The following is a 143,173-nucleotide window of genomic DNA, read 5'->3' on the forward strand; positions in this document are numbered from 1 at the left end:
ATAGATCTCCAAAAGCTCTATCTTGATGCAAAATTTGAAGACGAAATTTTGATTTTCAAGGCCTACTACGATTTTTCTTTTTAAAGTGAAAAATAGCAAAATTTTGTTAGCGATTTTTTTATAGAAAATCTGACTACACCACTGAATTTAGGAACCCCTCAAATGCATTAGTACCAATTTTTGCGAAAAAAAGTTTGCCCCTAAAAAATTTATGACAATATCGGCATCACCAGTGTTTGCCGTTGTCGGTGAACCTATTCTTTTATAAAGACCGAATAGAACCCAAAAGGAAATAAAATTAAATAACAAACACTGGTTTAATAATTATTAATAAGAACCATAAAAACCAGTATACATAAAATAAACAACAAGTTCGTCAAATTATTATTATTTCGTGGTTATTATGCCAAAACTTACAAATATTACCTTCTTAGACAAAAATAATTACATTTATAATTTTTTTATTCAAAAAGCCACTGGATTCTACAACCATAATCCAATTCTTCGTGAAGAATTTTCTGAAAAAAATATTACGAGATATCCAGAAAATAACGTTGCTTAAAAATAATACGAACAAAATTTGGTAGGCTGTGAAAAATAGAAGAACAAAATGTCAAACTTTACAAGCAGTGGCACATTGTAATATTTTATGTGCATGGTTAAATAAGTTCCATAATTCATGAGAAAATTGAAATAGTACGCCTTTCTGGAAAATGATCGGACGGCAAGAGAGGTGTGTATAATTTTTAACAACAGACATCCAGATAGACCTACGTATAGCACAGTTTTTAAAATAAACAATACTTTTATGGAATATAGTGCTGTATCAAAATGCATTTTAAAAAGGGACAATAAACAGAGAAGACGTATTTACGAGCAGGAAATTTTAAATTATTTTACAAACAGTCCTTAGAATAGCCTTAGGATTGCTATTTAGATTTAAATTTATCTAGAGAAAGTATCCGACGCTGCCTAAAAAAAATAACATAAAACCCTATAAACCTAAGTTTCTTCACACTCTGGAACCAGGCGATAATGAGAAACGAATGGAGTTTTGTCTCTGCGCACAGGGACAATATCTCAATTACCGATTTATTTTTTTTTTTAAATATCTTATTCAGCGATGAATGGAATTGTATCATCACAAAACTCGCGGTGTTGGGTTTCAGAAAATCCAGAGTGGATAATTAATTGCCGAAGACAATATAGTCAGAAAGTTAACGTTTGGTGTGGGATACTTAACGAGAGTCATTGGTCCGTTCTTAGAAGGGAATATGAATGGCGAACAATTTCTACATTTCCTTCAGAACGAATTTTTTAATGCAGTCGATAATCTTCCATTACAAGAAAGAGTAAATCTACATTTTCAGTTGGATGGATGTCCAATACAAAAACCAGTGCTTGTTATTGAATTTTGTTTCCCTTTAGGTTCTATTCGGTTTTTATAAAAGAATAGGTTCACCGACAACGGCAAACACTGCTGATGCCGATATTGTCATAACTTTTTTAGGGGCAAACTTTTTTTCGCAAAAATTGCTACAAATGCATTTGAGGGGTTCCTAAATCCAGTGGTGTAGTCAGATTTTTTATAAAAAAATCGCTAACAAAATTTTGCTATTTTTCACTTAAAAAAAATTCGTAGTAGGTCTTGAAAATCAAAATTTCGTCTTCAAATTTTGCATCAAGATAGAACTTTTGCAGATCTATCTTTTAAAATAAAACCCAGTTCAAATCGGTCCATAAACAACTTTTGTACGCGAGTGTTTCCATTCTTAATGAGTCACCCTGTATAAAATTAAGGATCTAGTTTAGAATTCAATTTTAAGCTAAAAAGACGAAACATCATCTTTTCGTCAAGCTTAACATAAAACAAAATCATTTAATTAACGTAAAAATTAAACAAAAAGAAAACACATTATTTCACATTATTTGTTTTTGTTTCCTTTTGACCCCAGAAGTATAGTCTTTCCGATATCAATTGAAGAACCAACAGAATGACAGTCTGTACGAGGTTCGGTCGCTAACGCAGCAACTCGGCATTGAAATATTTGAAAAACTTGATCCCATATTTATTTACCCATACCCATATACAGGTCTGGTCGAACTACACGTGGAGGCGGTAGAAATATATACGCCCAGTTGAAGAATGCGAGTGTGGGCAAACGAAATACAAATACAGTTGCATTGGGCTGCTGGGCAATAAATATCGGCCGTTGACAAGTAGTCGACAAGTTGCCCAGCACTGCAGTGCAGCAACGCGGAATTTGGTGTGATTCAGGTAATTTTAATTTATTACAGGCACCTTCTATTAATCATTGATATTACAATTGCGAAAGCAAGAAATAATATTATTACAACATGGAATTTTGGAGATCTTTTGAACAAAACAAAATTTACCATCAATATAATAAAATTGTTTGAGTACATAAATAATTAAAATATGTTGTTGGCCCAATGAACATATAACAGAAATTTTCTGCACATTATATACAAATTATTACAATTTTTTACCTTTAACAGAAAACTTTTTAGGGACGCCTATGAAACTCATTAAATTTTATTGCCAGGCGTTTTTTTTTACATGTTCAACTGACTTCGGAAAGACTATACCTACAGGCTTAATACATCTAAAATAAAGTAAAAATTGAATTTAACTGCTTCTGTCGGTGCTATTATTTAATTTCACTGAATTTGTTCAGTCGAAAGTAGTTTTATAAAAATTCCACTTTATCGTTGATTTTTAACGTTTTTTCACAGGTTATAAAAAAATGTTCGAATAAACTGGGAAAAAAACTGTATTTAACAATTTATGTGAATAAAAATATATGTTGTACTTTTCAGTCATGCTAGTGTACGCTATTTTTTTAAGCAAAGAAGTAATTTTTTAGGAAGCCACTAAGTGTAGCTTCATACATAAAATCATGAACTTTGTCGGAAGAGAGTCTGAATAAATCAGATGTTTTTAATGATCGTAATAGAGGTGAGATAAAACCACGCGCACTGGAGGGCATCGAGGGATAAACTAACCAGAAACTTTTGTTTTTTCTTGTGCAAATTTTCGTAGCAAAAACGCAGTTGGTGTCTAATGATCCCACAACGAATCACCTCTGTACTTACATAGGTAATTAATATTCCAGATAATCATAGTCCCCTAAGTAAAGACATCCGCTGTGCTGAACTGTAGCTGCATGCTCCAAAATCGAACGAGTCTTGAGCCGCATAATTACCTACAATTCGGACAGAACGGCAGACTGCCAAGAATTCGGTACCGTTTTTTCGCGAACAGTTTCTCAGACCCGTAGATTTATGTCGGCGAGGTACGATTTAATATGTCCGAAAACGGTGGCGCGTGTTATTGTTCGTAACCCGATTTTCAGACACGTTCCCCGTTTCACGTGCTACATAACTGAAAGCGAATGTGGACGAAATATCAAGTAGCGACCTAGGCGACGCGTTCTTGTTTCGCGACGCGCGAAAATTTTGCTTGTGGCGGCCGACTTGATTCTGGCCAAGTCTTTGTGCGAAAAAGAAGCACACAAACATTATGTATGTATGTTTTAAGAACGTGGAAGTCAGTCTTGTTCTGTGGTATCGTCCAAAAATTAATCAGAATTGAAAAACAGGTTTTTAGAGGAATTTTGCTCATTTGCATTTTTGTTTTCGTAAAACTACCATGAGTACTATGACCAATTTTTTGGAGAAATTTGTTCTCCATTTCTATATTTTGTTTTCGTGAAATGACTGACCAGAAATTTCAAGAAGCTGGTTATCAGCCTCAGGAAAGTAGCTATTTATTCGGAGTATACAGAGTGATTTGTACCAGGAGGTAAAAAATTGAGTATCTGTATCAGAACTCAATTTTTAAGAAAAAAAGACGAAGTACCATTTTTTCCTAACGGGCTGCATTTTTCCAGTCGAGTAGCCTGCTAGATCGTTATCAGATTCAGATCCTAATCCACTGGTTTATTATTATAGTCTGGTAATAAAATTTAATGAGTTTCATGTTCGTCTCTAAAAAAATTTTCTGCATAAAAATTAAGTATGATATGGTCGTTTAAAATTTGCATATGTTCGTAAATAGTAACTTGTTCAAGCCCTTTCAGCTCAAACTCTTACAAAAATAAGGGCTGAAAGAAAATGAAATTGAACTTATTTGATCTTATAGCCCTTGGAAAAATCTACAAACTGGTTTTTTGAAGGACTTGATAGCATAAAAACTAAGCCAGTTATGAGCAAAAAACTAATCACATATTTTTGCAGATATCAGAACACTTGAAACTTGATGAATATACATTATAGCTAAATTTTAAGAATAGAAATAGGAATTCTAGGAATAGAATAGAAAAGGAAGACGAAAGTGAAGAGGATTTTTTATTATTTATATATTATTTGCAATAAAAAAATTGTTTATAAAAATAAAATTAAAATCCATATATTTAATAAAAATAAAATTCTTATTTTCCCTATTTTTGATTGCAAATTTTAATCAGTAGGTTTTTTTAAGGTTTGTCAACCTATTACACCGCTCGAATCTACAATTTTATAATTATATTCGAATAGGGGTAGTTAAGAATTTCAGTGGGTATATAACGCGATATACTCCATATAACAAATTCAAAGTAACTTTGACGATCTGGCGACTGTGTCAAGACCGACAAAGTTATTTTTACGCAAAATGAGGCATTTACAGTTTTATTTTCTACGGGAATCCTAACTAAGTTACAATTACTCTGATATTAAAATATGTCACTATATGTCTTAGTTGGGTTAACACGCAATTTTTTTTAAATTCAAGTTTTTACAATAGTTATGTTTTTTACGCCTCACAAGCATCTCGAATAGTTGTACCATAAAGAATTAATTTTCATGTGACAACCTGACTTGATGAAGGTTGTTCCATTTAAATTTTGCAATTTAACGCCCCTTTATTTGAAACTGCCAAAAATCTAGCACAAAAAACGGGGCCTCGTGGTGCTATTTTTAAATTCTAACTCCAGGTAATGTGGCACATTACATTATTTTTTATACGACTGCCTTGCAAAAGGGGGTTTGCGCACGGAAAACACGCTCTGAAAACGGTATTTTGCACACGCCGTGTGCTAAACATTTTGCACACGGTTATGTCATCTTTGCACACGCGTCTCCAGATTGTGATTTTTGTTTGATGTTGTCACCCAAATTATGCAATGTTTCAAGTTGGCTGAGTTTCATAGCAACCGTCACGCCTCCTTTATTTTGTTGATTAGATACTTCAAAAATTGTTGAGTTCCCGAAGTTTGGGTGTGAAAATGTCTGATTCTGAAGAGATTTTACAGAAAGCAAGCGAAATATGTTCGGAACTGCTGCTCACAAAATCCAGAAGCAGGTATGAAGCTGAGTTAAGCCGATTTATGGACTGGCGACTAGCCAAAAATGTCCAAACTTTCTCAGAAAACGCAGTAATGGTGTATTTTGAAGAACTATCTAAGAAATATAAATTTCGACGTTGTGGGCGATTTTTTCGATGCTCAAGTCAACGTTAAGTGCCAATCACAACATAGATCTTGGAAGCTATAAAAAGTTGCAAGCGCTATTCAAACGAAAATCCGAAAACTACGTCCCAAAGAAGTCCCAAATCCTCACAGAAGATGATTTTTGCCGGTTTTTGACGAAAGCATCAGACGACAAACATTAAACTTATCAAGGCGGTGGTGGCAGTTGGACTATCTGGGGCATGTCGAAGGGAGGAATTATTATGTTATCTCAAAATAGAAGACACCAAAGATTTCGGCAGTGCTATGCTGATTAAACTGAAGAATACAAAAACAAAGGTACCAAGGTGTTTTACAATTACAGGAAACTTTACACTATCTTAAAATAGTACTGTGCTCTTTGTCCTCCTAATCTAAAGACAGGCAGGTTTTTTTTAAACTATCAAAACGGAAAATGTTCAAGAATGTTCGTTGGCATCAACAAAATTGGAAACATGGCTAGGAAAATCGCCAAGTTTTTGATGCTAGAGAATCCAGAAAGTTACACGGGACATTGTTTTCGGCGTTCATCGGCCACAATTTTAGTCAATTCTGGCTCAAATCTGCTTGCCCTCAAACGCCATGGAGGGTGGAAATCCAGTACAGTTGCCAAAGGCTACGTTGATGACTGTTTGAGAAATAAAATGGAAGTTTCGAAAAAGAGTCTTCAGTGTCTTCTGCTGCCACAGAACCAGAACAACGATCGTCTACTGGAATACAACAAAAAAACAACGACCGCACGCTGAAAAACTGCACTAAAAACGCGACACCAAAAATATTCTCTATTATCGAAAACAAGGTGCACAATAAGACTGCTTTTCCCAGCGTAACCTTGAAGGAATGTTCAAATGTTACTATAAATATTAAATATCAGTTTCTTTTGTTATGCGTTAGCAATTTTCTTAATAAAAACGAGTTAAATTAAAAGTTGTATTAAATTTATTTTGTTAATGCGTTGGCAATTTTAGTAATGAAAACGATTTAAATTAAAATTTGATTTTTGTGGTCTCTGTTTGCAGTCGTATAAAAAGTATCGTAAAAAACTCGTTTGAAAACCTCTTTGCACACTCCCTCGACTTGTGGACCTCGCCTTCGGCTCGGTCCACCAATATGTCTCGCTCGTGTGCAGAGTCGTTTTCAAACCTTGTTGTTTAATATACTATTACACTAGGCCTACTCCTTTTTTCTTTCGCAACGAAACAACAAAATTTTTAATTTTTTTTAACAGTGGTTTAGCATTTCTGAATGTGTTATGTTGGTATGAAAACTGGAAACTCTTGCATACAACAGTCAATACAAAGTTCGTTAAGTTAAAAAAATATAAAACTAATTTACTTAATTGCACGAGCTAGCTAGGTTTTACCACAAGAAACAATTTCCTCACTTCTTCTCCCTATTCCAGAGAACGTCACGTTATTCTAATAAAATCCAATAACTAGGCACCTAAATAAGTAATAACTTATCCATTACGTCTTCTTTGACGTTTCATTAAACATACCGTTCTATTTCTGTCAAGAGATAATTTTATTACAGAGCAATAAATAAATAAATTACAGGAAATAGCGAGCGAAGCAATTCACACACTTCAACTCTTATTATTTTAGTTGCGGAGCATATGGTTGTGGATCGACGTTGGGAACAAAAGATTATTTTAGATATATTAATTGCATTTTTTTCAAGCAAGTATTCTTTATTTTATTAACAATTAACGTGACACTGGTGACAATTCACCACACTTTCCATTCAGAACCAAAAAAAAGCAGGGAATACTAATTTTACTAATTATTCTATTATTTATTTACTAATTCTTCTTTAGAGTAATTCATTTCACTATTATTACTGTCGCTTTTCTATTAAACCTTATGTGAATCGAAAATTTTCCAGGTTATCCTTTGACAGGAGCCTACTAAGTTATTTTACATATAAGCTATTTGTAAACTTCGCATTTTTTCATAGAAATGAGATTTCATGAAAAACTAATGAATTTTGGTATAGGAGCAGGTATAGCAAAGTTGTAGAGAATTTAATTCTGCATCTCATGGTATAAAAATATATATGGTGTTGCATTTAAAAAATTCGAGATTTTTCAATTTTTCAATTGGCAATTTTGACATGATATTTTGATCACCCTGTATAAAGCAGGCCAGTTTTTGGAGCATGATTCGGAAGAGTCATCCTTACTAAACATCTGATAAAGAAATGGGCTTAGTAGCTAGTAGTATAACCTGTCAGTATCAGAAAATGTAAGTAGCCAATATCGACAAGAAAAACCTTTCAAGCGAGATATCTCAAAAACTATGAATATTTGAATAGAACTATTCTACACAAGGTAACCTTTATTTTTGATGTAGAATCCGAAAAAAATATAAAAAATGTGTGTTTCTATTTAAAAAACCAAAGTTGGTGTCTGGCCAGGAAAAGTGGAACAGCCTGTATAGTTGAATATATTTTTAATTTGTACATTCCGAGAAATGTGGCAACATAGTAAAAAGAAAAATTCATATATTCCTCATTTTAACATAGATATTGGACTTTCCCGCACTAGTGGGACACGCTGTAGGTATAGACAGGGTGGATCTGTTGAAATATCCCAGTTCTTGGATGTAAGAGGGGGCAAGCAATTTTTTTCTGGATTACCTTCAGTACAACTCATATAATAAAAGTGTAGATCCCTAGATCTGGGCGAGGTCCGGAACATTTTCAAAATTGCAAGTGTTTTAAAAATTTTTTAAAATACTTATTTTATCTGAGTTTTCTTGGAACCTATGCATTTTGGAAGAATATTGAAGAGTAAACAAAGTTTTAGAATTGAATTTTGCACAATATACTGTAGGTCAAAAATGTTTCAAGTATCTAGATGCTTTATTTAAGGCTGTGCAACATTCTGAAAACTCGAAAAAAAATTTCAAATTTTTTCAAAAAATTTTGCAAAAACTATTTTAATGAAATTTGGTGTGTTGTTTTATTATACTCCAAAGTTTTTTTACCAAAATTAGAATGCCCTCAGAGCAATTAAAATATTTGTTTTTAAATTATCCAAAAAACTTGATTATTTTGCCTTTTTTTCATTAATTATTGCTATTTTGCAACATCGGTAATAAATTTAATATTTCTAACTTACAGTATATTATGCAAAATTCAATTCTTATTCTTCCAAAATGCATAGGTTCCAAGATATAAGTAAAAAACTCAGAAAAAATAGGTATTTTTTTAAATTTTTTAAATATTTTTGCAATTTTGAAATTGTTCCGGACCTTGCCCACATCTAGGGATCTACATTTTTATTATTTGAGTTGTACTTAAGGTATTCCAGCAAAAATTAGCTTGCCCCCTCTTACATCCAAAAAGTGGGATATTTCGACAGATTCACCCTGTCTATATAGCCCGAACTATCGTGCCCGTTGGAAAGGTCCAGTCTTGCGGTACCACGACAATTTTACAAGTTCGTTAATTGTTTTAAGAACACTCTTCGAATATGAAATAAAACAATTCTGCGAATCATAAATAACCCACATTTTATTCGCATGTAAATACAAAAACTAGTTTAATGTAAGTTCACTTCTGGTATTTCTTGTTCCTGTACGCACTTGACATTTACATCTGGACATTACCGCAATACTTAAGTGTTTATGGCCAAAAAACTCGGTTAAACGTGAAGAGTTGAAATGGTGTACTTACAAGCGTTTTCTAAAAAATTACAATTTCGTAATGTTTTTATGTAACAAAGAATGTGTAGGACGGAAAAGTATCCAGTAGAACCTTTATAAGAGAGAGTTAATAAGTTTTTTTGTCCGTTAATATACAGCTGCATAAGTTTAGAATCATTTAGTTATGAATTCTCCAGAAATTGTTGGTATAATAACATTCTTAACACACATTTATAGAATGTCAATTAGTTCTAAAAATATTCACTTGCTGCCTTAAAAATTAAGACGCTTTCGACATTTGGTAACTCGCTTTTGTCAAGTCACGTTGCCCATATCATTGCCGGCTGCATTTTTCTGTTTTTGTGCTCACAATACAAAGAGAAAAAGTTGGCGTACACTCATTCTTCTTTTGTTTATAATGCAAAATGTCTAATGACATAAGTTCTTGTCCTCATAACCAAGCTTTTAATAGTTATTTACTTATTAGTATGCAGATTATATTCATCGAAAATTAATGGTCACAGCTACAAGACGTCTTCATAATCCATTACCTAACTCATGTGTCAGGAAAATTATGAAGAAAAATACGATAATTGTATATCTTGTAACATCATATGTTAACAACTAACCTATATTTTTTTAACAACTGTTCACTTGAGCTAGTTTTTTGTAAAGTGCGCAACAAATCTACTAAGAACGGTTATATGTAACGGACAAATTATTGATTGCTATCAGGAATTGTAAGTAAGAGGGCTGACAATCGATTTTGCTAAATCATACGACATTACGACAAGTCTACGAGTTGCATCATTTTTCGATAGGAATCTTTGGTTCAGCATCAGTAGGTGAATCGTGTTTTAAATATTTTTAATTTGAGGTCTGCTCAAAAAATAACCGAAGTTTTTACTGCAAATTTCGGATCGATACATAGATAAATTTTTAAGCGACGCCGTACGTACTTGCTGATACAGGGGTTAAGAATACAGGATGCAACCCTCTATTTGTAAGTAGCGTATGGGGGGTGATTTGAACCAACATCAAATTCACTAATTTTAATTCTATTTTATAAAATAATGACATTTTTGGCCATGCCGTACATTTTTCATGAAACATGTGCTTACTATAGGAAAATTAATTTACCTCTGAAAAGTAGGATTTCACGGTGAAAAATTTGTATACGGCATTAATATATTTTGTTAATACTGACAACAATAATCAACAAAAACAAAATGCCGTACAAAAAAATGGTTCTAAATGACTTGAAATACATATATTTTTGCAAATAAGTATTACTTGCAAGAATTGATTTTATTTTTACTATTTTCTCCTTAATAACCCCTATTCTGACCCTTATGGTTTCCGATCATTGAAAAATGGTCGGCATTGTTGCTAAAACATTATTTAAGACGTAAAATAATTTTTAAGTAATATGCCGTTAAAAAACCATAGGTCGATATAAAAATTATTAATTTTATAAATTTGAAAAGCTTATATATTATTTTGTTTTCACAACAATCTTAGATGTTTTTGTAACAAATGCAATTTTAAATTATTTTTACTAATTTTAAACATATATTGGATGCCAATGGCTTCATCACAATTTTTGCATAAATAAATTGTTCAAACAATTGTTAACAGAAGTTGCAACTATGCAAATGCGAGGGTACTGTTACTTCAAAACATATATTATATCATTGTCTTACAAATCCACTAGTTAAAAATGTACGGCATTGTTTTTTTTTAATTTTTTTACTTATGAAAAGTCAATTACATCCATAATATTCTGAATATAACATTTTTAGTTTATAACAAATAATTTTCAAAATATTGTAAATTTTCAAAATTTATTTGTTTTTTAATTTGAATTTCTAATTTGTACCATTAATTAAAACCGGCCATGATTTAGTACGATAGTTTTTGGTTATATTTTATCAAAAAAGTGGTTGCCGTACAGGAATTAATGATCTTATCGAAAAAAATAAAACTCAATTCCAAAATACAAGTGATTGTTTATAAACCTTTGCATTAACCTTAATTTTCAGACCGCATAGTTGCTAAGAATTATTTAGAGAGTTAAATAATCATGTGGAATCAATGCCGTACATTTTTCAATTACTTGAAACAATGTGGGCTAAAATAGAGGGTTGCGCACTGCATTTCTAACCCCTGTATCAGCAGATACGTACGGCGTCACTAAAAAAGTTCTATACGTATCAATCCGAAACTTGCGGTATAAATGCCGTAAATCACTAAAAACCGGGCCAAAATTTTCAGAAAATCAAAAATTTTCCTGGCTTCCGGTATTGCTATTTTTGTACGGCATTAGGTTGAGGATCATTTTTTTTTATATAACCTAATTATACTTTAGAAATGCCGTACAAAAATGTTTTGCCGAAAACCACCCCCCCTCGGTGGACAGGTTTAGCTTACCTGTGTACTCACCTGTACCAACAAGAATTGACGGCATAGTTTCTAAAGTTATTGTTATATGTGGTAGAATTGATTTATAAGTAATTCATGGGTCAAATGACCCCTTGAAAATTTCCGATGGGCTTGTAGTCTATTTGTACTATGTTTCATGTCAAAATTCCCGCGATTCTAAGGACAATAATGAACGATTTGCGATATTAGTTGAATCCCGTTGTGAGTATAACTGCAATGTTTCAAATTAAAGTTTAAACAGAGACTGAACACCTGATCTACTAGTGGGAAATGCAACATGTCATCAGTGACGGAAGATTTTTTATACAACTACATTAAATAGTATTAAACATGTAAATAACCAGGGAATATGAATGCATAACGACCATCATGCGGGTAACTGTATCATAATTTTAATAATAAAAATGATGACTAGTGACATATATGTAAATATGTAAATACTAAGAGGAAAATATAAATTTAAATTTGAAGTACCTACATATTTGTATACTTGTTAATACTGATTATAATTCAAGTTCCGTCAGCTGACATTGCTACAGAACTGCAGACCTATCGAAATTATAACAGAAATATACAACAAATTCATATTTTTATCAAAATTCGATGGAATGAATATAAATAAATTATATTTACACAGTACACAAAAACTTTTTTTTCATATATTTTTTAACAGAATATGATATCCCCTGTATTTTGGCCCGCTGAAGACGATGAAGCCATCAGAAATGCTGTATAACGTTTGTATTTTTCCCTAGCCTCAAAAAACTAGCTCAAGATCAGTGAAAATCTCGTGATTTTTTAATTTTATAGACATTTTATTCACAATAAGCACAACTGAATTTGTGCATGCTTGTTGTAAAAAAATGCTTTTTTTGTTTTCTGTCTGTGTTGTTGGGTGTTGATCACAGCAAAGTTCAATATACAAGTTCAAATTTGATTCCGCTTATTAAATACCTAAATATTCAAAGGTATAACGAGAAAGTTACAAAAAATGGGTTTATTTCGTTCCAGAAATATTTCGCCGAATTTAAAACGTATTGATATAAAACAATTTTAATAGGCTACTGCTCAGGTGTTACCAGTGTCGTAGCCAATTCTTCATAAACCACCTACTCGAATTGTTATTAGAATTTATAATCCTGTAGGAAGTATGCCAATTATTATACCGATTGAGCTTTGAGGATACATGCAAACCGTTATGAAGTCTGGTTGCATTTCAATTAGGGTTTTCCCAGTTTAGTATCTCTATATTAGTCTCTTCGTTGTAAATTATATGTAGTCTTCGTAATAAAATAATCCATTTCTCTAATTGGCGATTATCGTAATAAAATAGTCCCATATTATAGTAGTTGAGTTAGGTTGTTAACTGGACGAATATACCGAAGGATATTCCTGTCACTTAACCTTAAAATTTTTAGACCACTGACGTTTTGTTTATTGTTCAACGTCAAAAAATTACATATTACAGAATTTCTCAAAAGGATATGAACACCGGAAACATATTCTGGGTAGTGGGTGTACTAAATCCAAAAAATTCTAACAAATTCCACAATAACCATTAATTCAACAAACATTGTTTGAAAATACATATACATATCTACAGTGTGAACGTTTAGAATGAAAACCGTAAATAAAATATGCCCTGTATAATTTACCCAAAAACGCTCGAATACTTCAATTTTTTAATTAATTTGTGCTTATTTTGACACCATTGTTTCGATTATGACGACATTAGGTAATTTCTGTAACGTCATCGTGATATTTTTTAAATGGAACATCCTGTTGTCATTAAATCTAAGTAGAAAAAAATATGTCCAAAGATCTTAACTGATGCCAGCAAATAAAGTTATACAGGGTGTAGGGGGGTAGGGGGTGTATATGTCTATTTCCTCTTGTTTTCGAGATACAGAGCGACAAAATAAAATTTTTTAAATAGAATTTTTTCAAAAATTTCCAAACGGTGCGAAATATTTTCGGGGTTTTTAAGGACGCCAAATAGGCTGGGCTAATTATTTTTTGTATATTTTATAGAGGGCGCTAGTTATGCTACATTCGTATTACATTTTAAGTTCTAATTTTTTTGAGGTTAGGATTTTTAGCATTCGGGCTCCAATTTCCAATGTGCAATTTTATTTTCTAAAAATAATGTACTCTTGTTAGAACTTCTTAATGTGGACGGTTTTCGAGAAAAATGGCTTTCATTTGAACTCTTGCAGTATTACGGCGTAGAAAATGAGTGACTTTTCTCAAAGTAGGCTTATGTCAAAACTTATTGATGGATGTCTCATAAACAACGCATACATCCTCAGTAATATTTTAAACTAATTAACTTTATGTCAAAATTTTAGTGATTGTTAATGACAATATTTTCGTATAAGCGAAAAAAGCACGGTTTTTTAATAGGTCGCTTAATTACGTCTTTAAGATTACAATGACGCTTTCAGAATCATGTTTGGTTGAAAATTAACGCCTGTAGAGAGGCTTAAAGTTTATAACTTTTGGAGCCTCCGTTATAAACAAATTGAATTGTGCGAAAACTATTGCACCTACAGCGCCCACTTTTGGCACACTTTTGAAGTATGACAAAACTCTCAACTTGTCATAGGTTTTATAAAATTTTAACAATAAATGCGATAGTTATAAACAAATTAAAAAATGGGCACTTTTCTTGTTTTTTTGCAATAACTTTTTTGTTTATTAACCGATTTTAATTTAACAAGTCTCATTTTGTAGATAATCCCTACAAGCTGTATGAGAGTCACTTTTCGCTAAAATTGATGGTTTTCCCTGCAAAGTGAAAAAACTGTTTTCCTCACTTATTTGTTTAAATAGAAAAGTTAGCTATTAAGATTTTTTGACTCACGAGATGAGAGATGTCTTGTATTATGTTCCTTTAGTTTAGACAATTGTATAATAATCTCGCGGATAGGACTTTTTTCGAGTTTCTCTTTTATGTTCGCTAATTTTCCTGGTGTAATAAGGATGTTGGGACTGTTGGGTGTTTCGTCTTTTCTACGTACTGGACAATTTAACCCATGTGTCAAATATTTAGAATTATAGCACAAGGCACATTAATCCAAAGCTTAGTCGTAACTGAAGGCGCTTTAATAATCATAATAATTATCTAGATCTTCGCACGTTCGGTCTGGAAAATCCACAGGAGTCCTGATTTCGACGATGCAGTCTCCCCAAGCAAATACTTGATATAACCTGACAAAAAAGTCATGCATAATTCCGCGACCCCAATACGTAACATCTGAATATCAATTTTTTTGCTTCGCACACGCTCACCTACAAACTGAATTTGGAATACTGGAATCAGACATACAACGCGAGAAACGAATGTTTGTATTTTGTGTCGATTTTTTGTTCATAAGTTCTTCGCTCATTAACGGCAATCGTAGGTCAAACCAGTTTTTTTCCAGCGGATTCCTTAACATTTATCAAGATAATTTGGGTTAATATTTTCATGATAAATGTCTGCTAGCTGGCACGTGATAAGTTGCAAATTGTATGAGATACGTACAGTGTGATCGGCTTCAAGAAATATGGGTTTGGAGTTCTTCTAATCATTTCTGCCAGATCTATATATTTTTTGATTTCACTGACTTACCACACTGATACGAAGAAAACTTTCTTAGAATTAACTCGCGGTTTTCATTAGCGTATCCATAAAACCATGTCCATTAGTTCATGTTACTTTTTGTTGGACTATTTTCGTATGTTTATTCGCACTTACTAATAAATATACCATATACCTAAGATTCACTGCCCTTTCATAAAAACAAAACCCATTTAGAAGAATTTAGGAAAATATCTCAGTTGAGTTTATGTCCTGTTTGTGTTTTCTAGAACCTGAAAAACAAAAACAAAACTGAAACAAACCCAAAACTCTTGTTTGCATCAAGCGGGCTACAATTTGTTCGAGTTTTGTTTTTGTTTTCGGTCCTTTTTCACTGGTTGTCGCGAAGAAGCCGAAACACATTTTTCTAATAACCAACCAACATGTTTAGAGAAGATTTGTTTATTCTTATTTATGGCTGGTTTATACTGAAGTCCTTGAAAAAAAGTAAACGTATATCTATATGTACGGTTAAAGTGTTTACTTGATTAGTTAGTTAGTTTGTATACTAGCCAAGTAAACACCTTAACCGTACACATATATATTTTTTAATAGCTATAATTCATTAATGATTAAAATATTGTTTTTGGGAAGAAGAAAATGCCAACATAGATATTGGGTTGGACCACTTAAATAGAAAACACAACACGACTTTTTCCACTAAACAGACTTGAGTTTCAAAACACGTCAAAACCTTTTGATGTGACCGCTTTCGAGCGGGACCCGAAAAACAAAACTCCAACTGTCGCAAAACACGCCAGTCTTCAAAAAGTTTGCAAAAAGTTACAGTTTTGTTTTATTCGACTCATGTTTGTGTTTTTGTTTTGTCCGTTTAGTGGAAAACCGCCTTAATAATATTCACAATAAACAGATAAGTTTCGGTAATAAAAACTAATACATAAAATACTAAAACACCTAATACTAATAACCTAATATTAAAACATAAAATTGAGCAAGCAATTTTTCTGTTTACTCTTTTTTATGTGGTGTGTAAGTCGGGAACGATTCCAGGGGTTCTCAAAATTTTAACAGTTTTGATTATTATTAATTTTAAGTACCCTAACGATTTTGATTACTGGAAGTACTATTATTTAGAGAGTATTTAACGAATTATTCAAGTATCAAGTTGTCACCTCTTGGCAATACACATACTAGCAAACTCTAATGGACATTCTATTTTATTTTTTTTATTTCACTATCCGCGAACAAAATTTAAAAAAATAATGAAAAGGATAAAACAAGGATTATTTTTTATGAAAACGGAGTCTTACCTAACCAAAAATCTAACAATTAAAAAAGCAGATAAATACAAAATACATATCACTATACAGGAGATGAATAAATGATTAAATGATCAGAAATGTGTAGAATTTTATGCCGATCATGGATTCGTTCTTAAATTTAAAAAATTCCGAATAGTTCCGAAGATATTCAAAGGAAACTGATTTTATGCTATTTCTTTTTTTATTCGTATTTTACTTTTTTTCTAAACATGTGGTCCGAACCCCGTTGAATTATATGACCGTTTTCCCAAACATGATCGCAAATTTTTAATTTCTCAAATTCTCGTTTTTGAAAGTAATCTTTGCGCTCGTCTATGCTAATAATTGGCAAAATATTTATTGGGAACTTTTATTTGGACATTCTGATTCATACATTGAAAACAATAAACATCTATTGGAAACACGTTCTTTAAATAATTTGAATACTAATAGGCTATTCACTAATATATCAGTAGATAAAACGTTGAACATTATCAAAAATAAATTAGAAAATGATAACAGTTTGACAAATACAACTAACTTAGGTATAGATATAATGTGATTATTAAGTTTATCTTTAAAAACTACATATTTTCAATTAAATCATGGATTTTATCAACAAAATGTTGGAATAACAATGGGGTTGTCATTATCACCAGTTCTAAGTAATATTTTTTTGGATTTTTGTTTCTATTTTCAATTTTTTCGATTATGATATAAAAAATCGAAGATAAAAAAAGTTGATGTCTATTTGGGTATCTTCGTCGGTATTCTCGAGCTGCTTGTCTCCCAATGGAATACACATTTACAAAAATAATATACATATGCATACTATTCAGTTGCAAATAAATGCATTTTTTATTTAGCATTTTAACACGAAATGCCAAATAAATAAACAAAATGACTCAAATAATAATTATTGTTGTAGCAACCATCATTTTTATTGGGCTACCTTGATTGAAATATGAAATAATATTTTTTTAAATGTTTGTAACTTCTAAACAAAAACGAATCCGACCTACGTTCATATAAGAAAAATGTTTGAAATTAACCCAGCTACCATCTGTCAAAGTTTGTCACACAGCTTGTAGAACACCTTGTTTAATTTTTTTATGTCGCACACTTCTTCAACTTCACTTTCACTGTCTCGAATCCACCTTCAAAATCAAACCATTCGCCCTATCCGATAACTACTTCGTTTGTATGCACCTTAAAAACCAAATAAACATAAAGCGTAAATCGAAACACATAATTTCGCCATTAACACAGATAAAAGGCCCACATTACGTCTTTGGGGCAGTTCGCTTCGAGAACGAGATTTCGGCCGCCTTTTTTCATAACGGACTTTTTGCGCGTCCTTGTTTCAGTACCTGTCGCAGACGGCGCGTGCCAAAAAATGGCACAAGAGGTCGTCCGCATTCGACTGGCCCTCTCGATTTTGCGCCTGAAAAATCTCGGCATGCCCGTAAGTAATAGATAGTCTAACGTTGTTATGGCGCAGATATTATCGTTGTCTTCTTCGTATTGCCATTAGCCATCAGGTGTCAACCGATCCCGGATTTGCAATTACATATATTACAGACGCACTCGGTCAAGGTCATGGAACTCGTTTGGAATTATATAAGCAGGTCCATGACTGCGGGCGAACGAATCCAAACTCATTAAATCATAGTTTTTAGAATGCAGGACGATTCATTATTAAGTGGCACTGTATGAACGTAAACCTTTTAGAATTTAGGCTGACGGTGTCACGGCAAAATGATAATAAAATTTAGAAATGGAATGTCGATAATTCTTCATATGTTTGTATTTTTTTTAAGGATAAGCGTTTGCAATTCTTCCTTTATTACGGCAATTTGACATTTATGTCCAACAGTTACAGCTTTGTAAGTGTTTTATGGACTGGTTTTTAGTGGCTAAAATCAAATTGCAATCACCAGTAACTAAATTTCTTTAATTACTATTAAAACAAAATAACGATAACTTAAAGAAACAAAACAGTAAACAATTAATTATTTATATTAAAATGAAATATTGCATTGTGAAATTGGATTCCACTCTCAAAACTAACACAAGGGAGCTCATTTTCTTTATGAAACATCATTTTGTTAATATTCACTACTGTAACTGCAGTACGAGCGGTAGAAGAGATAGGTAGCCTCTGGTAGCCTCGGAAGTAATAACAATAAAGCAAGATGTTGAGATGTAGTAGAGAGGTAGCGTCAGCATTGTTGTTCAAAATATTTTTCCCAACAAAACGCTTCAAAGTACTGACGTCTGCTAAGTGTGACGTATATGTTTCTGGATTTTCTAGTTGCAGGAATCTGGCAATATTTGTAGGTATTTTTAAAAGTGTTAATACTCCAGTCGAAGTAGAATTTGATCGTAGAAAAATTATTAGTTAATATTTTATTGCACCTTATGTAGAATAATAATATCAAAAAAGTAACTCGAAAAAAGTGACGCTAAATTGCAAATAAGTTGCAAAATTACGTGTTCACTTTTTTTACTGCTATTGGAAAATTAGTGATTTTCTGTTGTAGGCAAAGGCAATTAAATTACCTACAATTTAAGGCATCTAGTCATATTTCACCACTATAAAATAAAGGTCGAACGCGGAAATATCAGTTTTCGAAAATTGCGCATTATTATTGCAATAAACGGTGGATCTTAATGAAATTTATGGAAAAGACCATCCAACGACCAACATGTATGCCAAAGACCGATTTGATTGACCGTGAAATTCTCGCTCCAGGTATTTATTTGTTAATTAATTTTGTTCGTTTTTTGCAACTAATTGTTTAATTAGGTACCTACTAAAAGTTAATTTTAGAAGTCAAACTCATAGGTATACTTAGGTTCTAATTATTGATTCAATGAAACGTATCGAAAAAGAAAAAATTCAAAAAGTTGAAATGAAGTTGTCCTTTAAAACTACCAAAGTAGAACATACAAAACAGAGAGTTCACTTTTTTATGCTCTTTCCCAATATCGTATCGGAATTTCAAAAAAATACATACAGTGTTGTTTTCTAGACTTGCACAAAAAATTAACAATTTTTGCAGTCCGGACCTGGATTTTTTTGCTGTCATACATGAAGTATCGTGAGTGCATTAATCCTACCAAATATGAATCCATTACGCTATTCCCTACCAAAGATATGACATAAAGCAGTTTTGACCAAAAATCATAAATCACCCTGTATCTCAATATAGAATGGCCAAGAAGCTATTTCCATAGGCGATCCTAGTTACCATAGATTTCCTCTATCTCCAATTAAGCCGTGTACCTCTCGTGAAGCAACACCCTGTATAATGTTAATTGTTAATTAACTATTGGACGTAACGAACCGGGATTTTAAAGACAATTAAGGGAAGGGTTAAACTTTTCTTTTCAGAAAGTTCTACATTGACAGTTCATGTAATAAACGCGCTAGCAGCAGTAAAAGATAACGTTAATGAATGGCCTGGATGCAGGAGCGCCAGACCCGCGCAGGCGCCTGAACGCCGCTCTCGTCGCGCGCGAGATTTTTGACTTAAACGCTTCAAATTCGGTTCAATCACGTTTTAAAAGTAAATTCCGGAATTTTTTATCTTGCTCTGATACTGTTATTTCCTCTTTGCATTGATTTGCACAGCAAATCAGTGTTTTATTCACTTGAGGGCTCAGCAAATCCGTTATTGTGCTGATTCGTCAATTAGATTAACTGAGATCTCAGTAATTAAAACACGACTATTATCAGAAATGAGCTTTTTCGTTAAATATTTTGACAAAATACGACATAAAAAGTCGTTAAAGCATAGTCTTAGCAGAGAACACTATACCAACAGTGTTCTCTGGTCTTAGTATGACTTTTTCTTATTTATCACTTTTTCTTAATTAAGCATCATTTAGTTTTATGTTATTTTTTTATTTATTCGTAACCAATTTAACTTTTGTTTCAGATGAATATGGAACGACTACTAAGGAACATATACCAACAATTAAGGCTAGTTATAATACTGCTCAACATCATATCGCCTTGTCTTTCTAAGGAAGAAGTCAAATCCAGACAGAAAAGGATATTATGGGTAACCCAAGACGGTAGATTGGCGCTACCCCCTGGTACCACTTTGGTAATATCACCTTCTTTGTCAATGCCATTTGTGAGGTATCCACCAGATGGGTTTTTCTCCAATTTGACCATTAGTCTTCCATTTACAAGTAAGATATACTTTTTGTGGATAGTTTTGTTTGTGATGATGTCTTCTTTATTTTACTTCATTATTATATACAAGGAGATCAACAATGGTTAAACGCGCCATTATCCTTGGCTGGATATATGACCTCGGATGGAGCGGACTCGAGCGGGATTATCGCTCTTTACCCACCATCACTTCGTATTTTTTATTGTCACAGTCGGCAGCACTGGTACAGATTCGTTGTTGTCACTAGCTGTGTTTTATTTACCTGAGATCTCAGTTAATTTCATCTAATAGACCAATCGGCATTCAAAATAATTGAGATATCAGATGAATAAAACACAGCTATTAAGATTGTTCATTAATGACGCTGTTTTCAATCATTTTGAATTTCTCTGCAGTTACTATCATTCCATATTCGAGTTAAACAGCTAACCATTTATTCTAGTCGACTTCAACAAGCTGGGTCTAACCGACAACGAGAACCCTTACGGCGTCCTTCCGCCCCTGCTGGCCCGTTCCATGGGCCGCGCAGCTGGGGGCATACTAGCGGACTACATAGGCAGCATGCTGAACAGGCGTCGCGGGAAAAGGTCCCCCACCGACCAACCGCCCAAGCCCCACGCTAGCGCCTTCCACGGCGGCGAAAGGGCTCTGCTCTACGTAGCCCTGGAGGAGTTACTGGAAAATTTCGGGATGAACGGAAGGGCGTGTCTCCTGAGAGCCATCTGCGAGGTGCACGCGCACCCGATGACCAACTTCGGGCTGGTCGGGGAGATGCTGAAGTTGTTTCTGAGGTAAACGTTTTTTTAACATTTATGCCGTCAAATTTAATTAACTTGAATGGGAGTTTATTAATTTTGTTTGACCGCTCCAATTATAGTAAACTTTAGTTTTCTGCAATGTTTAAAGAGCAACCATAATAGAGAAACTTGAACAACGGGCCATGTATTGGTCCTTGAGGAATGTGAAATATGCTGCCATAAATTTAGGCCTGGTACAACATAAAAAAAATGGACTAGTCTTTTGTTTTTGAGATACAAGGTTTCGAAATGATAACATTTTGCCCATAGCATATCTTTTTCAAAAAAAAAATTAATATTTACATACAGGATGTAACTTTGATGATCTTCTATGTTACACAGTTTAATCTTTTAAAAATTAAAAAGTTATGATTAGTTTTTGATTAGTTTTCTAGTAAGAAGAAAAAAAAACTTAACTCGAAAGTTATGGCAAAATATCAATTAAAAAAAAATGTTATGCAACTCGCAACTAATTTCGAGCATTCCAAACTGTCAGGAAATTTTACCATTATTTTTTGCCCATAGTTTCTGGATACCTTATACGTATAGAAAAACGTATTCGTATTTTATTATACTCGTATTTTACTGGTCCTGAATTTATGCCGTCATTTTTTGAAACACTGTAGATTTGGAACAAACGTTTGTCGGTTCGCATTTGCAACTTAAGAAATACAATTGTTTAACAACTACTGTTATAAATTTAAAATTAGCATCTAAAATTACATCCTTTTTATATTCTAATTCGAAATTGACAATACAATGCAACCTCTGTGTCATTTTAGCGCTAGTAAGTCCCCCTACGCCCACATGCTGAACGAATATGTGGAGGCCGAAAATGCGGGGAGCGGCAAACTTGGCGGGCCTGGCGAATGCTGGCCGTACATGAAAGACTGTCCCAAGTCGTTGTTTATGTCTAAACACAATCATTACCGGTGAGAAAAAAATGTCAAAAATGCTGTTCAGTTTTAGACTTGAGAAATTTATTTTTTAGGGATGACTCAGAAAGTAATGAGATACCAGACGTGGAGGACCTAGAGGATTCACTGGAAAAAGTTACCTACAACCCCCTACTGAGGAACATGTAGCGGCTGGCCTCCATGGAAGTAAATCAAAAGCTTCAGTGATATGAAAAATAAAAAACGGGTGTGATCGAATCTAAGTCAAGTGGGATTTGGAATAGTTTGCGAGGAAAAGTATTTATTTGCTCAATATTTGTAAATAATGTTTATTTAGGTTTTTACTTAACATTAGTCTTTGAGTACATTAAACGATTACGGGATGTGAGAGGTGAATACAAGATCACTATTTACAGATAGTTCTCTTTTTATAGAACATTGGAAGCTACAGTCAATTCAAGTCTTAAGAAAGCAGCTGCCCTTGGTAAATCATTTTCTATCGGATATCGTGTCTAGAAAACCAAATCAGTGCACAAATAGAATCAAACATTACTTTTATTAAAGGAGCACGTATAAAAGAAATTTAGAAAAAAAATTATAGGGAAAATTGCTTTGTTACCTTCAACAAGTTATTTTTCAAAATTGAATTATGGATTTATATAAATGAATAATCAAACTGTCATATGTCAAACCGCCATTTTGGGACAAACACAAAACATTGATTCCGGCATTTGATCAATCTAGGGACTTTAGGTTTGTCTAAAGTAACTAGATATTGATAAATTGCCCCTGAAACTTCAACTGACTGCCATCTATTACCAATCATGAAATATAAGTTTCCATATTTAGTACATTTAAAACAATGAATTATAGAGTTTTGCTTCAAAATGACAGTTGATTTAAGGAATTTAGGTTTGCCATGCGAAATTCATAATTAAAAGATCCTTTATCAAAATTTGGCTGATTTGACAGTACATTCGCCAATTTATTGTAATGTGAGAAAAAAACGTCACAAATATAATGAATTGTGACAATTTTTGGGTAATTATTTTATTTACTATAGCGTCTCACTCTCAAATCTTCACAAATTTTTTTCTACCCCCCTATTTTCGATGGTGCTGAACACGAATATGTGAAGTTACTTTTGTGCGGTCGAACCGTTTTCGAGAAAAAAAAATTCAAAATTCTAACCTGGATATTTCACATAACGCAACACAGAACTCTGGGTATTTTCTATTTTATGTAGCTTTCAGAACATTTGTTATGAACAATTAACATTGTTTATGAAACACATTTTCGCATTCAATAAAATTTCGTAAAAAAATATGTATTTAATAAATAAACATTTTGTAGCTTGAATCCGCCATTTGTAATTCGTGATGAACATTGAGTTCTCCCACTCTCATCTCATTCATCTTGGAGAGCCTTTCGATTTGGCAAAAATGGTAACTATTAGCAGCTAATATCAACTTAGAGTTACTCTGAACTGATATTATAATATATACCGGGTGTAACGTAAAGGTTGGAAATAAATTAAACGGTGGATTATTTTGTTTAAAAAATAATTTTTTCTCATATGAAGTTATGCTCTACGGGTTTTCTTTTCCAAGCTACAGGGCGCTAAAAAGTTTCAAAAAATTTAGTTTTTCTCCAATAACTTTCGAACATTATAAGATAATGGAATGAAATTTTAGCCCTAGCTTAATTTGATAATCCCCTAGTAATAGGAAAAAGACTGCCTTTGTAAGTTACTCAGTGGCACGCGTACAGATTGTACCATAAGGTTTTTTAAAGAAAATTGTGGTACGCCACTGGTAAAAACATTGTTTAAATATTTTTTTATGATCTACTTTTTATTTTAAACAAAATTACCTTCTTGCGTTTTATTTCTAGCTCTTGTAATTTTTCTGTAAATAAAACTTTTGTAAATACCATTTTTTCCCACTGCTAACAGAGGAATATAAAAATAAAAGCATTATGAAGTACGCTTTGACTCAGCCACCGAACATGGTCAAATAGGAATTGAAAAAAAGATTTTTGCATTGAAAATGATATTAATAAACTAAATTTTTTGAAATTTTTTAGCACTTTAGCAGCTTGGAAAAGAAAATCCGTAGAGCATAATTTTATATGACAAATATTTATTTTTTTAAAATAAAAAATCCACTGTTTAATTTATTCCCAACCTTTATGTTACACCCTGTATAGTTGCTTATAGGTACTATTTTTCACTATTTTTGTCAAAACGAAAGCCCCCCTGTTCAGCCCATATACATTATACAGCATAGATTACATACTTATATCGATATAAAGTTAGTATAATTTTATTTATTAAATACATATTTTTTTAGTTCAAATTTGGGAAATTTTGTTCCTTAAACAATGTTGATTTTTTATTACAGATGTTCTGAAAACTACATCAAATATGAGTTCTGCATAGTGTTGTGAACTATCCAGGTTAGAATTTTGAAAAAAAAAATTCTCGAAAACCGTGTTCGACTGCACAAAAATAACTTCATATTCGTGTTCAGCACTATCGAAAATGGGAGGTAGATAAAATTTTATGAAGCTTTGGCAGGGTGATGCTATAGTAAATAATTACCAATTTTAGTGCCGAATTATTCATAAATGTAGGACAGATTTAAATGATTTACATAATACNGCACAAAAATAACTTCATATTCGTGTTCAGCACTATCGAAAATGGGAGGTAGATAAAATTTTATGAAGCTTTGGCAGGGTGATGCTATAGTAAATAATTACCAATTTTAGTGCCGAATTATTCATAAATGTAGGACAGATTTAAATGATTTACATAATACCAAATTAGGGCCATCCTAATCTCAGTCTTGTCTCATCAATGATCTTGAATCTCACACTCCTTCAACATTTGTATATTTGCAATATAAATATTAATTTAAGTTAATTATGAGATATGTTTAAAATATTACTCAATACCACAACTCAATGAACATAAAGCCGATTTGTTCCTGCAGACCTTCGTGTCGTTTATAAAAATAATTTCCATATGAAATACCTTCAAATAAACTATAAATATCTTATTGTCCAATAATAAATCATTAATTCAAAGATTGTATAACAGCGGACAACAAATCAGCCCTATGTATTATACGCATTGTAAATATAATAACAAATCATGTAAAAAGCATTAACGAAATAAATAAATTATTACTAAATATACATATGGCATAATTAATTCTCAAACCTACAATTGAAGATTTTAAACAACTTCAAAAGATTCTGTAATTCTATAATTTTAGAATTAGACCGAAATAAAACAAATTATTGTCTCCTATTACTTTAACAGTTCTTTCACATAATCTTTTCATTTTTTTTTAAAGGCACTAGTGAATAGCACCTTATCTTTCATTTTTCCAGGCAACACAAGATCGACAAACTTTGCACTTTCCAACTTATTCTCTATTCATAAGTCGCATTTTGTACTAAATAAATTTCAAATAAAATAATGCAACTTATGATACCCACATAATCTAACATATATACCTATCTATATTGACCTATATAACAATGAAGTGAAAAGAAATCCGAATTATATCATAAAAAAAACAATTTAGGTAGCAAATTGAATACCGTATAAATTTGGCAAGAATATACTAAACCGTGAGAGAGTGCATTTTCAAGTACATTTAGCAACGTGAAATGAAAAACTATTTTCAAGAACTTTGAATGAGAAAACCTGTTGCAAAGATACTGCACACCTATTTTTCTGGCTTCATTTCTTTATGCAATGAGTAAACTGACCAAGAACAGTCGTTATCCTGTTTAATAACGATTACTATATAGACATAAGTTAACAATTTAATCCCAGAATCTTTGCTACATGAAAATAGTGAAAATAGTTCTAAATGACGATAAAATAAATAAACACACATAGACACACACAAAATCTCTAAAAATATGAGTATTATTCTTATTATTATTTTAAATAATGATATGTATGCAGTTATAGTTAGGAAATTGATCATTAGAAGTGCATATTTTTAAAAATGAGTTCAAATAATGATCCCTCAAAGGATATCAATCGAAAAATGTTGATATCAAAACAACAAAGGTTATAATTCAAATATTAATAATACAAAAATATATTTTAATAAAATATGATAGCATTTAAATGTTTCTTTGAATTGATTCAAATTTCTTTGCAATTGTGTATAAAACTAAGAAGTATCACTGGACAAAATATCAATTAGGAAATTAGGCAAGAGTTAAACTTACAATTAGCTATTTTGAGTGATGACTAATGAGCAAATATATGAAATTTGATAATTAATAATCAATGAATTATTGTCGGTGTATATCCAAAACATATCCTTGTTGATAAAACAACCTAATCGGATTGAAATTTATATATCACAGCTGTAAAAATGTCATGTTGCTATAAAAGATCTTTTGAATATAATTTTAGTCTCTCTTCTACAAGAAATAAAAGAAAAAACACAAACAGCAATACCTAAGCGGAGTAAATTTAAATATTAGCAAGCCTAGAAATAAAATAGATATAAAATATTATTGCACAAATTATTGAACTAAAAAAAGTACTACTTTATATGAGAACAGTAGGTTAAAAAAAAAATGAGAAACCAAATTGCAGAAAGATTTTAAATATATCATATAGTCTTATCTCTATAATTAATCATTTCAATTTCAAACTGTTAAGAGCATGTAGCATAGTTAAATATTGTTAATATTTGTTTTGAGACACAAAACCTCAGAAATTTTGTATTGCGGTAGGTACATGATTTCTATTTATAGTTCAAACAGTTTCGTAACAAATGTAAAAAAGTGTCTCACCCGGTCTAAAAGAGATTAAGATAGAAAATCGTTTCTCCATTTCCGTTTTCCATTTTCAAGTCAAGTTGGTTTCATGTAAATAATGGAGTACTGCCACAAATAACTTCCTTAATATTAACATGAAACGGTTACTTTTGTTCATGATAAGGCACCTTACGATTTAAATATGCGTAATTATTACTTAGAGCAGATTTTTTGTACAATTACTGCATTTCGACACAGCTCGACTTTCACCCAGTCTTACAGTCTCGTCATCGTCGTCTCCCAGCAAACCATTATCGTGCCTCCTCTAAATAATAATAAACAACACATGAAAATTTTTATATTTTTTTAATTGAATAACCTTACCTTTAATTCAGTGGCAAGGTATAAAAAAGCTTCCTCAATGTTAGAATTATCTTTGGCGCTGGCTTCTAGAACGAACAAGACCTCAGGCATGTATTGACACATAGCTTCCGCTTCTTCGAATTCGACTTCCCTTAACGTTTCTAAATCAGCCTTATTTCCCACCAATGCAAGTAATACAGAATTTCCAGAGTACCGTCGCACTTCCTCAACCCACCTAGTCACAGATAGGAAGGAAGATCGTTTAGTAATATCATACACTATTATTACACCATTGGCGGATCTATAGTAACTTTGAGTAATTGTTCGAAACCTTTCTTGACCTGCGGTGTCCCATATTTGTAGCTAAAAGAACAAGTATTTATAATTTCATGTATAGTCAGTTTATTAGTTTAAAAACTTACTTTGACTTTCTTACCGTCAACTATCACTGTTTTCATGGAAAAATCGACTCCTATTGTGTTTCCATGCCTTTCTATAAATGTGCCATTTTTAAATCGCTGAACCACGCAAGTTTTTCCCGTACCACAATCACCTATCAAGACAATTTTAAATAAAAAGTCAAAAGTTTCCTCATTTGGAATTGCCATTAATGTAGTAGGATTTCTTGTACTCATTGTTATATTTATAAATAATTACTAATTTGTGACTTTTATTTACATTACAACGCCCCCTCCATAAATGAATATTTGACAGTATGACAATTAACGACAGTATTGCCAACCATACATTATCAAAATTTGCTATGGCGCTATAAAAATTGAGAGATTTTTATTTCGGGAAATAAAAAGTGGACAATTTTATTGTTGAGTGAGAAATACTCTTTCTCTGTATGCAATGTTCGTGATAGTTCGTACTACTTCTGTCATTCTACGTGATACGTACGAAGTCGGAATCCACGCTTAGACCACATACCACAGACCTTAGAGCCTTAGAGCATATACTATTGGAGGCAGTGTCTCAGTGGCCGAGAGTGTAGCGGAGATTTAATGAGAGGTACAGGAGGATATATGCTATCTCTCTTTAGCAGCACGCGATTACATGTTGCTAGAGAGATATAGCATTCACCCTCCTACATGTCTCTCTCTCTCTACACTCTTCGCCACTGGGACAGTCCCTCTAGTATTATCTAGTATATGCTCTAAGCCACAGACCTACGAGTCAGATATTCACCAATATTCAGTCGCCAAAAAAACCTAAATACTGGGTAAAATTTTTTCTTCCTATCTGCCATCTGTCACGTCTGTAATTTTTTTTATGAAAATTAAATGTCAAATGCAAAGTATAAATGTTGTTGTATAGTTGATTATTGTCAGATAATAAATTAATTACTTTAAAATGTCTAGTGCGAATGTGAAAGATCAAAATCAACCTCGGAAGGAGATGAAAAGTACAGGCTTAAAAAAATGTTTCACTGCTTTAGTAGACCGAAAGCAAGTAAATTTAGATATAGACGTTTTAAATTTAATGCTTAAAAAAGAGCTGCTGATAAATTTAGATGTTCTGGATAAGAATTTGGCTGAAGTATTACCTGTAATGCTTGTAATGTATATGAAGACCTGGCCTGGATGGCAAAGAAGTAAAGAGTACTTCAGTGGAAAATTGAATTTCAAGGACTGGTATGAAAAATTCAGACAATATATAGTGGTACGGCTCAATTACTTGATAAAAAATGGATATGCCAGTGTCATTGAGGAAATGAAACGGGAGAAAAAGAGGGATGTAGATCGACTTAATCCAATCAAAACTTACACGGAACATGGATCACAAACAGACGCTTTGGCACCCAAAAGTTTTGCTCCATTTAGTATATGCATAAACTGCCCACCTTCTGTCGTAAACTCAGTGGTATTTGGAGATTCAGAAGGTAAATTATTAAATTTCTATAAATCCAATGGTTAGTTTAATTTTTTAGATGACATTATTCTCAGACACCATCCTGAATTGTTGTGGACTAACATTGACACGATGCAGTTGATCCACTGGCCATTCATAGAAGTTGAATTTTTTACTCCCGAGTTGTCATTTAAAAGGAGAAATTGCTTTGAATATACCAGATACATTAACTTTACGAATATCCCGTTGACATATGATAAATGTGAATATATAGATCAAATTGAAATCATCGATCCATCAAACGGAAGGAACTGTTATACATTAAATATGTTAAGGTGTTACGTGAAAGAATACATGTCCATTCTCAAGTCTGTAAAAGATGTAAGTAGATTTCTATATTTCTTTATACATATATCTATACGTAGTAGGGGTTGTTTTGAAACACCAAAACGATCCTTCATCAATGCATGTAGTCGCCTAACTTTATGGACACGCAGTGTGTTATATTTGACAGTTAAATGCCTGTTGATCAGAAAGTAGGTCACTTGAACTTCCTATAAAACACGTATATTAATAATAACTTTATTTTTAGATAGACGTAGATGTATTGAAGGTAGGAATCATTCTTAACCAATTTTTGGCAGACATTGAGGAAATTAATATGAACAATACTATGGCCACTAACACTTCCGTGGTATTCAATATTGGTAGATCAGTTTTTCTTAGAAACAAGAAAATATCAAGAGCGTAAGCAATTTAATATCTATTACCGTTAACATTTAAATATCCCGAATGGCATTCAATCCATACTTCCTTTTAGGTCTTACACCACTAAAGGACCTAACAATCCTGTTGGATACTCTGAAATAATTGTCCCAAAAGTGGAAACATCCCTGATTTTTTTCAAAGGCGTACAGGATCTGAACACGCCAGAAGTCTCCTTCTCGTATTTGAATATAATCAAGAACTGTCTGAAATCGAACGATGTTAAGTCAGCAATAAATCCCATTAAGCCCTTGATAATCTACAAATGCAGTTTCTGTCAGTTGAACCTTAAAGAAGAAGCTGCAATCATAAAACACTTGCAAGAGGTCCACAAGATGGATCCCAACGTGATATGTATAAAATGCAAAAAATCGTTGTCCGTGTGTTTGCTGTCGAGCGTAAGGTGGAAACACATTTGTACGACCAACCCCATAAGTCTGCAACAGCACAGTAAGCAGGTCCCCATAACACTCAAATAGAAGTATGTGAAATATTTAAGTAAGTTAGTAAAATTATTATTAAGTACAAAAGACTTTATTTTGCCCCTTTCTAATTACAATAGCTATTACAGTTTTTTCACATTAATCATTTTTATTACTCGTTTCATAGATATCTTTAATAACTAGTGAATGGGTACTTATTTCTCGTTATAATTCTTTATAAAACCAGTACGTATAGGGGGTAAGAAGTTTGACGGCCATTACTTCAGCATGAGACAGAGTAATCATAAATGAACAAGATTAACAGTTTTCAGAATACAGCGAGTATTAATATTGGGAAGTTTCATCACATGACAACAGCGCTTAACCTGCTTATGCACACCATGTGTACACGCAGCAGACTTGTCCTACGGAAAAAATGTAAACAACTATATTTGTGAAACATTTAGTAATAATTTCAAGACCAGTTTCTAGTTTTTAAATAAATAAAATAAAATGTATCGATTTTGTAGTATGAAGATAGTGTTGTGCTTAAATTTTAGCTCGAATTTTAGTAATTATGGATCTCTTAAAACAGGAACTTAACTTTTAATCAAATTATGAATTTGAAAAATATGTAATTAAAGTACCCAAAGATTCACGTCTTCCAAATAATCATCTCCAGAAAAAAAAACGCAAAAAACACTCCAAATCAGTCGAATCCAAATACCAACTGAATTGCGTATTGGTGGTTGCTGGATACCTTAGTACCTCGTGTTAATAACTGCCTCGCCGTTGTCACATTGCTCGATATGAATTTTATTGAATTTTAAATTTATTACAACGCTAATTATTTTTTAGAATTAAGCATAAAGAAGTTTAAAAAAATGATAAACATTGTATTTTATGGTATTCTATGTACGCAGTTATGTCAATATTCCTTAATTAATCGAAGTTTTCTACATAAAGTTGGAGATTTTGATAATTTTTTTCTCGGAAATGGTAGAGGTTAGGACCCATGTCATATAAGGTTTTTTTGTTTATTTTATTGTATTCTATCGTCTGTTAAAATTAAGGCAGTCAAATTTCTAACGCCCTGTATATTGAATATGAAATTTAATAAATTTTTTGTGATGACGTACCAGACTGATGTCATGTAATAAATGCAGATCCTGAATAATGCACTTGTTTGTCTGAGCAGCCACACCAATTTGCTAATTTTTTTCTCCAGATATAGGAAATTTTTGAGTCGATATTGTTAGTTTTTTAATTTTACACATTTTCACGTTAAAATATATGGGACTTGTAAATGTGACTGATTTAAGCAATAAATAAATAATTTGCAATTACATTAAGTTAAAACTGTACTTGTAGGGAAAGCATTTTGTTGTTATATTCGATTGACTGACTTAAATCAGAAACCAGACTATCGAATCCGACCTCAAAATTACTTCATGATACAGTCCGTACGATATTTGTTGAGATATAATTCCAAGAAAAGACTAAGCCAATAAAGTTCTGTTATCGGAACTACTGTAAGAATTTACTCTGGTAGGCCTGTGGCTTGAGATTTTTTGCCAATGTCTTTCTACCTTGGGTGTTAAATGTGGTTAATTCCAATAAAGTAACGCTAGGGTCTTCTTGGACTTCTATTTCAGCAAATATCGTACGGACCATATCAGGTTTTATAGATACCAACTTAAAAATGCGATATTTGATGTTATGGTACGTTTCCTCCATAAAACTCATTACTGCACCTGAACTTACTACTCTTCTTCCTCAAAATGCATAACGAACTATTTAAATATCACCTTAGAGAAAATGTGATTAGTTTGGAGTATTCATCCATATTCGGAAATTCATTTTACAGGGCTATGGTGCTGAGGAATCTGCATATTAGGAGCTTTCTGTGGTTGGAAATCTGACCCCCAGAGCTATGGCACTCACAAAGTCTACAGTTTTAGAATTTTTTCGTGTCCAGATTTAATCCCCAGGACACGTCTGCTAAATCGCAGCACCCGTGTTGTTTTAAAGCTGACGTGATCTGGCTGATTAGACCCGTGTGACAATAGTATGGTGGGTCTACGCGCATATGGTAACGTCACTTGAGAACAATGCTGACATGGTTTATATTGTCATGAAAATGTAACTTTCTGTAGTTTTTTTTTTAAATAATCCAGAGCTGTTGCAATCTAATCATTAATTTTATTTATTGTAAAATATATGTAAAACAATTAACGTTTCTTCAAATTTCAAACTTGACTTTTTAAACATGATTGCGCACACCATATTATTTTCGCACCATGCATTTAAAATTTTTTTAATTCTGACTTGCGATTCGTGACCAGCGACCCTGAAAACCTGAAGAACTAACAGTGTTGCCAACTTAGTGGAATTTGATTCATGTCTGGCGGACAAAATGTGCAATGCGGATATGGAATTTATGAATAAAATCCAGATAAAAATGTTGTTTTCTTGGTCGTATGTTGATAAATATTAAATTCTGTATTACTTTTACCATTTAAGCTTTTCTGTATACCTATCTAATAATTTCCAAGATCTCTATTGCGCAGTGATAATTAACCACATTTTCAGCCATTTCTCATGAATTTTTTTTGAGTGGGACAAATTGATTAGCATTTGATGAAACTGACATTATTTTATCAATATTTTGAACTGCATATACAAATTTTTTCAAGTCGCGTGTGTTGAAAATGCCGAAGTTATGGGCTGTTGTCTACCAAAGGTTGTTGTCCGAGTTGGTTGTTCGCGGGAAATGTGGAGGTCGCAATTTTGATCTGAAAACAAAATGTTCGTTTTCCTGCATTATTAACATGTTTTATAAGAATATGAACCTCATTGCGGGTAAAAACTGAAGTTTTGACACGTGTTTGACACAAAATTTTTCGCTTTTCACAATTTTTTTTTTCACTTATTTTGAATAAAAAAAAAACCCTTAAAATTTCATAAAGAAACATATTTTCAATTGTCATAACGATCGATTCATAACTTTTTGAGCTAGAGTTCCCGAGAATCAAAAAAATGTCGTTTCAAGAAAAACTCGTCTGAAGATTTCGAAAAGTGAAATTTGAGAAAGTTATCAATAATATAGAGTAGCTTTCCTATCAATCAGCGATTCCAGCACCATATAACAGCCCTTCTTCCCCATAGGCATCATTCTGAGCTTGCATCTATTCCTTTTTTTTGCTTAATAAGCGACTATTAGACTCCCTGAACAAGTGCTCCTATGATCCGATGGGCGTTCGGTTTTAGGCTCAAAATCGGAGCAAATAGGAATTTGGTTTTGAAATTTTAGCAACATATTCTTGAATAGTTATACTAACAATGTATCTGATTTTTTTTAACCTAATGTGGTTTCTCTCCTTAAATTTGGTTCAGTAAGGAATAAAAAAATGGAAATGGGAAGAATAAAGAGTACTTGTCAAACTGATTGTGAGCATGATGGGTGAAATATTATTCTTTACAGTTTATTCACTTGCCACATTTAACCAGTAATATGAAATAGGAATCATATTAACAATAATCTGAATTTATTATTTACTTTTCCTACGAATATGTTGTTTGACAAAACCGTCGACATCTCTTGGTCGTTTCACAAATAAAAATGTTTAAAAAATACCTATTTTATCTGAGATATAGGGTGTCAAAACTTTAATTTTTTTTTAGTTTTTCGCCAATATCTTATGAATCGTTTGAACTACAGGACTGAGCTTTTGTACACACATTATCACTATTAATAGCTACTTTTTCGCACCCTTCTTGAATTCATTGCACGTGTCAGTGGTGGAGATTTTAAGGTATCGTAAGGGTTTTTCCCCCCCTAAATTTTACGCCACTGGAAAAATTGACTTTTGACAGCAAATTCTAAAGCGCCAATGAATTTTACACAATAAGAGTTCTCTTGGTTCATTGCTCTAAAGTCAACCGTTTTCAAGAAAAATGACTTTTTATGAACAAAAGCAAACATTTTGCTAACGTTTCGAAAATCTTTTGTAATTCAAAAAATAGGTAGTAATAATTAACAATTTTAACGAAATTTAACAACAGATAGGATTTTAACTTTTTTTTATCAATTTGGCGAGTAAAATTTACAGAAACTGTTCAAAATTACGTCCGTTGGCTTGAATGCACGCATTACATCTTCTAATCATGTTTCTTTCTGCCGCTGCGGCTTCACCTCTATCGGTCAACTTTTCGATAGTATTGACATGGAACGTTAGCAAAAATGTTTGCTTTTGTTCATAAAAAGTCATTTTTCTTGAAAACGGTTGACTTTAGAGCAATGAACCAAGAGAACTCTTATTGTGTAAAATTCATTGGCGCTTTAGAATTTGCTGTCAAAAGTCAATTTTTCCAGTGGCGTAAAATTTAGGGGGGGAAAAACCCTTACGATACCTTAAAATCTCCACCACTGGCACGTCCAATGAATTCGAGAAGGGTGCGAAAAAGTAGCTATTAATAGTGGTAATGTGTGTACAAAAGCTCAGTCCTGTAGTTCAAACGATTCCTAAGATATTGGCGAAAAACTAAAAAAAAATTAAAGTTTTGACACCGTGTATCTCGAAAACAAAAACCTTGAGAGAAAAATGGAAGAGGAAAAAAATGATTCTTTTTTCAAGAGGAATTTACAGTTTCCCGTTGCGACACTTATTTAGGAACACCCTGTATTAATAGATCGGATTGGAGTAAATAAATATTTGTATTAATCAAAATAAAAAAAAATATATTCCTAATATAATATATTTGTATATGTAATACATTACTACATTATTGAGCAGAAAACAGCACAATCGATTAAAAACAGTTAAGCATAGTCTCCGGTACCTTTTATCAGTTTTGAATGAAGTGCAAACAATTTAATTGTAAACCTTCGTCAAACTGAGTCGGTTGCTGTAGCTTTAAAATAACTTTTTATGATCAACTAATGTGCAAAATTGCCCTCGATTAACGTGATACTCTTATTTGCTTTACTGAATTTGCAACTGGCTGAAAGTTTTGCAACCATTAATCGGCTTGTAAACTAAAAAAAAAAAAATTGTATAAAATATGTTTTATTTTAGGTAAAGAAAAAACAAAAAGACGGAAGTGAGAAGAGGGCAAAGAAAAGATGAAGGGAGGTACTGCAAAAGACTATATTTCTGCAATATAATCCACAACACAAGATCACCAGTTAAAAAAAAATTATTTTAGCATTGTGAAAAATTATGATGTACTTCAAAATAATAATAAATACATTTTGAATAAGCTGCAACATGCTAAAATTACTTAAAACAAAAACAAAAGTAGTCCACAGGTAATCGTGGGCAATTTTCTTACTGTTGACAACATCAAGCTCTATTTTAGTGTTTAGACTGAATATATCGTCTTAAATGCCCAAGATATTAAAAGTTTTTATAAATATTACTAACCTTATTTAACAAAAATTGCGCCTGCAACTTATATGGTAAAACAATTTTAACATGGGAACTAAATTTACCTTAAAAATAAAAAATTTAAAAAATAATCGTGGAGACAAACACGACATCCTATCTAAAAATTACTTACAACGCTAATTTTTGTGCAACTAATATTAACTTAAAGCGGAACTATTACATTTGACAGTCACGATTATTCGTGTGATGCTTATGTACACTTGACATACGTAACTTTAACTGGGAATCACCTAGTTACACTTGTCCCCACGGTATCCTTACTGCGGCACTGGTGAGTCCACCGGTTGCTGCAAATCCTGCCAACGTCCATTTCTAACTTACATTTAAAACACAGTACTGGTTGTTCCATGCAGTGTTTGTCCTTGAAGTGATGTAAAAGTTGCTGTTTGTTGTTGTAATATCTGTCACAGTATGTGCAACCGTATTTAAGGAGAGGTAAGAAACTTTGGATTAAATCCTTGTCGGTGGAATCGAGAGCGTTCTGTAGGTCTTGGAAAGGCGTATCGCTCTCCTCGTCCTTAAGACCGGTAAAAGAAAAAAGTGAAACATTCACTTTGGGAGTTATGGATTCGGCGAAAGAGACCGCTTGGCCGCTGTAATTAAATAATTAAAGATGACGTACAGCATACATAAACATGGAATTTAGGTTCTTTACCTCGTACGAACACTTTTATTCCTGGCGTAAATATAACTTCCAATATTAAAGAGCACCGAGGTGTTTGTTGCCATACTACCCATATTTAACTCTGTAATGTCCATGAGAAGTTCATCAAAAAGTGCTTTAATGTCGCCTATATATTCATCCGTTATTTCCTGAAAAATTTTAAATTCACATGCTCAATTAAACTTTCTTAACATTTTTCTTACCATAATTTTTGTATGTTTCCTCAGTACATCAATATAAGTATTGCAATATTCCCTCCACACATTTAAAGTATAAACAGTCCTATTTAATTGTTTATTGATAATTTCTACTTCTTCTATAAAGGCCTCTATTTTCTTAAATGTTATTTTCTCATTACTTAACATAAGAAACCTTTTAAATTCATGCATGTTCTTTCTGTTAAAATTTAATTCTTTAGATAAAAATTCTACCTCGACATGAGGCCAGTTTAGTAATTGTTTTATAGTCAAATTTTCAATAAAGGGATTGGTCTTGTACTCTCTTACAATAATGCCATCTGAAAAGTTAAATAATATTGACCTAATTTAATGCAAAATATCAAAAACTAAATTCACACTCACCTTTGGGCCCTTCGCAAAATATTAAGGAATTCAACATCTTTGGGACACCCTGAATTTCAACAGTGTATGGAGACACAGTTTTCTCAAGCGGAATATTCATTTGTGTACTATTATCTATTTTGGAAATACTATCTTCAATAGGTGGATTGGTCTTTAACATAACTGATACCTTTTCGTAATCATTCTTTATTAAATAATTTATTTTAAACACTAAATATTCCTTAAATTTCGCAAACCAGCTCTTGAAAGTAATTTGTTTATTTATATAGAAGCCGCTTTTTTGCCACCCAGGCCAACAATTTATGAAATGAACTAACATATAAGGCATAACATGCTTCAATCTGGATTTTAAATAATAAAAGTTTACTTGCAGGTCCTTCTTTAATATATTATTTAAATTCTCTAATTCAAATTCAATAGAATTTCCTTCTACTACACTTCTGAAACAATCTTCAAGGGTTATGCCGCTTAATTTTATATCTTCGATTGTGTCCGTATTTAAGTCGCTGTCTTTTCCATTAGGTACTTGTTCATCCTCCATATTTTCATTTATTATTTGCAAATGAAATAAACAAAAAGTGTGGTTAAGATTATTATTACTTGTCACCACATACTTCTATCCCTGTCACTTGTCTTTATCATTATACCATGAAACTACAATAAAGTTAGATGGATCTTCAGATGTCAAAAGCTGACGCTCGTTGTAAGGTCAGATCACTTACAATCACAGAGCGGGTAATTTTGATACAGATTACAGACCAGTGGCCTGACCCATGGAAACTCTGACCAGACCGACAACATATATGAGCCATAACCTAAAACATTCTTATGTGCTGAGAAAATGAAATTGAAAAATGTAAGGAATAAAATAAACACAGTTATCTGGATTGTTAGACTTAACCACATATATTCATTAAATATAAAAATCATTATGGTAAATATTTCAATTACACAAAATTTGCAGTATTAAAACTTAATATTCTGCTTCGCAAAACACTCCCAATGAAACTTAATCTTCGTTTTCTGATTCGCCTTTGTCTTCTCCTTCACTGTAAACCTGCCCCTCGTCTTGTTCTTCCTCATCATCGTCACCAGCAACTTCGGCATTTTCAAGTTCCGCTCTTTCCATTTGTTTGACTAATTCGGCCTCATCCGTAGCCGTTACAACTTTAGGCTATAAAAAACGGTTATTAATTTTCGGTTAAATTTCTATAGCAATAATTTTATTTAAGCGTGTACTCACCGCCATTTGAACATTAAAAACACCACCTAAGCCGTTGATAGTAATCTTAATTTTCTCAATGGCATCGTTTAGAATCTTTAACCCATCTTGCTTTTCTGGTGTAGATGTTGTCATAACTAAAATGAAAACATGAGAAAATGTAAACATTTACAAATTTAGTTAATTACCGTAAAGAGGGGGAGCGATCAAGTTTATTTTAATTGGTAATTCCTCTGTAGACAAGGAGAGGCCAGCCTTCAGGGCAGTTTTTACTGCATCAATTCCCTCATAACCGTAACAAGCACACTCAATATCTGCTCTGATTTTTACAGCCTGAGACGTGAGTTTTCGCTTAATATTGCCCAGTAGTACCTCTTTCGTTTTTTCATCCAAGTCACATTCGGCTAATATACTTGGATCTCTACAAATTAAATAAAATTTGTCCTAATACACACAAATACGAATTTTATATGAATAAGATGTAATATACTTACAAAACAGCTTGCTTAAAGAAATCATAAGCACTAGCCTTATTTTTCTTGTACTTCTCCTCAAAATACCAGGCAGTCTTCTGGTACAATTCTTCTAATTGTTCATCCGATTCGTATCTTAATAACTCAGCTACATGTCTCAGAATTGAATTTACGGCTTTAGCTTTTGCGAACCTTTCTGTACATTTTTCTACATCTTCCGCACTTACTCGTCTCTTAGACAGATCTATATAACCTTTCTCCTTGTCGACTCTAATAACTACGACAGGTTCAGTTTTTCCCACTCGAATAAGTTTGTTAATAGACCTAATACGTCTCCTCGACAATTCGGATAGCAAGATCATACCTTCAATATTATTATATTCTAACAAGTGGACATATGCCCCCATTTCGGCAATGGCTCTTACATTTACCATTACTACGTCTTCCACTTCTGGGTACTTTTCTTTATAGAACCGACAAGAGAGCGGCATTTTGATCTGAAATATGGTTTGTAGAGGTTAAAAATTTGGTATTCTATATGAAGACCGAGTTAAGATGTACATAATGGATACATATTTAACTCGAGGATTATGTTTTTCACAAATATTGTCTTTTACCTTATATTAACTGTCGATTAATATATTTATAAAATAAAATTCACGTGTACAAAACTGTACTTATCGTATTGACAAGAATTGGAATTGGAAAGTTAAAGGTTGGTACAAGTTAATAGTTATTGGTTAGTTACTTTCATACTAGTTAATTAGTTTTATGAGATTGGTAGGAAAATTAGAGACAACTTCATTTAACTATACGTATACTTGTGATTAGCAAGTTAGTTCAATTCAGTTTAGTTACTTAGTTAGGGATGTTCTGTAATCATAGAAAATGTCTGTAATTCAGATCACAAGTGTATAAAACACAAGTGCTCTTATAACGTCCACTACTATAAAAAAGATATCGATTACTGTTGCATTTAATTAATTAGAATGTGTTGTAATAGTTGATATATTTTTTGTTGTCCCTGGTTGATATAGTTAATTACAAGAAGTCAGATAAAAAAGGCAATACAACGACTTTAAATGAGGCGACATTTTGTGTATTCGATTAGTCGCACTTATTTCAAAAAGCAAAAAAAAGCTTGATAAACATATTTCATTAATTCTTAACTTTCAACAGTTAGAAATAAAAGTATATGATGAAATAAATTTATTACAGGGGCCTATTGGCAAATGTACAGTTCACGTTATACATATATACATATATTTCTTTACTTTTTACAAACCAAGCCACATGTATTTTAGATTGAAAATAATAATAGTCATTATTTTATATTTCATTTACTCATTAATTTGTATATATATACACTGCATTTCTGTTTACTATATAAGCATAATTAATTTCCAATTACTTTTAAAAATTGTTTTACCTAGCCGATTTATTGAAGCCGTTAGTTGACCAAAACAGTATTAAACAAAATTTTACCTTAGAAAATTAGGAATAACGGTCTGACCACCACTACAATGCGTGTGACTTCTTATTGGATATTTCTAGACGCGGTACATGGTATATGACAGTTGCCATGTCTAGTGAAGGTGATTCTTCAAAAAGTGTGTTGTCAGAGGTAATTTGGGATATATTTTTATTAATTTATTTGAAAAATAGATAACAAACGCAAATCGTATGTTTCAAATTATAAGAAATATTTTGTAACTTAATTATTGGTGTAAAAAAAACAACATGTTTGGTTCTCAAATTCAATATGGCGGATGTTGATACTTGAAAAAGCGGGAAACAAGTTTTGCGCAAAAAATACAATATTTTAGTTAAATATGCTGTGTTAAGTCGAATTATAATGAGGAATTTAATGACTTTTTGATATTTTTTTAGTCCAACGAAAAAAGTGGGACTGACAACAACACAGATTCATCCCAAGATTCGCATGATGTTACTGATGCCAAAACTGAGAATGCTACTGTTGAAAACGATGTAGAAAGTAAAACAGAGCCGGAAAAACCTAAAGAGGAGACAGACGGCGATGATAAATCTGCAGAAAAAAAAGTAGAGGCGGAAGAGAAGAATGAAGATGACAAAAAGACTCAAAGCGATACCGAGGATATAGAAAATAAGGATAATAAGAAAGATAAAAAGGAAAAGGAAGAGAAAGATGAAGAAAAGAGCGAGAATAGCGAGAAAGATGAGGAGGACGATGAAAAGGACAGTAAAAAGGAAGTGCCGTTGCTGGATCAACCACTGGAATTGTCTGGGAAGAGGGAACGGAAGAACGTCCAACGTTTGGAAATTGCTTCGGAAGTGAAAGAGGTAAAAGTTTCCTAAAATATAATCGTTTTATTTGATTTTTTTGAATAATGCCAAGAACAAAAGTTAAATCTGTCATTAAGCATGAGAAATTAATTAAAATTCCTTTCCAGACAAAGGTAGAATTTGTCAGTGGATCAGGATCGTCCCTTGGGGACATACCCCGGGTAGATGCCTCCATATCCCGTTTTAAGAACGACGACCTTAAATTGCTCCACCGACTCTTATACAAGGTGGTCGGAAAAAACACTTTAATAAAAAAGAATATCAGGAAGTTCAACGGCTTCGATTTCAGTAAGGATTCCGAGGAGTACACTAAAAAGGTGTCATTTGCTCACAAGTTCGAAATCAAACAACTAAAAAGCATATGCGAAATGTTAGATCTGCCCAAGTCCGGAACTAAGGACGATATCGTTGATAGGATAATAGATTTCCTCTTAGAGCCCAAGGATAGCGGTCGGGGCAGACCCAAGAGAACCGCTGCGGTCAAGGCCAATAACAGAGGTGAGTTCGGGGAAATTGCTCGTCGGTTCTATTCCTCTTATTTGTTTGTTACTGAATTTTTCCTCTTTATATTTTTTTAATCAAATATACAAGGTGTTCCTTAAATATGTTTCGATAATTGAGGGGGTCGTCATTACGGACAAGAATTTGAAAACGTTAGTTTCACCACGCTTCCCATTTTCTTTTCTCGTATTTTTTTTAAATTTATTTTAGGTTGCGATTTTAAGTTAAATACTCGAACCGAATTTAAAATATTTCAATTTTCTGCAGGATATTCCTCGCACGACGACTATTCTAGTGACGAAAAGCAATCGTCCCGGGCAAGGCGGGATAAAGGTATTTATTATTTTTTTTTAATTATATTGAAATTCACAAAAGTATGTACTTTCAATGCTTTTGTAATGTAACGCGAATGTGAACAGAACATGAACGGTGTCGGGTCCTTTGCTTGTAGGAAAAAGAACCAACTTGAAGGACGACAGTTCCAGTGACGAGGAATTCCAGCCTAACCAGTCGGATGGCAGCGAGGACCAGCCGAAAGTGAACAAGCGCAAGAGAAAGAGCCAGAAGAAAGATTCCTCAGAAGAAGAGGCTAGCGAGGCCAGCGTCGCGACCAGCGACGAATCAGATGTAAGTAAAAATCAATCAGACTAAAAAAAATTCCTAAAATCTTAATAAATGATGTAAACAATGTTCTTCGATATCAAAATTCTACGCATGCGAATTTTGTTCTACTAATTTGTATTAATTGCATTAACGCAGGGGCCACCTTTGAATCGATTAATTGAAGGATCAAAAATGGCGAAATACATTTTTTTATTGTTACCGTTTCGTAGGATGAACCTAAGTCCAAGCGTAAAAAGAACCCGGTGAAGGCCAACAATAAGACCAAGGCAAAGAGCACTCCCGGGAAAAGAGGCCGTCCGCCTGCAACCCCAAAAAAGACACCCGCCCGGGGGAAGAAATCTAAGGAGAGCTCGGAAGAGGACGAAGAGAGCGACCACAAAGAAGACGGAAGCTCGTCGGAGGACGAGCCTTTGGCCAAAAAGGCCAAGAACACCCAACCGCCAACGGTAAGGATGTAGAAAGTTTATATTTACATTTATACTCGGTTTTGAAATGGTTCGGAGTAAGGTAGGCCAGTACCAATATTTGTTTTGGCACAGCGAGTAACTATTCAGAATTTTTTAATTAAAACCAGCTCATTATACAGGGTGTCCTGAATGTACATGCCAAACTTTATCAGGTGAGAAAATAACTCAAAATAAAGAACATAGTTCACACAGAGGGTATAACTTTGAATGTTTCGTTTCATAATATCACATAAATTTAGCAATGAAGACACATAAACACGTTACTGCAAAACTAATACTTCACACAGGAAGTCACGAAATTACCTACTACATTACAAACGCCTGGTAATCCTGTAAACTGAAAGTTAAAATAAATGCAATGCAACGACATACTGAGATATTCCGCCTTTCTCGTTTTTTTTTGCTGGAGTTGATCGTTTGGTTTTGTTTGCTGAGTGTCGTGTTGTCACGTCGTATTGAGTGGATTGATATTATGTAGTTCACCGAAACTAGGTCAATGTCAGGTAATTGGCACTGCGATTCACAAACTAAACACAGTGCTTTAAAGGGTTGTACCAGGTCGAGATAAGAAAAATTACATGATTTTAATTTTTTTTTGGTCAGTTTAATAAATATTTGTTGAAAAGCTTTTATTGATATTAAAAAGGACATATTTTGATGTATTTTTGAAAATTTTTACATTAAAAAATAAAAATTGAACGAAAAATGACTTCTCCGCTCTTTCTGCTGTAAACGTGAAAACCTCAGAACCGTCTATCTGAAATCAGAATCCCTGGAGGTCATGTTAATGTACAACACTGTGAAGGGCCTGAACTAAGAATTGTTAAAATTTTAATTTTTAAAAAAGTTGCAAATTGAATAAAAAAAAATGTATGAACAAAATAACAAGTCCTTCAGGGTGTTCAGGCCTTTATTGTAACGAATAAACACACCAAATATGATATTAATTGGATTCATCCACACTGTTAACGAAAAATCCCTAAATCTTGGCGTGACCAACATGTGCTTTAAAGAAATCTTGATCTTATTATTTTAATAAATTTTAAAGGACCTCACACAATATGCGGGAAAAAAAAATCTCTGTCGAATTGGCTGAAATTTTGCAGTTATAGTTTTTGTCATTCTGATCGAAAGTCTCAATGGACCTAAAGACCGGCTATGCATAATTTCTGAGATATTGGGCCTCAAGCCTTAGGAGGGATGACTCACTAAATCAACAACTAAATCTGTAAATCCTTACGTAATTGAAAAAAAAAAGGCAGAAATGCCTGAAAGAGGTCCAACAATTACAAGATGTCTTATTTTGTTAATAAAAAACCTTCTTTTCGTTTTTTAATATTATCTCGCTTATTGTTAGAGATCGACCCAACAAACCCAATATGACTATGCTGGGAATGTTCTATCCAAATATGTAAAAATATACAGGATGTTCCATTTAAATTAACAATGTTAGCATCCGCTGCCCTTTTTTTTGTTTGGACTTAATTTGTTTTTCTACTATCATTTTGCGAAAACTTCATAAAAAATCGTACAACTTTTGTATTTCACATTTTTTTATAGCTCGTAAAACAAAAAAGTTAAATAGGGGTCAAAATATAGTGAATCACCCTGTACATATAGAATCAGATGTATTTATCGATAAAACGTTGATGTTATTTCTAAATTCATGAAAGTGTCCTTTATTTTATACAAACAAAATATAAAAAATAGGAGAAACACACGCGCACACACAAACGATCTTGAAACGATCTCTAAGTGAATTGCAAGAATCTCCAAGGGCCAAGCGAGACCCATATTCGGATTCAGCGACCCCAAAAACCCTAGTATACCTCGTCAAGTCTGGTAATGAATTGTCGGTCTGCAGATAATTATTCAGACTTACTAAGTCGTCCCTCCTAAATGGCTCACTTTAAGACCCAATATATTGGAAACTAGGCATAACCCGTCTTTGGGACCATTGAGACTTTTGATCGGAATGCTAAAAACTATAACTCTGCAAAATTTCAGTCAATTCGACTGTGATTTTTTTCCATATATTTTGTACGGGGTTCTTTTCCGAAATTTAATTGTCAACATGAAGGAAATAAAATTATTGTTTCAAACAAAATTACTGGTCACGTGGCTTGTACTCATTTGTGAAGGCAGAATAGCACCATAAATATTATGCTTTGTTGATTTTTTTTTTTTATTTTGGGTGATAACTAACATTGTACATTATGACAGATCCTTGGGACAGGACATTTCTTTTTTGGTTTACTTTATTAAAATATATGTATCTCAGGTAAAGGTAGGTTCAGAGTAAACAAAGATAGATCTACCATTTTTGTGTTTTGTAGCCTTAGAATTATAAGGTTATTTAAAATAATTATAACTTCTTTGTGCGCAAAGGTTCCTTTTTTACCACGTTATTTTCAAGTACAATATCTTTTTATGGTAGCCGTTGAACCGTAGCTTTTTTCCAAGAAGTCGTAGGTTTTTTTTTCAATAAGTAATATTCTAAAAATTTTCAATCAAGAAATATATCGTCTTATTTCTCTATTGTTGTAGATATAATTTCCAATAATTTTATAACTGTTTAATTGTCTAAAGTATTGTAATTAATAAAACACCACCATTGGATATTTTGAAAATTTATTTGCTACCTGCAACAAGTTTTTTTAAATTTTTTTCTTCGAAAAGTGAACCTTTTAATTATTTATTTTTTTTTTGTTTTCATTAACGTTACCAAGCACTCCACAAAATGTAAAATAACTTTAAAACTACCCATTTTTCAAAAAAAATTGTATGGGATTTTTTGTTAGAAATACAGTTTTAAAGACAAACTAATCACTATAAGCCTGAAAAAAATCGATGGCATGAGATTTTATATTTTTATTTCGGTAGCAAAGCATATGGCCCGGAAAAAAGATTGTGCCATTTATTCTCTCGGACCTTTCATGATTCTGTTTAACATCATATTTTCACAAAAAACGAGTAGTTCTAGAATAATATTAGGTTTAATTAATTACTTCGTAGCATTAACGAAAATTAAAAAGTTGTAAATTACGTGTTTTTCAAATAAAATGAAAATTATATTTTTTTCGGAAACGCCATAAGGAGTTAAAAGTAGTAAGTAATAGAATTTTCAAAATATTAAGTAGCCGTCGGATTTCTGGGCTTTTTAGAGAAATTAATTCCCGGTATAGCTACCACGGATACAATGTACTTACAGTCAAAGCTCCTTATTCGCGGGACAAACGTTCCGAAAATGTACTGCGAATACGGAGTGGCATTTTGTATGGAAATATAGGGGATACGTTCTAATGTTGCAAAATAATAAAAAAACAATAAAAGTAATGTATTAGATAAATTTTAACAATATTAAAAATAAGACTTTCCATAGATGGATCAATTTTTATCGAAAAATAACAAAGCTCATTTGCTATCCGAAACCTTCACTCAGGGTTTTTAAGTTTAGTGTCACATTTATCAAAGGCCCTAGTGGCACGCGTAAGCGAGCTGCGTCAGCGGCGACTTTTGTCAAAGCCGAAGCTTCACGACATTAAGATTTGCTTGTTTACAAATGTTTTGATACCTACTTGCTTATTTTGACAAATAAAAATAAATGCATATTATTCTAAAAATACAATATGTATTGTTAGTTTTCGAACCGCCGAATACACAATTTTTCACTTATGAATACGGGAAGTGATCACAATCTTTTGATCCGCGAATAAGGAGCTTTGACTATATACGAATTCAGTGGATTTTTACCATTAATTAGAAAAATCGTTGGCCTTTGTTTCATCATTCATCATCAAATGCCTTGAGAGATATGTTAGTTATTTTTTTTTTAACACCCTGTATTGAAAACTATCGTTAAGCAGATCCATGTTTATACGTTTGGTTTAAAATCACTCAAAATCATCCCTTAAAGTTTGTCTATGTACTTAATTAACACTCTGTATATGTTAGATAGAACAATAAAAAAGCATTTTGCAAACACCAGTAGTAAAGTTACACTACATATACAGCCCGCACGTTATTTGTTGAGACAAAATTCCAAGAAGACCCCTGCGTAACTTTCTTAGAATTAACCGCATTCGATACCTGAGGTAAAAAGACATTGGCAGCATGGTTGTTCACCGTGCAGTGCTTACTGTGTTCCGCGGTTACGAAGGCATTTATCTTCGTAAGTGTATTGTTCTGTGCATTTTCAGTGTAGTTCTTATTAAAATAAATCAATGGAGGTGAAAAATAAAAGAAGAGAATTTAATTCCCACTCAAAGAGTATCGTGTTTAACGTGTATAATTATTTTGATAATTTTCAGTGTAGTTCTTATTAAAATAAATCAATGGAGGTGAAAAATAAAAGAAGAGAATTTAATTCCCACTCAAAGAGTATCGTGTTTAACGTGTATAATTATTTTGATAATTTTTCTTAATAAAAATTTCAAAGCATGCCCCTGCCGCGGTAAATTGTTACAGTGGCTCAGAAAACGGAACTTTATTGGCTTGTTCTTTTCTTGGAATTTTATCTCAACAAATATTGTACGGACTGTATGTGGATTATTTAAAATTGATGGGGAACGGAATTTTGTAGAAAATTTTCAGTAATTTTGGGAAATGTTCTCGTACAACGAACAACAATGTTCTCAGGTGTGCATCGCTTTATTCATGGGTCTCTGTTTTATTACTGCGTACCACTTCGAAATGAGTTTAAAAAAATATGAAAAAAGTTTTTCTTCCGATTCGTCAAATTTGTTTTGTAATGGCTTCAGGACGATGAAATCAAGACCTTTATAAAAAGTATACTAGAAGGCGCAAATCTGGAGGAGATCACAATGAAGACTGTCTGTCAGCGAGTGTACGGCCATTATCCAGATTTCGATCTCACTCACAAGAAAGATTTTATTAAATCAACCGTAAAATCCGTAAGTATTTAAAAGACAGGTTAAAATTTCATCATCGTCATTTCTGTAATAGTTAACTAATCGGATACCGCTTAATGTTTATGTTTTTTTTTTTTTTCTCATATAAAAATATGTGGAGTTTAAAACGCATTAGGGTGCTTTATACATCGTAGTTCATAGTTTGGTTATGTTTCGTCTTTGAATAATTTGAATTTTGTCTTTTTCAGCTAATATCAACGTGAACTAATTTGATCTATAGAATATAAGAAAACTATATTGAACAATCTACAAAAGTTTGTTCCAGTACAAAATTCACATTTTGTTTCTCATATTTTTTACTTATTGCATTTCAAACATTAACTGTTGGAGAAAAAAAATGTTTATCAAGTAAGTTTAATATGAATTTTTTATACACGGGAAAAAATATGAGAATTTATAGTTATTTAAATAACAATTTTTTTGCAAAAAAAAAGTTTTCGACGTTCACAATGTAGTATTTATATGAATGAAAATATGAAAAAAAAGGAAATCTTAAAATCTAGCACACCCCAAGGTGGACGCGGTAATAGCGGTTCCACTCCTAACCCGAACCGATATTGCGGTGTCTACTACTCAATGTTAATACGAGTTTTATTTAAAAATAAAAAGCGTACCTACTTCGTATCGTTTGATATCTTTGTTGTTATTTTTATAAATGCATGTATATGTGTGTATATTGTGTTAGATTTTGACGATTTGTGTAGTTTAGTTTGGGGAGGTGATTGTTTGAAACACCGCCGCTCGGCTTACGTCGTCACGTGTGAGTTCGAGTTTAGAATCTTTTAAACTTTTATACTTTTTATTTTTATTGTTTTGCTAGTGTTGCCGTTACTCCATTCCATTTACAGATTTTTACCTGCATGGAGTTCTATTTTTTGTCGATTTTGCATTTCAAACCGCTCGGAGAACATAATTTTTTCTGCTTTAAAGGAACGGTTTTTTGCCTTTCATAATTTTTATGACTGCTTAAGTTTCCCCGTTAATGGTAAAGTTTGAAATGTAACAATTGTCGAAATTAAAAATTGAATTCTCGTTCGAAATCTATGAAGCCTTTCAAACAGTCACCTTAACCATTCAAAAAGTCTTAATTTTATATGTACATTTTTATAGTCTTCGTCAAAAATGGAACAAGAAAGAATATATCTATTTTCATATATATCAGAATTACTTAAACAATTTCGAAGTACATCTTTTACTTTATTTTGTTTATAAGATATAAGAGTATTCATATTTAATATTTGTCTTTTTATCGGTTCACATTTTAGAAAAGCTTTGTTGTCATCAGAATGTCTATGCTGCTGTAGTCTTAGATCTAACAATAGTTTAAATTGTATTCATTTTAAAATACAATTTTTATTAAGATTTCTGTGTATTATTTTCTTCCTTTTTAATTTTTTACATAAAAACGTGTTTCCAAGAATGGTGTATGTTTTTAGAACAAAGAAATGTTGAATAATGATATGCTGCCCCTGTCCCATACAAATCTGTGCTTATTATTAGAATGACTTCCATTATCAACAATGTAATGAACATTATAATATATACAGTGTCTATTTAACTTTCCCACCCCACTTATCTTGGTTAGTTTTGCAAACACCAAACGTTTTTTTGAAATTAAAGTTGTACTGTTTTTTATGAAGTTTCTGTTCGTAACAACAAAAAAACAGTTCAAATTTAAATGTCGATGTGACAGATACAACTTATTTTTTTTTAATGGAACACTAAATTATTACATTTTTAGATGTAAAATTTTATTCTGAACAAAATGTGACACACTTATTTTTGACAGTTTTATTGTAAAATATCTCAGAAACGAAGACAGAAAAACTAAACAATAGTTCGAACAAATAACAAAATTAATTATAGAAAGAGTAGGAAATATTAACAGAACGAGAAAAATATAAATTATTTGAATAAATATTCTGAGTCGCATTCCTCTGGATACGTAACGTTAATACCTAATTTTGTTATTTGTTCGAATTATTGTTTATGTATTTCTGTTTTCGTTTCCCGATATTTTATAATAAAACTATATACTTTTGTTCAAAATAAAATTTTACATCTGAAAATGTAATAATTTACAGTGTTCCATTAAAAAAGTAATATTTTGTAACAGTCACATCAACATTTAAATTTGAATTGTTTTTTTGTTACTATAAACAGAAATTTCATAAAAAATACTTTTATTTCAACAAAATTCTTATATTTGCAAAACTTACCGAGATAAGTGGGGTGGGGGAAAGTTAAGTAGGTCACCCTGTACATCTATGGCATATTTTTGATCCCGTATTGTGCTGAATTACTTTATTATGGTTTTGATAGGTATTAAAACTCTACCTAATCTATGGGTATTAAACTTTTTCCGTAGGGCCTTTCGATTTGGCAAAAATTGTAGCTAATGAATAGCTAAAACAACTTAGAGCTACTCTGAACTGATATTAGTTGCTAATAGTTACTATTTTTGCCAAAACGAAAGCCCCCCATGTATAGTGCCAAGTAAAACGCCCCGCCCTCTAGCGGAAATATTTTGTTTTTAATGAAAGTAAATATTTAATACACCTGAATTTTATTCAAAATTGTGATATTCTCTTTATTAGTGTTTTCTGCTAGCGATGAATGTCGGCAAAATGTAAAAAATCTTAGTTTTAGCATCAATTTCTTGTATTATTTACAAATAATACTAATTTCAATTTCATATTTATCATAAAATAATTTCTAATCATCAAGAACAGATAAGGCAAAGTAATGGCTGACGCTTGCCTACAATTTTGACGTTTGTAGCAGACCGTCATGATCCAGGAGGCATTACGATCGCGCCTTCAGATCTCACTAAAATTCTAAAATACACATGTGTCAGTCACCTTAGAAAAGTATTCCCGAATGCTTCCAAAGTACATTTTTTGTCAACTGAAAAATAGCTATTGAATTACAAAACAACATATCCTTTCTTTTAAAATTATTTCTGTTTTGTTCTTTTAAATACAAAGTTTCAATTAATTTCAATTCAAATTATCTGACTTCAATAATCTGAATCAAACTAATTTCTTACATTCTTATTACTTATAATGGTTATTATCTTGGAGCTTATACTATTGGAGGCAGCCCCTCAGTGGCCGAGAGTGTAGCGGAGATTTAGAGAGAGAGAAGTATAGGAGGGTATTTGCTATCTCTCTCTAGCAGCACGCGATTGCATGTTGCTAGAGAGAGATAGCCAATACACTCCTAACCTCTCTCTCTCTCTCTAAGCCTCTGCTACACTCTCGGCTACTGAGACGCTGCCTCCAGTTCCAGTAGTATATTACTCTAAGATTATTACTTACTACTAACTGATCGCACATGTATAGCGCTTTTGATTTATTTGCACTTTTCAACTCAGTTTGCACTGAGTTTATCTACCAGGCACACCGTTCAGAATAATGAAGGATGGAAACATTCGTTTCACATTACGTACTGAGTATAAATAAGTCGAAAAGTCTGTAATCGATACCTTTGATTTTATAAGTTACTCACGCAATAAGATACAAAACCGAAATTGTCGCTCAGGAACAATGATCGGTGTATGTTAAGCGTTCAGCGTGAAACGCAACCAGTCGCCTCGGAGATTTTGAGGCGACAGATCAGATGTAGTCGTAAAAAATAGTTTAATTAATATTTCTATTTCTTCTTCTTCTTGCCCTTCTTCTCTGAACTTCGTTGTGCTGTGCGTGCATCTGGTTCAGCGCTGGTCAATTTTTAAAGAAAAAATTGATTATCTCGACCAGAAAATAAGTTTTAAAAAATGGTACGTATTAAATAATGCCAGTTACAACATATGAATAATATTCGGAGTTGATCTCAACTTAGTTTAAAGTCACTAACCAGTAAGTGAGGTTATACAACCTCGTGGTCTTAACTAGTGAACTAAACGCATGTTTTTTTTTTGCGTAGGCATCTGTAAAGGAAGGTAATCCCGAAAAACCCGGACAGGATACTGCGCCAATTCATCACATCAGAATTACGTTGACTTCTCGTAACGTCCGCTCTTTGGAGAAAGTGTGCACCGACCTAATCGATGCTGCCAAAAAGCAGAAGCTGAAGGTTAAGGGGCCAGTACGTATGCCCACAAAGATCCTACGTATCACGACAAGGAAAACGCCTTGCGGTGAGGGTTCCAAGACTTGGGACAGGTTCCAGATGAGGATCCACAAGAGAGTCATCGATCTACACTCTCCTTCAGAAATCGTTAAACAGATCACTTCCATCAACATCGAGCCTGGCGTAGAAGTTGAAGTCACCATTGCAGATGCCTAGGCGTTTGTTTTAAAACGTGAATGATGTTTTGTATTCAAGTAACAAATAAATTTTGTTAAGGATAATTACGGTTTTTTATTACCTTCTTTTTTTATTCCGAGATTTATGAAAAAGGCACGTTTAGAATTCAGCAGTTACCAATTGTTCGTAGTTTGAGTTTGTGTTTAATAACATTAAAATTATTTTCTGTAAACAAAAAATTAGCTAGTGCAAACATAAATGCAAACACTGTCTTTGAGATACAGGGTGTTCACAAAATAATGAAAAGTGTATGGTTTATTCCAAATTGCAAAAACCACTCGAGGAAGCCACACATATTTTTAGTTTGGTAATAGAAACCTGGATGTTATTTAACATTTTGTTATTCATGTGTAATAAAACTATGATACATATACAGAGTGGCTCAGGACACAACTGTAAAGATATTTGGGAGGCATGATTGAAATAAAAATTTTTATACTCATACATATTCTGGAATATATTCCATTACAATGTGCGCCTTAAAACTATTTGACTAGTTTCAGCAATCTTTCAGAAAATTACTTTTGTCCTTATTATAGTGGCCTTCTAGATGTACTTGTTGATCTAATTAGGATGATCCAGTTGGCAATCCATAGCATGCTGTGGTTTTTAAGCAATTTTTGAGGAAATGGTTAGGGATATTTTTTCATCAGTATCACTTAAAATTTTTGTATATAAAATTGTATCAATTTATAATGGACAATTTTTTATGAGCTAAAATTTGTTAATGTTTTTATTTCAATTTAAAAGGTTCGCAAATACGTAATATACAGTTTAGCTGAAGAGCCTAGAATTGTAAAAATATACAATAGATTCAACCTAAAATCAAAATATTTACCAATTGTAATCAACGGAGTCAGTAATTGCCTATTTTTTCATTTTTAGGTCTTTAAAGTTCTACATTATAAATGAATGAAATTTGAGAGAATTTTAATTACAATTGATTAGGACTACCTAGATCTTTTTTTAAATAAAAAAATGATCAGCGATTTAATCAAATTTTTTTTCTAAAATACTTTGCTAAAATTCATCGAATACTTAAACCTAGATGGCCAGTATGTCGTAGGTATATAAAAAGGAATTTCATTCGAATTGTGTGTCCCTGTCCCAAAAAACTTTTACTGGTTCTTAGTGGGCAACACTGATAGATATGGGCAACCAGAAATTAATACCGCTTGTCAATCAAGTTGAATGAAATTGCTTGAGCACTTTCTTTTTTGTGTAATTAAAATGAAAACAGATTTTATTTTCAAATTTCCACATCCTGTATCTCGAAACCTATACTCATACTGAAACTTTGATTTTGTGTTTTTGTTTTTATTAGAAGTTAAATCTAAAAATAAAAGCAAGCGATATGGCATTCCCTTGCCTGCCATAAAATCGTTCATATTAGCAACAAACAATTTATTTTTAGCACTATGTAAACAACAAACAGCATAGCCTATCTACTATTTACAAATTAGAAATGTATATTTTTATATTTTAAAATTTAGTCAAAAGATATTTGAGAACCAAATTAGCACAAAGCATATTTTAAAATGTTAATTCCAAAGAGTTTTAATCAAAACCTAGGGTCGCTCTTACATTTACAGTTTATCAAGGAATTTTAAATATCTTCCTCGGGGCGTGACAACATCACTATGTATATACGTGACGTAACGTTTTAAATGCTGATTCTCCCGTTTGTAACTCTACGCGTCTTTGCTACCGACCGAAAAGTAGTCCGGCAATTAATCCCTAATATAAACTACACCTTTCGTTATCATACGATATATTTCCGGATTTCTAAATTTCAGCGGCAAACCATCCGTTTCTGACTAATATACTGATATCATCACCTCTTTTAAGAAATGTAGAACAAGTGATTATTTACAGGTTAGAGGAGTAGTATAGTGTAGTTTAGTCGATTCAATAAGTGTTGTTCGTTTGTTGTTTATGGTGTGTGGCCCATCCCAGTTCGCTGTGAATGTGTGTGCCGATTCCATAAGATTCTTTTATTAAACAATTAATGGATAATATCTGTTGCTGATAAGGTGAGCAATAAATTCAAGTAGCAGCCAGTTTTTTCCGAGATAAGGATATTTTTGCGGCTAGAATTTTATTTTTATAACAGGTGAAAACAAAAACATAGCGGTGCTTCAGGTAAAAACCTGGTTTACAAAGACCAAACTGACCATAGGCATAGGATTCGGGGCTGGTAAATATATTTTCAAATTCATATTTTGAGTTAACGAATTTTTGATATTACTAGAGATGTTTTTATCAGCTATCCCGAAGCATTCTTAATAGTTTTTGTGTGATTAAATAAAGACTTCGTTTATAAAATACACCTTTTGCATTTGTCTAAAGAGGTCATCTTCTAATTAATCAATTTCTTCTAAGATGTCATGAACTTTATTCGCATCTACTTGGTGTAATTCACGTATTTTTCCAACAGATAATATGATTTCGGTTCGTACTGTTGCAGTGGATGAACATTTACGTAGGTACGTCGTTTTCAAAGCCAGAAAAATTATTCGAAAATTTGTTTTTATTTGAATAAGGTTATATTACATTCACTTTTCTGTAACATAAAATATTTCAGTGTTATAAACCTAGACCTCTTCGAGAAACACCATAAATATGTTTTGTTTTATTACTAATTATTGCATTATTTTGTAGAACATAATAAATTTTTTGTTGGAGGCTAGTGAAATCAATAAATATGGTAGTTAAATTAGGTCTTGTTTTCGATAATAATTTTTATCCATTGAGATTTTATGTGGTAGATAGGTATTGATTCAATACTGTTTTTATGTTTATGAGCTCAAATTCAAAATGTTTGTCAACAGTCATGGGTTTAACAATAATCTTTGGTATAGATCTGAAAACTACATTAAATTAAATTTTTTTGTGTTTTCTTAATTTCACTACGGTTTTGTTATAAAAATAAATACTTACATACTTATATTTATCGAAAACGTTATCTTTGTTAAATAAATAATATTTTACAATATAGATTTTCGAAATATCCTAATATTTATGGGCCATTCTGGTGATCTGAGTCTTTGCCTTCTGTTTGTTGCGGTTCAATATTAAATAATTGAATGTTTTTAATTATATAATTATCATGCGATTTTCTAGACAAATTATCTTTTTTTTTTGATAGTTGTGGAACCCAAATCAATTAGGTCCATACACTACTACAATACTACATATTCAAATACTGAAATTTTATTCTATAATGTAGATCTGCAATATAAATTTTAAGAATATGTATTGCTCAATTATTGTGAAACTATTCATGGGAAAAATCCCAATATTGTATTTAATAATTGTGAAACATTCTTAAGCTGTAAATAAGAAGTAACTTTTTGCTTCTAGGATTTTATACTATCCTATCCTCTGTTACATAAAAAACGTTATCTCTTGATTAATAATATGTAAATAAATTGCAACCGTTTAAAAAAATAAACAACTTCAATTATCTCATCACTTTATCTTTTTGTCAAAAGCTCTACAGGATGATTGAACAGATCCATCTTAGTGATCAAAGACTGACTTTAAATTCGACGTTTTTAAACACTTTTATTAGGTACATTTTCAACTTTGAACTCAAGTGACTTTGTAACGAACCTTACATCCTCTGGAACCATTGTTTTGTGACGACTTTGTTTTCCGTCGGTTTTTAAAGACTACGTTTTTTTGTTTGCCGAGATAGTTTAGGTGTTAAGGTTGTTCATGGTGAATGTAAATTGCCTATGAAAGTCAACTTAATCGAAACTTTTTGTTGGACTTACTGTTGAGTGAAATTTGCATAAGAATCTATCAACCGAGATTTATTATACATTTCATTTATCGCCTTTGTACCTACTTTCCATGCAACCGAATTATGATTACGTTTCCGAGAGAAAAAATTAGACGCTATAATTTATGTAATTTATGTTAATGTCACGGCTAGATGACGCCAGTATTAAAATATTATTCATTAAATCCAGTCACCTGTGGAATTACTTTATTCACTCCATTACTCGGGGAAATTTGCAGGCACGCACGCCGCTGCTTTTTAATATGTTTAGATCCATTGTTCTTGCCAAGAGGATTATGCTCTAGAAAAATCGTGTTACATTATCTGTCAGCTTTGATTAACGGTGTGATATTTAAAACCAAAGTCACGTTCTTTCTGTCCGAGATTTGCGATTTCAACTGGGTATCATTTCGGCGAAACGGGAGCGATCCGAATTCGTGAGGTGCCCGTGTTGACGTTGACCTCACGAATTAGTGCGCGGCAAGATAATAAAAATTAATTGTTATTGTCAAGATGAGGTCGTAAGGTCGCTTTGTTATGTGTCGTATATTTAATATTTGTAACAGCGATTCACAAGTTTAAAATTAGATTGACATTGTATCGCGCTGTCGTCTCGACAAAAACGTCATTCCGCTTATTACGTGCATTATTCAGTAGTTTACAGAAGCATTTTGCATTCTTTGCCTGTTAGATAATGGAGCTTTTACTGCAACAATCGAAATTGCATATATTCATTAAAACTAAGTATGATTCAACGTCGTATCGCGTGCTGTATATTGTAAATAAATAAATATGACGGATTATCGGATTTGCGGTTTTATTTCGCGTATAAATAAATGTCTGCCGCGGGTTTTTAGTCAGCAGCGTGTGTCACTTATTTTTTCCCATATAAAATCAACAGCACACTCTCGGATTCTTGTTTACTGAACTTTTACATACATCAGCTTCTGTTACTGCAAGAAAAATGAGGTCAAGAGGCCTTCTGCTGTTAGTTTATCCATTTTAAATTTAATACGAAAGGTCAGTGCGAACAAAATACACCACGATTTGATGTAGGTATCAGCTTAAGCAGCAACGGGCGATAGATGCTAATATATATATTTTAAAGGGGTTTTGAACAGTTTTTTTTTTGCGAGAATTGCCGCACAAATAAAGGTTTAATACAATATGTTTAGAAGTAATTAATTTGCAATTACATGTGCGAATGTGTCGCTCATTGACAGGTTGTTAACACGCTAGAACGTTTGAATTCATAATTATAAAAAAATTCGTGTTCGTTCCACACACTTGAATCATTATGGTGAACAATCAGGTCTGCCTAGACATGCACGTATTGTGCGTTCCTTTCAACCTGGTGTTTGTCGTTTGTTTTGTATGCTTGGCATGACGTTATATAAATAAATCGCGTTCGGGGCAAACTTGCCTTATGCGATGACAGGAATTTGTCGCACGTAACGGATCGACATTTTCAATGCAGGTGGATCCATAACCATCTAAGTAAGAAATGAGCAAATGGTTAAATGGTATCTGTTTTATGCATTAAAGCTCAATCATAATCGACGGTTTTGGAAATAGCAAAGGTACCTGGACTACCTACGCTACGATTAAAAGACGACGCTTGCTTTGCTTGTTTCCTTCGTTGCCATGGTTACCAAAACGGCAGTTTCGTTGTTTATTGCAGGTTAGGGATAGTACCTACAATAACGCGAATGTTATTGTTGAGCAGTATACAGGGGTGTTCCACCTAAGAGGGATTCTTCTGTAACTCTGCAACTGTAAAATGTATAAAAATAATGGTTTTAATAAAAGTTGCCTGTAAGTTTTAAACACAATGTACATTTAATAAACTCTACCTAAGGAATTCAAAAATGCAATATACAGGGCGTTCCATTTAAAATAACAAAGTTATGTAGCGCCCACGCGAAATGAAACACCCTGTAAAGTTAAAAATATTTTCTTTAGGTATATGGCTAACATGATTCCATGCAACTTTTATTAAAACAATTTTTTTTATAAATTTGACAGTTGCAGAGTTTCAGAAGGATCCCTCTTAGGTGGAATACCCTGTATAAAGACCTGTTTTGTAACGATTGACTTAAGATATTTTTGCCGGAGAATCTAGGAAATGAGCATATTACCCTTAGATCTTTTTATGGCGTTGCAATGACACATTCTTGAGGTTTATTAGTGACGTCACGTTTGCAACTGATTAAAGCAGTTTTGAAAACAGTAAATGAGTTTTTCTCGAAAAAATTTTTAAATAGGTAGGTAGGTAGTTTTAAGAATTGTTAATAGTTTTATTTATGACGTCACTATTTGCAATGCTCGCTAATGTGCAAAATATAGCAACTGTGAAATAATTTAAATAAAATTGTAATATGTTAGCAACTTGTCATTTTTTCTTATTTATTTATTTTATAAATCAAACAGAATAAAATTTGATATTTTTTGAAATCGTTTCAAAAATCGGATAAATCTGTTTCCGTTTTCAAATTTTATTTAAAAACGAAAGGATGAACATTTCTGTTTCCTTTGTCGTTGAGGGAAATTAGTCCGATTCTGATTGTTGTCAGTCTTTACGGCCATAAGCCTTTTATATCATAAGAACCATCATTTTATACATTAATGCAATAGGGTCGTTACCTTAGATTCCAAAAATTGAATTTGCTATTATTTCTCAGTAGTAAAAGCTTATGTATTTAGTTTCATTAACTTACTTTTCATAAAAATGGATCACAAAGGAACAATATCAAAATAAAATTTAAACATTTTCTGTCCTATCTAAAATTATTCTCTATCGCTGTGACGTCAACTCGTATACATGCGCAATCGAGACATAAACAAAATACACAGAAAACGATTTGACATAATGATTCATGACAGTTTTGAGACTTTATAATTTGAGGTTAATATCACAAACCTAGTAGATCTGTGTTATTTATTATTAAGTATATAGCGAGTGTGGCAGTGATAACTGATAAGTATATTGTAATTTTTCATACTCTCCAGGTTAATTAAAATTATAATAAGCAAAAATAACAAAAACACAACCAGTCACCAGCACAACAATAGTAAATAACGGTCATAGATAATTTAACATAATGGTAAATGACAGAAAATGTGACTGTTTCAACAATGTCAGAATAGCCAACTTAATTTGTTATACCAACTTAAATTTAAAGCGTAATGCGCATGCGACATAGTTGACGTTACAACGCCTTATAATAGAAAGACGGGAAATGTTCATATTTTGAAGCTGTATATCTCAGTTAATATTAGTAAAAACAAAAAAGTTATATTAATTTTGAAACATGCTGAATTCAAATAAATAAAAAAAATTATATGTGAAACGTCCCTATTATACGATTGTTCTTTGCAATATTCGCCTGAAGACGGATTAGAACGGACTACTAAGGCTACAAGTGTGTATTAAGTCTAACAAATAAATGCATTTTTTAGGTTTAAAGTGTTTGCTTTTAATTGTTAAAGGTTAAAGGTGGCTTCATAAAAATGACTAATTCACCTATATAAATTCTTTAAATATCGTTATCAACATTAGGCTCGTAAAACCAGACATTGAAGAATCGTTAAGTATCCATTTAGGAGATTGCTAGACATAGGCAACAAGTTATTCAGTAGATAATACGTCTGATGCCATAGCGCCGTACATTTTCTGGATTTCTGGTGTCGCGTTCACCAGAAATACACACGATGATGACTTTTAAGGCCGCGGTTTTTATGTCGGGGCACTCCCACAGGGCGGAAATGACGTTACCAGAGTGCGATCTTGGTCAGCGGCGTACATCCTGCGGTATCCGTTTGTCCATACGGGCGGTTTTGTAGCGAAATGTGAGTAGGCGAATGAATGGAATTATTAATATTCAGATCTTCTGTTTACGCGAAACGAAGCTCTTATATGGGGAGTGATTTTACAGGATTTACAGACGAGCAGATTTCAGACGAAAAAACGGAGGGAGACACACTTTAGCCACTGAAACCGAAACGACATTTTTACGCTCAGTGGCGTGCGCGAGCGTTATTTTTAATAGGAAAGTACTTTTACAGTTATTGAAATTAAATGGAATTTATTGTTTGCTTCAAGTGTTAGTATGAACCAGAACTGTTTTGAACACATTTTTTTATCGCCCTGTATATCGCGAGAATGATGCCATCGATGCATTCACCAAGTTGACCAAGTCAATGACATGATCGCTCGATTAGTTATTAACGTTTCGGAGAAAAGTAAGTCATGCAAAGTTTATCATTTCTAAATTTGTTTACATGATGGTTTTCGTCTTACTATACTGAGGAATGATTAAATGCCGATTGTTCAAGGATCGGAGTGGTTTATTCATGGAAAGAGATAAAAAATTCCTAGTAATGTAATTATAACCTATTACATCACTGTTCGGTACATTTATTAGCTTGTTATGGAAGATATACTTATAAAAATGTTTTTGTTTGATGAAATTTCATGGATCGTTAATTCTACTAAACACGGTTAATATTTGTTGGCTACCTCGTAGCTACTTACACGGATAATTATTTTGATTGATCTGAAATTTGTATGAAAACAATAGAACGTTAATGTTATAAATGAAAAAAAAAATGCTACACTTTAATTCATCTTGTTTGTCTTTTTTTCTAGTAAAAAATAAAAAAGATCGAAATTTCAGGGAATTTTCCTATAATCTCGAACAAATTCGAATGTTACATTTTCGAAATGTAAATCAGTTTTGTTTTTTTTTAAATGGAACTGAATTTTATCTCTACATCAGTTTCAGGTATTTTAATTCCACTGGTAATACGTAACAGTCACTTGAAGATAAAACGTAACATAATTACGCTGACTAGTGTTAATTTGCCGGTTTTTAATGAGAATTAATCAAACATGAATTGTTATCAATTACGATTTCCATTATAAGATCCTTCTTCAACTACGACGTGTTTGTTTGTTAGTTATTACAAACAATTTTCACATACAAATGGTCTTAAACAAAAGCCTGATTAAAAAACAAAAAAAAAATACCTGTAAATAAAATCAAACGTCAATTAAATGTTTTTTGATTGCCCCTGAACATTTTGTTTTCACTATTTCTAAAGTGAAGCAGATACTTATTTTTGAATTTAAGAAGGATATATAAAACAAATGACATTTTTCAAGATGGAAAATTACATCTTGAACATTTTTTGAGAATAATATTTCATTCAGTTATTTCGAAACATTAGTAGAAAAGATCGGTCCATAAAATTTAGAATTGTCAGCGAACATTATTTTTACAATTTAAGTTTTCCATCATCGATGGAAAACAAAAAACACAGATGCAGTTGTTGTAACAGTTGTATAAATGTTGTTTGGCAAATGTTTGTAAACAGCTTGTATATCGTTTTTACACATATTTGTATATGTTTCCGGGAAAAAGTTTGAAGAACTGGACTAGGCTTAAAAGAGAGGTCAGTAAGAGATTGTCTAAGGGTTGTTTTGGAAAGTTGGAAGGCGTTTTATATAAAATATACTTCATGAAGTGAAATCAAAAACAATAAACATTCCAAATCTAAAAATATATTAATAGGAAATCTGAAACAGCCATAAAAAAGCTCTTCAGTGCCGAAAAAACTTACGACATATGAAAACACTAGCTCGGTTAACACCATATCCATCAAGATCAGGTTACATTATGGCTCGTTCCCCAAGTATAATACAAACAAGATGCTTTTTTATGTTTGCTTCGCACTTTTTACGACTATCTACACTACAGGTGACTGTGTAGGTATAATTTAAAAAAGTGATTGTTCGCAAACATGAAAAGTTGCGTTAAATATGAGGGGAGCCTCACTTTATAATTTTATGCAAGACTAGAAGGCCGCGCTATAATAAATGTCTAAAATGCATTAAATTTGCTACGTTGAGTGCTACGGATCTTCTAATTAGGTCACATTTGCAAGGAATTGTCGATATTGCTACACTATCGTACAAAAGTGTGTCATTTTGCTTATACCTATATTATGAACTCGTAACGAGTAGTCATTTATAGCTATTTATTATTTAAAAATGTTCATATTCTCCTTAAACAATATACATGTATTTAGTTTAGATAATAAATATGTCCTTCGGCGTCCGAGTCATGTGATAAGTGACCTACATGGTTATTTCATGTTTATAAGAATACCTTATTAATTGTAAGACAAGTTATATGTTTTACTTGCAACAATTAATATCAAAACAAATTATAATATGCAATAGAAACACTAAATCAACTGTGAGGTACCTAAAAAGTAGTTGTTCTCTGGAGAAATAATTACTTTGTTAAAAAAAAGAGCAAGATAGGTACTACTGAAAAAAGCAATGTTTTAAATTTACCGGATACTATAGTCGAAGTTGTTCGGCGTATTTATTTTCTGGCGCCGTTAACCCGTGTCCTTATCGATTTTCGTGCAACCCGTAGCTACACTTTAAAAATCATCATAAAGTAACATTGTGAAAAATAGTTTGCGAAACGAAACTCTTCTTGTAAACCGCAAAAAACGAACGTGAACATGCCATGTTGCATGCTAAGGCTAAAAATACACGCAATAGCCGACAGGCGCTAGACTTCTGATATGTTTATTTAGAATACTCCGTGATTAAATAAAAAATGTTCAACAATCGTTCTACTTTCTGTTTTCGTAGTAAGAAATCAAAAATTATATGTTCCTTATTTATAAGAATTTTATAATTTACGCCTAAAGAATTGAAATTTGCCACCTATTAACTTGGTAGAAAGTAACCGTGTCTTGTTTGCCAGAGACCTCAGCTAATCTCGTCCAATGTCCAATTGACAAATGAGCATTTAGAATAACTGAGGTAAATAAAACACTGTAATAGCTGCTTACCTTTGCTATAATTCCTTTTTGGCAAAACGACGCGTCGTTAAATGTGAGGTTAGAACTTTTGTTTACCTTTCAACATTCAGCATTCAAGCGACGTTGTTGAGTTGAAAGTTATGACGTCACAATATGCTTTTGGTTTCTTTAATTTCTGCTCATAAATCTAATGGTGCTTTAAATAAATTAATATAATATTCATTTACTTCCAGTTTTGTAGGCAAGTATGCCTGAGGACAAAAACATGGCAGTAGACAGTGAATTGCCCCAAAAAAATAAGTCTACTACTAGCGTCCGTAGTAGTGGAAATGCATTGGCTCAAGTTACTATGTTAGATGGTACCGTTTTGGACATCAGCATTGAAGTGAGATTAATTCAGTTGACAATCAGCGAAAAATACCCTTACCTGTTTTTTATTTTCAGAGAAAAGCCAAAGGGAAAGAACTATTGGACAAAGTATGTGATGCTATTAACTTGATCGAGAAAGATTACTTCGGATTAGTGTACTCCGATAGGCATGATCCAAGAAATTGGTTGGATCTGGACAAAAGAATAAGCAAGTTCATGAAAGGTAAGATGGAATGGCCTCGGGTAGGATCCATGTGGCATTTCTCTTTTGTCACAGCTCTCTATTTAAAATTTATAGTTATTAATGTTATTATTCGTACTTTTTAGTGGATCCTTGGAGATTTAGCTTTGAAGTAAAATTCTATCCTCCCGATCCAGCGCAGCTACAAGAGGACATAACCCGCTACCAGCTATGCCTCCAGATCCGTAACGATATCTTATCTAACCGCCTGCCTTGTTCCTTTGTTACTCACGCCCTACTAGGCTCCTACCTTGTTCAGTCTGAACTAGGAGACTACGATCCTGACACGATGGGGCGTTACTATCTCAAGGATTTCAAATTCGCACCAAATCAAAGTCAGGATTTAGAGGACAAGGTCTTAGAGCTCCACCGTACCCACAAGTAAGTCTTATGAAAATACGATTTAATTCGTTTATTAAATGAATGACATTTTTAGGGGTCAGACTCCAGCAGAAGCTGAACTTAATTATTTAGAGAATGCCAAGAAGCTGGCTATGTATGGGGTTGATTTACATCCCGCGAAAGATTCGGAAGGCGTCGATATAATGCTAGGTAAATATTATTGTACTTAAGCTTAACGTGCGAGTAGTAAATGACCGATTGTAGGTGTCTGCGCTTCGGGCCTTTTGGTGTATAGAGATCGATTGAGAATAAACAGATTTGCCTGGCCGAAAATTCTGAAAATTAGTTATAAAAGGCATAATTTCTACATCAAAATACGTCCGGGAGAGTTCGAACAGTTCGAATCGACGATCGGCTTCAAATTGGCTAATCACAGGGCAGCTAAGAAACTCTGGAAGACCTGCGTGGAACATCACACGTTTTTCAGGTACTTAAAACGTAATATCCAAATTCGTTTGAAAGAAAACGTAAATTGTTTTGTTTGTGACAGATTGATGTCGCCAGAAATCAATCAGAAGTCCTCTCTATTCCCCAAACTGGGTTCCAAGTTCAGATATTCCGGACGAACGCATTACGAAACGAAGAAAACTCCTATCGAACGCCCAGCGCCACAATTCGAAAGATCGTTGACTGGAAAACGTCTAGCTTCGCGCAGCATGGATCGTAAGTTAGAAACGACCAGTAAAACGTTGCGATAACTGTAGCGATTTGTTTTGTGCAGCTCTTGGAGGAATAAGACCCGAAGACGAATATAACGAAGGAAACAAACGACATACGATGCCGCATCCACCCGAGCATATTCCCGATATCGACAATCAGGCTCCTGCCAAGGTCAAGTCTCCGAAAGAGAAGAAGGACAAGGAAAAGGTAAGTCATTTCGACCGCTTCAGATATAATGACATATTTTTCTTCAAAAATATTCTGCAGTTTATCTTTTTATTCAAAAATTGATTTATTTGGAATTTTTTAATATCTTAATGATTCAATAACGAGTTTTAACTAACGTCTACTTATTTGAGAAAGTTTCACAGAAATTTATTAAAACTTGAAAATCTCCGAACAGCTTTTATATTTAACATTAAAGGAAAAAAGATATTAAACGGTTTCGAATATACTTCTCGAAAAAATGAAGTAAATTATTTTTTAACTAATAATATTGTGGGAAATATCTATCTGGATGTTTATCTACTGACACTGTTTGAGTGTAGGTGAGGTATAACCTACAAAGTATATGTCATATCTTAAATGTCCTTGCTACTCATTGTCTACTGTCATTAACCATTGCTTTGCGCCTACTGGCAAAGAGCTGTCATCGCACCTACAGATTAGTAGTTCATTTGTTGCTAGTAGGTACAAAACAATGCGTGTGCCGGTAGGCCTCGAGTAGCAATGACATTTATATGACATATACTTTGTAGGTTACACCTCACCTACACGTGGATATTATTTTGTGGTGAAAATAATTAATTATGTAAATTTTCTCCTGTTCGTTTTTCATTGAACCCATTATCAGATACACGAACACATCACCTAATCATTATAATAACAGCAGGTCCCAGAGGAAGAGGTGTGTGCTTTTGTACCTGTTTGTGTAACGTTATTTCAGTGTTGATTTAATTAAGTACGATACTTTATTATTTCGCGGATCCGCCCTAGAAACGTTTGCACTTAAAAAAATTACCCGATTACGTAACCCATTTGAAATGAAAATTAACGAATTAAATTGAATAGCTTGCGAGGAAACGCAGTTCTGGATCCGTTATGTCTGGAAGCTCGGCCAGTTCAGTGGAGGGGGAGTACGAAGCCGAAAAGAATCAGAAGGTCTCTACAATTTTTCCATTGTTTTACAGATCTGTTTTTGCTGCCGTCTTGTCTCTTGGTCTGCTGTATTTATTCATTTCCAGTAGATCTATTAGCTTTGTTGAACAGGGTTTTATAACTTTGATTTTGTTTTGTTTATAACTTTGATGTCGGCATAATATTTTAGTTTTTTTTCTGTGAGATCGCGGAACACTGCGATAGATGGTCATCTTAGGAGAAATTGTTAATTCTACACAAAAAGAAACTTTTTCTTTTCAAATATATTCTCTTTTTTAGTGGGTGGTTTTTAAGTCTTTGTCATAACTTTTACAGTGTGTTCTTTGGAAAATTCTATAGGAAAATTTAGAAAATGCTCTATTTTTTCTGCAAAGTAAAAGATTAGGAAGAAAATTGGAAAATTGGAGGAAATTCAAATACATACTTATTACTGTTTTTTTTTCGATTTTTGATTTTCCTAGAAATTTTAAACCTGTTTAAAACTAGTGATTTTTGAAATATAGTGTTTAAGAGTTTAAAAAAAGTATGCCCTACATTTTTTTGTGAAATATAATTAAAAACAGTAAAATATTTCTTCGTCAATGATTTTTTTGCTTGTGGATTTATTTTAGACATCCAACTGTGCTTATTTTAAATAAAAATTGAAATGTTTCATTTTTCAGTCTTTTTTCTTTGAATTAATGTTAAGAGTTAATAGCACTTATCCAATTTTCGAAATGCTCAGTAGTGTAGATTCGTATACAAGTTCAGTGATTTTTTTTATCTTTATTGAGACGTATTATTAGCCAAAATTTTATGAATCCTCATCAAACACCTTAATATCATATTTTTTTTTTTAATTTCAACACTGTATCTCAAAAACCAAGGGTTTTAAACTTTTTTTTATAACTTTATAATGATTCAGTCTTTTGAAATGGCATACTCTTAGAAAACACTTGCGAATATTGGCCGAAAAATCGAATTCTTCATAACAAAGATAGAAAAAAAAACATTTTGAGATGACCATCCATCTAAGCAGGTTAAAAATAATTACCTAGTTGTAACGAGAATAGCCAGGATTTTAAAGAGGTAGACATAGAGAATAACACTATTTACATTTTGGATCGATGTAAATCGCTTCTTTAGTTTTTTCAAGCTTCAGTAATAGCCTTTTGCCGCTTATCATTATCTTATTCTCTAATTACAACTGCCGGTATGCCAAAGTTAATTGTTTGCCTTCTTCGATAGAAACCAGTCGGCGGGGTACCCGTACTACCCTCTGGTGGTTTGTTCAAAAACAAAGATAAGAAGGGGGAGAAAGATAAGGAGAACCGCGACGCTAACACTCCCGAACAAAACGGTATCGATACCGAACCCCAAGTGATTCCGACAAATGAAAATGACAAATCTCCAAAGGATAAGAAGGAGAAATCGAAGGTAAAGCCCGGTTATGTTTGAAATTAATTTTTATTTATTTAGAGGTGAAATTCCATATTTTGTAAAAAAAATTAAGTAGTGTAGCTTTTGTATTTGTAACACGTTAGCAAATATTGCATTGTTAGTCATTTATTTTGGAGCTGTATAGGGGTTTAAAACCAAAAAAAAATATCTCGAATACTTAAATTTTGTTAGATTTTTGTTTTTTTTTTTGGTTTTACAACCTATTTTGGTATTTAGGCTAGAAGTATACATACTGCATGTATTAATGTGCATGTTTTGCTTTTGCATATTAGAGTCCTTCCCTATTTGGTCTTAAAAAGGACAAATCGCCGAAAGACAAAAAAGAGAAAGAAAAGATCGCAGCCGCAGCCGATAAAGAAAAGGGTTCGCCTTACACCAAGGAGTACGAGTTCGAAGCGCCTGAAAACGAAGTGACCCCGCGCAAACCCTACACTCAAGGGTTCAGCTACGAAAGTCCTCCCTCGCCTTCCAGCCCGAAAAGTGGCCCTGAAAACCAACAATCGCCCTCAACTAAGAGAGCCACAGCGACTGCTTTCAATTACGCTCCGGGCGATGTAGACAAGCTGAATAAATCGGCGTTTAAAGATCCTAAAGTTGACACTGCCGCGTTTCTGGCTGGTGAGCAGTATTCGCGAGAACCTCCTCACAAGGCCAGTTCTGCGTTGGGTGCAGGCATTGCCGGTGCCGTACCCGGAGCTATCGTGAAGAAGAGGCCTGTTAAACTGATAGTGGTTACCGGTAACAGGGATCCTAAGACGACTCAGATAGATTTAGACTCCGCCACTGTGGACCAAATCGTAGGCCAACAGAACACCGAAACCGGATTAATTGATTGCAAATATGGCCTCATCGATCCTTCTAATGGAACCGTTATCATAACCGATCCAACAAATGGTCAGAAAGAAGTAGTACAGGGTTATATCGACCCTGTAACTAAACAAATCATTATTACTTCGGGTTCCGTTATCGACCCCAAAACTGGCAAAAAGAATTCGTCTCTGGGACAAATCATATCTATTTCGGAACTACAACCCAAAGCTACTAGTAAATTGACGCCTATACCAAAAAAACGCCTCATCAAAATCACCGTTACGACGGCCAAAAAAGATCCAAAGACCGGTAGGATCGAAGCAGAAAAAGGCACCACGGAAACCATCGAAGCCATTTTGGATCCGGTCTCTGGACAAATTGAATGTAAATATGGGGTTATCGATACTTTCAATAGCAAGATTACAACCAAAGACCCCAAATCGGGAAAAACCGACGTTTATCCCGTTGAAATAGATAATAACTTGGGTCACATCGTCGTCAAACAAGGCGTGGTGGATCCCAAGTCCAATAAAGTTGACAACAGCTTGGGTCAGCTCATTAAGATTGCAGAAAAGGGAGACTCTATAGTTCCTGTTACTGCCGTAACGGCAAAGCGAGATCCCAAAACAGGGCAGTTGGATCCTTCACAAGCACATAAAGAAACGACAAATGGTAAAATAGACCCCGCTAATGGATTAATCCTTAGTAAATACGGCAATGTTAATGTTAAAAATAAGAAAATTTCATCTCGGGATCCAAGAACAGGCAAAGTGGAAGATCACCCCATCCAATTTGATTCCAATGAGAATATTATAGTATTGTCTGGTGTTGTCGATCCAAGAACTGGCGTCAGAGACAACAATTTAAGTCAAATCCTTCAAATTGATTCCGAGATAGATCCAGAAGTAGTTGTGACTTCAGTATCCGGCAAGGTAGACAAGAAAGGATTGGATCACAAGAATTGTTCCGCCCCAGAAAAATCTACGGGTCTTTTCGATCCGGACACCAAAAAAGTTTACACTAAGTATGGCGTATTTGACCCAGTAAACGAGACTCTTAGCTTCTTCGACTCCAAAACTGGTAAAACAGAATTTAAACAAGGACATCGAGACCCAGCAACAGGAGAAGTCTTGTTCAAAGGGCTTATAAACCCCAAAACTGGTAAAGTTGACAACAACTTTGGAAGAACCCTCAAAATCGAGATTTTGGAGCCAAAAGCTGATCCTGCTCTAAGCGCCATTTCTACTCCCGTCAAAGAACCTAAGAAGGCCATTCCAGTGTCTCCAGTAACAGCACCCGTCGCAGTAGCTGCCAAACCTCGAGACAAAAACAAGGTTATTAAATTATTAGTGGTCACTGCTAAGAGAGATCCGAAATCGAATCAGTTGGACCTAGAAAATGGTCACGTAGATCAGTCTGCTGGTATTTTACATCCGTCAGGAGAAATAGATTCCAAGTACGGCTTGATAGACCCAAAGAAAGGTACGATTACTATCACCGATCCATCTACCGGTAAGCAAGAGACGGTGCAAGGACGAATCGATCCGGTTTCAGGTCAAATTCAGATAGTTAATGGGCCGGTGATTGATCCTAGAACAGGCAAGAAAGATGCCAATCTGGGTCAAGTAATAACAATTTCCTCGTACGAGCCAAAGGAGAACGCTAAACCTATTAAACATGCCCTTCCATCACATCCTATCCCTAAAAAGAGGGTTATTAAGATATTGGTTATAACCAGCAAGAAAGATCCAGCTACTGGCAGAATAGACACAGAGAAAGGTGCTGTGGAGAAACTTACTGCAACCGTTGATCCGGTTAGCGGTATAATTGAGTCGAAATATGGCAAGATCGATCCCCAGAACAACAAAGTTGTCCAGAAAGACAAGTCTGGAAAGCCAATCATTACTCCTATCGAGGTAGATGAAAACACTGGACAAATATACATAAACGATAATATAATAGACAACAAGAGCGGTAAAGTTGATCCTAATCTATCCCAAGTGATCAATGTAGTTGATCCTCAACATCCGGCAGTGATCATTACGACAATTACAGCCAGTAGAGACCCCAGTACTGGCGCTGTTGATTTGGCTCATGGCAGGGTCGAAGCTTCAAACGGAAAGATTGTTCCAGAAACTGGCGAAATTGTCACTAAACACGGGACTATCAATTTGAAACTCATGAGAATCTTAACCCGTGATCCCAAAACGAACATTGTACATGAACGGCCCGTTCAAGTCGACAAAGACGACAACATTATTATTTCGTCTGGAGTTGTTGATCCTAAGACTGGTAACGTTAATCCTAATCTAGTTCAGGTGATACAGGTTGGACCTGAAGTGGACCCTGAAATCCAAGTCAGAACTTACGTAGGAAAAGTCGACTCCAAAAAGAACACTATTGATTCCAAGAACGCAGTTCCAGACACAACTCCTGGCTTGTACGACCCAGACAAGAACAAGATCTATACTAAATATGGCCATTTAGATCCAGTCGAGGAAACTCTTACCATAATTGACCCCAAAACGGGCAAACCCGATGTTAGACCAGGCCACATTGAGCCCAACACTGGTGAACTAGTGTTTAAAGGTGGTTTTGTTAATCCCAAATCTGGAAAAGTGGAAAAGGATATGGGACGTGCCGTTTCTGTGCATATTACAGAACCTGTGGTTGATCCGTTGGCCTCTCAACAACCATCCGAGAGCGATTTATTGAAAGTTGCACCAGCATCGGCGGTATCGCCTCCAGCAAAGGCTACTCAAGAAAGAACTACTACCGCTACCCCTATAAGAACTGCTGCTCCAGCCACACCTGTTAAAGAAATCGTCACTGGTGTTCTTCATCCGATAGCCAAGCATAGAATAGTTAAAATCATGGTTATAACATCTAAAAAGGATCCCAAGACTGGTAGCATCGATATCGAGAATGGTCACATTGAACATCTAACGGGTATCGTTGATCCGAAGAACGGTCTTATTGAGACTAAGTACGGACAGTTGGATCCTACTACGGGTTCGCTGATAGCTCGAGATACTTCAACTGGTAAAAGCGAGATCATCCAAGGAAAAGTAGATCCAGTAACTGGTCATGTTGTTGTCAACGGTGGTCCAGTTATCGATCCTAAGACTGGCAAGCCAGATCCGACCCTTGGTCAAGTCTACTCTATCGTCGGACTGAAACAAGCCCAAGATCCTAACGCAGCTCCAACACCTAAAAAACGTATAATCAAAATTACGGTCATCACCACCAAAATCGATCCAAAGACCGGCAAGATCGATTCAGAGAAAGGACAAATCGAACAGTCCACGGCATTGTTGAACCCAGAGACAGGTCTGATCGAATCCAAATATGGTCTAATAGATCCAAAGAATGGCAAGCTTATCATAAACGATCCAAAAACCGGGAAGGTGGACGCTAAATCCGCTCAGGTGAATGAAACGAACGGCCAGATTCTGGTAGCTAGCGGAGTGACGGATCCCAAAACTGGAAAAGTCGACAGTTCTCTGGGTCAGATTATCAGCATTGCGGGTCAAAATGATCCCGTCTTGGAAATAACCACTATAACCGCAAAGAAAGATCCTAGAACTGGAACTATTGATTTAAATAACGGGCAGATGGAGCACTCCAAAGCCAAAAAGATTTCTGCTACCGGCGAGATAGAAACTAAATACGGTACGGTTGATATAAAGTTACTGCAGATCACGACTAAAGATCCAAAGACAGGAAAATTAGAAACAAGACCAATTCAACTGGACGCGGAGGGTAACATTATTATAACAACTGGCGTGAAAGATCCTAAAACTGACACTGTAAATCCCGACCTATGTCAAGTAATCAAAGTAGGTGCGGAGGTTGAACCCGAGGTACAAATTATCACTTTCGTCGGCAAATTCGACCCTAAAAAGAACACCATTGATAGCAAACATGTTGTTCCTGAGGTCTCGAATGGTTTGTACAACCCTTCCACACACAAAATAGATACCAAATATGGTCAAATAGATCCATTAAAGGGTACATTGACTTACACGGATCCCAAAACAGGGCGCACTGAGAGTAAACAAGGAGTCGTCGATCCAACAACGGGTCAGATCTTGTTCAAAGGAGGTTATATCAACCCGAAGACCGGCAAGCCAGATCCCAGCTTCGCTAGGATCATATCGATCCTTATCAGCGACCCACAAGTGGACAGTAATGGAGAAATTGTTAAAAGAGACAACAAGTCTGTTAAAATTGACCCCAAAACTAATCAGGTGTGGGTATTCGACCATCACGACCCAGTTACGAAAGAAGACGTTTATTCAACTGGTCACATCGATCCAGTGACAGGCTACATTATAACAGTTTACGGATACATAGATCCAAAAACAGGTACGATTGCCAAGGTTGTTAAAGTTGACCCGAGCAATGCTAAAGTCGACCCAGAAACAAACCAAGTGTTCACGAAAACGGCACAAGTTGATGAAACCGGGGCAGCCCTTTATTCTGCTTCCGAAATCGACCCCAAAACTGGACAAATATACACGAAATATGGCAAGATCGATCCTAAGACTGGTAAATTAGTTATAGTTCGCATCTACCTGATCACCCAGAACGACCCAACCGGCAAGGTGAAGGAAATCGATCCTAAAGACTGTCAGTTTGATGAAAAGACGGGAAGAATTATTAACGTAACGACTCAAACGGTGTACATTTATAGTATGGTCGATCCAAAAACGGGCAAAATTGTCCAAGTTGATCCAAACGATCCGCTTGTGAAGAGTGCAAGTACGAAAGTGACACAAGTGTTAACTTTATCAGGTGAAATCGATCCTGTTACTGGTAAAATCCACACGGAATGGGGCCACATCGACCCACAAACCGGAGATATCGACCCTGCAACTGCCAAGAGAGACCCCGTTACAGGCGAACTTATTTTGAATTACGCCCAAATTGATCCCAGCCACTTCACCGATCTGAAAGACACTAAAGTAAAAGTTAAGACTTACATGAAAGGCGATTCGTCCGGTGATTCCAGCGACGACGATTTGAATGAGTACGCTTCTGACAATTTGCAAGACCTGACCAATTTGAAGATGGGCAAGGGCAATAAAGGCGGTGTCAGTACTCCTGTCATTGTGAAAACGACCACCAAGCAGGTTGTTACGAAAGATAAGGACGGCGTCGTGCAGAACATCGAGGAAAGAGTAGAGGATGGTCGCACAGGACAAGTTACCTATTCTACACATGTTAATAAGGTAAGTTAAAACAAATTTAAAGTTTTTGTATTATATCAGAAATAAAGACTGACGTTACCACTTCTTCCAAATGATAATATCTACGCCTTCAATTCTGTATAATAGACAGCTGTATAAATTTCTATTATGAGTTAGACAAAATTATTACACATTAGATTTGAACAGTTTAAGATTATTATGTGATAATAGAAATAGAATGGAGATATTTGCGATAAGTCAGAATGTTTTAGAAAACTTTGGAAAAAATAAGGTGAAAAAAATCGTTTAACAAATACAACTCACTTCGAAATTAATGTACCATGAAAGTGAATCCCGTTCTCAAAATTGATTTTCTTGTGAACTGTTAATCTGATTTTGAGTTTTTTTTTAGTTATAGATTTGTTCTTCGATAAGGACTCTAAAATAGTAATGTTTTCAACAGACAAAAGAGAAGAGAAGGTTTTAAATTGTTGCAAATAACATGCAAAAAATTAAACGGTCAAAACAATTTCCAAAATTTTTCCGTGATTTTTGACTGTATTTAGGTGAAAAATAATCATATCAGCAATTAAAAAAAGCATTTTGATGCTCTAAGATTCTAGTTTTTAGACCTTTCGGTGGAAATTTTTTAGGAGTTACAATTATCATGCAATTCTAATAGCACGACCAAAAAATTTTGCAAATTTTTTACACGAATTTTAAAAAATAGAAAAAAAGGTTATGGTTTTTTAGAAAATTGATGGCTAAATTAGAAAGATTCACGAAATGACTAATAATGTTAAGCATGACTTCATAATAATGATTAAAATGGGAAAAATTTTTTTTTTGAGGTTTTCTCAAATTTTTACCGCAAATAACGTTTAAATTGATGAAAAAAATATAATATAAATTTTCTAAATTTTTGAAATTTTTTTTTGCTGCTTTGGAATGCCTTCCGGACATTGAAGAAAACAAAATCCAATTGCTTCCAGCATGATTCGGCTCTTCCGTCCTATGTTTCTGTTTATCAACTTTTAATTAAATTAAAATTAAGTTGACCCAAACCAGATTTCGATCCCGATTCATACCATTTTTTGAGACTTTCTAATTAATTTTTGTGCAGTCTGTAATCACTTAAAAAAACAGTTTTTTTCAAAACTACCCTTTTCTTCTCTGAAAAAAAATTTCTCATCAATTTAAATGTTACTTGCGGTAAAAATGTGACATCAAAAAAAAATTTTTTTTCCATTTTAATCATGATTATGAAGTGTTTAAGCTCAAAAAACGTAACCCTTTAATTTTTTTCAAAAGTTTGATTGTTTGAAACAAAGAAACGGTTCGCTAGATCAAGATGAAACTACACAGGGTTCTTCTGGGTACATCGAATATTTCTAATTTAGCCGTCAATTTTCTAAAAAAAACATAAATTACCCTTTTTTTTCCTGGTTTTTAAAATTTTCTGTGTCAAAAATCACGGAAAAATTTCGGAAATTCTTTTGACCCTTTAATTTTTTGCATTAGTGTAGTAGTGTGTTAAAAAATATTAACAAGAAAATCGTTGAAATTAATGTATATTTATATTTTTCTATAAAATTCTCGCAAGTATGAAAAAATATCTTAAACAACTTTCAGAACTTAAAAAATATATTTTTATTGGCCTAAACGTCTAAAAAATTAAAAAAACAATATATGCATTTACTCTATATGTTTTTTAATTTTCATTTTTTCATATCTGTGAGGGCGTCGTCGAATCAATAGGGATTTTTATGTGACGACGTCGTCATTAGGGATTTTTATGTGATGGCATTTTTTCTTTACAGCTATGTGCAATAGATGTTGTATGTTTAATTGTTTCCATTATTTTCTCCCTTGCACTTAATCATACCATGTAATTGTTATGAATACATACGGTGCTTAGTCATAAAAATAATATGAAATACGAATAAAAAATATTTAAACAATCAATAGTATTATGCAGCAACAAACATTGTGTACAAATAGTCAAATGTGAATTATTTATTTTCATGTACTGTTTGTTGTTTTGATATATTTAGTACCATATTTGGGTAAAATTAATTGCAAATTACTTTACAGTAAGGAATCATTTCATTATGATCAAAATTAAAATCAAATCTAGAAAGTTTAGCTACATTTTTAGACATACTTTTTCAAAAATTCATATTAATGCTTAATATTCAAGAAATTCATTATACTACAGGAGTTTTTGGGAAAATTTACTGGTTTATTATTAAAATATTTTAATAAACTAATAAATTTTATGTTTGAGCTTTGATTGCTTGTGGTATGTATTCAAAAGCAGTCGTCAGAAATCAGATTCTTTCGTTTCCATGAAGCTCAAAATGCAAAAGTGCATTTGATTTTAGATCCCAGTTTCCGAAAACTCCTTGTATGCATAATGAAATGTTAAAATAACCGATTCATAAAACCGTCACAATGCACCTGACAGTTAAACCCGCCCCTGTTATTTCACCCCAAGCATAAACTCTTAATTTTTTTAATTTATCCCGATTTCTCCCACCTTTCGTTTTACTTAAGTTGCCTCGTTACTTTTAATTTACCTTTTTTTGTTTATTTCCTTCAAATTTTTTTACATACCCAAGGCCGATGCACCAACCGACGATGGCAAATCGCCTTTTGTCACTGCTCGGGCCGTTACCACACGTACCGCCACCACCCACGAGGACTTGGGCACTAACGCACGTACCCAACAGCTGGAGGAAAAGACTGTCGCTCACTCTATGACGTCGAGCGCCACCAGGCAAGAGCAGCGCACTGTGACGCAGGAAGTTAAAACCACCAGCACCGTTGTTAGCGGTGACCAGGTTAATGATCATTTTTATTTCGATTTCTCGTGACGTTTGACGTGAATTAACACATCATAGCCGCATCGCTGTGTGAGTTAACCACGGTTTGATATCATGACGATTGCACAAAGTTGATAATTGAAGGTTGCTGTTCGTAATTACAGAAATGGGTAAAACGAGAACAAGTATTCGGTATACGATACTAAATAGAGCCACGAGGGACAACTAGAGTAAACTTTATTTGTTTTTTCACAGTATAAAATGTACTTTTCGTTTAAGTGTTATTGCCAAAAAGTAATAGTTGTGTAGTTGTCATCCGTCATAGTGGCATTAAGATATTACGGGATTCAAATCATTTTTTAAATTTTCTTTGCCAATTTTTGAGATTTCAGTAAAATTAACAAAAACCACTAAAAAAGAAATAAAATTCCCTTTTTTCGAAATAAGGGTGTAAACTTTGAAGGGGGGTCACATTTATATGGAGACTCGCTTTGACCTTCAGAAACAAGCTTGTTTTCTCAAATTTTGTTGTGAAACTCAATTTTTTTATACTTTTTTTGCTTTATGACATTCTGTTGATGTCATGGTTAGTTTAAAAAAGTAACATAGTTGTCTCCGAGAAGCAGGTATATATAATTAAGTTTGAGAGCTGTTCAGTGACGGCGTAGACAAGAATTTAAAAATTGATTTATAACTTGACCCCACCTAAAGTTACACCCTGTATGTGACCCAATCATGAAAAAAATTACGGACAATTTATATTTTTGCATAAAAATTCATATTTATCTTCATTAGAGTCGGTAACAGCACATAAAAAATCATTTATCATAATATCTTGGGCGTTTTGCATTCATCTGCACCGCAGTGCATTTTGTAGGCTCTCTAAGGGATTCGTGTTTCCAAGATGTGCATTTTTCTATAAACACTTCAACTTTGATGTTTTACCGTTAAATAATACTTAAGCTTCCATAAATAACGTTTCTTCTAACACGCATGGCTTATAGCTGGGCAGACGAGACAGCGTTAGTTCGACTAGCTCAGGTGACTCAGGCACACCCATAGACCCGCCAGACGACCCCAACCACCCATATTACAACAGTTCATTATACAAGGTAGGATATTGAGAGGGCGGGGGCCTGATTGGTCCGCCGATGTTCTCTTAAACTGTTTTTCTTGTATTTCTCATTGCATACACAGTAAGTAAGCATGTAGTCATGCTTGGTTATCATTTTAGCGATTTATTATAAGTAGTTGCCGTGCACGTTTTTTTTTTAAGTATTTGCATTAGGCTAGTAGCAAGTTTATGTAAAACATTTGGCGTTGTCTTTTTTTAAAAGTGTGAGACTTACTGTGGCGTGATTATTCAAGGAATGAGTATTTCTAAAAATTGTGTGTATTAACGCAATTATTAATTAAATTTAATTAAATTAAATTTAAAAAAATGTATTATTAATGTAGGGAAATTTAAACATTTAGAAATTCCAATTTTTATATTATGAAATGAAGATTCAAGAATTGTATTTAAATACAGGGTGATCATGGAATGTCTTTCAATATCTTCAGAACAGTTAACGCATCAAAAAAAGAGTATCTTTGTACATACATTTTTTCCAAAAATAGATAATTACAGACTTACTCTGTAATTTCTTGTTAGCAGGCGACATCGCTAAATAATGATCTCAAATTCTAATGACAATCTATAAAAATGTTATTCCACTTATTCCATAGTTCAGTCTACGATTTTAAACTAACAAAAACAAACGGTGTATATTTGTCATAGCATAATTGTGAGACATTTGAACTAATTAACCTAAAATTTTTGAGTTTGACAGTTTTAGTTCACTGTCACTGTAACTACTGTTAGTCATTCATTGAATCTGAGTTACTGAAATGAACAAGAAATTAAATCATTTCTAAGGTACTAATACTAGCATTTTTCAATTATTGTCTTGACATAATCAATTGATCAATAATCTGGACATTTATTGACGATGATCGTTTGCTAATAATAATATTCTAACCTCAAAGTCGTTTCATAACAATATCATTATTATTTTTTAAAGAAATGAGAAAAATTGGTCTCAAGATATCAAGATCAAGATATTTTATTCGTATTTTAACCTCGGAGCATCAATTTTCATTCCCCACTTTTAATTTTTATTTCATTTTATAATATTTTTTGTAAACTTAGATCTCTAGATTATTGGGGAAAAAAGATGTACTCTTGTTTTTTTGCTAAGTTGAACCACTATCGAGAAATTCATATTCATATAATAAAAGTGGATTTATAATATTTCATAACATCGATCACATATATATTGAAATGGCAAACATTTTGAACTAGTGTTTTTTGAAAATTTGCTGTTTTTCTTCAATAAAAAGTTGTTACACTTTGAAATCGTGATGTCACCATCGAAAACCGGGACAGAAATTAAAATATGAATAATGTATCTCAAAAAACTTTAAAGATATTTCAGAAAATATACTCTATCTTCCTTTACCCTGAAAAAAAGTTTATGTAAAAGGTATATTCATCCTGAAAATTGCAGGAAATAATTTATGACCACCCTGTATATCTATTTCGTACCGTAGAAGTAGCAAAATCATTCGTTTCTTCCATACCGTTTGCACAAACATGTCACTTTTTATCATGTACTAAAAACGTTTGCTTAATGTCGCATTCCATCAAACTATCCGTTTCTCATAAATCACCGTGCCGGTAAACATTAACGTTGCAACACGTACAGACAAAAACAAATCTTATCGTTTTTAACGAGTAACTTGACTTTTTTCCTCTAGGACAACATTCCCGAAGGTATAGTGCAGACGGAGAGCGTCGTCTATCGCGGCGATCCCACCATCATAACTTCCACAACTAGCGTTCCGGTCGTTGCTACCGAAGCTCGCAAAGTGAACTTAACCTCCGAAGACGGAAGTTACAGTGCCACGGGCGAAATCGTCAGCTCGCAGACTATCAGCTCCAAAACTAGAACTGTGGAAACTATTACTGTAAGTAGATTCGGATGGAGATAGAAGCGTGTTTGGAGAAAAGTATTTCGGTTTTAGTATAAAACTGAAAGAGACGGAGTCGTGGAGACCAGAGTGGAGCAGAAGATTACCATCCAGTCGGACGGCGACCCGATCGACCACGACAGAGCTTTAGCCGAGGCCATCCAAGAGGCCACGGCCATGAACCCTGACATGACTGTGGAGAAAATTGAGATTCAACAGCAAACAGCGCAACAGCAATAATACAGTTATGTGAGTATATTTGTGACTTAGTTTTCGTTTTCGTGACTTAGTTTTCGTTTTTTACTTGAATTTATTGGGTGTTTTCCACCTGTGAACAAAATTTAAAAAATTTGTGAAATAAACCGTCGTGCCAAAGATATAACACCATAAAAATTTCTTATATCTTGCATTATCGGAAATATTAAGAAGAAAAAATTTAACCTCGGAACAGTTTTTCAAACAACAAATACTTTAAAAACCTTTTTGTCAACATTGCATTTGTAGCATGCATCGTGAATGCATTAAACGTTATCTTGGAAACAGTTGTAAATATTAGGATAGACGAGCACAAAGATTACATTAAAAATTTGAGAAATCAAAATTTTGCGATCAGTCTTGCGATAACTGTCATAATCCAGTGGAATACGACCGAAATTTTGCAGAAGAAAAATAATAAGTTGGAAGAAAATTAAAAGAAACCTATAAAATGGTTTTTGTGCGATCCAATCGATACATTTCTTACAGAGAAAATCCGGAAAAACCTCTAAAATAAAACCTTTTTTCAAAAATTCATAACTCCGTCAAATTTGAAGCTGGAAAAACAATCTTGCGGAAAATGACAGATAATAATATGCAGTTTAATCGTGCGCAAGATGGTTTCTGTCTGATGCATAGTTTTTGCACAATTGCTTTATAAACAAATTAAGGTCTTTTTGCATAACGTGGCGATTTATCAAAAATGGTCCAATTTAAATTCTGAAAATGGCATCTGAAAGTAGACGACAAAATCTCCAATTTGTATATGTCGGATTTTTGTCTGGGTGATGGTAAATATGCCAAAAATGCCCGTGAATGTCGCCCGAAATGATCGAAGAGAGTCGGGTAGCGGTAGTGAGAAAAGCAGCAAGCGGAGGACTCTGGCTTGAGCGTACTTTCGATTGTTTCGGGTGACTTTCAAGGGCATTTTTAGCATATTTCTCATCACCCAAGCGAAAATTCGAAATATACAAATTGGAGATTTTGTCTTCTACTTTCAGATGCCGTTTTCAGAATTTAAATCGGACCATTTTTGATAAAGCGCCATGCTGTGCAAAAAAGTCCTTAATTTGTTTATAATGTAGTTATGCAAAAACTATGCATCGGACAGAAACCATCTTGCACACGATTAAACTACAATATTATCTGTCTTTTTCCAGCTTCAAAGAGTGACCGCAAAAAAAGCAATTTTTCCACCTGTTTTTGAGACTTTGACGGAGGCGACGGAAAATCCTAAAAACGTTCTAAAAATATCCAAATACTTGTCATGAAAAATGAAAATGAGCATCACTTTCAGTTTTTCGAAAATTTTCGAAGATGGCCCTTATTTAGGGGTTGAAAACACAAAAAAAGTGAACAAATTAAGAATCATCAACAGTTGCAAAACTCTAAAATTTCTACGTTATCAAAATAATATTATGTACGTGAAAATATCTAATTTCGTATTTGATACAGTCTTGTTCGGATTGAAAATCAACCCATAATATCCCTAAAGGGGTGAAACCATCCCCTAAATGCCTAAAAATGCAAAAAATATATTAAAAGAATTTTTTTTCTATTTTTTTTATACGTGGTAATTGAACCGTTAATAACCCACAATCACTAGATCCGAAGGAAAATACCCCTAAATGAGGGTAAAACCACCCTTAAGTTCAACCATCGGCTTCAAAGTACATAAAATAATTATAATGCATGAAAAAAATAATGTTTCGAAATATATTCATTAGAATAATTTATACACAAGTATTCCCATACATTATCAATCATTTTCAAAAATAATCATCCCTTTTGAGGGGTAAAATCACCCCCAAATATACAAAAATTGTAAATAATGTGAAAAAATATTATTTTGATAACAACATAGAAATATTTGGGGTTTTACAACTGTTGATGATTCTTAATTTGTTCACTTTTTTTGTCTAAAAAAGGGTGATTTTTGAAAATTTTCGAAAAACTCATTTTCACTTTCATGACGAGTTTTTGGATATTTTCAGAACATTTTTAGGATTTTTCCTGTCGCCTCTGTCAAAGTCTCAAAAACAGGCGGATTTTGCGGTCACTCTGATGGAGTTATGAAATTTTGAAAAAAAAGTTTATTTTAGAGATTTTTCCGGATTTTCTCTGTAAAAATAAACCAATCGGGTTGCACAAAAAACCATTTTATAGGTTTTTTTATTCTCTACAAAAGTCCTATTTAGAATAAGACAATTCCATCATTATTTTTCCAGATATTATAAAAAAAACAAAAAATGACATTTTTTTGCAGTTTGTATTGTTTAAAAAAAAATTGTTCACGACTTTATTGGGAAAATCACTTGGGTTTTCATTTACTAAGTATTTTTCAAAAGGTAATACATGAAATTTGCTGTGATATTCTCTATTGGTTCGCCTAGTTGGCTACAAATTTTAAAAAATTAAGTTAAGTAATAATAGAATAAACATCATCTGATGTCTCTAACTACGGAATCAGGCAAAAAAAACGAATTTAAACTGTCAAAATTAATTAAAAACAAAAGGTAATTCTAAGTTAAGAAGACAAAAACAGATTGATTTTCGAAACATCAAGAACTTTTTTAAATGCGCGATTTGTTTATTTTGTATTTGTCTAATTTTGAAAAAAAAAAATTCCCGACACCCTTTTGTGCAAGCTAATTTTTGTAAATTTTGTTCACAGGTGACAAAATCCCCAATAAATAAATAAAAAAAAATATTCCTACGTTTAAAAGAAAATTTTATTAATCAATTTGTTTCAAAATTAAACTAATTTATATGGACCTTTTTCACGAACTCTGTTTTTTTTTCCACAATTTTTTGTATCACTATAAAATTAGATATAAAGTTTAAGAATTGTGGGAAAGCGCCATCACATTTCCACAACTGCAGTATCCAGCCAATGAACACAGACAAAACGCTGTCAAGTCCGTCAATTCAATGATACCAATCTCACTGATAGATAGTGACTTGTACTCCCCTGCATAGAAAATTTTACTACCCTTAACGGCAAAATTGTTCAGGTTAAATTTCTATATTAGGCATATTTTGTTAAAGGTTGTGGTACATCATGCTTATGCGTTTTCTACATGTATATTGTAATTAAGTGCACAGAAACAAATAAATGCTGTCCATTCATAATTCGTTTGGCAAAAGTTTTCAAAGTGGTGGTCATAACAGTTCATATTTTAATAGAAGTCAGTGGTGATACCATGGAATATCAGTATAGGTATGGGACAAAATTAGAACGTCAAAGTAAAATAAGCGAAAAATTTAAAAAAATGGGCACTCGTGGGACAATATTAGATGTATGACAGAATTAAAGCGATATATTTAACTTCTGTTCAACTATCGGCCAAATATAATGCATATAATGCTGCATGAACTCCACTACTCAATAGACCTTAGAAATAATTATCGAAGCCTATAAAGAGCAATTGGGCACTTCTAAACAAGTGTTTTTAAAAATTATTAGCATTTTTTGTCTTCGTGAGAGAGTCTTTAATTTAAAACGAAGCAGTTGAAAATGAATAACGACAAAATAGTTGGATTGGAGAATTAAGACTAAATCAGCTGAGATGTTGGTTAAGTTGTGTGAACTGTTAGATGTGTCTCCAAGAACTCAGTGCCGTTTGGTGGAGAAACTATTTTTGACACAAAAAAATGTGCAGGCTAGAAAGTTGTTTGCTAATCGTTGTGTACAGTGAATATTAAGGACTGGCAAAAATATTATTCAGTGAAGAATGTAAATTCAATATTTTCTGTAACGATGGCTCGCAATTTGGTCTTTTTTGGAAATACTTGATCCAAAATACGTTTCTAATACAGTAAAACATGGTAAAGTTAATATTACGGTTTGGATGCAAAATGGATCGCTTTAAATTCCGAAACATACTAGAACCTAGGGCAAAATACCATCAAAATTTATTTGGCAAATCGTTAATGATCGCAAACACTCGGCTAAAATCGTAATGGAAAGGTTTATTGAAAATAATGCACAAAATTTGATGTGGCCGAGTCACTTTCCAGATTTGAATTCTATCGAAAACTTGTGAGATATATCCAAAAAGAATGTGCACGAGAAAAACGTAACCAACAAATACCAATTATTTCAGGAACTGTTTGGCAATCTATAAATAATGAAATTATTTCAAACATGGTTGCAGCAATGACAAAATTAATTCCGTCAGCAAGTTATTGCTAATAAAAGTTACTCGACAGTATTTTGATTCATTTACTTATTTGTTTTTCATTATTTTGTATTTATTTTATAGCACTAATACATAGTTCACTGCGTTTTATCCAATGGCCAAATAAATATGATTGACCACTTGTAAGGATGCATTTTAATTAATTGTTGAAAGTTGAAACTAGTGGAAAAGGTTCATTTGAAGACATTTTTGTTCATATTGCATTTGCGTAAAATAACAAATTTGCATTTTTATTTCCAGATGGAGCTAATTCAAGCTATGAAATGTACCCGCCAGTGTGTTTTCGAATTCGACACACAATATTTATGTTAAGCTTTGCTTGAATATTAGTGTTTTCGCATAAAAAGTTGCCGACAATTTGTGTATTATAAAAAAATTTATTAATTTAATTTAGGGTTAAGTTTCATGTATAATTCTTGTGAGCGTGTCTCACATCACGTTTTTATCAATTGGGTAGTCACCAAAATTTATATTTAGCTCGGGTGGGTTATGGTCATTTTTTATTTTTATACATATATGTTTGTTTATTTGTGTCAAACACTTATTTTTACATATGTCTTATTTATTATCTGTTACGGTAAATACACTTTCAGAGAAAAAATTCTGGGTCGCGGATAAATTCGCGACGAGTTGATCAAATTCTATGCATACTGCGATAAGGTGCTTTAACGTTTAGATGTACGAATCTCAAAATATAAATTCATATGTGTTCAAAAAACAATTAAGAAATTTATATCTTTAACCACATTCCAATATAATATGTAAAATAAAAGTAATGCCTCTTCTCCGATACCAGACGATGTTGAGGGAATATAACTTAACTGTTACATATTTAGAAATTTTATTTCGTCGTTTTTAAGCACTCAATTCTATGGTAGCTATGAGCTAAGATATATTTATTAATATTAAGCAAAAGGGACCTTAAGCTGCTAAATCCGTTTATTACGACAATAAGTGCTTTATCAAGTTCTGCAAACTGATATAAATATACAGAGAGCAAAAATATTAACCGACAGTACAATTTAAAAGGGTATGGCGTGCAAGTTTCCGAACCTGATCGATTATTATAAAGTGAACAATAAATATTTCATAAAAATCGACAGGATTGGACGACTTGAAAACGAAACAGAAACAAAAAATTATATATTGATAATTTTAAATATTATATCTTTTTTTCAGTATTAAACATCAAATTTAAATTTTTCCAGCTAGTTTTATGATTGTCGATGAAAGGTAAACCGGCTAAAAAATTTTTCCAATAAGTGAACTATTGGCAGTTTTGTTTATATTTCGCCATAATTTGTTGGTCCTTGGTTTGCGTTACTCCCGTGTGTATATTTTGAAGAAATGTGATAGCCGTGTACCATTACATACATGATATTTGCCCTGTAAATGTAATAATCAGTCCCCATGACATGATTTAATGTAAAGTTGTCGATTTGCTTTAACTCTCGTTTTGGTTCAGTGAGTGGCGAACCGAGACTGGTCTGTGTTGTCCGTTGTTCTCTCTGTATCTTCCGGCTACTCTTAACTGTGGCTTCGAGCCTTGCATTTTTGTGCAGTCAGCTTCTCTACTAATACGGTTTAGTTTTTATACACATTTTACTGTATGCAGTAACTTTGGTATTCTGCCGTAGTTAATCTTCAAAATTTCATTTGGTAATTATGTACAAGAGAAATTGAAGTAATTGTAGTTCTACGAAGCTGAAGTTTGTGTAAATTAGGTGTACGAATGAAATTTTGAAGATCGTTTTAATTTTCACCTTTCAGGTTAGCTATTTCATAGTTGTTTTACATTATTCACATTTGTTTTTAAAAGTTTTATTAGTTTTATTTAATAATAGAAATGTTTCAATAAATTGTGTATTTTATTTTTTAATCACTTATTTACTTTCCTCACCCTCTATTTCATGCAACTAATTCTGAAATGAAATATAATTTAAATTTTCTTTCGATTTTGAAATCGGAAATGATTTATGACATTAGCTATATTTGTTTTACACACTTGGTAAATTTTGGTTAATTTACTCGGTACAGTTCGTTTTTTTTAAGCAAGTGAACAAACCAAATTCAGTTTCCCCTTTCCGATCTAACCTAACAATATCGTGGTTAGTAAGTGAACAAGATAACCGAACAAAGCATAACCTACAAATAATAAAAATAAATCGTTAATAATAGATACGGATTCATCCTAAGAAGATATGTTGATTGTAAGTATGCTGAGCACAGTATGATTGACAACAACAACCTAATTAAACTGAAACTAAACAGACGCCAAAATTTAAAATAGAGTAGATGTGTGTTTTATTTAACCTAAAGTTAGTTCAAATCACTGTCACTTCTAGTTTTGTCAATTTGACCAAACTGAACTAACCAAGTGGTAAAACAAATACAACTATTGTAACCTGATGCTCCGATTATTTAAAATAAAAAATAATGTTATTCCCATCTCTAATGGTAAATAATTAGTTTCATAGCTCTAAAGGTTCCAATTTTAGAACAAGTAGTAGTTCCAACTTCCAATACATCTAATTAATCACATTGACTTAGTAAAAATAGACGTCAGCTGCAAATGCCGGCAGTAGAGATGGGTGCAATATAACTGATCCAAGTAAACCGGTTCTTTCTCAAAGATCATTAGGACGAGGACAGCCGTACATGGCACGGGTCGTGTGAAATTTGAGCAAATACGCCTATATATATTTTTTTATTCATGTGACCGAATAGGGAAAATAAGGACATTCTTGGGCCAGTTCCTAATCGTAACAAGATTTTTAAAATTGATTTCGGCGTTTATTGAAAATTTTTACATATTTGATATAAAATATCAATTTATAAAACAAAATAGAATTATAATTGATACTATAAATAAACAGACCCTTATTTCCACTATTCGGTCACATGAGCAAAAAATATAAATAGGCGTATTCGATCAAATTTCACACGATCCGTGCTATGGCACGCGAACGAGCTGTGGGACGACTGTCGTGTGGAATGACTCTGACACCTTAGGGTGTTTTGTGACTCGTGACTAGTAGTTCCAATAACAACTTCACAAAACACGTGAAGTCAAGGATTTTATAAAATCCTTGCGTGCTGGTAAGTAGTAGTTCCAATTACCTCTGTCATTCTGTCAAAATCCTGAGAAAACTAAAAATAGAGATGTTGTGAGATGTTGAGTTGTGGTTTGTGGTGGGGTATAAACAGAAGTGGAGATGGAAACTCAACAAAATTAATAGGAAATAAATATTTACATTTTTCAAGGATGAAAAATACATTGCTACTGCTTCTTTGTCTTAACAAAATTTTATTTACCCAAGGTCAGCCAACGATTTTTAATTAGAATTTATTGGAAATATCGAGATACTTGAATACTGCATTAACAGAATACAAATCATATTGATAAATTTCCTTATTAAGAATGGAGAACGAAAGCAGTAAGTTAAATTTTTCTCTTTTGTATGAGACTCACGAGACTTCTCTACAACTACTGAAGACTGATACAGTTGGTAAGTTATGTAGTTCAAACAAAATTACATAAGGAAATCCTTAGGTTAAAGATAATTTTATACTTTTAGGGAAGTTAAAAGTAGAGATTCATAAATTATATGGTATATCGCCTGAAGAACAAGTCATAGATGGTTGGAGAAACGTCCCAAATAGTGATAAAGAAGTATTACAGGATTGTGCACAATTAGACGACATCACAAATCTAGTAATTAAGAGTATAGAAGATAAATTGTTCCATATTAAATTAGCGCATAATAAACAAGATGAAGGTGAAAAATAATAATTATTAGTTAATATTTTTTATATGGTTTGCTTTTCGTAGATGTTGAAGTAGAAGCTGCAGTCAGTTTTATAAGTAAAATAATGAATAAGTTTGATAACTCTCCGATTCACTTTCATGCCTGTAAATTACAAGATGCAATCAATGAGGCCTGTATGGTGTCGTTAGAGAAGGCAAGTACTGTAATTTGTATCAGTACAGGTAATATTCTAGTGATAGCAGTGTGCAAATATTGAAAATAATCAGTTTACTAAATTTTTGTTTTCAAATTGTAGAGAAAAGCTTTATGCCTTTATCTGCACAACGAGAATGACAAATTTTCCTCTGTTCTTTGCGAAAATATCAAGAAAGCTGAAGTCGTCGAGATTCTAAATAGAAACTTTTTCTTCTTGGGTTACGACATAGAAGAAACGAAGTATCAAAGTGCCTTAATGTCAGCCTTACATCGATGCCGCGACTTATCTTCTCTCAGTCCCATAGTGGAATCGAAAATCTCAGCAGCTGTATGTGTCGTGCCTATTCAAGATTCCGTAACGATCTTCTCCTGTATCAGAGGCAGAGTATCCAACAAAGATTTTCTTGTGGCTCTGTCCAACGCGGAAAACTTCCTGGTTGTTGAAAATCAACAGGAGAAGAATCTGGAAGAGCTCAGGGAGAAAACTGCCAGCGAAAATGATATGGGCTCCACTAACTATCAAAAACTTATGGCTGATATGTTGGGCGATAGGGATTGGGATAGGTTCGAACACGATCAACACGAATATTTGAAGAAGAAAATAGCGTTCGCTTTACTAGGACCGCCGCAGAAAGAGGAGGGTTATGAGAAAAAGGATCTGAAGAAGGTGGAAGCTCTCTATGGAAGCATACTAAAAAGTAACCGTGAGTAACAATATTTTAAAAAGAGGGTCCGAATTTCAATTGTAGATTTATTTATGGTCTTCCCTTGTCCGAACAATTTATTTGTTGGTTCACGTCATCATCTCTGTTGTTAATTGAGATACATATTTAAATAAAAGCGCAGTGTTAAATAAATCTATGTCAGATAAGCTGCGTTTGAGAAAATCAATTTTTAAATTCAGGCTAATTTTTAATGGTGCTTTAATTCTGATATACGTAAAATGTATTGTTAAAAAGAATCGTAAAAATTATTAATTTATGTAGATATAAATATAAATTTTTACTAAAGTAAAAAAATTAATATAAGAGAATTCGTAAATTTACAGATGAAATAACAAAATACAAGGGAAGAGTAGAAATATCTTTTATGTACAACTGTACGGAACCACTGCCTTCGGAAAAGATGTCCCGAGCGAAGAAATACATAGAGTACAACCCCAACACTGACGTTATGCCTCTTCCCATTTTCGTCATAAGGAAATGCCATGGCAGCGCTGATCCTTGTCGAGTATTCATCGACAATATCGGCCGCACGTATCAAACCTGGCATGAATACATCGCAAAGAATAAATTTCACCAGTGCGAAATGATTCTGCCTCTAAACGGAAGGTAACTGCGACAGAAGTCTTCCTAATCGCCAAATTAATCTATTCTTAATCGTTTAGGTATGAAGTTAACGAAAACGGCGAAGTGCTTCTAGAAAGACACCTATCGCCAGCCTGCGGCGTCGATTCAAAACTTCTTCATGGTGCCGACTACCTCAGCACCGCAGGGGGACTGATATCTGGGGGAATATTTATCGCAGCGGCTATCCCTACTATAGCCGTTGCGCCAGCCGCTCTCATTGCCGGCGGTGTCATAGGATTGGGGGTTGGAATTTACTCCATGGGGCGCAGTGCTTACACTTTGTATGATCGAAAGAAGCACAAAGAAGTTAGTATAGAGACGAGGAGTTTGAAGTTGTTTGAAATAAAATCTTTTCCAGACGTTAACGTTTGCAAATTCCGAGGCTAGGGGGGCTTATCTGAGTATACTTGCCGGTTCCCTGGGATTTGTCGGTGTGGGTGCCACTGTGGCCGTGTCCCAGTTGGCTTCGGCCGGTGTAAATATCGGACAGGTAATTTTTTCCTTCTATTTCAATTTTAAAGTCTTCAGAAAACAGTCCGATATGCAATTTATGTTAATTTTAGGGAGCTGGTGCCGCTATCCACACGCTTGGTTACGTCAATTTAGGGGCCACCGGCGCAAGCATGTTGAATTCAGGATACGACGTGATAGATCACTGGGTGAGAGAAAATAAGGCAGTATCTTTACTTACTATCATCCAGCTGAAATCGTCCATACTATTTTTTGGAAACGTGGTACATCATAAGGATTCCAGATACATCGATGAGAAACAGGCCAGAATCTTGCAAAATTATCAGGAATCCATGCGAAATAACAGAGCGAGGTATGTGTAGAAGTTACAATTATTAGTGGTTTGAGCTGATTTTCCGTTTGCGCTATTTTTATATTTTTTGAAGTGTACATAGTTTTGCCATGTTTCTTTAAAATTTCTTACGTTTACTTGTTCGATGCATCACATTGCGTGCACGAGTGAACGCAAATGTATTTTCTATGGTCGAGTCAAAATATGTACATTAAAATATTCAGTTTTGAATTACACGCTATTTTTCTCTCTCTAGAAAACCGTTTCTAAAGCTGCAAAAGCAGACACTCCAAAAACAGAAAGGGAAGGATGTGGATAGTAAAATCATGATAATATCACCCATTGTAAAGATCCCTAGCAAAGACGACATTCTGGCCGTGTTAGTGGCAGGCGATGATTCTGAGAATAAAAAACGGCTTACATTTATAATGAACGAGGATAAAATTAAACTCAACGAGGAAGAAATCGATATCATGGGAGTCATGAATAGAACAGAGAGAGATGCTAGTGTATTTCTAACAAGTAATTGTTTTACACCTGATCCGAGTTCAAATAATACGAAATATGTCTACGAGATGATTTCGAAAACTTTACGGAATGTATCTTCGGACGATATAGAACTTTTTGTGGACTATCTAGTAAGAATATTAAGTTGTTTCTCCGGAGAAATAAGATTCAGGATTCTTAGAACTTTCATAATACTTGTAAAAAACATCACTAATTCTGTAGAACAAGCTTTGGATGAAATTTTCTCTGACCGGTCAAAATACTTTCATCTCATCGACGTTGTAATTTGCTTTTTCGGCAAAACGTCGGAAGGACTGAAGGATCAGTGGAAAACGTGGTTAAATACTGGGAAGGCTCCTTCTACCTTCCTTTCCTTTTTTGAAAAAATAGATGAAGATGGCTGTAACGAACTGCTGTTCTTCGAGAAGGCCGTTGAGACGAGTTATCACGATTTATATAGTAATGTGGACGCTGAAAGGAACCTGTTACGTTATTTCTACAATTGGCTCACGAAACAAGTATATGACAACCAGGAACGGCTCGAAAGAGACTGGAGCAAGAGAGAAAAGTCGTCTGATTATCCCACTGAGAAGGTATCTTGTACCGTGTGTGGCGGTTACTTCTACAGGAAAAGTAGAAAACAGTAGTTCATCTAGTCAGTATTTATAAAAAAGAGTAGTTATGATTTTAGTCAAGCGCAGTACCTCAGACTTTAGTTTAAATCAGTCGAAATCGGGAGTAATGTACAGGGTGTCCCCTTCAGTTAAAAAAAATGCAATTTCTTTTTGCATTTTTTTTCTATATATAAGATTTTAGGTTTTCTGTTAAATAGCTGGTCATTCCTCTTCTTAAACTATGTAAGGTAGGTACCCATTTTTCGAGCCGCACAGTTGGTACCTTTGTTAACTTTCAAGGTCGTTCAAATTAGGCCAAAGCTTCATCTTGTCAAAGAGAAATATCACCTGTCTTTTCAAGTTATCAAGGAAAAACTTAAAATCTCGATATATATTTCTCTTAAACGTATACATTTTATTTTTATGTGCTCTATATTGGGATTTCTCCATTTTTTATTTCAGCGCATTTTTCTGATTAGGATGAGTCGTATAATATGATTTACTCTTTTGTTTTTGCGGAAATACCAAATTATCCACTTTTAAAAAGAGTGCCATGAAAACAAAACATCCAACTGTCACTTCAAATTAAATTTTGACAGTTAGTTCAGTTAAATTTCTGTTGGCAGTGTCAAAGTTTAGATAACTAAAAATACAATTTTCACATGAAGAACAGTGAGATATGCTTCAAATATATTAATTGGGTAATTTGAGGAGTATCTGGCTTCGTCTTACCTGAAAATTGCATTTTTAATTACCTAAACTTTCACATTTCAATGAAAATTTAATTAAACTGTCAAAATTTCATTTGGAGTAGTAGTTGGATGTTTTGTTTTCAGAGCACTCTTTTTAAAAATGGATAATTTGCTACTTTGATGAAAACAAAAAGCAAATCATATTGTATGACATATCAGAAAAAAGCAATTAAATCGAGAATGCAAAAATTCCAATACGCTTCTACATATTTGAAGTTTTCAATTGATCTTATTCGTCTATTATTTCTGCTACTGCTGCTACCAGATATCTCTTAAAATAATCTAGATTCCTAGCATGTTTCAAAAATCGGGCACCCTCTATGTAAATAATAATTTAATGCAATGTAATGTAATCGTGTTTTTATTGAAATCGTATTATTTTCATCCAAATACTAACATTTTTAAAATAATGACATTGTTTTATTATTTTACTTCAATGAAATGATATTCTGTGTTAAAATATATTACATTGGGACATCCTGTATGTATCAAAAGATGAGTAGTTCAAATATATTCATATATTATTATTATCATATATTCAAAATATTTAAACATTATTCTTATTATTAGTAAAAAGGCTTCCTTTCCCCAGCTCTCCGTAAGTAGGAAATGTTGCTTTCCTCAAATCGAATTAGTTGTAGGTATATAAAATGTATTTATGTAATTTATTAGAAGCCAATTCATTGCTTTAATATTAATTATTATAATTAATAGTAAACGACTGCTCTGGATATTTCCAGAATAACTAATACATATCGCATATCGTACTATTCTGATATTTATATACAGAGCGTTTATGTGAGACTAAGAGTTAAACAGTATATACCAGTTAAAAGAGGTCTAACGTGATATAGTAAGTGACGTCTTTGATATTTGTTTATTCAAAATTTTTCATGTCAATTTGTTATTTATAAATAACCGTACATATAAAATATTTTTCATTTAATACAACTAAATATTATCTCTGTATCTTTTTTTAAACATCTATATTTCGTTCAAAGTTTTGTATATTTTTTTAACAATTGGAGTACTTTTTTATATCAACATACAAACTTCTAGGTACAAGTTGTATCTAATAGGTTGAATACCTTCTGTATAAGGTAACATTACAAATAGTGATAACATAGAAGTGATAAGTAGATTATTTATAACTTGTAGTTGTTTTTATTTCACTTTGTTTTTTGTTTTCTGTTTTTTTTTGTGACAAGTGAGGATTATTAATTCAAATTTGGGCAAATCGATAACTGTACTTCTCTCTATAACAAATTTAATGTTTATATTCGATTTTGTTTACATTAAATATATTTTACACAAATTTTATGTACAGGGTGACTCACATTTAGCGTCAGACTGAGATTCTTGACAAACACAGTTTTCCGTATGGAACTTGTCCAAAAATGCATTCCCTTCCAAATACACGGCTATTAAATTTTAAAAATGTCTATATTTTTTCGGCTAAGGGAAATTTGCAAATAAACTTTTTTGTACCATTTTTTTATGGCCGATAAAAAAAATTAAATTAACTATGTTAGACCTGACTCACCCTGTATATGTATTATATGTATATTCACTTAAGTAAATTATTGTTGTTGACAATTTTATTATTATTTGTTTATAGTTTATTGAGAAATTTAAAGAATATACAAATTACTATAAATATTATAATATAGAACTAATATTTTTGTAGAATTATTGTGTATATCTTTAAAAGAGCGCACATATCTGATAAAATAAAAATATTTAAAATAACTGTTCAAATTTTTGCTCCCCCCTATTTCTCATCAGTTTGAATTAGACGTATCAATAATTATTGCCATTGTTACTAGTTGATTGAAAAAGAAAGTAGAAACCAAAAAAAATTAACAAATCCAAGTTGTACAGTAACATTTCATAAATTTTAAAAATATCCAGCATCAGATTTATTTATATATTTTTTTGGATTTAAATATAAAAAGACCTTACAAAATTTTAAACGTCTTAATTTTTTTTCAATGTTAGGAATTATTTATATTATTTAGATTTAAATATGAAAGAACTTTTAGAAAATTTGAAACATTAGTCCAAAGTTAGTTTCTAATTATATGATTACCCGCATCAATAAAATGTCCTTTAAGTGATTTTGTGACAAAAAAACGTTTTTCATTCATGCTATGAACAATAGTATCAATAATATGTTTTTTACAAATTCGGATTACAAATAGTAAATAGTATCGTTTGCAGTTCATCATATCTACTTGTTATTCCATTTTTTGTATTGTAGGAAACGGAAACAAAGCCAGAAATCTAATAAATACACCTCTATAACTCCAAATAAGATTTAAATTTCAGTTGTCGCTCTCTCTCTCACTCTGATTTATTATAATAAATGTTATAGAGAAAGATGGAGATTTGCAACCGAGATTCCCGAGAATAGCCGATCGGTGCAATAACGCAATCGAAAAGTTGCACAGAGTCGGTTTCAGAAAAAATAACATTTTTAAAAATATCGTCACTATTATCACGTAGAGGCGTATGTGTATATCCATTTCTTGGATTATACGCCCCTACGTGATAAGAGGAACGATATGTACTTTATGCACTTAACCTAAAAATATGTAATATTGTACAAAATTATGCTACTAGTAGTACATAAAATATGTATCGAGTATGGACACTGTTATTCATGCAAATAAGAAAAAAACAGTTGTATATATACATTGAAGTTATTTTCTAGGAATTAAACACAAACAATGAAATTAGAAATATGTCGAAATTCGACACCACAAAGCATACCATTGAAGTTCAAACAGCGTGTCCCTCGAAGAACTCCGACCATATCCTAGCACAGTCAGTCGCGAAACGCGAAATTAGTGAATCAACTGGCTCAACTCACTAATAAACGGATATCAACGAATTTCGCGCCATTATTCCATGGCTAGAAATTGGCCTCAATGATTTGGGATCGAGGGGGATTATCCCTCTTTATCCTGCCTCATCTCGTGTAGGCCTGGACAGCCTTCGTAGGTGGGCCCCATCCGTCGTCTACCCCGACCGCAAATGCGGCCGGTGTAGGCGCTTTGTGGGACCTCCTTTTGTCCTGGCTGGGCCCCGCCGGCTAGGGCCCTTTCTTCTGGCGCTCTTCTTGCTTCGCCGGCTCGTCTGTGTAAACCCCGGGGGTAGTGTCATGTTTATGTGTGGTATGGTTGGGTAGGGTAGTGCGGCTATGCAGCCTGGGATGCGCTTTGCTAAGGTGGCCCTTAGGCTAGCGCGGGAGGGGAGGGTTAAGGAGGGTATGGGGGGTGTGTGTGTGTGTGTGTGTGTGTGTCGTTGTCTTCGTTTCTTGATCCTGGCTGTCTCTGAAACAGAAAAGGTTAGCGGGCAGGGGGGGGGTCATTGGGGTGGTCACCCAGGGTCAAAAAGTTGGTGTCTAGGTCTTTTGTGTTTGTCGGTCACGTCGGGTACGTAGTCAACGGCTTGCCTGAGGAGGGGATTGTCATGTCTAGCGGCTACGTCAAACCGTTTCTCCGCGTTTTGTCTTATTGTCTGTGTAGCGTTTGTGTATTGTAAGTCTCGTAATATATCAGAGTTTCTTACGTACCAGGGCGCGTCGGTGGCCGTGCGGAGGGCTATGCTTTCCACAGCCTGTAATGACTTTAAGTGGCTTTTTGCCGCGTGACCCCACGCCGTGGAATCAACGAATTTAGTCACTGATAAGTTGATAATAGCTATCAACATAACTTAACTCCGATTAGTCTCTTATAGTCACTATCACTAATACTCTTTCATCACTAAAAACCATTGTGAATGTCCTATTTATAGGCTGCATTCTGCATTTACGTAACATTGAAATAAAAATATTATATTAGACTTTTTAAAACACTATTTTCTTTAGGATCTTGTAGCACTAGCAGTATACTCAAGAGTAGGTATACTCTTATAAAGAAATTGCAACATAATCTTTGAAATTTTTTTTAAAACCTACTCAAAGAATATTGAGTATATCTTATACAAATTACTTTTCACCATACCTGCATAAGTTTATTATTATTAAAGACAGTCATTGATTTACAGTTATACTCAGTTAACTATCAGAAGAAAAAACGCCGCTAATACATTTTTACTTGCACATTTTACATTACATTTTATTTTGGTTTTTTAAATTATACAAAAATTGTTCTTAAGGTTATCACTGATTTGATACAGAAATTAAGTATTTATATTTATGCAGTGTATTAAAATGACTTTTGGTAATAGAAAAATAAACGTTTGTGTACGATATATTCTCTGTACGTTGCTGCTGCAAGTCGAATTCGAACCAAGAAAGACTCTAAAAGGAGATATGTGATCGAAGAGCACTTTCTGTAATTTTGAAATATCGCCTCGAATTTCCGCTCTCTCGAAAAATTTATCCTTTATTTAGAATCTATGTAGGTAAACTACGTACCTATCTTTTTATAGTAGAATATGTTAATTTCAGAAATTATTCTTTACTTCCGCTGTACAAAACATTGACATAAGGATTATAGAGACATTTTGTACAATAGTACGATTTTATAAAATTTAGTACAATTTTGGGAAAAACTGAGCGCATTAATTTTTCATTCGGGTACAAACCTGGGTCTCGGGCATTGCCCCGGTTTGCCATGTCGATGCCGTGCTTACGACACTAGATCGAACTGAACAAAACAACCAAAAAAAAAAAAATAATAATTTTCTTCATTCTCGAATCCAACTTTCACCCGCCGAGTCCTGAACTTGGCCCAGTTCACCCTCTCATCTCAGGCGCCTGTCAAAAGGGCGTCCCAAACGAGAGACGGCAAAAAGCACACACCGCAGCACGTGCTAGGCGCAGCAAGTGGTTGTTGGGGGTTCGTCAGTGTCGGTCTCTACACCGCGCGGTAAATTTTGACATTGACCTCTGCTGGGACAACTTGCAGTTCGTTTATTTAAATGTAAGGTAAGTTTGTGATGTTTTCCATGTCGTAGTTATTTAAACGATTTCTAGGTACTTCCAATATCTGATTTACTCCTCAAAAAGTAAATATTTACTGTTAGTAATTGTGGTACACTATTTTTTTAGTGATTTCCCGCCAAACTACAACGTAGAGAAAAACATATACATGAAATGCATTGTGTTTTGTAACGAATGGGCCATACCGTAGTACCTTAGTGCAAAAGTTAGTAATAAAAAATATACAAGGGTTCAAAGATGAAAAAATAAAAAAATATTTTTTTTTCTCAATATTTTTTGACACAGTAGATATTTGGACCGACGACTTCTTGTCGCAGCTCATTTTTTAAGATTTTGTCGAGAAAAACCGAAATCATATGTCATTTCATTATTGGTAAACAAGTTATTGTAACGAGACACTTTATTAAATTTAGTTACCTACTTTTATTGAAAACGAGATTTTTAGAAAGCTAAATGTTCTAAACTTCCAATTATCGACAAAAAACTTGTATCTAGTAGACCTAGGATCTTGATTTTTTTTATTGGTCAATTAATTGTTACTTGCATTGCAAAGCTAAACCTTTTTTTTTCTCAAAAACGTATGTTCCTAGCGACTATGAAGGATGTTTAATAGAGCCACCTATAAAACATGGCAAAATACTAATCAAATTTGAAACCTACATGACGATAAACTCCGGCAGACCGAATTCAGTCCAAATGAGCCAGAAAATATTGGGGATTATAATGAGAGAGAACGAAGACGGAAAATTTATAGTTTCAGCTTTCTGTATCGTTTTCACAATAGACAACTTGCAATTGCATGAAAATTACATTTTTTCGATTCTCGATCGCACTAAATGACGTTACAAATTAGCGAGGCAGCAAACACCTGTTTAAAACATTTATGCCGCGCTATTAGTTAACAACCTCTAAGAGATTATATATCACTTCTAGGCATTAAAAGAAGTGTATGCAAATTGTCCATAGCCAAATTGGAAAAAATATATTTCACGTTAAAGACCAATAAATAAAAAAGTCTTAGTTACAAAGCCAATTTGATTGTCAATAATTAAGCAGAAACATCAACATAACGATTCAAGATAGTAAGTTTAATTGTAGGCGTAGGTAAAAAAGTATAGAAGACAATGGGTAATAGAACATTTCTTTGCTACATTCGTGCTTTTTATCAATTCAAAATTGCACAAAAAAGTATTGGCATCGGATAAAAATCCGTGTAAAGACAACACCTAAATAAAAAAGGGCATAATCTACTTTTTTCAGAACACCCTGTGCAGCAGACGATAATATAATCTTAATTCGTACGCCCACCTCAAAATTATCATGGGTAAAATGCCAGCTGAAACATCTGCATCACTGTTTCACCTTTTCCTCCGACTTTGGAGGCAAATATTGTGCCATTGAAAATAAGAGTGTCTTAAATCAGTGGCGGCTCTTGACTTCTATACCAGAGAGGGCGAAGAACTATAGGTACAAAGTATTGAAAAAAACCCTCAAATATAATAGGGTAGTTTTATTTTAAGTACTTTTGAAATATAGGAAAAGTATACTTAACATTATTTTTTATAGTGAAAGTCCATTCTTCTGCTTTTGTGCTTATGTCCTAAATAAACTTTTCAATTAGGTACGTACTTTTTCATTAAAGTTTGGTAGGTATATCTCGCACCAATGATTTTTGCAAGTCCTACAATCAATTCAAATATTTTTTAAACAAGAAAAAATGTGTAAGTAACAACATTTTACACTTCACGTAAACAAGTTATGTTTGATAAGAAAAAAAAATGCGTAAGGCTAGTTTCGCGAGTGAAGTCGTTTGTTGTAGTATGTGTAGTATGAGTGTATGAAGAGATTTAAACTATCATATGATAACTAAGATCAAGAGAGATAGAAATAGTAGCTACAAATCATATATTCACCAATATTCAATAGCGAAAAAAAGCCTATAGTAAATATGCGCTGCTCCCACTCCGTCTTTCACTGCTGCGCGATGGTAACCATGACCACCACTGTAAACACTTTACAGATGTAGGAGCGTATACGCGGAGCCCACGTATTTAGAGTATTTCAGACGAATTTTGCAAGTCGAGTTAAATTGACTGCACGTTACAAATTTAACAATTCCTTTTTAATGTGTTTAATAAGGCTAATCTATTTATTTATTCAGATAACATTGTAAGCTAAATTTTAAATTAATTTCTTTTATTATGAAAATTTCTAGGGGAGGCGCTGCCCCAGAGCCCCCCGCAGCAGCCGCCACTGAATTTAAATCCTCCTAAATCCATTTCTGGTATCTATTTTAAGCTATATTTTGAAGGCAAGAGACGTTTTTCTTGATTTTTTTTCATGCGGCGTGAAACCAGTCTGTTTTAGAAACAAGTTAGGCCAAATTTGAATCTTTTGTACAAGATTTACTGGGTTGCATTTGTGCCACCAAAAAGTAATTTTTATAACATACATCAGATATGTAGGTACTACATATATTGAATCTACATATTAGATAGTTGTTTATCGATTAAAATCGATTAAAATTAAAATAAAATAGAAAAATCAAAACTGAAAAAGAGAAAGACACCTATAAATTCATATACAATAAAATTGAAATTGCCTTTGACACTGAATGAGAAAAAGCGTTGCCATTTCAAATCAATGTATAGATATCGGAGCCAGGACAATTCAATTATAATCTGATATATCACTTTCTGTTTTTATTCGATCCAAAGTCCTATCAAAGCGTGTCCCTGGAGGAGAACCGACTGTATACTGCCTTCAAACGAAAATAGTTTTATCAATGAGATCGTAAACCTCAGGGAAAGACACTACATTATGTAGGGTACAAAAAATATCTGTAGATATAATACGAAGGAAAGTTAAGTGAAATTCTACCATATTTACGTCTATGGAACAAGAGCACTTTTTTTTTGTTCAAAATTGATTATTGAATACGACAAATTATTATGTGGGATACAATTCACTCCTTGAAGAATTTCAAAGGTGCTATTTTTTTTTAATTTAACACTCCGTACCTATATGACTTGATAAAATGCACGATCACGATGAAACATCCTGTATGCGTTAAAATTAGCAGGATGCCGTATAATATTAACGAAAGCTAAATCACTACATTTTTAAAACCAAATTTCTACACAAGCATTAGGTATCTACTGAAAAACTCACAAATATGAAATACATATGTACAAAATTTTTGCCATCCTTCTATTTTCCCTTCTTTAATTTTTATTTGATATGTCTGAAATAAGATTATTGAGCTAAATCATATCAAGTGCCCTAAATAAGTCCTGAAAATTTCATTAAGATATTTCTAATAGTTTTTACACAATAAATTTTTTATTTAGTCCCGAAAGTGTTTATTGCAAAAAATGATGTTAAAATGAAAATTTTGAGAAACGATTTTAAGGTATGATTGTTGGTAATCACTACTTTTGATTAAAATATATGAACTCAATTTCCATGAGCAAGTGGAAAATGGGGGTACACTTGTGATTTGATTCACCTACCAGGTGATTGATGGGTTGTTTATACACCAAGAGGCAACTATAATAGATATTTTAAAATATTAAGTAGGTATGTTATGAAAATGTACTAAATGGGGTCTTCGTGGCTTGAAGCCCTGCGTGTCGACTTAACAATCTAGAGATTCGCGGTTCGATATGGGTATAGTTTTTTTCTATCACGCGAGCTCGCTATGGGACCTATAGTGTAGGGGGTTAGGTGCACTGGAAAGTGCTAGATAGTACAACAGCGTGATGTTATTTTCATAGCGCAACGCTGGAGCGTTGCGCTATGAAAATAACATCACGCAGTTGTACTATCTAGCACTTTCCGTGCATTTAACCCCCTACACTATAGGTCCCATAACGACTCGCACTTGTGATAGAAAATAGTATGTGCAACTCGTTCGAAAAAGTTGCCATAGCGCCACTTGGACGCTTTCCGCACTCGCTTCGCTCGTGCATCAACTGCGTCCGCGTGGCGCTATTGGCAACTTTTCCCCACTCGTTACACAATGTACTATTTTCACCTAATAGGTATTTATTTCAAATTCAATTTCTCACCGTCCACTATTCAGTGGTGATTTTTTCCATGGGATTTTTGTATGAACTGAAGACGATACTTGACGATTCGAAAGATGGATATGCGTAATTCTTTTTTTTTATTTTGTTCGTTTTATGGTTCTGGACAAGTTTCCAGGAGAAAAAATTCGGGACAATTACAAACGAGTCAGAAAATTCGAAAAAAATGCAAAAATTGTAATTTTTATATGCACTCTCGTTCATAACGGATTAGAGGAACAACATATTTACTTTGTTTACACATTTCCAATAGCTTTTCGTAAATTCGCAAATCACAAACTTTACTGAAATTTGGACAGGACAATGTCAATTGGGTATAAAATATAGAAGATACGTAAGAACGTAAGTTAAGCGAAATTCATTTGAATTAAAACATGTTATTTTTGTATGAAAGTAAACTAGATTCCACCGCACAAGAATATCATCAGATTCGTGTCCAGCACCATCAAAAACAGGGCTAGGCAGAATTTTATGCATTTTTGAGTTTTACGTTACAGAAGAATAGACTCAATATGTGACGTCACATATTTAGGCAACCCGCAACAATTTGTCATAGTTTCAATTGTACAGACCGAATCTGACCCTTGTGTACTATTTACATAGATACTAGAAAAATGAACATCAAATTAATTTATTTTTACAAAGATTTGGAACCAACATGTTTCGTAAAATAGATACATGTGCTTAAAACTTACAAAAAACTATATAAAAGAATATTTGTAAATTTAAATAAAGTAAAAATTTAACATTAACCGTGTTATTCTTAATGGTTATGCTCGGAAAGAATAGCCTCATGGTGAGCTCTTGTTGATATGTTATCGCTGTCATCATTGGCGTATTTTCCCTTGTTGTATTTAATATTAGCATTTTCTAGTTCTACTAATTGTTTCTCTTGGTGTTGTACTGTGTCAGTGGGTTTATCGAGTGTTTTTTTCTTCAAGTGGCTTATTATAGACGTACTCTTAACCATAACCAAACTTTTCTTCAATGATATCCTGTTGCGAGGGTACTTCGCTTACATGAAATTTTCTTTAATGCGCATGCTCAGTAACATTGATATAATTTTAATTTATTAATTACTATAAAAGTCAATATTGTTCTATAAATTTAAATATATACATTCTATAATTCTATTAGTTTGTTACCTGGGGTTTGAAACTTCTTAAATACTTTTAATATTGCTAGAATATCGCAGTATTTAAGGTCATGACGAAGAAACCATTTTTTTTAGGCATAAGGTCGAAAATCGATCTAATAAAAATACATATTGAGAAATTCTTCATGACAATATGCACTTTGGCGTATGTGACGTCACTACTAAGAAGGTCTATTTGTAACTGTTTATATTTTTGCTTCAGAAATTCATGATGAAGAAGCCGTACACCTGGTTGTTCATTTCGATATGGTTCGTCGTTCAAAAACGTGCCATATGCTCATCGCAATTGGTAGAAGATGTCAAATACTACAATGTAGGGGTACTTATGGTGTCGCACCTAAACTCACCTTTCGATTTAGAGAGATGCGGCCCTGCTGTCGACATGGCTTTGGAGAAGATCAACGAGAAATACCTCGCAAAGCACAAGATTGTACTCAGAAAGGTGCAAGGAAGGTAAGTGAACTCTTATTTTGTATGTTATATTTCATTATTGCATTAGAAAACCGTAAGCTTTCAATTTAAGTGATCTACATACTCAGTTAAAGTTAATGATAACTAAAACGAAAGTCTTTACTAGTTTTAACCCAACTTACTGAACTCAATTTGAATATTAATATTAAAAATATTTTTCCTGTCGCTGGAACAATTACAACTGATTTGCTTTGGAGTCGAATGGTAATTCAGCATTCAAGATTTTATGAAGTCTCGAGGATGCTAATCTGGCTTTTATTTCCAGCGTCGCAAAAAATAAATGGTTATCTCTCATTTAGCGCACAGAGGCGTAGTCATTACGGAGCGTTGGAAAAACACTTAATGGCACGAAACGCGCAAACAGTTGATCTGAAATTCAATTCGGCTTGGAAGACAATTGTGTGAATATTTCTATGAATATTTAACAGTCTGCAGCATTGTATTACTAGTTAGATTATCACGTTGGAGATAAATAGAACGAGATACCTATACCAGTTCTTTAAAAAATGCTTGTAGAGAAGACTTTACAGTTCTGTCTTGTCATACTTTTGTCACAGTATATCCCTTGTTTCAAGTAAGTAATAAATATTTCTATTTTGTTTGCGAAATTTTCGGATTGCCCATAAGTATTCAACTTCAACAAACAATTAATCTCGCCCTTGTCGCGACAAGAAAGGGATTTCTGCTTTGCTTTTCTCAGCAAACATATAATTCATTTTGGATTTTCCAACATTTGTTTCTGTTAATCGGTCATTGATAAGTCTTCATTTTCTGTAGAAAACTAATAAAATTAGCTACATCTAGTATGAATTAAACCAGTGCACATTTTTATGAATATGTATTTCTTTTTTCTATTTCTAGTCTACTTGGAGATAATTTTGGACCAGTGCCATTTTCAATTTTCCTTTTATTTGAAGTATAAACCGAGTATTGTTGTCACCGCCGTTCTTGGGGGTGAAAATTCGATATATTTGATGGTATTATTCAATTTTCGTGGCTGAAAACAAACATGGTATTGAATTATCGAAACCGAGAGAGATGCACTAACCAAATTTGGACAAGACATAGCTACTACAATGCGAAACATCGCCTTATGGTTAAAAATGTTGTCATCGCCGTTCTTGGTGGTGAAATTTGGAAATATTTGAAATTATTCAATTTTCGTGGCTGAAAACATAGATAGGTATTGAATTTTCGAAACCGAGAGAATTGCACTAACCAAATTAGGATATAAAGTAACTAATACAATTGAAAATATCGCCTTACTGTTAAAAAAGGTGTCACCACCGTTATTTGTAGTGGCGGAGGGAAATGCACTAACCACATTTTGACCAAAAATGTAAACAAAAAGGAAACGTCGCTAATAATGGATATATGATATCGGTCAGTAGCAGCACGGTAAGGCGTCAGTGCTTAAATCGATGTGTGCTAATTCTGCCCGGGTTCGATTCCCGCGGCCGGTAGACCGTAGATTAGCTATGCTTGTACGGAGGATTAGCACCCTCTGTGCAGGTATGGTAGGGTGGAAGTATGTTGACTTGTGTCAATGTGAGAGATTGACACCGGTTGGCATTTGACCGCCTCCCTAATTAATGAGGTTTTCCAGGTTTCCCTCATTCCTGCACTGAATGGTGGTTAGGGCCTGCCAACATAAGTCGTTCCTGGGCGCAAATGCGGCCTGCTTAATAATAATAATATGCCGCCTCCTCTCTCGCACAAGTCTCCGACTTCTAGGCTAATTATCGTGGTTAGAATGAGGGGTAGAAATATTATGTATTATTATGATGAATTCTTCATATTATCGGACTAATGAAATTAACTGCTAAATTTTTTTTATCAGGTAATAAACTTCTCTGAATTTACCCAGATACCCTCTGATACGATTTAGTACCACTTAAATCTTTATTATCTATTTCGTTCCCTGTGTAAAAAGTTACATTTTAATTGTAAATCTACCTTCGTGCTGTTTAAATTAAATTATTCTTTTAAACGTGATTTGCCTAAATCCAGTTAGGAACTTTTCAGACAGCTTCAATTTTAACTTGTTCGGAATCAAAAAGTGTGTCGGTTTCGATGTAAAAAAATATGCATGAAATTATACGTTGCCCTGTTTCTGTATGGACAGTATGTTGATCTGAGCCCACCATTGCTGCTGTGACCTTAGCCGGGATCAATAATTTCTATTTTTTAGGTTGATTTTAAAAGTTTTCGCAAGAGAATTCTTGCCAGGCCTCCTCGAACTCCATTAACAAATTACTCTTAAGTGTTACTTTAAATGTAAATGTACAGTTTTTATATATTCTCTCCCATTAGGCCTCGTCAAAGCAGTTTTTTGTACCACAATTTTTGGGTAATGTGTTAATCACGGGTTTGGAAACTTCTATATTAAAAAAAAAAAACGCTGGTTTCTTAAACATCTATCTACTTCAGTGGAGTTTGTTGATTTGTTTAAGTAAAAATAATGATTTCCTCGTTAAACTGAGAGATAGAAACCGTAGAATACATTTTTTTAGTTTTTTTAAACATAAATAGATGATTATTGTAAACTTCAGTACAATTTTTTAGGCAAAATGAAAAATAAAGAAAATAAAAAAACACAATAGGAATATACATAATTAGATAATTAGAAACATACAGGGTGTTCACAAACTTAGAGCGTAAATAATCGAGTGTGAACACTATATTGACAAAAATATTTTTTACAAATGGAACATATTTTTTTAGTATCCACTGACACTATAATAATATGAAGAAAAATTTTTGGAACCGTTAACTGAATTGAGAGCTCAGTTGCCTTTGCTTGCTCTGTAATAAAAACTAAAGCAGACCTGATGATATTCTAAAACTGAACTGGCAATATTTATGTTTACCTACTACAAAAAAACGAGACAAAAAGTGAACGGTGCTCTCTATGGTCACTTATTTTTATATAAAGGACGATTGCAGCATACTATACATTTCCGACATCAAATGAGAAAAAGATATAAAATATTTTAAAATGCCGAAATATCAGCAACTGTTTCATGCTTATATTATCCGGAAAAAATAAAAGGGCAAGATGTTGTTATGGAGATAATCCTAGCTTACTTCTTATCCCTGAAGAATATATTGGAACGAATATTTCCCATTAATACATTTGAATAACCTTTGATTTATTTTGCCTCCTTTGTACATAAAATGCGACCCGTGATAAAATATAGTGATTTGGATTTAAAAATTAAATTAAAAAAAGGAATGAGGGGACACCCGGGTTTGAACCGGGGACCTCTCGATCTGCAGTCGAATGCTCTACCACTGAGCTATATCCCCACTGTACTTGTGTTATTAGTAAAAGTATATAAGCGACTGGGATATAATATTATAAATTAAATATATTTGTTATAATGCATATAATTAATTCAGTTTGTGACTAAGCACATAGAATTTTTTTAAATAAATTATAGACAATAAATACTACATGTCTACTTTAAGGTTACTAATATTAAATCTCAGTAAACAATTTTTCCATGTAAAAGGCCATCTATATAAGCCATTACAATGATAGACGCCAATTTATTTTCGGTACACCTGCGTATATTTTGACGTACAATTTGATGGAAAATAAAATTCCAAAGTTCCAAAGTTTTCTGCATAACATATAAAAATGTCGATTTAAAAGAACTCAAATAAGTTCGTTGTCTAATTCGAGAACTAGTAATTTTATTTTAAGTACACATGTATATGTATCTCGATATACAGCGTGGTAAAAAAGTTCTGTATAAAATTCATATTTTCGTTAAACAATTTTTTTTTCGAAAAACGATGAGACCCGTCGATTTTTATTTGATCCAGGGCACCTTGTTATGTGGAAAAAATTTTTTTTCGATAATCCACTTACGGCAGCGATGACATAATTTTTTTTTTAAATAACGCATATTTTTTTCGTTCGAAATTGATGACAGTGATAACTATCTAAACAACGGTGTGACAATTTCGATGTCTTACATAACAATTTTTTTAGAAAAATGCACCTTAAGTTCTCGAATGCAATAATTTGCTGTTTACGGATCAAATGCCTTAGAAAAAAATTTATTCGGCAGAAAGCATTTCAAATAACTTAAGTTGCAACTGGTGTTATGTAATTATTTGCGGAATTATTATATTGTCAGGATCCTGATTAAACTGCAAAATTTAGAACCAAGTTCAACCGCACAAAATCCAAATAGTATGTAGCAAATTAAGGTCGACTTTTTGTCTTCGAGTTTGCCGATAAATTCCCCAAAAAAAAAAGATCCAAAGAAATGTTTACTTGAAAGGAGTAGATTACCTGAAATATTGAAGACTAAAAATCAGTACCGATTTAACATTCTTTGGTGAAATCGTTTAATTCGAAATGGCAAAACTTAGTGAACGCGAAAGAATTGATATTTTGAGGATGATTGGTTTCGGCGATAAGTTACGAACCCATCAAGAAGCTTGCCAATTATTTAATGCAACGTACCCTGACAGACCACCAATTACGCAATCTACGGTTAGTAGGGTACTGGCAAGGTTTGAGGAAACTGGTAGTGTGAAAGATGCTCCTCGTGCGGGTCGTCCTAGAGTAGATGATGAAACTAGATTGAATATCCTGGTGGAGCTCCAGGACAACCCTCATTCTAGTACAAGGTCGATTGCATTGAACAATGATATTTCACATGTAACTGTGGTGAACTTTCTCAAAAAAGAGAAATTTCACCCCTATAAGGGTCACTTGATACATGCATTGACTGAGGACGACCCAGACCGCCGTCTCCACTTTTGTGAAGATTTAATGCATCGATGTAACGGAGACCCCGACTTCCTCAAGAACATAATTTTTTCTGACGAGGCTACTTTTTATCTTAATGGATCGGTGCATCGACATAACTGCCGGTATTGGTCTCAGGAAAACCCGCACTGGGTGCAAGAAGTAGATCATCAGCACCCCCGAAAGGTGAACGTTTGGGCGGGAATAATAGGGCGTCGTATTTTAGGCCCGTATTTTTTCGAGGAAAATTTAACTGCTGCTCGCTATTTGGATTTCCTGCGGTTCGATTTGGTCCCAAGCTTAGCAGAGTTATTCCCGAACAACGAGGATCCTGATATTCCTGAGGAAAGAATTTGGTTTCAGCAGGATGGTGCACCGCCCCATTATGGAGTGCAAGTACGGGAGTACTTGAATAACACGTTTACTGGCCGGTGGATCGGGCGACGCGGAACAATCGAGTGGCCTCCGCGTTCGCCTGATTTAACACCTCTAGAATTTTTTTTGTGGGGCTATTTGAAATCGCGTGTGTACACAAACAGACCAGGTGATTTGGAAGAACTTAAAAACCGTATTCGTTTTGAAATAAATCAAATCGACCCGGGAATGCTTGAACGAAGTGTAGACGGCGTTTACACACGCTTAGGACAATGCCAAATGGTACAGGGTGGGCAATTCGAACAATTTCGCTAGACTTACACAAACATTAGTGTAATTTTACTCGTTTGAAATGTAATTTTGTCAACTTTGTCCTTTTCGGAGCCATTAATAGTGTAAGTAGACAATTATCACTTATAAGAACTTAAGGTGCATTTTTCTAAAAAAAATTGTTATGTAAGACATCGAAATTTTCACACCGTTGTTTAGATAATTATCACTGTCATCAATTTCGAACGAAAAAAATATGCGTTGTCATTTAAAAAAATATATATGTCATCGCTGCCGTAAGTGGATTATCGAAAAAAAAAAATTTCCACATAACAAGGTGCCCTGGATCAAATAAAAATCGACGGATCTTAGTTTTTCAAAAAAAAATTGTTTAACGAAAATATGAATTTTATGCAGAACTTTTTTACCACGCTGTATATGTATATATGTGTGTATGTACAAATATATAAATTTAGAGAAATAGAGATTAGTTTTTTAAATCAAAATACCTCGCTTCGAATGTATGCAACACATTTCAAATTAAACAGAATATCAATTAATATTATATTTTCCAATCGCGCTGGTTGAACTAATTCCAATCATCAACATGCAGCAACATCAACATGCAGGTCTTTCCCTGTCCCTGCATGTCTATATGAATTATCCCATGGATTAACTGGGTGCTAATGAAAGGCTTCGGGGACTAATTTAAGCCTATTCACAGTATGTCTTGCCTGCAATGTATAATTTGCGAACGTTGGAGGACAGATGCGGTTCGTGTTAACTTCAAAATTCATAATAGGTATTTTTATAAACTGCAGGGTCGTAGTTAAGGTGAAAATTGAAAAGTTTTAGGTTTTAGGTGTTTGATCAGGTCATATATATATTTTTTAACAGAGATGGAATTAAAAGAGAATAACGTCAACGTATACAAATTAACCAATAACGAGGGTCGACGTTTTGAAGGTTCAGATACCAGATTGTTCCTAAAATATCTGTGACAATTTTATTCATCAGTCAAATTTGAGTTTTGAACCAGTTGCATTTGTATATAAACACATACAAAAGCACAAAAGTTCGCAAACAATTTTTATACAGGTTTTTACATGTTTTTGTATTTTGCGATCAAAAACATGTAAATTTGGTGGGGCTTTAACATCGCTTTAACTTTTTTCCAGTTACCCATCTTGTAACGGAGCGCTGGCACCCGGGTTAGCAGCCGATATGCACTTCATTTCTGACGTGATCGCCTTTATTGGCCCGGCTTGCCTTTTTGCTTTGGAACCCGTTGCTCGACTGGCAGCTTACTGGAACACCCCCATTATCACCGGAATGGGAGACCAGGCAAGTATTAAAATGTTTAATCCTGAAGCAAATACTGCAAAATATCACATTTTTAGCCCCCATCTGAAGGGGAATTGTCGGTAGCGTCTAGGATTCTAGGCAGATACACACCGAATAACAAAAATGACTCGGCGGTAAGTTTTATACATAGAATTTGTTGCTGTGGTTCAGGATGAGGAAGAATGTTGTCAATATCTAAAACGCGCTGGGGCACCGTAAAAAACGATCTAGGGTCTGCTAACTCTCTATTTGGATTTTTTGGATTGCAGTATAATACAAAAGGGATAAATATGATTTAAGACGATAAGTAATAAAGACCTTGAGCAAGTCAACCATATCTAAAAGGAGTAGATTTTTCTTTGTTCTATAGGTATATGAACACGGAGAGATTTTTCTTTGCATCTTTACCATAATAGATAGAACGTACGTTGTATAAAAGGTTTTTGTTATTCTTATCTATCCTCTTACACTTATTTATTTTGTTTTGGAACGAGCAAAGATCTTTACGATGTCAAATTATGACAATATATGTGAAAACAAACCGTTTTTATGCGTCTGGATCACGTAGATTCTCGCTACAATCTCCCCCGGAGACGACTGAACAGACATTTTAAAAAGTTACTGCAGCAGATATTGATACATCAACAAACATTATGTTGAAATAGTGCCTTAATATCGTAATATTATCCTTGAACATAAACACGTATTGACTCAGGCGACATGTCGTAAATTTAACACCATTTCATTAAAAAAATATTAAATTTATTTGAAAAAAATACTTATTCGATTACTAAAATCGAAAAAAGTTTGGGAAGCGCCGATATCACTTCTTGTTAATTGTAAAAGGCTTCACAGAGTTGACAATATAAAACGAACTAGAATTTAGTTACTTTTAGGTTTAAATTTAGTTGGTGTAAATTGATAATTTGTCAACAATGAAGTTTCTCTTAGAGGTAAACTAATGCGAATAATTTAAATGCGTTCTGTTTGTTTACTTTTAAATAATTTACGGAAATATTACAGAAAATTAGAACTTGATGTATTTCTGCCATTAGATATATTTTATCTTTATCATTAAAAGAATAATCACCACTTAGATATAAACTGACTTCAGTAAGATACCTATATTATGTTAGCAACGCAGCGAAGTCTACTCGTAGTTGGAATTAGTGACAGTATCTTCTTGCAAAAGTACCCTCGATTTGAAATCTATTTTCGCAACAATTGAGATGATTTAATTAAAGGCGCATTGATCGATGCAGTAATCAAAGTTAATACCGGCTCCAAGTACGTACAATCTGGGTAAGAGGATTGAGGCTCTACGTAATGAGTTCAGATTTAATGGTGCGTTCGAATGTAGCCGGGAATAAGGTTAGGATTTGATTGTCTTATGTCGTGACAGCGGTCCGGATTGTTTGGAACTGCGCCTCGTCGTAATTGCCACTGGCAGAGGTAATAAAAGTAATGAGGAATGTGTCACAGAATTAATTAGCGCTGTAAACGAGAAATACTAAAGCTTTATGATAAGATTAGGAAAGCGCTCATCGAAATTATGCCAGTAGGTATAGTTATCAATTTTTTAAAAATAGTTACAGTGTTAATACCACTAATCACTATAATTTATTATGGTTTCTGTTATGGTTATGACAGCATACGTTTATCTGTGTGTATTATTCATAACGGAAAGTAGGGCTAAAAAAGTTTGGGAACCGCTGTGTTACGCGACTAGGTAGGTATAGTCTATCTATCCTATTCTAATTTACTCAGGCTTATATGTACAATTTTCTTAATTTTATTATTCTTGCAAAAGGTTGCAAATTTATTAAAAGCGTGTGAAAATATTCGTCTTCTGAAATTTTAAGGTTTCATCAAATTTATAAAAAATATTGCGGGCGTTTTACTAGAGGTAATAAATACCAGTTTGTAAGTAATTTAAACTTTTTTACTGAAATATTATGCCTACCTGAGAATAAGACGCAAGAAAGAATGAAAAGAACGTTAACAATAATTAAAAATATTTTACATGGCTTCTTTAACACAAAATTAATTTAGGGATATAATTTATCATCCTACTCATAATATATTAATACATTTATATAAATAATTAAGTTGCACTCGTACAAATATTTAAGATTATCGATTTTAAAAAAATATATTTTATTAGCTCTGGCATCCTAACTTTATAAAGGTATGGAACTGATCAAAATAAATTTGTTTCTAAAAAATTCTAAAAAGTCATAGGTACCTACAATAATGTTCTTCGACAGAAATCCACAGACTCGTTGTTTGTTTCGGATTTTTGTCATAAAAGAAGATTGTTTGTCTTCATTTGATGGTTTTTAATACCCACCTTAAAAATAAAGTAAAAAGAAACTATTTATCGATGCCTAGTCGCAATTAGGGGTAAAATTTATATTCTAAATGATTTCAGTCTGTCTTTATGCAAATAAATTTGAATAATGAATAATATGATCAACTTATCTCATGTATCGTGCTGTGATATGACGTATTAATACGTGTCGACAAGACACGTGTTAATAACGTCTTCTAAGCTATTCTTTATTGTTTACGTTTGTTTATATTACCGAGCAGGGCATTTTGAAAGATAAGAGTAAGTATCCTACCCTGACGAGGATGTCCTATTGCCAATGTCGCCTGAAAATGGTCTTCTCGAGTATTTTCAAACAGTTTGGATGGGAACACATAGCTCTTATTTTAGACAGATCCGATCTTTTTTCGCTGACAGTAGGTATGTAAATTATAATATGAGATTATATTATCTGTGCAAAAATTTTTAATTTAGTGTTATTTTTATCCCATTAACTTTAAACATTCACGTCTAACGTTTTAAAGCATGACGAGGTGGCCGAGTGGTTAAGGCGTTGGACTGCTAATCCAATGGGCTCTGCCCGCGTGGGTTCGAATCCCATCCTCGTCGGAAGTCGTTTTATGATTTTTTTTGTCCGAAAATGTATTTTTAATTTGGTTTCATTTCAATAATATTAATAGTGTTATTAATATTACTGAATTAACACTAAATATATTCATAAAAATTGTCGTTTTATATATTTCATCAGCACTTACAGCTTAAATGCGAGTATTTGAAAACTTTGCATATATGTCAGGATGGCCGAGCGGTCTAAGGCGCCAGACTCAAGGTTTCCTTGCCTACGCAGTAGGTTCGAGCGTTCTGGTCCACTCTGTGGGCGTGGGTTCGAATCCCACTTCTGACATAACTTTTTTTATATCAGTATTGAAAAAATATAAAAATGTCTGATCTTTTTAATAAAATTTGGAGTTTAAATTGGTTTAGAATGGGTGAAAAAAAATATTTAATGTTTTAAGTTTATAAGCAATTTTTTAAAGGAAATCATTGATTTTTATTAAGAATTTTAGAAAATATAAAACCGAGTTTTGTTAATAACATCTAGAACTTGTTAGAGTGCATAAAGAAAAATACTGGGTTCGTTTTATGTTTATTTTATTTAAAAGAATTGTTTTTTTCTTTAAGATTATTAAAAAAATGTAGAAATGTCTGATTTTTTTGCAAAATTATGAAGTAAAAGTTTTTTGAATGGATAAAGAATATTGATCGTTTTGTGTATATTAACAATTCCTTCTTAAGTAAATCTTTTTTTTATTATTAACCGTATTTAAAAAATACAGAAATCTCTTTTTCTTAAATAAAAATTATTAAAAAATTTTTTGGACGTTTTTAAATTAACAATAAGATTGGATTTCTGTAACAACCAGTTTCTTTCTTCATAAAAAAAAATTATGCCCCGGGTGAGGATCGAACTCACGACCTTAAGATTATGAGACTTACGCGCTGCCTACTGCGCTACCGAGGCTTGTATTTGTGTGTATTTATAAAGGTACACATTCAGTTCAAACTGTTTTTTACATGTCTAATCAAATCGATTAGGTACGTACCAATTTTACACACCTTTGTTTAAAATTTATAGGCAAAATTCTGGAACACGGCCTGAAAAAAAACAGCCTGCTAACATTTGTGCGTGAATTAGATGGCAACGAAAACGATACGATACATAATTATTTGCGAGACGCCAGCATGTACGCTAGAGGTGAGGAGCAAATTATCAAAAAAAAAGATGTATATCAATATTAATATTTCGTTCGCTTGGAATTACAAAATTATAAGTACATTGTTTGGAAATATGGGGATTTTCCCGTGACAAAGTTGTATGTGTCTGATTTTAAAAGCTGTTACACACAACAATTTATTGAACAATTAATTGAACAAGTTGCTCTTCAATTTATTTTATGAAGGGTAAAACAGAAATTGGAGTACAATTTATTATCTTCAATAAATTAATTGATCAGGGAATTGGAGATTTAGAACATGTTTATTAATTGATCAATTTTAGGGATATCTATCTTGATTTTATTTTAGCAAAACTTCCGTCAGTGTACCTACTCCAAAGCATGGTGATGCAAAAAATTCTATATTTGGAGGTTGATTTTGACTATTATTATAAGTTATAAGTATAAGGCAATTTTGAAGTTACAGTTTTTGGTTTCTTTTTTGTACAGTTATAAACAATTTTGTCAGGTTGTATGTGTTGTGGATAAAATTATATTCTGTAGTTCAGACATACCTACATCATGGGCGTAGCTAGAATTTTTGCTTGGGGTAGGCACAGGACTGCAAGATTTAAAATTTCAAAAACCTGAACACGTTTTGATTTCATTCTAAAAATTTTACGCACATGACAAACATAGTTGTGTGCTATTTTATAAACAGTTATTTCTAAGAAATATTCTTTTAAAGTGAATTTTTCTCAAGAAAATTTTCGATATTGAAGTGATTTCAAAAACTTTCTGTTGAAACATGATTATGTAAATTAAAATTGTAACTTAACAGACAAATTTTCAAACCTAAAATAAACTTTTTTGTACTTACAATTCTATAATTTCCGAGCTTACGATTTTACAAACAACTTGAATTTTTATATAACATTTCTGTTATTTTAGTTGTTATTTTGAGCGTAAGGGGTTCCTTGGTCAGGAAATTTATGCTGGCTGCCCATTCCCTAGGAATGACCAAGGGAGACTGGACGTTTTGGGATGTTGAGATATTTCAGGTAACAAGGAAATTCCAGATTTTCCATATTTTCAAAAATAACTACCAACTGTTTCAATCTACTACGAAGCATCATCTATCAACATTTTAGGGTTTTCTTACAGGGCTCTGACTGGGGAGACCACGACTGGAAGGCCGGTGAACCAGACGATCAAGTTGCTAGAAAGGCGTACGAAGCCTTACTCAGAGTGTCTCTCCTCCAACCTACCAGCGATAAATTCCAAGATTTCGCCGATAAAGTCAAAAAGAGGTCTCTGAAAGACTACAACTATACCATCAGCGAAGGCGAAGAAGTAAATACTTGTATATGACATAGTTATTATAACTGCATTTGTGATGAAGTTGCGCTATAAAAACAAATTAAAAATATAGATGCCACTTCCAATTTAATCTGAAAGCACCCACAGTAAATTCTATTTAGATTTTTAGAATGATAATAACACAAATAAAATTCTAAAAGTTTATGCATTTTTAACATTCCAGATCAATTTCGTTATTGGAGCATTTTATGACGGCGTCTCTCTTTTGGGCATGGCATTGAACGAAACCCTTTGGGAAGGAGGGGACATACGAAATGGACTTAACATTACTACGAGAATGTGGGACAGAGATTTCCATGGTATTTTATTCTTTGCTACTATTAAATCAGTATTTTCACCATTTTTCTATTAATCCTTCAAATAATGCCCTACCGATGCTCTTTCCTTTGCCAGCAGCTAGCGCCTTTATGAAAAATATTAGCTTTGTTCCTCGAGCAATCCAGAAACAGTTTCCAACAGTCCAACGCACGCGCATTCTTATATAATGCTCACTAAAGGTTAAAAATTCATTGTTTCGAAGGTTTCGAATTAAGTGCGACTGCATCTGACCGTTGGAAACAATTTCTAATGCAGTAGAAGCAGAGCTATTAAAATTTTTATACATCGTCTAGGCATCACTGGTCACGTCCGCATAGACGACAACGGCGACAGAGACGCTGACTACTCTATTTTGGACTTGGATCCGATAACGGGGAAGTTCGAGGTCGTAGGTCACTATAACGGTGTTAACAAGCATTATTCTCCGGTGCCCGGTAAGAAAATCCACTGGCCGGGTGGTAGAGAAGGGCCTCCACCTGACATACCGAAATGCGGCTTTATGGGTAACAGTCCAGACTGTAGAAATCACGGTAAACAAAAACTCATTCAAATTTGAAATAGTAGGTTTCGTTTTCAGATTTAGATGTAATTCGTTATCTCAAACTGCCGCCCCTACGTCTTATTCTTTCTACCTGAATGGGTTCTTTCTCAATATCGCTCAGTTAAAAATGCAAACTTACTTGTGTATTCATGTACTAGAAATTCAAAGAAAATTAAATAACAAGTACACAGGGTCACAAAAAAGTAGTCTTCAGTAATCAGCGATTGGAAAATAATTGAAATTTCCCCCATGGCACCATAATTCCATAACCTTGTAGCCTCATAACCCCATAGAACCCCGTAAAAACCTCATAACCCGTGGTTTGAATAATTTTGATTGCAAAAACTCACGATTACTGATTATATAATCAAGAAAGTACTGTTACATTTTTTTTAATGTAGATACAAAGGAGAAACCCAGGTAGTTGTAACAAATATGTATGTCCCATGGGGTTTATAGGAGCTTGTCCTGGTTTAAGGGATTATAGAATTATCACAGGTTTATAGATTCGATTCTTTAAAGTTTCGTTTTTATTCCATTTCACATATCTAGGGTTACGGGGTTATGGGGTTATTGATGCCTACCAACCCACAATCATGTACTTTCGAACCACTGATGAATGAGATTCATGTTCCCATAGTTTTATGGTTCTACACTCTCACATCCCAGGGTAATGGGACTACAAGTCAAGGGGTTACGGGTCATGGGGTTAAGGGCCATGGGGTTGCGGGATATGGGGTTACGGATCATGCGGTTACGAGTCATGTGGTTACGGGTTTGAACCATGGGCATGTCAATTTTTTTGTGGCATCTAAATCTAAAAACATTTTGATGTCCATATTGCTCTGATTCAAAAAACAAAGTAACTGAGAATGAAATTAAATTTTTTAATGCCGCTTAGAAGCTTATATGATGATCCTTTACGGGTCGTTTGCTTTTGGAGTATTTTTGGCGTTTACCACGACTCTAGTATGCATCACGTATAAGTAAGTAACAATAATTTACAAATTACAAAGAAGACCAATGATAGCAATTCGCAGTAAGTCATATTTATGTTTTTTACTATAGGCACATGAAAACCGCTGCCGATTTGAACAATATGTCGTGGAAAATTAGACCTGAAGAAGTAAACATAGAAGTTGGAAGACATTTTGGGTCAAAATTAGCTCTTCAGAAGCTTTCTGAGGTATATAAACAACAGAAACGTTTTTTATGTTTAGTGCTTTAATCGTAGCTGTAATTTTTTAAAATACATAATTTTTGGCACCTTGTAAAATGATACGCCTCTGGAATCACATTCTCCACGCGCCTTACCAGTCGCTGCCTTCTATTTTGAGATTAGAATATCAAATTTAGCTTTGAGGATGACGATAATGAGCTGTATTTCAGTAACGAATAAAATAAAAGTTATTTGCAGACTTATGGGCTCTCAAGTTGCAGGACATCTATAACATCTTGCAATTCTCTCCAAGCGACGAGAATCTACACCACCGTTGGAATTTATAGAGGCAGCAGGGTGGCCATAAAGAAAATTGTTAGGAAGAAAGTCGATATTAACAAAAAGCTGTTATGGGAAATTAAACAGGTAAGCGTCATCTCCTTTGTCTAAGTCGGCTCCTATGGAACTAAGAAAATAAAACTATCTTGCAGGCCCGAGACGTGACCCATGAAAATACCGTACGATTCTTGGGCGCTTGCATCGAACCGCCAACAATACTGATACTGACAGAATACTGCCCCAGAGGCAGTCTAAAAGATGTCTTAGAAAACGACGCCATCCACCTTGACTGGAACTTTAGAATGTCTCTAATATACGATATAGTCAAGGTTCGTTAAAATCTTAACTGTTCTATTTGAAATGTAATGAGTTTTTAACAGGGGATGAGCTACTTGCACAGTTGCGAAGTGTCTGTACACGGCAAACTGAGATCGTGCAACTGCTTGATTGATGGGCGGTTTGTGTTGAAAATTTCTGATTATGGGCTATCCTCTCTAACCACCCCTCTAGAAGTTGCAAAGGACAGCAAATATTATAAAAGTATGAACTGTTAAATATGTTAAAATAATGCGTTACTATTCTGATACTTTTTTAGAAATGTTGTGGGTGGCTCCAGAGCTTTTACCTCTAACGGTAATACCTGGAACTCCCGCCACTCAAAAAGGGGATGTCTATAGCTTCGGGATAATCCTGGAAGAGATAATAGTGCGCGGGGGACCCTACGAAGCAGCTCGACAGTTTCTCGAGGCTCATGGTAAATTTTACGCAGGGTGCTATCAGAAGTGGGATAACAATAGCATTCAATTAAAAAATAATAAAAAGTTAGAAATTGTAAGAAATCTTGACCAATCTGAAATTTAAAATTTGTTTTTTTGTTGGTCCCATCTCTAGCCATTACAGGGTTCATAATTCAAAAGTAATAAAGAATTCCCCGACTTTTCCAGCTTTTCCCTGACTTACAAAAAAAATCCAGGTCACTTGTAGTTCATTTTTACATACTAATTGGTGTTTATGCATTATATTTTTTCTCGACTTGACTCCATAATCTTTTTTATACCCTAACAACCTCTTATAAAGCCACAAAATCACAAATAGTTTTCTCTTTCAAGAACCCAGGATCAGCTTTCACAAAATTTCCAGTTGCAAACATCAAATTCCCTGACTTTCATGAATATTTTTAAAGTTCCCTGACTATTCCCTGTTTTTTTATGAAGAACAACAAATTCCCTGACTTTTCCCGGTATTTCCGGTTTTCTCGGCCACTATGAACTCTGTATTACTACAAAAGAAGTCAAATTGTCACTTTTCTTGTACATAGATCCTCGCTTGATATGACATGAAATAAATCCCTGCGGTGAGGTATGTAACCTATCGAAAAACATTCTGTGTAACGATGTGATGCCTCTACAGCATTTTGCTAGCATTCGCCATATTTTCAAATAAAATCTGTAGTAGAATCGTAGCTGTAGAATCAACAAATTCATTATTACCATTTTGCGGGAACTATTACTACATTAAATTTGGTTTTCAAGCACCATGACTCATAAAAAATAAAATTCCGATTTATCACTGTATTACACAACACTGTTCTACATTGGCTGAACCAATTATAGATTCAAGATCCCTTAAGGGATGTAATTCTTTTAAACGTAAATATTTGAGGTGTTAATAAATTTTTTATTGTCTTTTTTCAAAAACTTTATTTTTATATCCACCTATAAGGATCTCACTTTTAATGACACCATATATATTTTTATACATTCTTAAAGTGTACTTTTGATTTCACAGAGATTATAGCTAGAGTAGCAGCCAGAGAAAACCCACCATTCCGACCCGCGGTGACTTTACGAGACTGCCCAGAGGAACTTGTGGAACTGATGGAAAAATGTTGGAACGATAACCCGGAAGAACGACCACCGTTTGAGTCTATTCGTTTAAGTCTACGGAATATAATGAAGTGAGTCAAATTTTATTATTTCAAATATGTACCTTAAAAACACAATTACTGGACCATAGAGTAGGAAATAATTCTAAGCCAAATCATTTAAATTCAGGGGGTATTGCGAGAACCTAATGGACGACTTGTTAAGGAGAATGGAACAGTACGCCAACAACTTGGAAGTCCTAGTCAGCGAGAAGACGGAAGAACTGAGCCAGGAGAAGAGAAGATCGGAAGAACTGCTTTACCAAGTTCTGCCAAGACCCGTAGCCCAGCAACTCATGCTGGGTGAAATTGTACAACCGGAACAGTTCGAGTCTGTTACCATTTATTTCAGCGATATCGTGGGGTTTACGGCACTGTGTGCCAGGAGTACTCCTATGCAAGTATAGCAGAGTTGTTGAGAGTCGATGATTTTTTTGTTTGATCAGCCATTTTTCAGGTTGTTGACTTTTTAAACGACCTATACAGCACTTTTGATAGGATTATTGGTTTCTACGATGTTTATAAGGTAATTTGATATGATTATGCCCTGCGTTTTCTATGAACTTGTTGTGAGAAACACAGTTACTAAGTTTTTAACCTCAGAATCTCATAAAATCAACTATATAAACTGATTATTTTTTTTTTAGGTGGAGACAATAGGCGACGCCTACATGGTAGTGTCTGGGCTTCCAGAGAGAAACAGCGACAACCACTCGAGAGAAATAGCGTTAATGGCTCTGGCGATAGTAGATGCAGTACGATCCTTCATAATCCAGCACAATCCGGACTACCAACTGAAACTTAGAATCGGAATCCATTCCGGGCCCGTTTGTGCCGGTGTAGTTGGACAGAAGATGCCCCATTACTGCCTTTTCGGAGATACGGTGAATACCGCTAGTAGGATGGAAAGCACCGGCCAACGTGAGTAAAAAAATAAGTTATTCGACAATGTTTTCGTTTATTGCTCTTATGTTGGCAGCTTTGAAAATTCACGTTAGCGAGACTGCAAGACAAATACTCGATAAATTCGGAACTTTCGATTTGGAACTACGCGGAGAAGTTGAACTGAAGGGGAAAGGATTTATGACAACGTACTGGCTTTTAGGTAGTTCCGAACCAGGGCCTAGACCTCCTGCGCCCAAATTGAACAACATGGAACAGGAAACTAATCCGTATCCGCTGATATTTATGGGGTAATGTCGGTGGTAAAAAACAATGTGTAAGATTGCAGCTGTTGGGCAAAAGTAGCAAAAGTTATATACAGGGTGTAAATTTGAGTGGAGGGGGTCATATTTATATATTATTTTTTTTAGTCCTTTTTTCTTACCCTGTTGCTGGACAGGCTAACCTAGACAAGAATTTAAGTGGTTTAAAATACTTGACTATTAATTTGAATTAACAAAAATTTATTTTTTCGAAAACTGTCAAGAAAAGTTGACATTTTCGTTAAATTTGACATCTAGCTGCAAAATACTTTTATGTTCTAGAATGCCAAAGTCTTTCGTGTTAGAACAGGGGTCGGCAAGTAATTTTAGGTGGGGTCCGGATACTTTTGAAAATTTTTAACGAGGTCCAAAAAAAAATTCATATTACAAATTTTTTTATTTTAATTTGCACTCAAATTTAATCTGCTTACTAACCATTAAGAACTCAAATCAGCCACACAATTGTAAAATACTAGAAAAAATGATAAGGGTGGCACTTAAATGTAAAAAAAAATTTTATTTGAGTAATTTATACTTTCAACAAATTTTTGGCGGTCCAATATTTTACCTTTTGTGGTCCGGACCTGGACCGCGGTCTGCCAGTTACCGACCGCTGTTCTAGAACATAAAACAAATGTCGAAATAATTTGTCATTTTTTCCAAACTTATTTATGATTTTATTATTTAAACGATATACATTTTAAGTAATATAACATTTCAATACGAAACAGTAACTATTATAAACAGAACTGTTATAATTTATTTTGCACTACATGTAAATTAAAGTGCCGATATTGCAGTGAGTTAAAGAGTGACCCAAAATTTTGTCCGGTTTGTTGACCTCACGAATTCGATTCTAAATGGTCTAAACAATAGCTTGTGGTGATACTTTAGAGTAGGCAAAATTTTAAGTTGAGCACAGTTTTTGTTTTTAAGATATGATAAGTGACAAGTCGACCTATTAGTTGACTTGTTCACGCCAAGATGAATTCTCGGTACACTCGTTCATTGTGTTCAAGATTCTCAAATATACAAAGTGTACCATTTCCTATGTAAAATTTTTCGTTCTTTATGATTCTACCATTAGATTTTACCAAACACTTTTTTTTAATGAAGTACTGCCAATATTACAAAAAAATCTGAATGTTTGCTGAAAATATTCAATTAATCGGTATTTTTATACTGGAGACTTACAAGATCTCGATAGATACTCTAAACCTTGTATCCTAAGGACTTTCAACTAGGATAACTTGGATGTAAGATTAATAATGATGAAAGAAAGTGCAAAGTGAAAAAACTGTTTTCCTCACTTATTTGTTTATATAGAAAAGTTAGCTAATAAAAGTTTTTGACGCACGAGATGAAAGATGTCTTGTATTATGTTCCTTTAGACAATTTTACAATAATCTCGCGGATAGGACTTTTTTCTAGTAAAAATTTTATTTGCTTGGCCTATTATTATTGTTTTATTTAAAATATGCCAGTCACACACTGCTCCGGTACCCTGACACATACAGAGGTGCTCACACGATGGCGACTTCAATTGCTCTGATTTTAGCCGTTGGATTGCATATAATTTTCACAGCCATCTACGTTAACGAGCAACTGAAAAGTTACAAACCACTGTAGTTTTTCCATTTTTTCAAAATAACGATACCAAATATATCGTTGGAAAGCATAAAAAATACATTTTTTTTAGCTCATAGCTAACTACGGTTTACATTTAAAAAACTTTTAAGTTTATGTTATAACTTGAAAATGAAAGTGTACACGAATTTGATCACAGTCTTATTAACACTGCAAATAACTGAAACTTTGTAATTTAAATTTTTTTGTAAAATAAATAGCAACGGCATGTGAAAGAATTGGCCGAATTCGGATTTTTTCAAATATCTAGTCAGCCATGATGTTTTTTTTTTTTTAAATAAAAGTAAAGTTTATTTAATAAGGATCATAAAACTGCACATCTTTCCTCATTTAAGCTTTTTTGTATCTCCCCTACTTTCCCAGATCCCTACACTAAAGATCGAAAAAAACACCCTGTATAACACACTTGTGTTATTTTATTGCAGTTTTCGAAAAAATACTGTTTGCATCTCGAACGCGAAATACGTTCTTAAATAAAATTTTGCAAATAACTTACATTCTTGAACGCAAAAGTACCATTTAGTGTTCTTGATACAAAAATAACTATTGCATTTAGTTTTCTGGGAAGCATGTACTATTGTCCTTAAATAGTACAGCCATTGAAGCTTTTCACCCCCGAATTCTTTAAAACTGAACCGATCGACTTGAAATTTGGCAGATAGTTAGAGAAAAGGTCAATGAACATTAGTGACATAGGGCCGATCGACGCTTCGACCCTGTTGGGGGTTGACACCCCTTCGCGGGGGTGGAATTTTTTTTTTTTAAATAACGCTGGAAATCGATAGAGAAATCAAGTTTTTTATTCATGATTGAAGCCGTAATCAACCTACACATACCCAGCTAAACAGGTTTCTGTAACATTTGCCGTTTGGTCACTAGCGACCGAGGCGTTACTGGTGGCCCACCCTGTATAACTCTGAAACTATGAAAGATACATGAAAAATGATGTAGCTCTTTTTCAACAAATATTTTGCTTTTGTTTTATTCCTATAACATAAAAAATAAAGGAGATATCGCTGCTTGAAGTATCCATTTTAGTGAAAAAACGACCTGTCTCGAGCCCTTCGATACTTTCCGTTTAAAAAACAAAGGATTTAAAAAGTTTTATATGCAAACGATCTTACAGCTCTTGAAATTATCTTTAAAATGCTTTTTTGTAGGATACTATAGCTTCAAAATTAACCGAGATATGGTAAAAAAACCAATGACATTTTTACGGAGCAAAATAGGCTTTCTCATTTTTATATATTATATNCGATAGATACTCTAAACCTTGTATCCTAAGGACTTTCAACTAGGATAACTTGGATGTAAGATTAATAATGATGAAAGAAAAAATAATTGAGTAATCAAAATGTATATTAGCGATTTTTTAAAATTGATTCTATTGCATGCATACAATTATGTATCCTTACAACAGTTACCATAATATTAGATATTCTTTAAGAAAACATCATGTTGTGATTGACTACGCTTCTTGCAAGCAATGAGTTTACATTTACATCACTCAGATCATGTAAAATAATACGCAACTATTTTCTTAAGAGAATGTCTCTTCCGTTGACTCAGCAGCACCCGAATTCGGCAAAAAACTGATTGCTCGCCAAACCGAGTGACTTCTTAAAGTGTTTGCTATATCTTTTAAGTGGATATGTACCTAAATCCATCAAGATTTTCTGTTTTCAATATAAAAATATCTTTAAATCAAAGATATTTAGCAAAAATGCAAATTATTTTTTACAAAAATCTTTTATAACTTTCTTGTACTATATTTTTGGTAAAATATAATGACAGCGCCCACTTTTGGCACACTTTTAAAGCTTAGCTATGGTTTACATTTAAAAAACTTTAAGTTTATGTTATAACTTGAAAATGAAAGTGTACACGAACAATTTGATCATATTGTCTTATTAACACTGCAAAGAACTGAAACTTTGTAATTTAAATTTTTTTTGTAAAATAAATAGCAACGGAGGTACACGCATGTGAAAGAATTGGCCGAATTCGGATTTTTCCAAATATCTAGTCAGCCATGATGTTTTTTTTTTTAAATAAAATTAACATTTATTTAATAAGGATCATAAAACTGCACATCTTTCCTCATTTAAGCTTTTTTGTATCTCCGCTGCTTTCCCAGATCCCTACACTAAACATCAAAAAAAACACCCTGTATAACACAATTGTGTTATTTTATTGCATTTTTCGAAAAAATACTGTTTGCATCTCGAACGAGAAATACGTTCTTAAATAAAATTTTGCAAATAACTTACATTCTTGAACGCAAAAGTACCATTTCGTGTTCTTGATACAAAAATAACTATTGCGTTTAGTTTTCTGGAAGCATGTACTATTGTCCTTAAATAGTACAGCCATTGAAGCTTTTCACCCCCGAATTCTTTAAAACTGAACCGATCGACTTGAAATTTGGCAGATAGTTAGAGAAAAGGTCAATGAACATTAGTGACATAGGGCCGATCGACGCTTCGACCCTGTTGGGGGTTGACACCCCTTCGCGGGGGTGGAATTTTTTTTTTTTAAATAACGCTGGAAATCGATAGAGAAATCAAGTTTTTTATTCATGATTGAAGCCGTAATCAACCTACACATACCCAGCTAAACAGGTTTCTGTAACATTTGCCGTTTGGTCACTAGCGACCGAGGCGTTACTGGTGGCCCACCCTGTATATCTCTGAAACTATGAAAGATACATGAAAAATGATGTAGCTCTTTTTCAACAAATATTTTGCTTTTGTTTTATTCCTATAACATAAAAAATAAAGGAGATATCGCTGCTTGAAGTATCCATTTTAGTGAAAAAACGACCTGTCTCGAGCCCTTCGATACTTTCCGTTTAAAAAACAAAGGATTTAAAAAGTTTTATATGCAAACGATCTTACAGCTCTTGAAATTATCTTTAAAATGCTTTTTTGTAGGATACTATAGCTTCAAAATTAACCGAGATATGGTAAAAAAACCAATGACATTTTTACGGAGCAAAATAGGCTTTCTCATTTTTATATATTATATTATACAAAAAAAATAAGTAAAAAAAATTAGTGTGATTATTTATATGCAGCGTAGCAAATTGTTTTTATGATTGATTATATTTAAAAATCGATTATAATAAAAATATTTTACATTAATATTGGTAGAAGGGTAGTTTATAAGAGTTGAAAATGGCAAAAGTAAAATATTCTTTCATAAACAATATAAGGGAATTTTTATTTTAAATTATTGCACAATTATAGCATTCCAAGATTTAAAACGTAATTTTTTATCATTTTTTTAGCACAGGGGTGATTTATAAGGGTTGAAAAGTGTTATGAGATACAAATTCTTTCATAAGCAATGAGGGAATTTTTATTTTAAATAATTGCACCGTTAAAGCATTCCAAGCTTTTAAAAAGTAATTTTTTATCATTTTTGTCAATACAGGGGTGGTTTTTAGGGGTTGAAAGGGAAAAATTCTTTTATTAGCTATAAGGTAACTTTTATTTTAAATAATTGCACGATTTAATCATTCCAAATCTTTAAAAAGTAATTTTTTATCATTATTTTTTGCATAGGGGTAGTTTTTAAGGGTTAAATAAAGGGTCGAAAAGATCAAATATATCATAAAACATGTTCGAGAACATGGAACATTATTTAATCTTTGTGCTTGAACAAGATTTTTATCAATAAAATGCTTAAAACTTAATTTTTTCAATTTTTTTCACTTAGGGATAGTTTTTACCTCTAAAAAACAAAAAGCGTCAATCGGGCTTATGTCACTTTTGAACTTGAACCCAAGATGAGCCTTATTCTAAATTTTCATGCAAATCCATGCAGTTTCAAAGAATTTGGAGGTTACAGCTGATTTTCAGCTTCAATACTGTACTAAAAAAAAACTGACCACTGAAACTTACACCCTGTATAATTCAATGCTATGTGAATGGCACATGAGGTAATCCGTATTCTTCACAGCTTTTGTCCACTAGAAAAAAATTTGGTTGTTCCTACAGTGTCAAATTGTAATTACGTATTTTAATGTACCTGCTTGAACAAATAAAAAAATATATATTTATTTATCTAAGAATTTATTTTTGCAAAAACGAATAAATCGACAATCAAAAAAAATTCGACACATCCATAAATACTTAAATATTGAGAAACACTAAATACTATAACATTTAACAAAAAAAAAACAAAAGGTACTCGTTTACAGCTACCCGACAGTCATTTAAAATAACGCTATGAAATAAAAATACACATAAAAACAACTTATCACCCTACCGCTAAGTCACCCTAATAATATCAATATCAAAAGACAATTTTTTAGTCACANTAAAATAACGCTATGAAATAAAAATACACATAAAAACAACTTATCACCCTACCGCTAAGTCACCCTAATAATATCAATATCAAAAGACAATTTTTTAGTCACAATGTGGAATGTTTCTTACGTATCGGAACAATTTTACGTATAAAAAATATAAAAACTCTATCACATCCTATCCTAAAGTTTAACAAAAAAAAAAAACCTGCTAACTCTTCTGAGATTGCCACGGAATGTTGATTTTAAAAAATTACCTAATTATCAATTATTAGATCTAAACGTTCTTCTTATTAGTTGGTTCTTGAACAGGGATGGATTTCGTTTGGTCCCTCACAGGTTGAGCTACTGGAGGAGGGGTATTTTGTTTGGGAGGTGCCTGAGATGGCGGTGGTGGGGTTTGTTGTTTTGGAGGTGGAGTTTGCTGCTTTGGAGGTGGAGTTTGTTGCTTTGGAGGTGGAGTTTGTTGTTTCGGAGGTGGAGTTTGTTGCTTTGTAGGTGGAGTTTGCTCCTTTGGAGGCGGAGTCTGTTGCTTTGGGGGTGGGGTTTGTTGTTTAGAAGGTGGAGTTTGTTTTGTAGGGGGGGTTTGTTGCTGTAGTGTCTCCTGACTAGGTTTAGGAGGGACAGTCTGCTGCTTAGGGGGCGGAGCCTGTTTTGTTGTAGGGGGACTAGTAACAGGGCGGGTAGTGGTAGAAGCAGGTGTCGTTGAGGGTCTAGTAGTAGGAGGTGGTGTGGTGGTAGTAGTTGTAGGAGGTGGAGTCGTAGTAGGACGTGGTGTGGTAGTAGTAGTTGGACGTGGTGTGGTAGTAGTAGGAGGAGGACTTGTAGTAGTAGCTGTTGGAGGGGAGGTGATAGTTTTTTTCTCTGGAAGCTTGGTACTAGCCAAGTCTTGCCAGCCAACCTTCGATAAAGGTATTCTGGCTATGTAATCGTTAAAGGGAGACCCAAGGTATAGGGTATCTTTGGATACGAAAGCTTCGCAGATGTGATGAATTTTTTTATTAAGGCTATGGATGCTGTCCACAACCTGTCCAGACTTGTTCAGACGCACCACCGTTACTCTGGCGGGAGTGAAAATGTTTGAAAATGAGGTGAAGTGGCCAACCTGAAATAAATTTAGAATAGTTTTAATCGCTGCAACATAAGCAGAAAATATATTTTCTGATTATGGTAAAAAATATTCAAATTTAATTTATTTTTAAAAATAACGTCCAAAATTTAATTATTTATAACTGTGATAATTATCACAGCCACACACAAAAAAAGTTGGGTATACTTTTTATGCGACATATATTTTTCGCAGTAATTTGGCTTCCTGAACACGAATCTGGGGTCAGAATTGGCCCATCACGTCACAATTTTTTCCTAACCTCAAAAAACTTGTGAAAAATAGTGAAAATTGATGAAAATTTACTGGGAAAATTTGGAAAAAAATTTATTTCCACATCAAATAGTACATTTTTATGTAAAAGACTCTGCTGAATTCAAATCCACTGTCAGAATTGAGCTAGAACGTGTGGTTTTTTTTCTAACCTCAAAAAACCGAGCAGGAATCGCTATTTTCAAATTCTGAGCGGATTTTGACCAGATTTTGTATAAAGGGGTTTTTTGGGTCGCTGATTACGAATATGAATTCACATTGTAAAAATTCAAGATGGCTGATCCAATATGGCGGGTGTACTTTTTTGAAATCCACCGATTTCAGTAAAATTTGGCATCATAAGGATTGCTGGTTGATCTCACCTTCATTAATCACACATCTGGAGCCAGATTTTCATAAATCAAGGTAAAAGATTCCACTCCGTCTAAAAATGTGACTTCGCTTAAAAAAATGACTTAAGGACTCTACACATGTAATGATGTGTAGTGTGATGTGCTTGTTTCCATGGGACAAGACAAAAAAGTTTCTACTTTATTCTTTCATTTATTTAGTCGTGCATGGGCTTATGGTTTTCCAATCAGATTTTTTTAACTACTATGCAGTTTTCCTATGGCATTTAGATGCTTTTATTTCTTAATAATTTTAAAGTTCAAGGAAAAGGACACATTACTGCCACACAGCACATCACTGCATCTGCTTATGCCTTCAATCTAAAAATGTGACTTTGCCGAAAAAATGCCGCCTACTTGGCCTAAAATTATGACTGCCTACAAATTTGATTCCACCTGAAAATATGTCTCCGCCTAAAAATTTAACTTCGTCTATTTTTAATTTACTTAATGATACTACTTCATCTAAAAATATTTCTTGGCCTAAAAATATGACTTTCTCTTAAAAATTTGACTTCGCATGAACATTTGACTCCCTTTAAATGTAACGATAAGAAACTTTGACAATATCATGATCGATACCGGTACTTTTAAAATAAAGGGTTGGCGAGCGTAGCAAGTAGAGTGGTTTGCCCCCTTAGTACTTCTATAAATCCTTTATTTTATCAGTTATTCATTCAACATCTCGTATGATACGTTCTCTGGACCCCCTTATAACTGTTAATCTACCTTCTTTCTGCTGTATCTTGTTCTTTTTTCTGCGAATGACCTTCTCACAGATTTTCTGTCTGACCCTGTTTTCCGTTTTTTCCGATGTCTGATCTTGTCTCTTTGAAGGGACCAACAGGGACAACCTGGTATCGATCATGATATCGTCAAAGTTTCTTATCGTTACATTTAAAGGGAGTCATATTTTTAGGCCAAGAAATATTTTTAGATGAAGTAGTATCATTAAGTAAATTAAAATAGACGAAGTTAAATTTTTAGGCGGAGACATATTTTCAGGTGGAATCAAATTTGTAGGCAGAGTCATAATTTTAGGCCGAGTAGGCGGCATTTTTTCGGCAAAGTCACATTTTTAGATTGAAGGCATAAGCAGATGCAGTGATGTGCTGTGTGGCAGTAATGTGTCCTTTTCCTTGAACTTTAAAATTATTAAGAAATAAAAGCATCTAAATGCCATAGGAAAACTGCATAGTAGTTAAAAAAATCTGATTGGAAAACCATAAGCCCATGCACGACTAAATAAATGAAAGAATAAAGTAGAAACTTTTTTGTCTTGTCCCATGGAAACAAGCACATCACACTACACATCATTACATGTGTAGAGTCCTTAAGTCATTTTTTTAAGCGAAGTCACATTTTTAGACGGAGTGGAATCTTTTACCTTGATTTATGAAAATCTGGCTCCAGATGTGTGATTAATGAAGGTGAGATCAACCAGCAATCCTTATGATGCCAAATTTTACTGAAATCGGTGGATTTCAAAAAAGTACACCCGCCATATTGGATCAGCCATCTTGAATTTTTACAATGTGAATTCATATTCGTAATCAGCGACCCAAAAAACCCCTTTATACAAAATCTGGTCAAAATCCGCTCAGAATTTGAAAATAGCGATTCCTGCTCGGTTTTTTGAGGTTAGAAAAAAAACCACACGTTCTAGCTCAATTCTGACAGTGGATTTGAATTCAGCAGAGTCTTTTACATAAAAATGTACTATTTGATGTGGAAATAAATTTTTTTCCAAATTTTCCCAGTAAATTTTCACTATTTTTCACAAGTTTTTTGAGGTTAGGAAAAAATTGTGACGTGATGGGCCAATTCTGACCCCAGATTCGTGTTCAGGAGGGCAAATTACTACGAAAAATATATGTCGCATAAAAAGTATACCCAACTTTTTTTTTGTGTGTGGCTGTGTTATTTATGGAACAAAATATGATAATTACTTGCTATAAAATTAAGTGTCGCCTTGACTCTTCAATTTATATGCGTGCCGTAACAATTGAAATTATCATTCAACACATCGTTAATCAAATGACCGATTGTCTGAATTTTTAAAAAAGGCTAGCAAGCTCTGTTTAGTTTTTCAGAACGATAAACAATTGACACTTCGTTAGAGAATTTTTAAACTTTTTTTTAATACGATTGCTTGTTTTCAACTGACACTTCTATCGCTAAGTTATTGGATACTTACGAAGTGCATTCCTTTCTCCGCAAACTCGCACGGGTACACCTTGTTGATAACTTCGAAAAACAGTTGCGTCAACCCCAAAACTCTTCCTACGAGCTTCCTGATAAGGGGGAAGGGTCCGATGACTTGGATCGCAAACGGGTGATCGTTGTCCACGGCAATAAGTAGGGGCACTATGAAACCACCCTTTCCGTCTCCCTTAATATTGTCTACCAGCCCAGGTAGACCGTCCACGAAAATGTCGCTGGTGCCCTTCTTTGGGCCCTTGAGGTAGTAACGATGGATGCGACTCCTTAACGTTTCCCCCACCAGGACAAATTCTTCGTTCTCGGAGAGTGACACACCATTGGCAAAGTGTAGTTTGTCAATGAGGACTCTATTCGTGTTTGTCTTGGCGTCGTAATGGATTAACCTGAATAGGGTGACGGAACCAGAATTACTTAAAATACAATTAATTTCTTTCAACGGAATTATGTGACAAAAATTGTTAAAAATTTGAAAACCCTGCTTCAAAAAAACAGAAAATAAATATTGGCGTATTCTTAAATATAAAGAAAATGTTTTCTTCAGCTGATTTAAAATTGCGCAACCAGCTATAAATTTCTCTTCTTTTTATTTAATTCTGATTGTATGTCTTCCGTTTTATTTTAATTTCCTATTTGAAAACATAATTGTAATATGAGATCCAGTTTTTGACAACTTTTATTCAAAATCCTTAATTTCTTTCTATAACTTTTAACCAGACCGTTTTTTGACTGACAACTATTATATGGATTCTCAAATATATTTTTTTGGTTATAGAATGCGTTTCGAAAAGTCTAATTACTCTAATCAAATCAAAAATACAAAAAAAAAATTGCGTTTATTCCTGTATTCCGAAGATATTCTCTATAATACCCCTTTTCTGCTTTGTTGTCAGTGTTATGATTCTATTTTCAACTTTTAATTCAAACATTAATCTTTGATTAAAATGATCTACTAAAAGGAGGGGTTGTCAAAATAGGGAAATTTATGATCGATGTCAAAAAGCAGTTACTCAAAAATAGGTAAAATATGGGTTTTCAAATATTTTTTCATTAAAAAAATTTTCAGGTCATAAGAACAAAATTATTTTAGCAACTTTAGAATAATTGTTTATCAGATTCATAGCACATTGAGTTCAAAACAAAGAATTTTTGATGAAGTCGTAAAATCAAAAAATCTACCAAATGGTCGAAAATCGGCACAGTAACCCTACAAATGTAAAGATGAAACGAAAACTTAAAATAATACCGAAATAAAACAATTTTCAACTACAAATATTATAAAATGATGACTGAAAATTCTTGTGATACTTGCAATAATCAATTTGTTTTTATTGATACATAAAATCATTTAATCAGTATCCGTTTTCTGTTTAATAAAAAAATTATCTGTAGAACATTACAATAAACGCACAATCCCCTGACCTTTGTATCTTAAGATAGACGGCACAATAAAAGTTTTAAACAACAATGATACCATGTAAATGAAATATAACTTGTTTTTTAAAGTATTTATGCACATATAATTTTATCATTTATGAAGAATTTTTAATGTTTATAATTCTTGTTCAAATTTAAAAGAATTAGCTTTGTGACTCTTATCATGTTTAATAACATTGAACAAACATATCATGAATATATTACCAGAGAATGTGTGTTTTGTTATACCTTATCATTTAAAGCGTTGCTGACCTGTTTTTCTACAAGAATATCAAATAAAGAAAACATCGATGCTCCTCTAACACAGCTAATAATGCTGAGTAAAAGTAGATTTAATTAAAAAAAAAACTGTATTTTAAATTAAATTACATATTATTAGTGCTTTTCTGTATTCAGCGAATTTAATTTTTAGTAATTACAGCAATAATTATAACAAATAGCATATTTTATTTAAAATGAACTACCTGTTTATAAAGTATTGAAAAGCTAGTGTTTATGAATATTTTCTATAATCGTAACTCCAAGTACCATTTATATTTTGTTTAATAAATGCAATTTTTTTTTGTACATAGATATAAATGGATTTACGTTCATAGCAATTTCTATTCAACTGATGGAATAAAAGACAAATAAATTTTACGACTACAAGCACCAACAACAAATTTTCTAGGTCATGAAAGTACAGTTATAAGTTGATCTAGAAAGTAATTTGGCACGAAGAAACCTGCTTTTTGCATTTGTGGTGGAGAAAATATATGAAATTTAACTTTTATTGTACAATGCGAATGATTATGTAAATTACACGAATGCCACCTACCTCCCAGAAGGGTCCGACAAAAATTCAAAAACTCCATCTTCTAATAAAAATTGATTTGACGAGTCGCTCCAATATATATCCCCGTTACTCGCAAGCGCTATGCTGTTCGGTATTTTAGGTTTTTTACCATCAATTTCTTTATCTACAGGTATCACCAGCGTCTTCTCACCTAAAAAGAACGTGTATTGAAATTATATAACTATACAAACTTTTACTTCATTTTAATTACAAATAATTATTTATCATACTAACAGGATGTTTTTTTATTCAAAGTAAATTACGTTTTATTTCTAACCTGTTTTAACATTGACCCTGAATATGCCATAATAAGCATCAGCGACATACAACGCCCCATTTTTATCAAACTGCATGCCTAGCGGTCTGCCACATATGCGTTCTTCGTGAGGGCCTTTGCACGGCTTACCAGTGTTAACAACTGGAGTGATATGGTTACCAGTCAATTTAACAATATCTCCTCCATATAACGAAACATATATTTCCCCATTGTATTCTTCAAAAGCCTCAGGACCTACTAAGTCTCCCTTGTGCCATATCTCTACATCGTTTAATTTCTCATTTATGGCCAATTTTCCTTCCAGTGGTTTAAATGGAGAGACCCTGGAATTATATATTGTGAAAATTGGGATAAAATTCGGCATACTTCATACTTACTTGAAGGGCTCAGAAAAGTTTGTGTAGGGCGGAAGATTTGGCAAAACCAGAATTAGAACGACTATAACAAATATTTCAAACAGTCTGTGAGCGAAGAATCTGAATACTCCCTTAAACCCCATTTTTGTACCTGAAGTAAAACTTTGATTATTTATTGAACATATATTTGTTTGTTCATTTACCTATATATCACTACTTACAAGTCCGAATTCTGCACTTAAAAATTCACTTTTGAATTTGAATCGTCTTCCACATCGCCTAAAGTGCCTCAACTGTACCTCGTTGAGTGGATATATCGTGCCTCGTTGCTTGCTGTACCTCTAATTCTAAAGTCCAGTAAATATCGCCGGTTGCCGGAATATCAACCTTGAAAAATATACTATATACTAGGCACAAAATAATACTGGATGGTAGGTAAATGAACTCTGTTGTACTTGACGTCCACGAAACACAAATCGTGACGTTTATGAAAAACGGTAATTAAAATAAATGTCAAAGTGTCAAAATTCACAAAACAAGTACGTTAGGAATGGAAAACTGTAGAGGGGAGACTGGTGAACCATGATGATGGACCTATCAGAAATCTACTTCACATAGATTCATTTAATTAAGCAGAGAAAGTTAAAACTACTACTTTCATTAGATTATTAAAAAAATAATGTTTTTTGTAAAAACCATAGATTGAAGAAGAGCAAGATGGACATATACCATTACCATTAGATATTAGGTTTAATTGTTGATGTTGACATGGCCCACAATTTTCGGGCAAAGTTAGGCTCTAAACAACTAGAACTAGAGGACAGCGCAATCGACGCCATCCTAAGATCTAAGAAAGGATGCCTCAAAAAGGTGTGTCTTCTTGCTTAAACTGTTATAGTAGGTAGTGTAATAAATAATAATGATAAATAAAATTAGTCAAATCTGAGGGCCGTAAACAACCTACGAACGTTAAAATTTGTAGGCAAACATTAGTCCAATTTTATTGTTGAACAATTGAAAACTAGTTGTACTACAGCACTACATAATCTATCTCTATTATCTAGTGCTATAAGTTGTACATTGCGTTATAGTATTTTCTTTTGCGGTATGGTTTGGAATCATAGCCGACCGCTTTATCAATTTTTTTTTAAATTAACCAATTGTATAGTGTCTATATAGGTTCAAATAGTGATCTTCGTGATCACAGCTAAAAGAAGACACTATAGTGCAGGTTTAATCTGTTTTGAAATAAGTCCTCCACTTAAGTCGCCCAGTCGCAGAAGTTTTTCCACAGATAAATTGCAGTATTTATTTTCTCTATCTCTTCCACCTTATCTGAAATGTAACCATCAGTTAATAATGCCTGATACTTGTCTGCAGAAACTGTTTGGTAATGTATCACACATTTATAAACAAAACAAACGAAGTGCCGTTTTATGAAATAAATAAGAAGTTCTCCTTATCTGTCTTTTTCTTAAAAATATTTCTACGAGACTACCTTAATTTGAATTCATCTTGGACTATAATTTTCAAAATTGCAAAAGCTAGCTAATTAGTGGGCGACGCGCGAAATTTTAAATTATAATCCATAGAACTGACTGGTTATAAACTAGTTTGAAAATACATAGTATAAAATTTTCATAAATGGTTACAAGTCACGTGACCAATAATAATTTTATTTCCTTCATACTGATAATTAAATTTCGATGAAATTGTAGATAAAACTATTAAAAGGTATGGGACCAAAACTTGCTTATTAGTGTATAATGTGCTGCCTAACCGAGAGGCATATTTCATTTTGTAATTTGTCGAGAATAATTAAATATATTTTTGAAAATCATAAAAAGATGGCTTCATTGAAGGAATTTTAAATATACACATTGCTGACATGGATATGAGAAGTTTATTCCTTCATTACTGGGAGTATTGGGACTACATATCTGCCTTTATAGTTACAAAGTTAATAATAAAAGAACTTTTATAATAAATAACTACTTATATTCATCACTAATATCACATACAGCTATTTGGAAGCTCTGATATAATGTAACAATATTTATACATTTTTATTTCTCAAGTGAACTAAATTATATACAAGTTCTTTCTCATCATTTTCTTATTAATGAAAAATGTCTAGAATTTAAGTATTAGAACAGTAGAACTTATTTATTTACAAAAAAATACTCTTATTCATTGTCTATGACTTCCTTACACTTCAGTCACTTTAACTTTAGGGATAATCATATCGGCACGTAAAATAAGTCTATTTATTATTTACTGTTTCTCGATTTCAAAAATCTATCAAATGTTTGTTTCACCAATCATCCTGCTTCAATCTATATGTGTAATTGTCACTCCTTAAAACCTCTACTGCAGGTCCATAGTAGGGAATCACATATGCAGATCCATCTGCCGGCCCTACCACTTGAGTAGCTATTAAAATTATATCGATTAGTTGCCCCAGAAACATGAATCCCAAAGTGCAGAACTTGGCCAGAGCTATCGCTGGGTAGCCCAAATAAAATCTATCGACTCCAAACATTCCCAAGAAAATCGATAACAGCAGCGCTGTTTCAAAAGAGTAACCATTGCTGAAATAAAAAAGTAAACAATGTGGAACTGCAATTAACAAGTTACATACGTCCATTTGCAAGGCACTTCTTTAGTAAACGTTGAATTTCCTGTTTCTGTACAATTTAATCCATTCACAGCGATGCATGGAACTAAAAATAAACGTAACGTGAACTACTCAAAAAACTTAAGAAAGAATTACCTTTTGCTTTGTTTTCTTTGGTGCAACCCCTTATTTGTTGAGTCTTCGGGTCCACGAGATCGTAGCTTGGGTCTGGACATAAATATTGACCCATCCGTAGTATGTTACAGTCTACTTCGTAAGTCTTAACCATAACCTCCCCAAAATTAGAGGTAATTATTCCCGAAAGGAGTATAATAAGATTTGCTATTAACCTCATACTAATTTTTAATAAGAATAAGTATTTACTTTATGTTCATAGAATTAGCAAACAGCAAACTTTGATAAAAGAGTGAGGTTATATTTATAAAATAGAAACATTAGAAACAGACCACTGACCTTATAGATATAGGTTATAGATGCAACTTGCAACGAAGAAATGATGTGTTGTTGAGATAACGCCATATTGTTGGCCTCTTGGAAAGTTGAACAAAATTTTCGATGGTTGGTGTAAAAAATAAAGAAATATGGAGACTAACTTCTAAATAACAAACAATTTATACTCCGCGGTAGAAGTTATAGAGAGTGACTCATCGCTAGCTTTTGGACTAGTAAGGGGGATGAAGCGTGCCGGGAACGAAAATCCATTGGCGTGTCTGCGTAAAAGGCAACAAGATATAGAAAATATTGAAAAAAGATAATAAAACATAACATCTAATATTTTTTTACGGTTTGCTATTACCGGCACTTTGATCCATTTTAATTATTACAGCATTTTAAAACGTCCCAGTTGTGTTTTTTTAATTTATAAATTTATTATAGCCATGGAATTAGACCCCTCGTCTACGCTTTGCTATGACGTTTCTCAGGACGGCTAAATCAAGTCCGTTTACACCCACTAAAAAAGAATTTCCCTATTCCCTACCAAGTGCAAAAGTCAGAGATAGAATATAGATTGACGTTCAGTTCAGTGTAACTCAGTCTATAGACGATTATAGATTCTATCGATGTGCGTAGTGAGCGGCACAAAGATAAATAACATTGAACCGTTGTAAAAATCATTTTATATTTTATGCGCATTATAGTAATAGTGTATTAATATTAGCTCTGTTCGCGGAGCCTGTCAAATTAGTCCGGGATCAGTCAGAAGCAATCGTCCAGCTACTTTCTGTGCTATTTGTTACGAGCAACTGATCTCGGACTAATTTGACAGGCTCTGCGAACAGAGCTATTATGTCTTAGTCACTCTTTATAATTTCTACCGCGGAGTATAGCGTACAATCAAGTAAATCTATTAAACTTATCTTAACAGGCGTGTGTGTTTACCATTGACTTTATCGGTATAGATGAGCTATGTAAAACCAAAATGATGCTATATTTATTGGCGTCATGGAAGTTTAAATTCATATGTATTCAAGTATTAATTATCTAATAAGTTGTTGTATTTAAACCATTATAATTGCTACGATTAGTCTACATAATTTATAAATTATAGCTAATTCATCGGCCATGTGTTAACTATTAAAAGATTCTCACTTCTATTGTTTATTCATATTTACAGATTCGATTTTTCTCAATTTCCTAAAGATTTTGCGATTTAGCCTAGACTTCAATGACAAAAATAACATAACAAAGAGACAATATTACATGCATATTTCACCATTAAACTTTATAGTTCAGTGCAAGTAATCGCGCAATCATATTTAATAATCGAATATAGAAAACAATGAAACAACCAAATGGCTTTCGATTACACATTACACATCCTTCGATTACATATCGCTATTTTTGTGTTTAGCACACGATTGCTTATGATTTTCTAAATGCAACCATTTATATTGAAGATGTGAAACGTGAAATATAAAACAATAACAAGATTACGATTCCAATTGTAAAACATAATTTAATAATTTAACTTTACCTAACATAACTGAACCGCAAAACTAATTTGTTTCACTAATGAACAATGAACAATAAAATTCCATGCAGTTGACTTTTAGAATATCGATGCATATCTGCATCTGCAAACATATGGACATGTTTATTTTTCATTTTTACACACGCACACATAATTCAAACCTATAATTGCAGTTTAACGGAGCAAATAAGTAGATTTTTTATAGTAGTTTAGCGCGGAAGATCAATATTCTTGTTTGTTGCGTGACTGTTTACTTTTTCTAGGGTCATCAGTATTTTGTTATTAAATATTAAATTAATTAGTTTATGATAGGTATAGTAATTCTCGACATGACATAAATAGTAGAAATAATTGTAACCGACTATAGTTTAAATGTTTTTTTAATGATAATTGTAGAGTGAATTTATATGGAATATATTTGCAAATTTTTATCACATTGTGCGTTGTTGATTGAATACGGAAGCAAAACAGCACTCTTGTCTAGTAAGAAATTTCACTGTACAAGTTCAATGTTAGGTCATCAAGGTTACCTATAGCTCCAGGCAACATTCTCTGTTGGAGTGTCATCATTTGGATTAAAGCATCATTAAAGGCTATATTTTCTTGTTTTTTTTTTTGGATAAACATTATTTTGTATAAATTCTATCTGTTAAATGTTAAATAGGTATTATTTATCTAGGTTTCATGCGTGTTTAATTGATGTAAGGGTAGTAACGATTCATCTTCGAGGTCATTAGCATGAGATTGAGATGAGACCTTTGACTGTTTCAAAATATCACAGTCATGAAAATCGTGGCATTGGAGCTATACCGTCATTTGGGGCGACAATTAATAAAATATCCTATTAGTTCCACTAAACAATAAAAGTGAAACTATTAGCAGCGAAAGATTTTTAGGTCGCGAAATACTATACATTCACCACCAGCAAAGATCAGTTATTAGTATCACACATAATGGTGGCGTTTTAGAAATGGGATATGGCGGTTATTATCAATTAAACACCACAAATTGCACATCCTCGACGTTTGTGCTTCGTCGGATCCAGTGAAGAAAGTTTCGCGATTGATTAATGAGCACAGTTTTACTTGTTGCTCTAATTGTTCAATGAAATGTCCATAACTCGCATCCTGTATGCTCTGGTTGCTTCATCGCTCGTTTTCCATTTTATTTTTATCACTCGCGTGTCTAAACTGGCTCTTTTAGCACTACGAAAAGTCTTAATTGCAAATTGCAACTATTATTTTCTAAAAATAATAAGGATACACAACTGCGTAAATTTTAACTAAATAACCATTATTTACTAGTGATGCTATTTCGACTAGAAATGATCCCCCTCAAAATCACGAAAAGTCGTTCGAGAATTCGAGATATTGGTATACTAAATTTAGATTTAGGGCATTTGGATATTAATTTAGGTATTGCCTATTATTCAAATTCCACATGAATATCATCATTTCATCCTTAATTTTTTTTAATTTTGCGTTTTAATTGCAGTATCTGTCTTATACATATATGATTTATGATTTATGCCCATGTCAATGCAAAAAAAACATGACTATGGAGACTAAACAAAGAACACACACTCTATGTAAACAAATATCTTACAAAGTTAGAGGGCGCTATTGTCCCATATCATATGCACTATTGCACTACAGTCACTTATCTAGTGACTAATATGCACCGGAGTGTAGGTAAAGAAAGCGGCAGTTTGTTATACATTACATTGTCAAATGTTAATTTTCCCGTATGAGTTCGTGCTCCTTGTTGTTCTTTGTCTAGTCTCCATAAAGAATCAACAATCAACTACTTTAGGTTACTTGAAACTATACCTATAGCAATTTATGAATTTATCAGTGCAAATATTCATGGAAAAGCCCAACAGCAAATGCATAATACCTAGTTGGCACGTAAAAAATCAATTTATTTTGTAGAATTATTATATAAATAAAAATTCCAGGCCGATAATGTTTTCGACCGAAAAGAATATAACTATCCTAAGATGTTAATTTAAGAAATAGGTAGGTAGAGGAATTTAATTTCTACTTTCTTTAAAATAACTGGAATGTTTCTTCAGTCGAACTAATGATAAAAAAACTCGTTTAACGTGAAATTGTATGATGTTTGTTTTGTGTAGCGTAGTGGCGGTAATAAAAGTTGGGATATGATAATGCTACTACATGCAGTGTTATATGGTTCATATAATTTACTTTAGGTACTTGATCAATTGACATTTCACAGAAATATGAATGTAGAAAGGCATTCTAGCTCGTCACAGCTGTCCGCCAAATTCGTTTTACTTTTACATTTTTTTTAAATTTTAATTTAAAGTTAAATAATAATTTAATGTAAAAAAATACAGGTTAACTAAGCAAAAGTGCAAATAACGTTAGATTTATATGAATTTATTCCACTAGTACTGTCAAAACACAAAATAATTGAAATAATATAAAAGGTACCTACCTATGGAATCAACGTCGCCTTTGGGAATTACACAGATGCTTCAGTGGAGGTCTAGAAATTTTACGCATGTTTTGATTTAATCCGACTATTGTCAGAATTTTTTTAGTAGATAGCTATACCCACAGATCAAGAAAAGACATAGATAAATAATTCAGGGTATTTGTTTGAATCTCAAATGATTCATGTTTATATTTACTATTCCCCGTGTTGTGATTGGTTCATTTAAGTTTCGCGCCACTTTTACGCTCACAATACTCACATTTTGACATTTGCCAGAAAACTTGAGTTCGCCATTGTTGTGTTTCGTAGTGTAATCTCAAGGATATTTATAATACATATAAATATCCTTGGTGTAATCTAATGTTTTTGCGTTTTTAATGATTTCGTGCTTGTTAGTAAGATTTTTTCCAGTGAAAAAAGTGTTGAACAATGCCGAAGAAGTGCTGTATTTGCAATATGTACCAAATGAAAGAAAATCAACAATCGTTCCATAAGTACCTAAGTAACAATAATCATAGACGTAGCAAATTATTAAACTTGTTATTTTAGTTGCAATCAGCCCCTATAAAATGATACGCCACTGTCCATTAGGGAATGTAAACACAACTTCCTCACCCCTCCCATGAACTATTTTGGCTTCAAGCCACATAGGTATAAATTATGTATCTATGTCTTTTCTTGATCTGTGGCTATACCAAATGCGTATTTATTTTATTGCGTAAGAATTAAAGCAAGACACTAAAATTGTAAGGAATTATTCCCCAAATTTAACGAATAAATATTTAATTTTAATTTCTGTATTGCTAGCAGACCGATTAAACAGAAATAATTCTGTTTGTACGGATTATTTTTGGTACACTTTTTTGGCATGTCATTTATACAAACATTTATCACTGTTGTTATTTTTGCATAAAAAATTGTTACATTAATCCTTTCACTTTGTTAGGTTCATCGACATCAAGTTATCGCGATGGCTAAGGATTATTTAAAAATTTATAAAAACTGTGGATATGCCTTGAGGGATTTCTACCGGTCGGAATACTTTCTCTGGGCATCTGTATCGCTTCAGATTCCTATATTACCAGCCGCACCCATGAAGGAGATCGTTGGCTTCCAATCCAATGGTCCATACGTGAAGACCGAGATCGTTTATTTGTTTTAACGTGAAAGTGAAAATGTCTATCGACGTAGGTACTTTTGCGGAATGGCCAAAGGGTTCTTAACACTAGAAATAATATTTTTATGGAACAATATGTATAATAAGTAACAGATTATATAGGAAAAAAAATCGAAATTTATATGGGGTATTTGCAAGCGATTTGAATGGAGAGATAAACTGACGTAAATTGACCATCGCTCGTTCCAATTCAGTTGCGAAGACGAAGGCCTCTTGATTGCGAACCAGCAAATTATTCCTCCGATTTCATTAAGGATATTTTCGTGCTCCAAACGTACCTACATACCCAACACGGGTTATTACCCAATACGCCAAGGATATCAACTTTTAATCGAGCAAGTTGAGAAATCGGATCATTTGACTGAACAGGAAGTCCAATAAAATAAACGCTAGCACATAAAACTGCGCTTTTTAACGTTTCGGTATTAATTTCACGATTATCAACCGAAATTTCACATTTCAGCCGAGCAATTGAGTGAAAAAAAAGCCGTTCTCGGTCGGTCAATAGGCAGGAATTTTTTCAGAAATCTTGTAAGAAGTGTAAGTGAAACGGTTGACTTTCACTGAGAACATATTAAATGGACCGATCCAAGTAGGCGGCGGATAAAATTTGAAGGTCGACCGGTGCCGGCATGGCCTGCTATGGACGCCAGTTTCCATTTCATTTGTTGTATTTGTAATTCAAATTAAATACTAGGTGTTTATTCATCTCTTCTGTAAAGGTTCCGTACTTAGTTTCCAGACCACAATGCTGTTACATAAAGATATGTATGTAATAAGTTTCACTTTCGACGCATTTTGTAATTATTTTTTTCAAAAGTGCTTGAAAGTGTTGTTCTAGAGAAGCAATAACTTTAAAGGCGAATACAAAACATGGAGAGAGTTGAATAATTTGACATGGAAGAAGGTCCACAATATAATATCAATTCTTTTTGGATAAATTTTCAAAACTAAAGATGTTGTCATGGCTCAAATTCATGTATAGGATAAACTTTTTAAAGTAACAATCTACAATGTAATTTTCCTTTATGAGTCATAGCTTCTTGGATGGAATGTCAGTCGAGATTGAGTGATTCATGTTTTTAGTATTTAGAGCCCCTAGTCAACATTCTGTAAACCCACTGTAAACCTCCCAATCTACGTGACACAGTGAATTAATGGGAGAGACATAATTAGATAAATAATATTAAGTAATGTTAGCAGTCAAGGTGAAATCAAAAAGAACAAAATTCTCACGTGAGACAATAAACAAGGTTGTTTATAAATATCCTTAGATAGATGCAGAAAATTTTAGGCCATCCACTTTGAAGGCCCGATTTGTTATCAAGGAAACCCCTTGATTCGAAATTTTGAAACATTCAATATGCAGGATATACTCAAATAAGGAAGTACAAATAGAATTTTGATAATCTGGTATTCTAAAACATGATAACACATTTCCACAAAGAAAGATTCCAATTAGAACCATATATTCTTCCCTGAATTGCTCCACCACCTTCCATTTTTTTAAATCGTGAAAAACCGCCTTTAATTACAGAAAATATGGAAAATTATATTTTTCAAATCAAGAGGAAATCCAACGTCATCATTCATCCCTGTTTCTTATATCTAATTAATGGGATATTAGAGTCAGAAAGAATCACTATGAACAGAAAATATGACCAAAAAGAATATATTGCCATCCAGGGTTGAAAAACATCATCAGCAAACCATTAGTTGATCCTTCAGATATTCTCCATATTAAACCTGGTTTCATGAAATAGTTCGTTAAAGTTTTGGAAAAAGATGACGACTGTTTTGGATATTTAGGAGAGATGTTGTTCAAATTCGTACTGTGTGTTCAGAGACGAAAAATTTATCACAAAAATGAATGATACTGAAAGAGTAGCAAGTCTTAGAATTTCTTGGGGGATCAGAAGAGTGAGGATTACTAGAATTTAGTTGAAGAATTATTGGAAAACCTCAAACAGTTGCCTGATGAACTTGAAATTGCATTTACTACTTACTAGACACTCATCTTGACTACTTTCAGGAGATGGTAGATTTCTGTTGGATTCTTAAAAGAAAAAACGAACCAAAAACACAGAAAAGAGAAAGATGCATCGATTGAAAATAAAAGAAACAAAAAAAGTTACTGCACAGTTAGTTGAATAAAAATAGAATAAATCAAAAACTGTTCGTTTCACAAAACACATCTTACAGACATTTTTTGAAGCAAATGCAATTTTAAACACAATGTAATCGTCAAGAGTACAAACAACAGAAAATTTTAAATTTTCTAAGGGGTAATAAAGGGCAAATTTCTACGCCTCTGAATTTCTCAGTGATTACATTGTATTTTGTAATAAAAAAATTTATAAAAAATCTTATTAACATGTAAATATTCCAGTAAAAGTTTCTCCACTGAGCAGAAAATTATATTAAAAATTAAATAACTG

At 33.4% G+C, this 143,173-nt stretch overlaps 12 protein-coding genes and 4 non-coding genes across 21 annotated transcripts; 9 read left to right on the forward strand and 7 right to left on the reverse strand.

Moving 5' to 3' along the window:
- Positions 1-17,879: 17,879 nt before the first annotated feature.
- LOC108905034 lies at positions 17,880-22,552 on the forward strand. Its single transcript, XM_018707801.1, has 5 exons — positions 17,880-17,948; positions 20,428-20,686; positions 21,113-21,461; positions 22,250-22,399; positions 22,459-22,552. The coding sequence occupies exons 1-5, from the start codon at positions 17,880-17,882 to the stop codon at positions 22,550-22,552; spliced, it is 921 nt and encodes a 306-aa protein (XP_018563317.1).
- A 2,501-nt stretch (positions 22,553-25,053) lies between these two features.
- On the reverse strand, positions 25,054-28,202 carry LOC108905114 (ras-related protein Rab-43). The gene is made up of 3 exons (XM_018707894.1): positions 27,946-28,202; positions 27,545-27,886; positions 25,054-27,485 (listed from the first exon to the last, which is right to left on the reverse strand). Exons 1-3 carry the CDS (start codon positions 28,156-28,158, stop codon positions 27,378-27,380), a joined length of 663 nt encoding a protein of 220 aa, XP_018563410.1. The 5' UTR covers positions 28,159-28,202; the 3' UTR covers positions 25,054-27,377.
- Positions 28,203-28,736: 534 nt separating this feature from the next.
- On the forward strand, positions 28,737-35,730 carry LOC108905101. 3 transcript variants are annotated; one of them, XM_018707877.1, is made up of 5 exons: positions 28,737-29,408; positions 29,457-29,758; positions 29,970-30,124; positions 30,198-30,623; positions 35,643-35,730. In XM_018707877.1, exons 1-4 carry the CDS (start codon positions 28,880-28,882, stop codon positions 30,619-30,621), a joined length of 1,410 nt encoding a protein of 469 aa, XP_018563393.1. In that variant the 5' UTR covers positions 28,737-28,879; the 3' UTR covers positions 30,622-30,623; positions 35,643-35,730. The 3 variants fall into 3 exon arrangements, with proteins under 3 accessions (XP_018563393.1, XP_018563394.1, XP_018563392.1); XM_018707878.1 differs by lacking the exon at positions 35,643-35,730 and adding an exon at positions 32,432-33,031; XM_018707876.1 differs by lacking the exon at positions 35,643-35,730 and having other exon boundaries at positions 30,198-30,644.
- Positions 35,731-36,221: 491 nt separating this feature from the next.
- Positions 36,222-37,849, reverse strand: LOC108905102. The gene is made up of 4 exons (XM_018707879.1): positions 37,260-37,849; positions 36,882-37,195; positions 36,670-36,827; positions 36,222-36,607 (listed from the first exon to the last, which is right to left on the reverse strand). Exons 1-4 carry the CDS (start codon positions 37,798-37,800, stop codon positions 36,241-36,243), a joined length of 1,380 nt encoding a protein of 459 aa, XP_018563395.1. The 5' UTR covers positions 37,801-37,849; the 3' UTR covers positions 36,222-36,240.
- Positions 37,850-38,142: 293 nt separating this feature from the next.
- On the reverse strand, positions 38,143-39,674 carry LOC108905048 (eukaryotic translation initiation factor 2 subunit 1). The gene is made up of 5 exons (XM_018707819.1): positions 39,572-39,674; positions 38,976-39,451; positions 38,670-38,902; positions 38,503-38,618; positions 38,143-38,433 (listed from the first exon to the last, which is right to left on the reverse strand). The coding sequence occupies exons 2-5, from the start codon at positions 39,443-39,445 to the stop codon at positions 38,269-38,271; spliced, it is 984 nt and encodes a 327-aa protein (XP_018563335.1). The 5' UTR covers positions 39,446-39,451; positions 39,572-39,674; the 3' UTR covers positions 38,143-38,268.
- Positions 39,675-40,482: 808 nt separating this feature from the next.
- On the forward strand, positions 40,483-48,166 carry LOC108905037 (protein DEK). Its single transcript, XM_018707804.1, has 8 exons — positions 40,483-40,578; positions 40,845-41,276; positions 41,387-41,777; positions 42,048-42,113; positions 42,232-42,407; positions 42,614-42,850; positions 47,632-47,784; positions 47,991-48,166. The coding sequence occupies exons 1-8, from the start codon at positions 40,525-40,527 to the stop codon at positions 48,003-48,005; spliced, it is 1,524 nt and encodes a 507-aa protein (XP_018563320.1). The 5' UTR covers positions 40,483-40,524; the 3' UTR covers positions 48,006-48,166.
- Positions 48,167-51,466: 3,300 nt separating this feature from the next.
- On the forward strand, positions 51,467-52,157 carry LOC108905055 (40S ribosomal protein S20). Its single transcript, XM_018707827.1, has 2 exons — positions 51,467-51,583; positions 51,730-52,157. The coding sequence occupies exons 1-2, from the start codon at positions 51,581-51,583 to the stop codon at positions 52,090-52,092; spliced, it is 366 nt and encodes a 121-aa protein (XP_018563343.1). The 5' UTR covers positions 51,467-51,580; the 3' UTR covers positions 52,093-52,157.
- A 1,730-nt stretch (positions 52,158-53,887) lies between these two features.
- LOC108905065 (protein 4.1 homolog) lies at positions 53,888-84,027 on the forward strand. 3 transcript variants are annotated; one of them, XM_018707836.1, is made up of 16 exons: positions 53,888-54,146; positions 62,977-63,128; positions 63,188-63,335; positions 63,440-63,734; positions 63,790-63,905; positions 63,960-64,182; positions 64,246-64,418; positions 64,477-64,622; positions 65,487-65,576; positions 66,801-66,989; positions 67,286-73,057; positions 75,637-75,858; positions 76,845-76,952; positions 78,640-78,849; positions 78,907-79,101; positions 83,550-84,027. In XM_018707836.1, exons 2-15 carry the CDS (start codon positions 62,991-62,993, stop codon positions 79,090-79,092), a joined length of 8,016 nt encoding a protein of 2,671 aa, XP_018563352.1. In that variant the 5' UTR covers positions 53,888-54,146; positions 62,977-62,990; the 3' UTR covers positions 79,093-79,101; positions 83,550-84,027. The 3 variants fall into 3 exon arrangements, with proteins under 3 accessions (XP_018563352.1, XP_018563354.1, XP_018563353.1); XM_018707838.1 differs by lacking the exon at positions 76,845-76,952; XM_018707837.2 differs by lacking the exon at positions 65,487-65,576.
- Positions 84,028-86,509: 2,482 nt separating this feature from the next.
- Positions 86,510-91,631, forward strand: LOC108905115. Its single transcript, XM_018707895.1, has 9 exons — positions 86,510-86,818; positions 86,888-87,088; positions 87,142-87,272; positions 87,375-87,978; positions 88,323-88,605; positions 88,662-88,929; positions 88,982-89,113; positions 89,187-89,446; positions 89,682-91,631. The coding sequence occupies exons 1-9, from the start codon at positions 86,731-86,733 to the stop codon at positions 90,577-90,579; spliced, it is 2,865 nt and encodes a 954-aa protein (XP_018563411.1). The 5' UTR covers positions 86,510-86,730; the 3' UTR covers positions 90,580-91,631.
- Positions 91,632-101,704: 10,073 nt separating this feature from the next.
- LOC108905058 (atrial natriuretic peptide receptor 1) lies at positions 101,705-119,717 on the forward strand. Its single transcript, XM_023453954.1, has 20 exons — positions 101,705-101,946; positions 108,556-108,721; positions 108,778-108,855; positions 111,314-111,470; positions 112,687-112,806; positions 113,717-113,826; positions 113,930-114,118; positions 114,309-114,444; positions 114,757-114,993; positions 115,906-115,990; positions 116,073-116,190; positions 116,422-116,589; positions 116,655-116,831; positions 116,883-117,042; positions 117,098-117,256; positions 118,291-118,459; positions 118,557-118,827; positions 118,884-118,952; positions 119,074-119,347; positions 119,406-119,717. Exons 1-20 carry the CDS (start codon positions 101,705-101,707, stop codon positions 119,621-119,623), a joined length of 3,303 nt encoding a protein of 1,100 aa, XP_023309722.1. The 3' UTR covers positions 119,624-119,717.
- On the reverse strand, positions 105,202-105,273 carry Trnac-gca. Its single transcript has one exon. It is a non-coding gene; the product is annotated as a tRNA-Cys (tRNA).
- On the forward strand, positions 111,578-111,659 carry Trnas-gcu. Its single transcript has one exon. It is a non-coding gene; the product is annotated as a tRNA-Ser (tRNA).
- Positions 111,842-111,954, forward strand: Trnal-caa. The gene is made up of 2 exons: positions 111,842-111,879; positions 111,910-111,954. It is a non-coding gene; the product is annotated as a tRNA-Leu (tRNA).
- Positions 112,500-112,572, reverse strand: Trnam-cau. Its single transcript has one exon. It is a non-coding gene; the product is annotated as a tRNA-Met (tRNA).
- Positions 119,718-125,608: 5,891 nt separating the features above from the next.
- LOC108905095 (adipocyte plasma membrane-associated protein-like) lies at positions 125,609-132,968 on the reverse strand. Of its 2 annotated transcripts, none has more exons than XM_018707870.2 (6): positions 132,710-132,968; positions 132,510-132,639; positions 132,133-132,455; positions 131,838-132,006; positions 129,561-129,969; positions 125,609-126,698 (listed from the first exon to the last, which is right to left on the reverse strand). In XM_018707870.2, exons 2-6 carry the CDS (start codon positions 132,629-132,631, stop codon positions 125,871-125,873), a joined length of 1,851 nt encoding a protein of 616 aa, XP_018563386.1. In that variant the 5' UTR covers positions 132,632-132,639; positions 132,710-132,968; the 3' UTR covers positions 125,609-125,870. The 2 variants fall into 2 exon arrangements, with proteins under 2 accessions (XP_018563386.1, XP_018563385.1); XM_018707869.2 differs by having other exon boundaries at positions 132,692-132,968.
- A 1,451-nt stretch (positions 132,969-134,419) lies between these two features.
- On the reverse strand, positions 134,420-135,729 carry LOC108905096 (TM2 domain-containing protein CG10795). The gene is made up of 4 exons (XM_018707871.1): positions 135,580-135,729; positions 135,262-135,397; positions 135,130-135,211; positions 134,420-135,079 (listed from the first exon to the last, which is right to left on the reverse strand). Exons 1-4 carry the CDS (start codon positions 135,643-135,645, stop codon positions 134,803-134,805), a joined length of 561 nt encoding a protein of 186 aa, XP_018563387.1. The 5' UTR covers positions 135,646-135,729; the 3' UTR covers positions 134,420-134,802.
- Positions 135,730-143,173: the final 7,444 nt, after the last annotated feature.

This window comes from Anoplophora glabripennis, unplaced genomic scaffold, assembly GCF_000390285.2.
Source record: "Anoplophora glabripennis isolate ALB-LARVAE unplaced genomic scaffold, Agla_2.0 scaffold129, whole genome shotgun sequence".
NCBI classification, from domain to species: Eukaryota; Metazoa; Arthropoda; class Insecta; order Coleoptera; family Cerambycidae; genus Anoplophora; species Anoplophora glabripennis.

What these genes read in the sequence shown, in the direction of transcription:
- LOC108905034 (XM_018707801.1), top strand. Translation starts at nt 17,880, where the DNA reads ATGGCACAAGAGGTCGTCCGCATTCGACTGGCCCTCTCGATTTTGCGC. An exon ending in CATTAGTCTTCCATTTACAA is followed by an intron (nt 20,687 to 21,112) that starts GTAAGATATACT and finishes CATTTATTCTAG; the next exon opens with TCGACTTCAACAAGCTGGGT. An exon ending in ATGCTGAAGTTGTTTCTGAG is followed by an intron (nt 21,462 to 22,249) that starts GTAAACGTTTTT and finishes GTGTCATTTTAG; the next exon opens with CGCTAGTAAGTCCCCCTACG.
- LOC108905114 (XM_018707894.1), bottom strand. Translation starts at nt 28,158, where the DNA reads ATGAGTACAAGAAATCCTACTACATTAATGGCAATTCCAAATGAGGAA. An exon ending in TTGACGGTAAGAAAGTCAAA is followed by an intron (nt 27,887 to 27,945) that starts GTAAGTTTTTAA and finishes TTGTTCTTTTAG; the next exon opens with CTACAAATATGGGACACCGC. An exon ending in ACCTTGCCACTGAATTAAAG is followed by an intron (nt 27,486 to 27,544) that starts GTAAGGTTATTC and finishes ATTATTATTTAG; the next exon opens with AGGAGGCACGATAATGGTTT.
- LOC108905101 (XM_018707877.1), top strand. Translation starts at nt 28,880, where the DNA reads ATGTCTAGTGCGAATGTGAAAGATCAAAATCAACCTCGGAAGGAGATG. An exon ending in GGTATTTGGAGATTCAGAAG is followed by an intron (nt 29,409 to 29,456) that starts GTAAATTATTAA and finishes TTAATTTTTTAG; the next exon opens with ATGACATTATTCTCAGACAC. An exon ending in TTCTCAAGTCTGTAAAAGAT is followed by an intron (nt 29,759 to 29,969) that starts GTAAGTAGATTT and finishes CTTTATTTTTAG; the next exon opens with ATAGACGTAGATGTATTGAA.
- LOC108905102 (XM_018707879.1), bottom strand. Translation starts at nt 37,800, where the DNA reads ATGGAGGATGAACAAGTACCTAATGGAAAAGACAGCGACTTAAATACG. An exon ending in ATTTTGCGAAGGGCCCAAAG is followed by an intron (nt 37,196 to 37,259) that starts GTGAGTGTGAAT and finishes TTAACTTTTCAG; the next exon opens with ATGGCATTATTGTAAGAGAG. An exon ending in AATAAAAGTGTTCGTACGAG is followed by an intron (nt 36,608 to 36,669) that starts GTAAAGAACCTA and finishes ATTTAATTACAG; the next exon opens with CGGCCAAGCGGTCTCTTTCG.
- LOC108905048 (XM_018707819.1), bottom strand. Translation starts at nt 39,445, where the DNA reads ATGCCGCTCTCTTGTCGGTTCTATAAAGAAAAGTACCCAGAAGTGGAA. An exon ending in TTCTTTAAGCAAGCTGTTTT is followed by an intron (nt 38,903 to 38,975) that starts GTAAGTATATTA and finishes TTTAATTTGTAG; the next exon opens with AGATCCAAGTATATTAGCCG. An exon ending in GATCGCTCCCCCTCTTTACG is followed by an intron (nt 38,619 to 38,669) that starts GTAATTAACTAA and finishes TTTTCATTTTAG; the next exon opens with TTATGACAACATCTACACCA.
- LOC108905037 (XM_018707804.1), top strand. Translation starts at nt 40,525, where the DNA reads ATGACAGTTGCCATGTCTAGTGAAGGTGATTCTTCAAAAAGTGTGTTG. An exon ending in TTGCTTCGGAAGTGAAAGAG is followed by an intron (nt 41,277 to 41,386) that starts GTAAAAGTTTCC and finishes ATTCCTTTCCAG; the next exon opens with ACAAAGGTAGAATTTGTCAG. An exon ending in AGAACACCCAACCGCCAACG is followed by an intron (nt 42,851 to 47,631) that starts GTAAGGATGTAG and finishes TAATGGCTTCAG; the next exon opens with GACGATGAAATCAAGACCTT.
- LOC108905065 (XM_018707836.1), top strand. Translation starts at nt 62,991, where the DNA reads ATGCCTGAGGACAAAAACATGGCAGTAGACAGTGAATTGCCCCAAAAA. An exon ending in TTTTGGACATCAGCATTGAA is followed by an intron (nt 63,129 to 63,187) that starts GTGAGATTAATT and finishes TTTTATTTTCAG; the next exon opens with AGAAAAGCCAAAGGGAAAGA. An exon ending in ATTCTACACATGTTAATAAG is followed by an intron (nt 73,058 to 75,636) that starts GTAAGTTAAAAC and finishes TACATACCCAAG; the next exon opens with GCCGATGCACCAACCGACGA.
- LOC108905115 (XM_018707895.1), top strand. Translation starts at nt 86,731, where the DNA reads ATGGAGAACGAAAGCAGTAAGTTAAATTTTTCTCTTTTGTATGAGACT. An exon ending in GCATAATAAACAAGATGAAG is followed by an intron (nt 87,089 to 87,141) that starts GTGAAAAATAAT and finishes TGCTTTTCGTAG; the next exon opens with ATGTTGAAGTAGAAGCTGCA. An exon ending in ATCGAAAGAAGCACAAAGAA is followed by an intron (nt 88,930 to 88,981) that starts GTTAGTATAGAG and finishes AATCTTTTCCAG; the next exon opens with ACGTTAACGTTTGCAAATTC.
- LOC108905058 (XM_023453954.1), top strand. Translation starts at nt 101,705, where the DNA reads ATGAAGAAGCCGTACACCTGGTTGTTCATTTCGATATGGTTCGTCGTT. An exon ending in CCATCAGCGAAGGCGAAGAA is followed by an intron (nt 114,119 to 114,308) that starts GTAAATACTTGT and finishes TTAACATTCCAG; the next exon opens with ATCAATTTCGTTATTGGAGC. An exon ending in GGACAGCAAATATTATAAAA is followed by an intron (nt 117,043 to 117,097) that starts GTATGAACTGTT and finishes ATACTTTTTTAG; the next exon opens with AAATGTTGTGGGTGGCTCCA.
- LOC108905095 (XM_018707870.2), bottom strand. Translation starts at nt 132,631, where the DNA reads ATGGGGTTTAAGGGAGTATTCAGATTCTTCGCTCACAGACTGTTTGAA. An exon ending in CAGGGTCAATGTTAAAACAG is followed by an intron (nt 132,007 to 132,132) that starts GTTAGAAATAAA and finishes CGTTCTTTTTAG; the next exon opens with GTGAGAAGACGCTGGTGATA. An exon ending in CGGAGAAAGGAATGCACTTC is followed by an intron (nt 126,699 to 129,560) that starts GTAAGTATCCAA and finishes AATTTATTTCAG; the next exon opens with GTTGGCCACTTCACCTCATT.
- LOC108905096 (XM_018707871.1), bottom strand. Translation starts at nt 135,645, where the DNA reads ATGGCGTTATCTCAACAACACATCATTTCTTCGTTGCAAGTTGCATCT. An exon ending in CAAAGAAAACAAAGCAAAAG is followed by an intron (nt 135,212 to 135,261) that starts GTAATTCTTTCT and finishes GTTTATTTTTAG; the next exon opens with TTCCATGCATCGCTGTGAAT. An exon ending in GAAGTGCCTTGCAAATGGAC is followed by an intron (nt 135,080 to 135,129) that starts GTATGTAACTTG and finishes TTTTTATTTCAG; the next exon opens with CAATGGTTACTCTTTTGAAA.